Source organism: Pipistrellus hanaki, assembly GCF_964339955.1.
Source record: "Pipistrellus hanaki genome assembly, chromosome: 14".
Classification (NCBI taxonomy): Eukaryota; Metazoa; Chordata; class Mammalia; order Chiroptera; family Vespertilionidae; genus Pipistrellus; species Pipistrellus hanaki.
Window position 1 is genome coordinate 9,860,139 of NC_140516.1, and position 103,483 is coordinate 9,963,621.

Here is a 103,483-nt window from a genome sequence, read left to right on the forward strand (position 1 = left end):
GCCCGGCCACAGCCTGACAGCTGTGGAGGAGGCTGCTTTATTGGGTTCAAAATCATCCCTAAATGACTCTCCTACCGCCAGCCTTCATACTCCGTCACCCTCCAGTTTTCCTGCTCTCCTGCATCCCAGGGCTTATCTGCAAATCTCAGCACGGCCGAAGGCATGTTTTGGGGGCCAAGTGGAGCCTCCCATCTGGATCGCATTAACTCACGGGCAGAGCTATGTCCCGAGTCAGCAGGGGCTAGCTAGAGCAAGGCTTTGGGAAGGGCTTTGACCTTTTCCCCTCAGAGCAACTACATCAGAGGAAAAGTGACGGCAGTCAGTGGGTAAATGCTGCCCAAAGGGCTGGAGCAGGGGGTGGGCGGATGGAGCAGCTCGCCCCCGCAGAGCGTTCCCCTGGTGGGTTCTCCGTGTTCTCACCGGCTAACAGGAGGGGTGACACCTGCTGCGTGGTGGTGGGCATTCACCGAGACCAGGCGCGAGGGGCTGTCAGGAACAGCGCTGGCTCAGAGCACATGCTGTTTTCCTTCCGCTCTAGTCTTTTGTTTTCTTTTTCTCTGTTTTTGTTATTGATTTTTATCATGGACTTAAAGAGGCAACTTATTCTTTTGTTACAACTGTTTCCCACCCTGTCCTCTATTTATTTTTCCCTGGAGGCAACCACTTTCAACTCATCTTAACAGTTCTCTTGGTATTTACTTCCACATTTAAAAATAATTTGCTTGTATTGATACTTTTATTTATTTCATTTTTAAGTTTTATTTACTTATTTTAGAGAGATTTGTTGTTCCACTTGTTTATGCATTCATTGGTTGATTCTTTTTTTTTTTTTAATTGATTTCAGGAGGAAGAGAGAGAGTGAGAGAGAAACATCAATGATGAGAGAGAATCATCAATAGGCTGCCTCCTTCTGCACACCCCTTACTGGGGATCAAGCTGGCACTTGGCATGTGCCCTGAACCTTGACCTCCTGGTTCATAGGTCGACCGATACTCAACCACTAAGCCATGCCAGCTGGGTTCATTGGTTGATTCTTGTATGTGCTCTGACCAGGGATTGAATTCATAACCTTGATATATTGGGACAACTCTTTAATCAGCTGAGCTACCTGGCAGGGCCTGCATTGATACCTTTAAAATCCATCTGTTGAAGGACATCTTTGTTGCTCTTAGTTTTTAGCAATTATAAATATAGTTGATATAAACACATGTGGGCAGGTTTTTGTGTGAACATAAGTTTTCAACTCATTAGGGTGAATACTGAGGAGCATGATTTCTGGATCCTGTGCTAAGAGTATGTTTAGCTTTGTGAGAAACTTCCAGACTGTCTCCCAAAGTGGCTGTAAAATTTTGCATTTCCACCAGCAGTGAGATTTCCTGTTGCCCCACATCCTCACCAGCACTGGGTATTGTCAGGGTTTTGGATTTTAGCCATTCAAATAGCTGTGCAGTGTTACCTTGCTATCTATACTAATAAAAGAGAAAAATGCTAATTGACCATACCTTCACTATGCCCACAGCCAATCAGAGCGAGTATGCAAATTAATCCAACAAAGATGGCGGTTAATTTGCATACGACGAGAGACGGAGGAGTGAAGACTGAAGACAGCATAGAAAGAAAGGGAGGAAAAGCTGAAAGCAAGGTGGCTGCCAGAGAGAAAGTGCGGGCAGGGTGGGGCAGGGCAGGGCAGGTGGGGCAGGCGTGCGGGCCACAGCGGCCACTTGCAGGAATCTTCCTGCAACAGGCCCCTAGTTTTAATTTATAATTCCTAATCACGTATGATGGTGAGCTCCTTTTCATAATTGTCATTTGTATATCTTCTTTGAGGGAGTATCTGGTCAGACCTTTTGCCCAATTTTAATTATGTTGTTTGTTTTCTTATTGTTCAGTTTTAAGAGTTCTTTCTATATTTTAGATACAAGCCTTTATCAGATGTGTGTTTTGCAAATATTTTCTCCCAGTGTTCAGCATGTCTTTTCATTCTCTTAATCTACTGAGCTTTTATTCTTATTATGAGTTTAATTTCTAAGAGGCAGTTTTTGTTCTCTGGATGTTCTTTCTTCGAGTTCCTTCTTTATTGTTTCATGGATGCAGTAATTCTTGTCTCTCTGGAGATGTTCCTGACAATTTTCCCTGAACAGCCTCTGCTTCTTCCAAGTTGCTTTTATTTCTCAGTGTAGGCTTCTCTTTATTTTTTTTAAATCCTCCCCCAAGGATATTTCCATTAATTTTTTATTTTTATTTTTTTTTTAGAGAGTGGAAGAGAGAGAGAGAGAGAGAGAGAGAGAGAGAGAGAGAGAGAGAGAGAGAGAGAGAGAGAAATATCAGTGTGAGAGAAACACATTGATCCCGCATGAATGCTGACCAGGCTCAGGGTGGTCTAAGGCGTCTGCCCTTGACAGGAATCAAACCCAGGACACTTTGGTCCACAGGCTGATCTATGCTCTATCCACTGAGCTAACCTAGCTAGGGAGTATAGGCTTCCTGTAAACAAGAGGTGGTTTTTGGCTGTTTTCTTGTCTGAGAAAGACACCAAAGATCTGACTGGATGCTGTGCGTGTGTGTGTGTGTGTGTGTGTGTGTGTGTGTGTGTGTGTTTCGGGGGGTGCCTTCCTAGGGTAATGGGGCTGAACATTTTGTAGGGAGCCTGACTGGACCTGCTAAGCCTGGCTGCTAGTGGTTTAGGATTTGAATGGGGAGAAGACGGGAGGTTTGAACATCCAGTACATACACTTCCATTAAATCTCCATTTCAATCCCCCACACATCTGTGCCTGGTATCTTCCTGTCTGGACAGCCTCATTTTGCCTCTCGAGATAAGGGGTCTCCAGGCTCCAGCTGAGATGGAGAACACACAGTCCCCCACCTGTGTCATGAGGGAGGGAATGGATCTGGGTGTTAAACTTCCTCTTAGACATTTTTGGCATTATGTATTGCATTGATTCCAAAGGGAAATTTCATTTTCCCCAGCGTTTTATCAATAGTATTCTACAAGGAGAGCATTAATGTCTTTTCATGTTACATGTGGAGTTACATTTTAAAATCAGGAATAGTGATTTCTGTGTATTTGCACTAATTTCCAATGCTCTCTTTTAAGAAAAATATGATGAAGTTATTTTTCTGTCACCTTATCAGATTTTACTAAGATTTATGCATTTCTCTCATTTGTTCATCCAAAGATTTGTATTTAGAATGATGGAACTTGGACAAACATTTCTATTAGGAGACATTTCTATATATTTTCATTGGGTGGATTATTCAAGGTATTCAGGCTAGCATTATCTAGTTAAAGTTTCCAAGTATTTATTAAAAATAAACTTTCTATTTAGTAGTCATGTCTCCTTAGGCTCTTCCTAGCTATGAATTTCTGAGATGCTCCTGGGTTTTTGATGACCTGAAGAGATTGAGGAGTGCTGGTTAGGTGTTTTGTAGAATGGCTTTCAGTTGAGATTTGCCTGATGTTTCTCTTATGATTAGACCCGGGCTAGGTGTCCTTGAGAGAAAGGCCACAAAGGTACAGGGCTATTCTCGTCACATTGTCCAGATGGGTGCGGTGTGTGTGTGTGTGTGTGTGTGTATGTGTGTGTGTGTGTGTGTGTGTGTATGTGTGTGTGTGTATACTTCCTTACTTTTTAAAACAACAAGATGATCTGGGCTCATTTGTACATTTTTCTGCACCAGTTATAGATCAGCAATTTCTCCAAGGAGTTCTGGTTCCTTTTATTGGACAGTGATGTTAGCAATCGAAATCCAAGTGCTAAGGGTGCTCATTGACATTGGGCTGATGTTTGTAGGCTTGCTCAGCTGATAGAACAAAAAATGTAGGAGTGTGTACTAAGTCATGTATATACACATGTCCATAAATATTCCCAGATGCAAAATAGTTTTATAGCCCTAAAAAAATTCCCTATGCTTTACCTACTTAATCCCTACTTCCTGTTTTATTTTTTTAAACTTTCTCTATAGTTTTGTCTTTTCCAGAGTGTCATATATTTGGACTCGTACAGTAGGTAGCCTTTTCAAATTGGCTTCTTTTGCTTAGCAATAAAGATTCATCCATGTCTTTTCACAGTTTTATAGCTCATTTATTTTATTAATTTTTTAATTATTGACCGAGAGAGAGAGAGAGAGAGAGAGAGAGAGAAAGAGAGAGAGAGAGAGAGAAAGTATCTAGAGAGAAACAGATTGTTGTTCCACTTATTTATGCATCCACTGATTTTTTTTTGCATGTGCCCTGACTGGGGATCAACCTGCAACCTTTGTGTGTCTGGACAACACTCTAACCAACTAACCCGACCAGGGCCCAAGCTCATTTTTAAAGCTACTGAATATTATTCAACTCTATAAGTATACAATTTTGTTTGTTTGTCCATTCACCTATTAAAGGGCATCTTGGCTGTTTCCAGTTTGAGGCAATCATGAGTAAAGTTGCTATAAACATTTGCATGCGGGTTTTTCACGTGGGCATAAATTTTCAAATCAGTTGGGTAATTAAATAGGCTTTTTGGCTCCACCTTCACACCCACTTCCAGAGGAGAGGGATGTCGCCTGCCCCCAGGCCTTTGAGGTTTGGCGCTGTAAATTAACCCGCTTCTTGGCTTTCTACCTGTGCTTTTTCAATTCAGCTTTCTCTGTTCTACTAAGTCAAGTTACCCTCTTACAGCTGCTTCCCAGCCTGAAAGATTATGTTGCATAATTCCTCCTCTAGTCCCATTATTTTGTGGGTCGACCTTTTCTTGACCCTTTACTGTCATTTTAGAAAATGATGGAGTGAAAGCTAATGTCAGTGTTCAACCCACCCAGTTCCACCAGAAGTTCCTCCCCTTCCTTTCTCAGAGGCTGGAACGGGATCTCCCTGGGGACGGAGGAGGGAGTGCTGGTAAAGTTGTGGAGACCGCAACTCCAGTCATGTGAGAAGACCCTCGGTTTCAAATCTCTGTGCCAGACAGGGTCTGAGTCCCGATCCCTGCCCTTGGTGAGTCCTTCCTTAGGGCTTTGAAGGCCCAAACCTGCTGGGAAGGGAGGGGTATTGGCTGAAGGCCTCAGAGCAAGGTCTATTGCTCAGCTGGGGAAATGACACAAACAGTGGGGTGGGGGTGAGGGGCAAAGAGAGCAAGAATCCCAGCAATAAACTTGTCTCTGGCACCTCCATCCTCATCTCCCTAATGCTGTCCTGCAGCGAACCTTCTGGGGGAAGTGATAGGGGTGGTGCCTTCAGGGTGAGAGTCAAGAAATGGAATGACAGGTCACTGAGTAGAATCACCTCCCCCCCGAACACCCCCTGATACCCTTTGCCTTTATCTCTGTCACCCAGAGTGCCTTCTCCCTGGCGAGTCATCACTCAGTGCCCCCACTTAAAGCCTGCCTTCCTCGGAGAATGATGCTTCCCAACCTCTTGCACAGATTCGGGTCTCACAAGCACTTGGCTTTTTGGCTCCACCTTCACACACTCACAAGTGTATTCTGGCTGTCATCTTCTCCTTCATCATAGCTCCTCTCGCGCTGGGATAAGAACAGCTTCCCAGATCCCTGGTTTCCCTTTGGAAAATGCACTGGAGGTCTTGCTCCCATGGGAAGAATGGGATGGAAATCTGCTCCCTGGGATGACTCCACAGTTATTTAGCAGATTTGTGCAATGTTCTCACCGTCCCCAGGCCTGTCCCAGTAAACAGTTGCTGGGACAGAGCCCGAATGCCTTGTCCTGAGAGCCACCCAACCCCGCAGCATTAGTGCTCTTCTCTGGAGGCTGCAAAGGGTCAGTAGAGTGAGGTCAGGAATGTGGGCTCTGCAGCCAGACCTCCTGGTTCCCGTCTGACGCTGGGAGACCTTGGGCAAGTCACTCCACCTCTTCATACCTCAGTTTCCTTCCTGGCACATGATGGTAATAATAGTATATGCCCCGAGAGTTTTGGTGAAGACTAAAGGAATGGATAAATGGGAAGGGCTCAGCACAGTGCCTGGTGCTCAGAAAGTGCTCTGTGGCTGCCAGTTCCTACATGATCTCTCTGCATCCCACTCAGACCGGGCCAGTCCCTGCTCCCTCCCCAGCTCTGAACGTCCCTTTCATAGAGCCTCCCAGGGCAGGTGAAATCCTCCTCTTCCCTCCTCTTCTCCTCTATTATCAACGATAACTACCATTTATTGAACATTTGCCACATTCTAGTTACGTTTGAAGTGTCATTTTTTCAAAACTCCCAGTAACCATGAAAGGCTGGCAATGTCACTCCTGTTTAATAGATACAGAAACGAAGCCTGAGAAAGGAAAAGGAAGTGGCTCTGCTCAGAGGCAAGGCTGAGAGTTGAACTGTGCCCACCTGGCTCTGTCCTCCACGCAGGCTGTCTCTCCTTCTTCTTATCAAGCACCCGCTGCCGGCCATCCACCCTGCAAGGCCACGCTTGGGGCCCTCCATGCAGTGGATTAAGTCACTCACGATGATTTTGGTTGCAGTCGGAAGCCCAACTCAAGCTGACTTACACCAGAGAGGGAACTTGTTGTTCAGAAAGATGAACTGTCAGAGGAAAGGCAGACTTGGAGCCGGGGTTCGTCCCGTGGCTCACCGAGGGCCTTAGGGCCCACTTTTGTGGCTCCCCTGACTGCTTCTTCCAGGCCCTGGTCTCCCCCACCGCGGCCTCCGGATGGCTGTCAGCAATCGGGTACGCTGGGATGGATTCCCCACCTCCTGAGACGGGGATGTAAGAATACATAGTTCACTTGGGAAGCAATCTCAGGAAACGTGAGTGGATAAATGGAAACCTGTGACAGGGAAGGGAAATAGTGCCGAAAGCACTATCTAGAAAATAACCCTGGGAAACTAGAGCCATCTTACTGTGGAATTTGGGGGGAACGGTAGAAACATGTGTCAGAGTTATCCCCGAAACCTTGGGAGCAGGCAGGGTGTGCTCCGGCAGCCAGAAAAGGCCTCAGGCCTAAACAAAAACCAAACAAACACAAAGCAAGACGAGTAGTTGGGGGGCACCGAGCACACCTGTCATACTGGTGTGCGCTTCCTCAGCCGTGCCCACAGGGAGAGGATGCCACCCTTCCCACAGCCATCACACCGCAGCCTGCACGCTACTCTGCCACCCCTGAACTAAGACCTACGTCCGGGGGCCCATTCGGCCTGACTGGCTTGGTCTTCAGTGACTGCCACCCAGCAACTCTTCCCTGTGGCATGGGATGGGGTCACACTGACGGGGCCTCCCCACACCCTTCTAGGGTTGGAGGGGCGGCCAGTCCACCAGGCCTGCCTGGCGGCTGTCCCGGAGGGCCGGGGGTGTGAAGGATGGGAAGGATGCCAGGAAGCAAAGGACAATGTTCATCCCGTAAGTATTCCCTAGAACAAAGGGAATGTGGCGGGAGTGGAGCTTGGGAGAGGCGTGCAGAGGCCCAGAAGCCCGGAGCCAGGAGAGGACTCTGGAGGCCGCACAGCCTGAGCCAGTGGTGCTCAGAAGCGGCATTCTGTCTCAGCTCCCACACCTCCAGCGACAGGTGCCCACACTCAGAGCAACCCACATCTGTTCTGGAGACATCAAGATCCAAGTCTCTCCCATAGCGGGTTGGAATCTTCCTTTCTGTGTCTTCCCTGGGTTTCTAGCCCACACCTGCTTCATCCGCCCTAAATCTCAGGCTCTCAGAGAAGTATAAACAGTGATTGCATTTCCAAGTCTCCTCTGCACAAGCCAGCCCCTCCCAGGCCTGTCTCCTCAGAGGTGGAGGCCACAGAAGGGCCCAGGGAGGGGTGTGTGTGTCTGGGGGGCCCTCAGGGCAGGCACCTTGGAGCTGGTGGAGCCACAGGTGAGCTTCCTCCTGGAAGCATCGGCCAGTCTCCAGGTCGCCAGTTTACTGCTCAAAACAATGCCTGGGTCACAGGGAGGAGCCTTAGTTCCCGGGGGTGGGGGTGGGGGGGTGGGGGGAGGGTTGGGGTGGGGGTGCTTATTTGGAGGATGTGATCTCCCAGACACGCAGACACAGACGCTCTGCCTGCCTCCTCCCTGCAGCTCCCGCAGAAGCTCTGAAGTGTCTGGCCATGGCCATGTGCCCTGTAGCTGTAGTTTCTGAGGCCTAAGCTGCTCCCATCTGGCCATACAATCTAGGCTCCACCCCTCCTCCCCCCCCAATCCCAGAGTGCTGCAAAGGGTGAGGTGTACACAACAATGGAAGGAGTCCGAGCTGGAGTCAGGAGTCCTTCAGGGAATGTTGCTCCTCTGGGATGGGCTACTTTGCTCTCAGAGCCTCAGTTTCCTTTATCTGAACAACAGGGGGAAAACTCATTTGCAAAGGTGCTCAGGGAACGCAAATGCGAGCATACACTGGGTTCCTAACAGGGGTGTATTATGGTGCTTGATTGTGAAGGCTGATGCTCCCCTGATTGACAGAATCTGCTGAGCTGACCACTGGTCTTTTGTTGCATTAACCTTGCACCTCTGCAGGCACCAGATGGCAACTCTTCTGTCATGGAAACACATCCAACAGTGTTCCTGCACTGTCCCTCTCCAACTTTTATAGATGCCATGGATGACATTGCAGTGCTGTCCTGCCTGCTTCTTCTTGGAGGTGCTTACCCCATTCACACGGCTGTGGAGGGAGCCCCTTGCTGGGTGACTACCCGTCCTTGGCTCTCATTCCCTTCTCTATGACCTACGCTGAGCTAAACAGTTCTCTGAGATTCTTCATGTTGGACATGGAAGAATCCTTCCTTCTCCAAGGTTCATGGACCTGCAGCTGCTGGAAGCCAGGTGGCAAACACTGGAGCATCCATCTTATATAAAAACTGCTGTTTGAAATTTTAACCCTGCTATTTGGCTTCTGTAAATTCTTGCTTGCTAAGACTACTCCCACTTCAGAGAAGCCATTAAACCTTCCCCAGACAAGGGTATCAGTGTTGGTGTCAGGACAGGCCTCTGGTTGAGATCTCAAGGCCCCAGTACATATGGGCTCTTTAAGAACTTGCAAAAGGGGCCAGAAACACTCCATATTTGGGAGACAAAAGAATGTAAAAACATATAAATGGGGAAAATTTCTGCATGTTGAGGCCCAGAATTTGAGAGACATTTTCCTCTGGACCCAAATGTAATAAATGTAACTCCATCTCTCTGGTATTGCTTTGTTCTTCTTTAGTTTTCTGTAACAACACCAGTAGAGCGAGGGAGCAAGGCTGACCCACAGAGGCAGGAGCAGGGGCAAATGCCACAGCATGTTTGAGTCCATGGGTCAGGTGTTCTTCAGCCTTCTGTCCCGCTGCGGGGTGGCACAGACCATCCTTAGAATACAAAAGAAATGGACTATCTTCCCGGCCTCTCTGAAGTCCAGCCGACTGGAAAGGGAAGGACCAGAAGCAGGATTGGTCCGATCAGATTGTACACGTCCTGGAACTGGAGCATAGAGTGTCAGGGTCAGACAGCAGCCAGTACCACAGGGAAACAGACAGAGCCTTTGGGGGCAGTCACACGGATTCTTACATAAGCAGAGGCAGAGCTTGGAGAAGAGACAAGAGGGAGGCAGGGAGAATGCCTGCCTTGGTTCCTAACAGCTCTCCCTTCCTGTTTTCACCCCCGTCCCCAGTTCCCTCCCCCTTCCCCCCATCCTGCCCTGCCTGCCCACTGGCATCGCGAACTATTCTGCACCTGATAAATCTTCCCTTCTGCTCAAGCTGCTTTGAGAGGGCTCCTTTCCCTATCCCCACACTTCCTGTTTCTTCAGCATAGTCCAAGATGGAGGCAACAAAGAGTCTGTATTCATCCATAGGGGGCGCTGGAGAATGGGAGTCTACATGACGTAGGAATTTGCACTTGCTTTTAAAATAAATATACATATTTTTATTGATTTCAAACAGGAAGAGAACGGGAGAGAGAGATAGAAACATCAACGATGAGAGAGAACCATTGATTGGTTGCATCCTGCACACCCAACACAGGGGATCAAGCTGCAACCCGGGCAAGTAGCTCTGACCAGGAATCAAACCAGCGACCTCCTGGTTCATAGGCCAACACTCAACCATTGAGCTATGTTGGCTGGGCCTTCACACCAATTTCTACTACTCTCCACAGCCCCTGGGGCCCCCTAAACTGCTTTCTCTCTATATATAGATTTGCCTATTCTGGATATTTCATATAAATGGAGTCATACCAAATGAGGCCTTTGTGTATGGCTTTTTCCCCTTAGTGAAATGTTTTTAAGATTTATGTTGGAGCATGTATCATTACTTCTTTTCTTTTTATTGCTGGATAATAATCACATTTTGTGTATCCATCCACCAGTTGATGGATAATTTGGTTGTGTCCACTGCTTGGCTATTGTGAATAGTGCTGCTGCAAGCATATATGTACAGTATTTATTTGAGTACCCATTTTCAATTCTTTTGGGTGTATACCTAGGTGAGGGATTGCTGGGTAATTTCTATGTTTAACCTTCTAAGGAACCACCAAAGCTGTTCCATTTTACATTTCCACCGCCGATTTCTCCACATCCTCACCAATGCTTGTTCTTTTCTTTTTTTAAAAAAGCTATCTTAGTGGCTGTGTAACAGTATCGCTCTGTGACTTTGATTTGCATTTTCCTAATGACTAATGATGTTGAGCATCTCATGTGCTTATTGGCCATTTGCATGTCTTCTTTGGAGAAATATCTATTCAGATCCTTGTCTATTTAAAAATATTGGCTATCCGTCTCTTTATAAATGAGTTGTAATAGTTTTTACATAGTCCAAATACAAATTCCTTATCAGATGTATGAATTGCAAAAAAAAAAAATTCTATTCTATTAGTTTCCCTTTCACTTTCTTGTGCCCTGTAAAGCACCCCCAAATTTAAATTTTGATGAAGCCCAATTTATGTAATTTTTTTTCTCTTGTTACTTCTGCTTGGGGTGGGCTCTCTAAGAATATTCAGTCTTTTACCTTAAGGCCAAATTCTTTCCTTCTGTGGAGTTCCGAATTTTGCCTGGTGTTTGCAAATTTCTTTTCTATTACTTGCATCTTCAGCAAGACTACCCGTCTCAAAGGATAGATTCTCAGGGGCTGTGACCAATTCTGAAAAACAAGTCCACACGGTGAAACTAACTAAAGTTTTAATGATGGCTGCCATCATGACCAGGGATCAGAAAGTCCTTCTTTGGGTCTAACCCCTTATGGCAGAACAAATCCATTTCCCTCTCACAGGTTCTGAGGGGGCTCTGATGTGAAGGCCCCACAAAAAAGGGGAGACACCGAAACACAACGGAAGGGGCCAGCAGTGGCTGACCTGCTTGGAGCTTATCCACTGACAGCAAGAATTTCCACTGAGCCTGGCTTTCCACCAAGCCGAGGGCAGCAGTTGTGCTGGGACAGCGATGGGGGCTGGGACATGTCACGCCTCCCCCACTCCAAGAGAGGAAGACAGTGATGCCTGGGCAGGACCCGGTCTCTAGCACTGGCAGCTCTGGCTACGGGTGGGGACATGGGCAAGGCAGGCAGGCGCAGGGAAGCAGGGAAGGTGCCGCTCAGCTCCTGGTCTCCATGCAGCTGCTTTTGGTCAGCTGTTCCCTGTGGGAGCTTGTCTCTGGGGCTCTTCTTGGTTCTGCCAGGGCAAGCCAGCCTGACCAGGCACAGATCCAGTGGTCAGGGACCACAACTGGTCCGCTCCCAGCCCCGGGCTGCCCGCTCTCATGGACTTGGGCAGAACTCAACAGCACATTCCAACCCAGCATCACTTAGAGAGCTCCTACTGTGTGCCGGTGCCACCACAGGGCCCTCACCCAGGACCTCAGCACCAGCCTTGCACACTGTGGGGTTTGGGTGGGAGTTCAATGTCCCTGCTAAACTTATAGGCCCTCTGTGAAGAGCCTGAGTTTTGGTGTCAAGACAGTTTGTATGCTGACTTATCATTCGTTCAAGTGTGATTTAAGGAAGTCACTTAACACTTTCAAACGTTTGTTCCCTCCAAAACCGGTTTGGCTCAGTGGATATAGCTTCAGCCTGCGGACTGAAGGGTCCCAGGTTCCATTCTGGTCAAGGGCATGCACCATGGTTGCGAGCACATCCCCAGTGGGGGGTATGCAGGAGGCAGCTGGTCGATGTATCTCTCTCATCGATGTTTCTAGCTCTCTATCCCTCTCTTCCTCTCTGTGAAAAATCAATAAAATATATTTTAAAAAAACCAAAAAACCAAACACCACCACCAAAAAAAACGTTTGTCCCACCTCTGGGAAAACGATGTCACTGGGCGGCGAGAGCAAACGTGGGGGAGGCATACAGGGTCGAATGTCGCCTGGATGGGTTTGATACATGGAAGGTCCTACATCATTTACTGCAGAGCAAGCTTGCAGCCCCGGTCTGGCTTTAATGTCTTCCTTCATCTCCTAAATGGGCACCTCGTCCCAGCTTTCTCTCCTGAACTCTTGAATAGCCAACCCATCCCAGGCCTGTCCACCTGGAGCCTCAGGGCCCCCGAGCTCGGCATGTCCATCCTGAACTTCCTCCCTGAAAACTTGCTGCTCTTCTCATGCTGCCGTCTCGGGGAGACCTGACTATCCAGTCCGCGCCCCACGCCAGAAAGCTGGGCGGCGCCCCAGAGCTCTGCTCTTCCATATTCCCACACCCACTGGCCACAAACCCTCCTGGGCATCTGATGGCATCCTTCCCGTCCCAGGGCCATGTGCAGTGGGGGCCATCGGCTTTCTGGGACACTGCGACATCATCCACTCTCTCCGTGTCTCCCTGGTGTCTCTCCTACCAACCCCAGCAGGCCTTTGACCCCCCTCTCTGCCCTCGAGAAGATCTCCAGGGCCTCCACCAAGCCAATCCAGCAATTCCCAGTGCTCACCTCCCTCGCCCACGGCCTGCATTTGACCCAGTAGCCTCTCCCTGTCCTGAGATACCGTCTGCCTCTCCTGACCCTCAGGCTGCATCCCTCAGTCTGCCTGGCTGGTTCACCCCCATCTCACTAACTTCTAGCTGTTGGTGTTCCCTGGAGCTCATTTCTTTCTCTTTCTTGTTTTTTAAACATATTTTTTATTGATTTCAGAAAGGAAGGGAGAGGGAGAGAGAGATAGAAATATCAATAATGAGAGATAATCACTGCCTCCTGCACACACCCTATTGGGGATTGAGCCCATAACCCAGGCATGTGCCCTTGACTGGAATTGAACCTGGGACGCTTCAGTTTGCAGGCTGACACTCTATTCATTGAGCCAAACCAGTCAGGGCAGGAGCTCATTTCTTAACTGCTATTTTCTGCCTATGTGTACTCCAGAGTGATCTCTCCTGTCCCGAGGACTGCAATATGTTGATGGTTCCAGCTCTAGTCCAGACCAGTCGCTTTAATCTGTATCTCTACCTGACTACCTGACAGCTCCATTAGGGTGTCAAGCAGACATCTTGAATGAACCATGCCCCGAACTGAGCTCCTAATCTTTCCCACAAGCCCACTCTCCTGCAGTCTGTCTTTCCCATCTCAGTTAATGGCAACTCTGTTTCCAGTTGCTTGGATAAAAAATGCTTGGTGTTATCTCTCACACTCCACCAGAAATCTGTCAGGAAGTTTTGCCAGCTCTACTTTCAGAATATATCCAACCTATTCCCACCCCAACCAGCTAAGAAGCTGGTCCCAGCCACTATCATCTCTTGCCTGGATTACCACAGTGGCTTCCGACCGGTGTCCATGCTCCCACCCCAGTAAGTTAAGTAAGATTCAGATCATGTCCCTCTGCTCATAACCCTCCAGTGCCCCTCCACATCACACCCAATAAAAGCCATGCTCCTCACAATGACCCTCAAGGCTCTGGTGGGACCCCTTTCCCCCTCCGAACCTATCGTCTTTCACGTTCCCTCTTGCTGTCCTGGGTCCTACTCCATGTCCCTTGAATATGGCCAGCCTAATCCCACCTCAGAGCCTTTAAATTTGCTGTTTCCCGCCGAATCCGGTTTAGCTCAGTCGATAGAGCGTCAGCCTGTGGACTGAAAGGTCCCAGGTTTGATTCCGGTCAGGAGCATGTACATTGGTTGCGGGCACATCCCCAGAAGGGGGTGTGCAAGAAGCAGCTGGTCAATGTTTCTCTCTCATCGATGTTTCTAGTCTCTATCCCTCTCCTTTCCTCCCTGTAAAAAAAAAAAAAAAAAACACCAATAAAATATATATATTTAAAAATAAAATAAATTTGCTGTTTCCTCTCCCTAGAATGCGGTTCCTCCTGATATCTTCCCGGTTTTATTCCCTCATTTCATTCAGGTCCTCGGAGAGGCCTACCCTGACTGCCCCATTTAGAACACCAACTGTTGGCTTTTCTTAGCCTCCTTTCCCGCTTTCTTTTTTCCTCCTTAGCACTTATAATTCCTAACATGTTATTTACTTATTTACTTGCTGTGATGGCTAATTTGGGGGATCAATTTGAGTGGGTGCCCAGGTACTTGTAAAAGAACACTCTGGGTGTGTCTGAGGGGTGTTTCTGGAGGAGGTTAGCAGGGGGCCAGGGAAAGCAGGTTGTCTTCCCCTATCGGACAGGCCTCATCCAACCCGAGGGCCTCAGAGAATAAAAGGCTAAATAATGATTTTCTCTCTCTGCTGGGACTCTGGTCTTCCTGTAGACTCAGACTTGGACTAGACGAAGGCACAGATGGAGAGATAGAGATACAAATATAGGGGTTTGGGTATCTTCTATTGGTTCTGTTTCTCTGGAGAACTTGTACTAATGCACTTGTCTAGTGTCTAAATTCCTTCACAAAAATGTAAGCTTGCTGAGAGCAAAGGTTTTGTGTGTTTTGTGGACTATTTTGTGTCCAGTTCCTAGAACAGAGCCTGCACAAAGCTGGTACTCGGTAAAGTTTTGGTGAGTGAATATCTCCTTTCTGGTCCCTGCTTGTCAGGCCCTCTCCCCAGGCTACCACATTGTGGCCAAGCGTCTGCCAATCATGCCATACCTTCAACCAAGAACGAAGTGGCCTCAGACTGTGTGATTGTCTGAAGTTGTCCAGCCAATCCAGAGAAGGCTGATGACGGATGAATCTACACTGGAAATTTTCTAGAAAGGTGAGATGCCAGGCCAATGGGACCAGTGGGATGCTGACAAGATTGATAGACAAGATATACCAAGACAAGTAAGGGATATGAGGAAAGAAGAAAAATTGGAGTCAGAGAAGGTGGGTGATGGCGTTGGAAGGAGAAGAGTTACGGTCAAAAAGAGATGTTTGCATTTGCACTGGCACAGGCGGGTGACACTGAGTGACGTGGCCGGAATGCGGCTGGGCAGTGTGAGGACTGGAGGGCAGAGAATGAAGGTCGCTGAAATGAGGCCGGCCAGGACTGAGGGCAGCATGGTGAGGAGCCATCACATTGCTTCTGGTCCGCCTCTGGCAGTGAAAGGAGGTGTCATTCATTTACAGTCTGCACAGGGATGACTGTCCGGAGCAAACTGAGACACAGCCATCCTAACACTTAGGCCCTGGGCTGATGGCTGGCCTCAGGACAGAAAAAGGCAGTGCCCTGGCGTGATGTCACAGGGACGGAGGGGCCTGCAGGCAGCAGAGCCCAGAGTTGGGAAAGGTGGTGGGCCTAGAAGCTCACCCAGTGGCAGAAGCCCGAATGGGAAACTTTGCTGCGGAGGTGGAGGGCACAGACCCAAATAGCTTAATAACCCCTGCAGACCCGGAGGGGTTATTAAGCTAGACCAGTGGTTGGCAAACTGTGGCTGGAGGGACACATATGGCTCGAGAGCCGAGGTTTACTGCTATGTTGACAAATGAGTTTGCTGACGATTGCTAGACTAAATGTTACCGTATAAGTGGAAGCTGTGAGGATTAGGCAATTGTGGAATATTGTGTGCAAAGAGGTAAAGGGTAGTATATGACAGTGGTCAGCAAACTCGCGAGCTGCAGTTTGCCGACCATTGAGCGAGACAGTGAGATTTTTCAACCTCACACAGGAGTCACACTCTTTTGGACTTTCCCAAACATGTTTTTGCTGCCTCATAACTTCCCTAAGAGTTAGCTACTGTGCTTCCCGATCTCAGTTAGTGAAACCACGGCCGAGTGTGGATTAGGTAACAGTCCGAAGTAAAATCGAGGAAACTCCTGAAGTAGGTGCCGCATAAGACACAGGGCACCCGGCCACATCGGAATTTCAGTTAAATGACAAATCATGTTATGTTTGTTTGTTTTTTTAATTATTTTTTTATTTATAAAAAAATCTTTATTGTTGACAGTATTACATATGCCCCCCGTCCCTCTCATTGACCCTCTCCGACTCACCCCTGCCCCTGCCCTAGGCCTTCATCATCCTATTGTCTATGTCTATGGGTTACATATATATATATACAAGTTCTTATGTTGAACTCTTCCCACCCACCCACCCTCCCCACCTTCCCTCTGAGATTCCGCACTCTGTTCCATGCTTCCATGTCTCTGGAACCACTCCATTCATCAGTTTATTTTGTTAATTAGATTCCACATATGAACGACATGTGACACTTGTCCTTCTCTGAGTTATTTTACTTAGCATGATGCTCTCCAGGTCCCTCCATGCTGTCTCAAAGGGTAAGAGATTCTTTTTTTATGGCTATATTGTATTCCATGGTATAAATGTATCACAACTTTTTTATCCACTAGTCTATTGGTGGGCACTTGGGCTGTTTCCAGATCCTAGCTATTGTAAATTGTGCTGTTATGAACATAGGGGCGCATACATTCTTTCTGTTGGTGTTTCTTTTTTTTGCGGTGGTGTGTGTGTGTGTGTGTGGGGGGGGGGGGTTCTTAGGATATAATCCTAGAAGTGAGATCACTGGATCAAATGGCAGATCCATATCTATTTTTTTTTTTTTTTTTTTAGAAACTCCATATTGTTTTCCATAATGGCTGTGCCAGTCTGCAATCCCACCAGCAGTTCTGATTATGGTGACTTTGTAGTATAACTTGACACCTGATACTGTGATTCCTCCAACTTTGTTGCAGCTATATTTGGTTCCATATAAATTTTTGGAGTATTTTTTCTAAATCTGTGAAATATACTGTTAGTATTTTAATAGGGATTGTATTGAATCTGTATATTGCCTTGGACAGTATGAAGATTCTTGATAAGATTTCAGTCTTCTTGAACTTGTAGTGAATTGTTTTGTGTCCTAACATATGTTCTATCTTTGTGAATGACCTATGTGCACTTGAGAAGAATGTATATTCTGCAGCTTTGGGGTGAAATGTTCTATAAATGTCAATTAAATCTATCTGCACCGGTGTATCCTTTAGAGTCACTGTTTTCTTGTTAATTTTTTTTTGTCTGGAAAATCTATTCAGTGAAGTCTGTGGGGTGTTAAAGACCCCTACTATGACTGAACTGTCAATCTCTTCCTTCAAATCCTCTAGAAGTTTTGTTTTTATATATTTAGGTGCTCTTACACTGGATGCATATGTTTTCCAGGGTTATATCCTCTTGTTGGATCAATCTCTTTAGTATCATGTAGTGATCTTTGTTGTCTCTTGTGATGGCCTTCATTTTGAAATCTATTTTGTCTGATATTATAATAGTATTGCTAACCCATCTGTTTTTTCTTTTCCATCTGTATGGAGAATTTTTTCTATCCCTTCACTCTCTTCCTGTATGGATCTTTTGTTCTGAGGTGGGGCTCTTGTAGATAGCAAATAGTTGGGAGATATTTTTGTATCCATTCAACTACCCAATGTCTTTTGATTAGAGCACTTAATTCATTTACATTTAAGGTTATTATTTATAGATAATTTATTAATTGCCATAGTAATCTGTATGCCTAAGTTTCTCTATTTCTTCTTCTCATTACAGTAGTCCCTTTAGCATCTGGCTTGGTGGTGATGAACTCCGTTAGCCTTTTTAGTCTGGGAAGCTCTATATTTCTCTATCTATTTTGAATGATAGCCTTGCTGGATATAGTAATCTTGGTTTCAAATCCTTGATTTCCATTACTTTGAGTACTTCATGCCATTCCCTTCTGGCATAGAGTTTCTGATGAGAAATCAGCTGACAGCCTTACGGGAGCTCCTTTGTAGGTAACAGTTTTCCTTTCTTTTGCTGCTTTCTGACACTGGCTCACATCAGGTAGAGCCGTGGAGCTCACAGAGGGCGCTCAGAGCTATTACTCTAATTGGATCCTTCAGCTCTGGGAAGTGGGCACAGCACAGATCCCTATGCCTGGAGCTCTGGAGAGGACGCTGTGGTTCAGGGAGGTTTTGTGGAGGTTCTGTAGTTGGATTCTTAGGAAAGGGAACTAGCTCATGCAAGAATCCTGGCAAGCCCTGCACCAAGCCCTGGGAAGCATGAGGCCACTAAGGGGGCAGGGAGGGGGTGGGAGGAAGATACTGAGCCTCTGAGAGCCAGCTTGGAGAGAGAGGGAGAGGCGGGAGGAGAAAAATGACCAAAGCTCAGGATCTACTGGTAAATGATTTGTCTTCGCCAGAACACAGAAGCTGTGAACTGCTTTATAAACAAATGAAATGAAATGAAGTGCAGCAAAAATAAAATAGCAAAACTAAAAAGACCAATGTGTCAAACCCTGTGATGTCGGTTCAGGAGAGCCTGAGGGGGCTTCAGCATAAAGCCTTTGGCTACAGATGGGGAAGCCAGGACAGCAAGGGACAATGGTACCAGGCAGCCATGCCCGCGGTGACCTTATGGCATCTTTTATCTCTCTGGGGCTCATATTCCTCTGGCATAAAGCACAGGGGTGAGCTGAATAGCAAGGGTTCTTCAGAGGAGCTTGGAGACCTTCCAAGTACCTTCCAATTGTCAGGAGACAATGAGTTGTTACCCCAGATACTAGGGTTAGTTCATTCATTCACCAGCATGAACTGATGCCCTACTGTGTTTCGGGTAGCTTGCATATGCTGGGCAAGGTCTCTGCCTTCATAATACCAACACGCTGGGGTGTGCTTTGTGGAGTGGGGGAAGACAGACAATAAATAAATAAACAAACAAGCAGGTAGGGAGGAACGTTTGAGCCAAAGCCTGAATGATTTATGCATGTAAATATTTGGGCCTAGAGGCCAGGCAGTGGAGCTGGCCAGGACAAAGGTCCGCAGGGGCAACCATGCTGAGGGTGTTAGAAGAGTGGAAAGAAGGCCAGTGACTAGAAAGAAAGTGGGTGAAGTGAGGGGTGTGTGTGTGTGTGTGTGTGTGTGTGTTGGGGGGGGGGGGGGGCAAGACCATGCACAGGTAAGGACTCTGGGCTTTTTTTGAGCATGAAAGCTATTTAGGGATTTTGAGCAGCATTATAATAGCATCTGATAGATGTTGTTTTTTTAAAAAAAAATATATTTTATTGTTTTTCTTAAAGAGAGGAAGGGAGAGAGATAGAGAGCTAGAAACATCGATGAGAGAGAAACATCGACCAGTTGCCTCTTGCACACCCCCTATCAGGGATGTGCCCACAACCAATGTACATGCCACTGGCCGGAATCGAACCTGGGACCTTTCAGTCCGCAGACCAACGATGCTCTACCGCTGAGCCAAACCGGTTTCGGCAACATCTGATAGATGTTTTAAAAGGTGGCTTAAGGAATACATACTGTGCTAAGTGAAAAAAGCCAGACTCAGAAGGACAAATACTACTTGATACCACTAACTCAGAGAGTGGAATAATGATGGCCAGAGTTGGGGGGAGGATGGGGGATAGGGAGGTATTAGTTGAAGGGTACACATTTTCAAGTATACAAGATGATTGAAGTTCCACTGTACATCAAAGTGCCTATTGTTAGCAATATTGTATTGTGAACTCAAAAATATGCTAAGAGGGTAGATCTTAGGTTGTGTTATCCTCTCTCTCTCTCTCTCTCTCCCTCTCTCTCTCTCTCTCTTTCTCTCTCTCTCTCTCTCACACACACACACACACACACACACGAAAAAAGAAAAGAAGAAAGAAATGTATCATGACCAAAGATGTATAAAAGTGTGTGTGTTGTTTTTTTTTTTTTTTTAATAAATAAAAGTATCACAAAACAATATATATTTTGCACAATGTATTCTGATAATCTCAATTCTTCTAATTTAATAAAATAAAAATCAGGTCAAGACCCATTAAGTTGATTTCACAGCCTCCTCATTGATGGTGACTTACATGTTGTGCTGCTTTTAGAATATCACTGACCCCTGGGTGTAAAGTATGTTGTGGGAGCGTGGAGGGAGGCAGGAGAAGCAGAAGGAAGGGCAGCGAGGAGGGAGTTGCACACATCCAAGCATAAGAGGAGAGAAGACTGGGCTGGCATGTGGGAGGTGAGGACTGAAGGACTGAAGCAGGTGGACAGACACAGGCTATATATATTGGAAGCAGCACAGATGAGACTTATTAATGAACTAGATGAAAATGGAGAGAGAAGGAGGAGTTAACAATGACTTGGTTTTAGGCTTTGGTTTCCGGGGAATAGTAGTGATGATTAGTGACATGGGTTACCCAGGGAAGGAGTAGATTGCAGATAACCAAGACTTCTGTTTGGGCCATGTCAATTTCTTCTTCTTTTAAAAAAATATTTTAAATTTATTTCAGAGAGGAACAGAGAGATAGAAACATCAATGAGGAGAGAGAATCATCGATTGGCTGTCTTCTGCATGCTCCACACTTCGGGGATCCAGCCTGCAACTGTACATGTGTCCTAATTGGGAATCAAACTGTGACCTCTTGGTTCAGAGGTCAGCACTCAACCACTGAGCCATGCCAGTAGGGGCTGGGGCATGTCAATTTCATTTCTCTTAATTGTTTCTGTTCTAGACTTAAAATCAATTGCAGAGAAGGTACACAACAGGTAGAAAACAACCCTACCTGCAATGTTAAGGCAAAACAAAAAACTTAGTTAATATCTACTCAGGACTTACTCTGTGGCAGGCAATGTTGCCAAAACCGGTTTGGTTCAGTGGCTAGAGCTTCAGCCTGCGGACTGAAGGGTCCCGGATTTGATTCCGGTCAAGGGCATGTACCTTGGCTGCGGCACATCCCCGGTAGAGGGTGGTGCAGGAGGCAGCTGGTCGATGTTTCTCTCTCATCGACATTTCTAGCTCTCTATTCCTCTCCCTTCTTCTCTGTAAAAATCAATAAAAAATATATATATTTTTTAAAAAGTGTTACACATATTCATTCCATTCTTAAGGTAATGCTTTAAAATAGGTGCTCTCATTTATTGTCTTCATTTTACAGAAGAGAACAGAGAGGTTATTTTACTTGTTCTTAGTTACACAGCAAATATATGCCACAGCTGAGAGTTAAACTACACCACCCTGACGGCAAAATATAGCTCTGCCAAGGGAAGAGGTACACCATCTCTGGAGGAGGCTGAATATCGACTCAGAAAATGACCACATTCTATCGCAGTGTTGAAAAACAAAAGCAGGATTCAGGCCATAAGCAATGCATGCAACTTTTTATCTGCTTCCGTGGTAAAAATTATGTTTGTATACGTGCACAGAGAAAAGACTAGAATGATGCATGTAACAGGGCTAACACTGATTATCACTGGCTGGCGGGATTCCAGGCAGTTTGCATTTACGACAATGATAGAAGACAGCCATCGTAAAAGAATTTCTTTTAAAAATAGGAACCAAATTGAGACAGTGTTCTGTGCATCTAAGAGTAGGCGATGCGGACACATGGGACAAGCGACGTGTGTGTGTGTGTGTGTGTGTGTGTGTGTGTGTGTGTGTGTGTGTTGGTGGAATTCTCAGATCTGGGCTTTCATCTCAGGACTGCCTGCGGCTCACCGAGTGGCCTTGGTCAAATCTCGAGCCTCCTCTGGACCACAGGTCCTCGGAGGAGGACTCTAGGGACAGAGCCTGGGAGCAGTGGTGTCCTGGCTAATTTTTAGCAACCGGCTCTCAGAAAACAGTTCTTGACGTGTAGCCTCAGCTGATTTAAAAAATATATATATTTTATTGATTTTTTTACAGAGAGGAAGAGAGAGGATAGAGAGTTAGAAACATTGATGAGAGAGAATCATCAATCAGCTGCCTCTTGCACACCCTCTACTGGGGATGTGCCCGCAACCAAGGTACATGCCCTTGACAGGAATTGAACCTGGGACCACCTCAGCCCGCAGGCCGACACTCTATCCACTGAGCCAAACCGGTTTCAGCTTCAGCTTATTTTTGTACTACAGATACTCCCACCAGTTTCAAGTTTGTACGAAGGTGACAGACAGATAGGGGAGGCATGCTGGCAGCACACCACACAGCCACCCACCATGAATAAAATGCGTAGACCACCTCACAGCGTAGGTAAGAGCAAAACGTAATCAAATCATTAGGGTGCGATGCATTCTGAGTATTTATTACTTTTGTTTTTAATATAACTTATTCCTTTGTAATCTTACATAATTGGATTTTTTAATAATGACTGTGTTTAACAAGTGGCTGACAAAATCCCAAAACAGTTAGCAGTTGGCTCTTCGGCATCCGGCACACCACTGCCTAGGAGTCTGCGGGTCCGACGGGCCGAAGGTCCAAGGTTCAGAGGAGCTACGCGCCCACTGAGTCCTTGGCCCCACAGACATCTTGGCCTGAATCACAGTTTCCGGAAGGAGAAAGAGGAAAGGGCACAGGAGACAGGGACGCCAACCAGGAAGATGAGCGGCAGGAAGGGCTGGCGGCCTCAATGTAATCGTGGGAGCTGTTTTCTCCGTCTTATCAATGGCAGAGGCCAGGGAAAACAATACCCCTGACTGAACATCACTTCAGGAGCCGACAGGAAAAGCCCCGGGTGCAGGGTCTATGATGAGTTGGCCAATCGGGTGGGCCTGGAGCCCTTCCCCAGCCCCAAACTCTCACGCGGCCTGCCTCTGCTTCCCACCTCCCAGCAGCTGGTCACACAGCCGAGTCTCCGCTCCCCTGCTCTAACTGGCCTCCTGTGCCAGGACCTGGAACATCAGAGGCAGCGGCTGCCTGCCTTCACCGCGAAGACCACAGCAGGAGCAAGGCCGGCCTTCTGGGTCCTTGGCTTCAGGTGTCCCGCATGGCTGCCATCTGTTCTCCACGCTGCCTTCCTGCCGCCTTCATGCCAGGAGCTGTATAGGTGCTGAGCATGTCATCTCCCTTTAGCAGATTTGGAAACTGAGGTCCAGGGAGGTCAGGGAGCCTGCCATGTTGTCAACAGAAGTAACCGCACACACACTTGGCCAAATAAAAAAGTGGCGGGAGGGTGTGGCCCCACAGGACTCTGCTGCTAGAAATCACTTAGGTGTTTGCTGTAAAGATACACAATCACATCTCCTGCAGGGCAGCGGGAAGAGTCCTGGTGGCACTGCTGCAAACCACCAAGAGGAGAGAGGCTGAATAAACTGTGCCATAGTCTTACACGGAATAGAGCACAGCTATCTGAATGAGTGAATTATAGTGGCATGCCTTCATAGGATTAAAGTTTAGCAGAGCTATATTAAATGGAATAAGTGAGTCACAAAGATGTCCAACATCATGATACTCATTTAAGAAAGTTAAAAAAACAAATCAAAGATATATACTTTTAAACAAACAAACAAACAAATACATATGACAAAACTGTACAAATAGGAAAGCAAGAGAATGATTCTACAAGGTGATTCTCTTGGGCTGGGGGAGCCTGGGGAATTGGCTGGAGGCAGACCTCAGAGGTAAATGTGCTGTGGTCAGGGTCTGTTTTTATATTGGCTGGTTTGTTCACAGGGACTTATTATATTAATAAACAAACAAATAAATAAAAATATTGCCAACCAGGGTTTATGGCTAATGGCCTTCTCTGAGTCTGGGCTGAGGAGGAAGGGAAGGTTGGCATTGGAAATCAGAAGACTTGGCTGCTGCCACCAAGTAGTTTTCAGAGGGACAACTCAAAATCACAGAACCGGAAGCCATGTCCTTTTCCTCTCCTGAGCATCAGTTTTCATACAGGTAAAAGAGGTTTTGGGACCAGATCATCTCTGAGCCCTTCTATTAGCTGAGCTAGAGCAGGCTTTGCTGCTGTGACAGATAAGCCCAACCTCAGTGGCTGACCTCGAGAAGGTCTGTTTCTAGCTCACCCTGCAAGTCTGAGAGGTCCTTCTGCCAGCTCCCCTGCAATGCTGATTTAGAGGTCTGGCCTCTGCTGTCTTGGAGTCTTTCACACCACATCCCTCACCCCTCAACACACACACACACACACACACACACGCACACACACACCAGAATGGGAGATTTAAAATGTGGAGAACCCACACCTACTCTTGCTGCCTCATTGGAGACACACTGTTTCTACACACCTTCCTCTGATGGAGAACGAGTCCCACGGTCCCAGCCCAACTGCAAGGGAGGCTGCACAATGGAGTGAATAGTAGCTCTCGCTACCAAGGCCCGTGCAGTTCTACAATCCATGGAGTCCCTGGGGCCAGATCTGACAGTCTCCTGCCTGAGTTTAGTTCATTTACCTATTCATTAGGTAAGCAGAGGGCCTGCTTTGATCCAGCACTGGGCCAGGCACAGAAGCTCACAGTCCAGAGGTGGTGCTGGGGGATGAGGGTGTGAAAGGGAGAACTGACCATTTCACAAGCATCGAACATCCTATGGCTGAGAGTAAAAGAGAATATCTAATGGGGGTGTGAGAGTGGGTGTTGGTGGTGTGATGACAACAGGCTTCTTTGAGAAAGTAATTGTTTTCAGGGGAGTCTTCAAGGGTGAGAGGGGACTGCCAGGAAACCTGAAAAAGGAGACTCTTCCTGGCAGGTAACAGCATGTGCAAAGGCGTGGAGGCAAAGAAGGCCTTGCTTGAGTGGGGAAAGGCCAGTTGTTCCGTCTCATTAGAGGTCAGGGGTGGTACTGGGATAGGAGGGTAGGTTGTACCTGCCATTAGGGTAGAAAGGTAAGCAGGAGTCAGGGGACAAAGGGCTGACTGTCATGCCCAGTAGGTGGTTGGACTTTATCCAATGGGCAGCCAGGGAAAGGTTCTTGGAAGACCAAGGGACAGTTTCCACTCCTTCCAAAATGTCCGTTAGCCAGCTTCCTGGCCATTATTTGATTTGGGTCAGACTTTTCCCAGCGTAGGGAGCTCTGCACACTCAACTTTAGGGTGACTGTCTTAACCCCATTTTCCAAACAGATGCCCAATAAGCCTAAAAACATTCATATTCCAAAGCCACTCTCCCTTGTCCCCCACAGAAGACATGATCACGCTTGACCACTGGTCCGGAGTATTAGGCATCTCTCCAGCCCCAAGGCCTGGGGTCTCTCCACAGGTTGAAGCTGTTGATAAAATCTATATGGTTTGTTGTTGCTTTTTTTGGTTTTATTTTTTAAGAAAAGTGGATATGAAATTGGAAGGTGAAGAAGAAAGTCATTTCTGCCCACAGCTCCTACGTGAGAAAGGGCCCATGTCCGCCCCATCACTTTTCTGAGGGCTGTTCCTTGGGGAGCATGGGGGTGGGGAGTGGGGTGGGAGGGCATGCTGTTAGGCCTATTTCTGTGACTTCTAGGAATCAGAGGTCCAGGGGATCTGCCAGCTTGCCCTAGGGTCAGCAAACTCATTAGTCAACAGAGCCAAATATCAACAGCACACCGATTGACATTTCTTTTTGAGAGCCAAGTTTTTTAAACTTAAACTTCTTCTAACGCCATTTCTTCAAAATAGACTCGCTCAGGCCATGGTATTTTGTGGAAGAGCCACACTTAAGGGCCCAAAGAGCTGCATGTGGCTCCAGAGCCGGAGTTTGCCGACCACGGCCCTAGGCCATGCATAAGGAGCTGGGTGAAGGACTCTGAGCTTCTGACTCCCGGGCTGACAGCCCTCATGGTGTCCTCACAGTGTCCAGCCTTCACAAGCAAGCCCTCCCCAAGGGCCTCGCAGACGCCAGGGCCTTCTGAGCGTCCATGCCTTCCTGTGTCCTGGGAGTCGAGCCACCGTGGGAAAATTTACACACGAGGAAACTGTCCAGCAAAGGATACTCCACGTGCCAATGTCACACAGCCAGGGAGGGGCACTTTCCACAGCTCAGCACCTCTGTGGAGTTTAAGATTCCTGGGTCTCACAAAAGGTGGCGCTTTCAGGGTAAAGAGTCTGGGTTGGGGCTCGAGGGATCAGGTTGTCCCTAAGGTTTCCATCCTAGCACTACCTCACAAAGGTATCTGGGTTAGTGGTGCTGAAATCATATACCAGCGCAGCAATGGGGCCACCAAGGTGCCTTCTACTACGTAGTACACAAGCTTTGAGCCCACTGCAGTTTAGAACAACCTCTTTTCTAATCTGCACAAAGTCACCATACAGGTTCGAAAGGATCCTGGGAGTGGGGATATAAGTCAAGGACTGAAGGTCTGTTTTTACCCACTGGGTCATTCCACCCTTAGCAGCAACGCACATGGCTGTATTGGGAGGGATCTGAAGTCGCCTGGGAAGGAGTCTGCACTCGGTGATTTGTGTCCTAAGTCGGAGGTGGGCCGTGGCTCTTGCAGGGAGAGGATTTGCCATTTTGCTATCACTGCTGTAAACTGACACCTGCTGTGTCAACACACAGCCCCGAGGAGCCCAGTGCCCAGGCCTGGCCAGAGGAGAGGGAACCTCCGCCTCCCAGTGTGCTCTTCGCCGCCGTTTATTCCTGAGGCACGGAGTGCGGGCAAGTGCAGGAGGGCCCGGGAGTGCTCTGTGTTATGAGCCACTGAGAGGCATGTTTCAGAGAAACAAGCAGCATCCATTTGCATAGGGATGGGAAGCCCCCTCTTCTGCTCATCTCTGCCTGCCTTTCAAGCCCAAACAGAAAGCTGAGCCAAAACCAGTTTGGCTCAGTGGATAGAGCATTGGCCTGCGGACTGAGGGGTCCCAGGTTCAATTCCGGTCAAGGGCATGTGCCTTGGTTGAGGGCGTATCCCCAGTGGGGGGGGGGGGGTGCAAGAGGCAGCTGATCGATGTTTCTAACTCTCTATCTTCTCTTCTTCCTCTCTGTAAGAAATCAATAAAATATATTAAAAAAAAAAATAGCTGATTCCCTCATCAAGACCCGCTTGCTCTTCTTTCTAAAGTTCTTCCTACTTCTCTGGACTCAAAGCTCTTGGTTTGAAATGCCACCAAACACCTATCAGACCTGTTGCCTGGGCAACTTCAGGGCCGGCCAGGCACTTCCTTACTTGCACCCTCCTCCTCCCAACCACTACTCTAGATAAATGGAATACCACTCTTATTGAAATTTTTAATACTGACACGTGATTGCTTATTCACGGCTAGCAAACTGCCTTCCTGTTCTCATCCTCCTCTGACCCCATCAGTCACTGAGAGAACTGAAGTGTACAGAGAGGGCAGGCACTTGCCTAAGGCTACTCAGCCAGATTTCTTTTCTCCAAATCCCGTCTTCTCTCCACTGTCCTATTCTGGAGCCCATGGGGTGTGCAGAGTCACCAGGAAAGAGGCAGGGACTCAAGCCGCACCTGGGAGTTCCCTCCCACCTGCAGTTCTGAGGACACTGCTGCCACACGGGAGGCGGCCAGACCAGACGCCCAGATGGGAGTTAGGAAGTGGAGTGGGATACAGCAGGTGGCTTAGCCCTCGGGCTTCCTGGGTGAGCTTGAATAAGACCCTTTCTGGCTGTAGTGCCTCCACCTCTGCAAAGTGAAGGCATGTGCTAGGGCCTCTGACAGGTTAAATGCAGAGTCTGGCTATGGCCCACTCTTCTGGGCCTTGTACCCAGGCCTCTGATGCCCATGGGGCCACCCTCCCCATCACCCTGTCCCCACCCCACAGGAGGTGCTGTCTCAGGGGATCATGAGAGGCCAGCAAAGGAGCTGACTTCAGGTCAATCAGCTGCTATCCAGACGAATTACCTGTCAGTTGCTCAAATTTATTGATCACCCACGGAGTACAGAGCCCACGTGCTAAGCAGGTGGGCCGTGGGCAAGGGGAGGGAGAAAAGTACAAAACCTAAGGAGCCACTCAGTCTTCAAAGGGAGGCATAATCTGACCATCCTTTAATGGGCTATTTAACCACAGACCTAGCCAACAGTTTTGGATTATTTCCTGTGTATGCACCAGGCCTTGCGTGAGGGTGGGGGCTGGAGGGGAAAGTGAAAGGGACAGAGGGCATCAGTCTGGTCCCCAGGCATGACAAGCAACCTCACAGCATCAAGTCACTCTGAAGGACAGGGAACACAGGCCGTGTGTCTCATATAATCACAAGATGTCCCCTCTCTGAACAGCAGTTTTCTCTATAAAACCCAAGGAAAGCCTAGTTCGGTGGTTCCAAATCCTATCTACCACTAAACCTCAAAGATAGCAGCAGAGTTCCAGAAATGACCCCCGATATTTTCAGGAGTAAAATGGTTATCACACACATTCCTAACAAATGTGTGCCTTCTCTTTAAACCAATAGGTTTAATACTGTTTTAAAACAGAAAGAGTACAGTTTAGGTGTTTCTCTGATAAATAAATTTACTTATGATTGATATGGTTTCTATCAGTAATTGTAAATCACTTACTAATATACAAAATCTTAAAAATATGACCAAATAAGACAGGAAAAAGTCAAAGGGGTTCTCGGTTAGTGACCTGGTGGGAACGAGCTTCATTGGCCATCACCGAAGGCCTTTCGGGCCCAAGCACCCACCGGGGTGGGTGGATGCAGGTCGTGGGAGAAATCCCGGGAAGGGGTGGCAGGGAGCTGACCTTTATGGCATACCTTCTGATTACCAGGCTCAGCTGGTAAACTCCCGAACATCTCGAGGCAGGACGGTGACTGTCCCCATTTTACAGGTTCCCTCTTAGAGGTTAGGTGCCAGGCCTAGGTTACTTAGCTGGAAGGTGGCAGAGCTGGCACTTGGATGCTGGAAGAGTGGCACTAGGTTTCAGGTGGGAGAGGTGACTCGGGTCCCCTCCAGGAGCTTCTAAGTCAGAATCTGGCCCTGGTGCAGCGGTGGTTACCCCGGAGTGACAGGGCCGCAGAGCTTCCAGGTGCATCAGTGGGATCAGGGGTGCGGTGTGGAGTGGGGGTAGGGTAGGATGGCGGGCAGGGCTCACTTAGGCAAACTTGGACTAGTTGGGTTATCCTGGAATGGTGGTGGCAGTCTTCGGAGCTCCCTCGGACCCATCTGGTGTTTTGGCGACTCGCAGGGCACCTTGAAGCGGGAGTGGGGGGTGGAGGGTGGGGAGTGGAGGGTAGAGGGAGAAGCAATGCTGGTCCAGAGGAGAAACAGGAGAGAAAGAGGGGGTGGGGGGAAAGCGAGGGAAGGGGGTGGGGAGTCCTTCCTGGGGCAGGAACCCGGGCCCCCCTTGGCAGAGCCGGCCCTGCAAAGCGATTCTGCAGATGGAAGGAATTAGCGGGGCGGGGGAGGGTCCCACGGTGATAGCGAGAGGAAGGAGGGAGGAGAGTGTGTGTGTGTGTCTGGATCTGGGAGGGGAGGGAGAGGCAGACACATCAGACTAGACGGAAATGGGAAAGACGAAGGAGAAACACAGAGAGAGACACACACAGCCACGGAGACAGACAGAGACCAGGGGCACAGGAGATACTAGTCTGAGGGAGAAGGCAGAGTGTGAGAAAAGTGGGGAAACAGAAAAGAAAAAAAAACAGAAAACGAGTGAAAATGACATAATTGGCGAGGATTTGGCACGAACGCGAAACAGAGCAGCGCTGAGGGCAGCAAGAGAGGAACTGGATCTGGACGGGGCTGTGCTGGGCTCCCGCGGGCTCCGGAGGACCGCGGGGAGCGGGGGGCGGGGGGCGGGAGGGGCCGCCCAGGGGCGGGCCAGCACCCGCTGCTCGTTTAGACGGGCTTTGCCTCATTTCCCTATTCAAGGATACAGCCAATGGGAGGCGAGGACGGAGCCCGAGGGGCGTGGCCTCCTGGAGCCCCGCCGCCCCGGGAGCGGTCGCCGGAGGGGTCAGCGCAGAGGCAGATAGCGGATCGCCGCGCGGGGCGGGGCGGGGCGGGGCGGCGGCGCGGAGGGGGCGGGCCCCAAAGTTTCCTGCCCAACTTTCGCTGCCTCCTTCCTCCGCCCGCGCGCCGCGGCCGCAGTCCCGGGAGGTGGCGGCGGCGGCGGCAGTGGCGGCTGCGGGCGGCGCGCAGGGCGCGGGGCGATCGCCGTCGGGGCTCGGGCGGCGGGCAGCGGGCTCAGGCTCCCCGGTGCCCGCCCCTCCGCTGGAGGTGGGGGGCGCGAGCGGGCTGCCGGGGAGGGGCCGGCACCGCCGCCGCAAAATGAGCCTGCTGTCGGCCATCGACACCAGCGCCTCGGTGTACCAGCCGGCCCAGCTGCTCAACTGGGTCTACCTGTCGCTGCAGGACACGCACCAGGCGAGCGCCTTCGATGCCTTTCGGCCCGAGCCGCCCGCCGGCGCCGCGCCCCCGGAGCTGGCCTTCGGCAAGGGCCGCCCGGAGCAGCTGGGCTCGCCCCTGCACTCCAGCTATCTCAACAGCTTCTTCCAGCTGCAGCGCGGAGAGGTGGGTGCCCCCGCGCGCCCCCGCTCTTCGTCCGCAGCGCGGGGCCCTTTCCTATCTGCCCGGCTCTTCCTGGCGGGGCCCGGCCCGGCTCCGTACGGCCGGCCCTCCTTGGCTTGGCTTGGCTTAGCTCAGCTCTGCCAAACTCGCTGCCCGAAGTCCCCGGGGCGCCGGGAGCGCGTCACCTCCCGGCTGAGCCCAGCCGGGAGCAGCTCGGGCGCGGGCGGGGCCCTCCCGGCTCCTCTCCCAGCCCCCCGCGTTCTTCTAGAGGGGTGGGGGAGCAGGGAGGCGACGGGGCGGGGGGCTCCGGATTCTCTCCAGACTGCCAGGCGGGGAGCCCCTTCCAAGTGTTCTTCCCACACCCAACCCCATCCCCTTCTGGGCCACCGCTCGCCGGGCCGGACAGTGCAAATTCTGCTCCCAGCTCCTCTGCAGGGAGGAGGGGGGGCGGCTCTAAAATCTTTTCTCCATCTACCTGGGCGGTTTCTGACCCAAAGGGCACCCTGGGGAGCAGTGACTCGCCCCGAGGACTTTACCTGTTGTTCCCACGCTGGGACCCCCAGATCCGTCCTCCCCCAGCCACATAGGAAGTGGTTTTTGAGGGCTTGACCCCACAGACTGCGCTGTCCCCCGCCCTCCCAGCCTGGAAGGAAATGAAAGGGAAATCCTCTTGAGCTCTTGGGAGGGGGGCTGGTAGCGGGAGAGGTTCCAGCTGCCAGTGCCTTCCCCACAAACCTGGGCCGGCTGCTCACAAAGTCTGCTCCTGGGTGGATTCGGTTACACGGAGTCGGAGGGGCAGTGCATCTTCCCAGCTACGTAAACACACAGGCTCCCAGGAACTCCCAGCCCCTTTGAGGGTCTTCAGAGTCTTTCTGCATCCCACTCCCCGCTCTTCCGTTTTGGGCCCCTCCTTCTCCCCCACTCCCACTTGCTCCTGCTTCGTTTGTGAACTGCAGACACCCTTCTGTGGCCTTCCCTCCCTCCCCTCTGGCAGCTCCCCTTGGAAAGGTTTTGGGGAGAAGGGGTGAGGGAGAGGACACACATGAGGGTAATTTTCCTTCAAGACATGAGCACACCGGTTAGTTTTAGAGGCCTGGCCGTTTGGGGGAGAAGGCCAGTGCACTGGGGATGAAGGCTGAGACAGAGGGTCACCCTCCCTGGCCTCGTCCGGCGTTCAGCTCAGCCATTCCTGGCGAGGGGAGACAGGGCGTATAGCATGCAGGCCTGGGGGCCAGAGGTGGGCCCGCGCCCGGGAGCGGAGAGGAGCGCTGGCTGACCTGAGCCGGGCTGGCTGGGCACCGCTGAAGGAGAGGAGCGTGGAGCGGCAGCCTTGGTGCCAGGAGAAAGCATTTGTATGCCAAAGCTCTTTGTAAATTGTAAAGCACTCTCCACACGAGGAATTATTCTTGGCTGGGAATCTTCCTTTCTTGTAAGAGGCTTTGCTGCCTCTTCAGGGAACTGGCTGCGGGGATCAGTGATCTGGAGGGACGGTGTGTGGGGTCTTTCTTCAGGGCGTGGGACTTCTCTGACCAAACATGCGCTGAGCTCCGTGCGGGCCCCTGGGGACTCGTTCCCAGGCTCACGGGGCCCAGGTGAGAAGACGGACGGGACGATACAGGGTGAATGGTTGTGGGGTTTCCTGCAGGTCCTGTGGAAGCCCGAAGGGTGGAGGGTGACTGTGACCCGGAGGACAAATGGGGGTCCCTAATCAGCCCCTGCTAGCTTTTCACTGCCCCCCACCCTATGGTGTGGCCTTGTCGCCCAGTGAGAACAAGGAGTTTGGGGCCATCGGGAGTCCCCTGTGGGAGGAGTTTGGTGTGCCTCCTCTCGGAAATTTCTGCGGCCCAGGATCCTGGCTGGCTCTCAGTGAGACCAGGCTCCCTGCTGCTTACCTCAGTTTCCCTCCGAAGAGGCACATTCCTTCCCTGAGGCCCAAAGAGTCTCTCAGGACCTGACTTTCAGGGAGCCTCAGTTAACCCATCTGTTACATGCCGTCTCTGCTGTTCTCAGAGAGGGTGCATGGTCTGAGAGCTGTACGGACAGGGAAGGGGGTGCATTAGGGGAGGCAGCAGAGGCCCCCCCCTGAGCTCCGAGGCCGGTGGCTTCCCTGGAGCGGCTGGAGGCTGTGCCTGCTGACTCGCAGAAGGCCCTCCTGGTTTTGGGCTCACCCACTCTCCCTCCCGGCCACTTGCCTCCTGACCCCGCATGGAGCCCCAGCTGTGCTGCTGCAGACAGGCCTTTCCTGCACCTTGGCCTTGGCCGGTGACCTCATGTGGCTCCAAAATAGCAACTGGCTGGGATGGCAAGAGAAAGTCCTCCCCACCTGAGTGCTACCAACGGGCTGGCCGGAGAGGAAGCGGGTCGTGTGTGGCCCGGAGGGGACGCTCCGAAGGGACCCAGGGGCCCAGGAGCGTCGCCATTCTGTGCGAGGCTGGCAGGCCCAGTGGCAGTGCCTGCGAATGTGACTGGCATGCTGACCGCTGACCACGGCCTGTCTGCGCCAGTCTCTGTGCCAAGAGCCCACCCCCTCCTGCACCACCCCCAGGCTGCTCCCACCACAATAGCAAAACACCATGAATGCAGCTGGGATTTGGGCCGGGGGGGGGGGGGACCCGGGGGCACAGAAGCCCATTGTGCCCCCGGAACCTCAGCTCTGGAAGCTGAAGATAAGCCAAGGGTTCTGAGCGGAGCGCTGGCCCTGGAGGCAGAGTGAGGGAGAGATGGCAGAGTTCACTGGCGAGGGCAGGAGCATCAGCAGGTGACTTGGATGCCTGGGTTGCTCCTCAGCTTCTCAGCTCGTGGTGAGGGTGCCAGGTCAAAGCAGGCACAGGCCCTTTGTGCAGTTTATTATTATTATTTTTTTAAGGCAACTGGGTCTAGTAACTGGGCCTTATGAACCCCAGTGACAACTAATGTCCTTGGAGAGAGAGTCCTGAGTGCCTTGGCTCAGCACATCTTCTCCCCAGGTACCCAAGGAAGGCAGCTCTACAGGGAGGCAGCTGGGAGGCCTGGGGTCTTCTCTGCCAGGTTTTGTTTGGAATTAAAATTCACAGCAGTGTGTGTCCCGTGGGACCCCTCTTCCAGAGAAGTCCGTACCGCCCTGCAGAGCACTAGCTCTGGTGCTCCTCAGAGGGAAGCCCAGGACCCTCGTGGGTAGCCCCTGCACCCGCAGGGGAGCTGTGGCTGTTACCTGTGCCAGCCCAGGTTCGATTAGGGCAGCCAGTTTCTTGTCCTCTTCCTCCAGGACAGGCATGGCTTGACGATGTGGCCTTAAGGTCAGTGATGCTTTGTGGGGGTCAGGGGAGGACTTTGGGCTCAAATGCATTTGTCCCTCCTTTGGAGACATGGTGCCCTCTAGCACAGTAAAGAAAGGCTCTGAGAAGTCCTGTGGCACAAAACCAATGAACCTTTCTTCAACCCCACATTTCCCACACCTATTGACTGGAGCACATTTTTGGCATGGAACACCTACCAGCGTTCGCCAGGACATCTCCAAGCCCAGGAGATGCTCCATCGGGCAGACCTCTCCCTTGTTGGATAGTTCCTCCCCTAGGGGGCCCCTCCTGGAGCTGTGAACCGAGGTCCCAGCACTGTCTTCTGCAGCCCCGAGGACCCCTTTACCACTCTGACCCGCCTGCCCGCCTGTGGGAGATTTGAGAACAGCAGCAAGGGTGTCACAGGCTTAACAGCAATTCTGCATCGACAGGGCTCTTAGTACCCCAGGAGGAGCGACTGGGGGCTCCTGTTTACAAGAGCCTCAGGTCTTGACAGTCTTCTGAAGGTTTTGACTTGTTACCTGTGCCCTCCAAGGTACAGATGAGCCAAGAGATCACCTGACCGGTGTGGATGTGTAGAAGAAAGCCATGTACCTGTATGAGGATGAGCGTAAGCCTTACTGAGCCTAAGAGTGGGGCTTCAGGAGCTGAATTTGTTCCCAGCAGCCCTTGCAGCCTGTGTGGGTGGGGTGAGGGTGCAGGTCCAGCAGCTGGAGAGGATACTTGGCTCCCTTCAGCCTCCCCCTGGGAATCTGAGCTCCGACTCAAGCAAGGAGGACCATCATTTGAGGCCCTGTTCGCTGAGGTGGCCTGACCTTCCCATCAAATTGAGTTAACTGGGTGAGCCTAGCCTCAGAGAGGAGCCCTCACCGCAGGGACCTTCTGGGTCAGGTGGGAGTGAGGAAAGCAAGCAGCGTTATTAATTACTAATCAGCAGCAGTATTCCCATTGTCCAGATGGGGAAACTAAGGCTCTTCAAAAGGAGAATGAAACAGGAAACCGGTGGCAGACCCAAGGCACCAGCCTAGGTCTCAGGATGCTGGTGTGTGTGTGTGTGTGTGTGTGTGTGTGTGTGGTGGTGGTGGTGGTGGTGGTAGTGGTGTATAATCTTTTATTCTGTCCTCTGGCCATACTGGTCTGCTCGAGGTTTCTAAAAACTCCAGGCAGTCCCACTTCTCAAAGCTTTTGCACTTGCTCTTGCTTCTACCTAAAACGCTATTCCCTGTCCTTGTACAACCGACAGACCCCAGATTACTTCTTATGCCACAAGCCCCTACTCTGGGAGGCTGTATCTGGCATTCACGGGGAGCACACCTCCTCCAGCTTCTCTGTCCCTGCAGGTTCTGTGTGTGACAGAAGAATCGTACACACTTCTGGTAAAGCATGTCTTAACTTTGGTCTTGCCATGAAACGCACACGGTATGTGTCCGTCTCAATAGCACTCTCGTCAGCACTCTGAGAGTGGGAATCTTTGCAGTCCTAGCATCCGATGCTTAGTCAATGCCCAGGCCATTCTAAGTGCTCAGTTAACGTTTACCGGGTGGATGTGTGGGAAGATGACTTGAATCGAACCTTCTCCTCTTTTCTCCCTCCAGACATGTGATTATGTGAAAGCTCTCCTCAGTCCCTTAACCTCTTGCTTTATCTCACAGACGGTTTATGGAATCTTGATTAATTGGAAAGAGGTGACTTGGAGATGGTGAAATCTTGTCCCTAGAGCAGTCCCAGCAGACGCCTAGATAATGCTGACGGTTCTTAACCTTCTTGGTTATCGACCTCTCTGAGAGTCTGAAGATGGCTAGTCTTTCTCCTTACCACAGTGGTCGGCAAACTGCGGCTCATGAGCCACATGCGGCTCTTTGACCCCTTGAGTGTGGCTCTTCCACAAAATATCATGGCCTGGGCAAGTCTATTTTGAAGAAGTGGCCTTAGAAGAAGTTTAAGTTAAAAAAAAAATCGGCTCTCAAAAGAAATGTCAATCGTTGTCCCGTTGATATTTGGCTCTGTTGACTAATGAGTTTGCCAACCACTGCCTTACCACAACACACAGAGCACAGCATACATGCACATGCAGACACACATGGCTGTGCATGATTTCAAGAGGATCCTGGCACCTTAGTCAACAATGAAGTCCTAATCAAGGCCCCTGGCTATTGGAGCTGCAAGCCTCAGTGGTAGCCCACACTGAGCAAACCTTAGGGTCCCTTCTAGGTCTCAGATTCACTCACACTTTCTGCTTTCATTCAGCGAATGCATTCCAGGAGAGGCAGCCTGGTCCCCACTGCTGATGCTCAAGCTGGCAGAGGGCATATGGCTGTGAAACCTGAGCACCTGTCACGTGATTGGTGCTTGGGCTGGAGTAGGAATGACTGGGTGGGGAGGGGGTCTCCCTGTGTCCTCTATGCCTTGTCCTGCTGCAGCTGCTCCTTCACTTTCTGATCCTTTTCCCATTTCTCTCTCTCTGCTCCTCCCCTACCAAAAAGAACACGGGTCGCTTTTTAACATTAGCCTGTCACTGAGCACTGGCTGTGTTTGGAAAACTGTATTTTGCACGTCCCAGGAGAATGGACCTCAGGAGGCAATGGTGTCCGTGGGGGACCAGGGCGAAGGGCTGCCGGGTGAGGCTGCCAGCTCTGCCACCTTCCTGACCGACAGGTCAGCTTGAACCCCAGAAGCAAACAGGAGCAGGGCTGGGGTCTGACCTCGGCCAGGGAAGCCTTCCATCAGGTGGGCCTTCACTTTCCCATCGGCCGACTCCTTGCCCTGACAACCTCTCACCTAGCCCAGCCCACATCCGCCTCTGCTTGTGTGTACAGGGTGCGTGCGTGCCTGCGTGCGTGCACTTGACTCCGGGCCTGGAGCCCCAGAAAGATGCGAGGAGTAGATGTGCAGACCCCTTGGAGAATGACGCCGGAGTCATTCGTGAGATGAATGGTTTCTTGTCTCAGAGAGAAGCAAGGGCGCGCGCGTCTGTGTTGAGCATACAGGGGAGACTTTTGGGATAAGAGAGCAGTTGTTCCGCTGATGAAAGGACCCCACAAAGCTGGAGATTAGCATCAGTGCTTCCCGCTCCGGACCCATCTCAGGCCTGCGGGGCAGAGCTCATTATTGGCTTGTGCCAGGCCCCCTCGGACGCAGCCCTTGTCATTGCCTGGCCCCTCCATGCCCTTCCCTGCAGGTGCTGCTCCGTGTCCGCCAGCAGTCCTACCTTTCTGCCCTGCATGGGCTCTTCTCCCTCTAGGCTGGTCTCGGAAGCTTCTGCCCACCTGCCCTGATCCTGGCCTGTCTCCCACCCACTTTGCCCTCTTGCTGTCCTGGTGCAGGTAGAAGGGGGTGGGGGGTGAGAGGAGAGAGAGAGCACAGCTTGGCAGGCTAAGTCAGCCCTGGAAATCTCTGCCTCTGTACCCCAAATCCCTCAGCAGAACCCCAACCCCAGGGCCCAGATCCCTCACGTAGCCCCAAAACGCCGGTGCCTCATCTTGCCAGTGCCCAGAGGCTTGGCAGTATGATGTCAGAGGCCTCTGTGCCAAGAAGAGTGGTTCACACCTGGCGCCTTCCCCTGGCTCCCCTTCCCGGAGGGGAAGCCAAGCCCTGGAGGCCGAGTGGTGGCTGACGCAGGACAGGCCACCAGACCCGTATGTGTGTGAATCTCCTCTTGGCCGTCCACATGCTTGGGCAGCTTGCTGAGCCTCAGTTTCCAGTTCAGTAAAATAATGCCGAGGACTAAGAACAGAAGAGCTTCTAGTCAAGTATGTGACACAAGTAGGGTGTCTTCCTATCTACCTTTCTCCAGCAGCCACGCCAGACCTCGGAGAGGTTCCAGCAACGGGCAGGAGTCTGACTCTGTCCCCCGGTGTGGTGTGGGGATCCCTCTCTTCCCGCTAGCTGCCTGGCCCGCTGACACAGGGAGGGAGACGATGGTTTCCCCTGCCCAGGCTGGTGAGGAGGCCTTGATGGCCCAGAGGCTTCCGCCCATCACACGAGGGGCTGCTCCCAACCAGTGCCCAGAACAGTGAATCTGGGGTGAGACCACTCTTTGACTTAGTCCACAGGAACTCAGAGGCCTCAACCTAAACCCCTCAAGGTATTAAGGCATCCATTCCCTCTCCTGTCAAGTGGGACTCCCAGGCCCTCCCCTGCCTGGGGGATCGGCACCCAGGACCGTCCCGGTGTAAGGAGCAGCCCAACCGTCTGACAAGGGTTGCAGAGTCTTTGCCTTCAGGGATGTCCAGCCTCGTGGAGACACGAGGAGGCATCCATCACCTTGCAAAGAGATCAGAGACTCCAGAGCTCCTCCAGGCAAGGGCAGGGGCATCATGGGTGTTCCGCCTGTGGCAGTGAGGGGCAGGGCTGAGGCAGGGAGGCCCGGAGCCCCCTGGAGGAGGCTCGGGCCTCTGGGACTAGTGTGGCCTCAGGAGAACCTGAATCCGGGCTTTTCATACTGTCCCGAGGCCTGAGTAAGAGGAAGCGGTGGTTTCCAGGCCCCACTTCCTCTTACTCAGGTAAGATAAGGTTCTACTGGGTAGAACCTTGTCAGCAGCCTTGTCCTGGAGGAGGTTTGGATGGGCACAGAGAGGGCCTCTGGGGGCCAGCAGCAAGGGCAGAACCGGAGGTAGGACAGCAGTCGCTCCATGGGATGCAGAAAGGAGCAGCTGGGCTGCTGCAGAGTTAGGGGTTGGTGGATGCAGGCAGGGCTACCCAGCCTTGCCCTGGGCCTGAGATGGCAGGACCTAGAACCGACTGAGTGCTGGCTGCATGCTGGGCTCCGGGGTATCTGTCAACTCCTGGGTGTCGGACCTTAAGAAAGGGGGGCTGCAGGGATTGCCAAGCCTGCCACCTCCCCTGCTCCATTTTCCATTCTGCACGTGGGAAACCCGAGAGGCAGGGCCCAGCTCTGCCGCCCGAAGGGAGGAAGCGGTGTCCTGGCCTCCTCTCCATCAGTCGCCACCGGCCACGGGGCCAACTCACCTTTCACCTCCATGGCCTGAGCTCCTCCTGGGACTTTGGAGAGGAAACAGCTTGCTGCCCCACCCGCCCTTGCGACATGGACAGGCCTCCTGGCCCTGGGGCTGGCCGTGTGCCCGGGTCTGGGTCTCAGTTTCTCCATCTGTGAGGGCGAGGCTGTGTCAGCTCACGTCCTTCCAGCCCCAAGGTGGTACCATCCTGACTTGGGCCGGAGCGCGGAGAGGGACAGGCCGGAGCCCGGAGCTGGGGTGGGAGAAGCAGAGAGGAGGGAGCTCTGCCTCGCCCTCGGACCAGGAGCTGCTTTTGTGGCGGGGGCCAAGCGTGACCCTCGTGAGGTGTCGAGCTGCCAGCGAGAGGGCAGGCTGCTCAGAGGCCTCAGGCCGCCCAGGGGTACCAGCAGGGCCATGGGCAGGGGCGTGTGCCCACGGGACGAGGGAGAGGTTTGCAGGGGAGACTTCGTGCACTTTCTGGCACCCACCACGCTTCCCCTTCCTCTCGCCGACTTGCTGCCAGAACAGTCCCGATGCCTGTGGACTTCCTTAAATCGCATCCAGAAAAGAAAAGGAAAAGAAAAAAAGGGGGGAAAGAGGGTTGTTATTTGTGAAAATTGCATTTCCCAGCCGTGAGGGTGACTCACGCATTTGGAGCTTCAAGTTTCTGTTTGGATGAACTTTTCTCTGGGAGGCTGGGCCGGGCTGCCCTGCCTCAGGCCAGCGGCTGGGGAGAGGCCTAGAGTCCATCTGAGGAGAGATCTGACAGCTGGAAAGTTCAGGTGCTCCCTCAGGTGACGCAGGGCTGGTTGTACTGAACTGCCCGGGGGAGCTTTCAAAAGGCAGACTCGAGCCCAGACAGCACAGCTCAGTGGCTGAGCCCTGACCTATGAACAAGGAGGTCACTGTTTGATTCCCGGCCAAGGCACATGCCTGGGTTGTGGGCTCGATCCCCAGTGTGGGGCATGCAGGAGACAGCTGATCCGCGATTCTCCCCCATCATGGATGTTTCTCTCTCTCTCTCTCTCCCTCTCCCTTTCTCTCTCTGAAATCAATAAAAATGTGTTTAAAAAAAAAAAAAAAAAAGAATTGTCCAAATGCTAGATGTTATGCGTGTATCGTTTATAGGGGTCCTCAAACTTTTTAAAGTGGGGGCCAGATCACGGTCCCTCAGAGAGCCGGAGGGCCGGACTATATGAACTACTAATTCCTACTGTAACACCTCGGCTGCGCTCACTGCCCAAAAAACCTGGCGGGCCGGATCAGACTCCTCTGCGGGCCGCATGTGGCCCGTGGGCCGTAGTTTGAAGACCCCTGGAAACTTTAGCACAATAACAAGAGCAGAGCCCAGGCCCTCGGCCCCAGGTGGCCGCTTTGCTAGGTTTGAAGCAGGGCCCAGAGAACTGCATTTGTGAAAAGTTTCCCAGGCCATTCAATACAAGCTGGAACATCCTCATCTGATCTGTAAAGGGAGACAGTGACTCATCGGGCTGTGAGCATCAGCTATCTTAACATGTGTGAAGTTTTCAGGGCTCGGTCCAAAGTAGGTGCTCAGTGATCATCTCAGTGATCATCTCACCCCATTCCCACCGGAGCCCTCCCATAGCCCTAGGTGGTTCCGTACTGGCTCCCACCACCCAGGGATGGGGACCTTCCATTTCTCAGGGTGGACCACCCCATCTTGGGCCTGGAGAGCTGCCCTCAGACCTGCGGGGTTGGGCGGTGTCTTCCACTGGTCCAGGGTGGCATGGTAGCACTGGGCAGTGGCAGAGCAGAGATGACCATTGGGAGCCTTCGAGTTCCGTGCCCAGTGGCTGGAGGCGACTGTGTGGGGCCTGGGCTGCCTGGGACATGGTCTATGTCTTCCCTTCTAGGCCGAGGCTCCAGGGAAGACCTGCCTGAGGGAACAGAGGCTCAGAGAGGGGGGCCCGGAAGGGGTCTAGAAAAGGGTAGCACCCAGATGGTGAGACTATGTCCTCTAGAAGGGGAGTCCAGACCCCAGAGATGGAACATGTAGGGAAGCTGAGGTAGACAAGTGTGAGCAGTGGGGTCTGTCCTGGTTGTGGGGGTGCCTGCTCCCTTGGGGCGGCTCTCAGCTCACCTCCTTCCCCTCCTCACATTGAGGGGACACAGAAAGGACCCCGCCACCCTGGGCCGCTGTCTGCCTCACTTTAGTAAGGGAGCTGGAGGCAACTTCCCCTCAGGCCTCTCCTCGCCCATCAGCCCGGGGACTCCTGAGAACAGGCTGTGTCTCTCCGTTAGACCCAAGGCCCCCCGAGGCCACCGTTCACTCCCGGAGTTCTCGGGCACCTGAGCTGGGGTCAGGGTGCCCAAGCCCGTGCCCAGGCCTGTCATTGACCCTCCTGAGAAAGCTGCCTCTTTCCAGCCTTGGCCTTGACCCAGGAAAAGGAGCCATGGCCTCACCGCAGGCCCCACCTTCACCAAATTCCAGTGTGCCTGGCCGCAGAGCGGGGACTCCTATAAATAGAGGGTGTATACAGCAGGAGGCGGCCTGGGCCTCGTCTGCTTTGAAGCCAGGCGAGACATCTGGCTCCTGTCAGCTGGAGGTGGGAGAGGTGGGAGAGGTGGGAGAGGTGAGAGAGGCGGGCCCCTTCCTCCCTGGCTCCCAGAGAGCCGGCCAGGCCAGGCCCTGGGCTCCCCAGACACAGTCTGCACAGGCCTGGTGCTGCCGGAGACCCGGCAGAGCGCTGGCTCTCTGCCCGCTGGAAACCATGCTGCCCCCGTCGTTCCGCTTCCTTCCTTACAAGTGGAGTCAGCTCTGACATACGGCCGTGGCCGGCCAACTGTGGCTCGCGAGCCACATGCAGCTCTTTGGCCCCTTGTGTGTGGCTCTTCCACAAAATACCACGGCCTAGGCGAGTCTATTTTGAAGAAGTGGTGTCAGAAGAAGTTTAAGATTAAAAAATTTAGCTCTCAAAAGAAATTTCAATCGTTGTGCTGTTGATATTTGGCTCTGTTGACTAATGAGTTTGCCGACCACTGACATAAGGGACTTGTCTCCAGCCCTCCACCTGTGAGTGGAAGAGCTCGTAACCCAGCAGGTGGTTCTCTGCTGACTTGCGTATCTTCTGGCAGTGGGAGGAGAACTAATGGTAATAATAACTCACATTGTGGCCCTAACCGGTTTTCTCAGTGGTTAGAGCTCAAGGGTCCCAGGTTCGATTCCGGTTAAGGGCATGTACCGTGGTTGTGGACACATCCTCAGTAGGGAAGTGTGCAGGAGGCAGTTGATCGATGTTCTCTCTCATCGATGTTTCTAACTCTCTATCCCTCTCCCTTCCCCTCTGTAAAAAAAAATAAATAAATAAAAATAATAATAATTCTCATTGTCATCGCCATCACCACCCTCTACTAACCGAGTGGTTTCAAGTGCCATAGGTTTGTGACTTCCTGTTATCTTCTAGAAACCCTAGGAGACAAACATCATTATTCCTGTCTTCCAGACGGCCACTGTGGCCCAGGTTGGCTAACTGGCTTGCCCATGGACCTACGACTAGATTTGGATTTGAACCCAGGCTCCAGGAGGCCTGAGCCCGTGGGCATCGGGGTCGTTGTGAATTTGTGTGTGTGTGTGAGTGCGTGGGCCCATGGACATGCCCTGGCCGTGGCTGTGACTGAGTGTGTCAGGCCTCCTGGGCCCTCACAGCCTCTGTCCCCCCCACAGGCCCTGAGCAGCAGCGTGTACAAGAGCGCCTCGCCCTATGGCTCCCTCAACAACATCGCCGACGGCCTCAGCTCCCTCACCGAGCACTTCTCCGACCTGACCCTGACCTCTGAGACCCGGAAGCCCAGCAAGAGGCCGCCGCCCAATTACCTGTGCCACCTGTGCTTCAACAAAGGACACTACATCAAGGACTGCCCCCAGGTAAGGCAGCCTGGCCCGGGGCGGCCCGTGGGCCCCTGTGCCCTGTGGGCAGCTCCTGTGGACGGGCAGCCCTGCTCTGCCCCCTCCCAGGTCTCCACCTTCTTTCCCCCTCCGGTATTCCTGAGCAGGCCTGGATGGTGTGAGTGGGGAGGAAGCCCAGCGTGGACCTGTTCTAGTTAGGCAGCAGTCTGGGTGGGGGGACCCCAAAATGAGGTTTTGGACCTTCCAGTCCCTACCCGTGTTCCTGCCAGGGTGGGTCCTGTTACCGCGAGGCGTGAGGTGGGACAGGGGCCAGCAGCCTCCTCACAGCTCTCTCCTGAGACCCCAAAGCCTCACACTCACAAGGAAGGAATGCGGGCGCTGGGCCAGGAATCCAGATGTGCGCCCCTCCCCCAGGCCCACCTCTGCCTGCTCTGCGCCAGGCTTCCTCCTCAGCCTGCAGCTCGGAGGGGGCTGCCCCACCAGGGGGCTGGTGAAGGCGCTGTGGGGGAGGAAAGGGGAGTAGGAGATTGGGGGTCTCTCACCAAATGCTTTGCCGAGTCAGGGTGGGGCGCTGGGGCAGCTCCCACCCACGAGGTGAGCCAGAATCCGGGGGAGAGAGGTCATCAGTTGTTTTAAATATGGTGCAAGATTATCAGTGATTTCCCCCCATTATTTTTTCATATTTTCCAGTGTTTTTATGATGTGGTACTACTTACTCTGTGTATGTAATGGAAATGGAATCCTGTAAACTCAGAAAACCCATGCTGTCTCACCCTCCAGATGTTGGAAGCCGAGGGCATGGCTGGGTGGGGCTGGCCCCGCAGGCAAGGGAGGCTGAGATGTGCTTCTCGCTCACCATTCCCTGTGCCCTGTCCCCTTGCTTCCCGCACCGCCAGGCGTGGCCCGTCAGTGCAGCCTGGGAGCGGGAAAAGCCCAGACGCGCAGGCCTCCCTCGGCCCCGGGCACTGTAGTGAGACCCCCTCCCTGTGATTCATGTCAGGGGCCTTGGCCTCCCTCGGCCCCAGGCACGGGAGGCCCTCCCTGGCTCCTGAGTAGGGGCAGCTGACCCACGGTGGCAGTTCTCCACATCCACATCCCGTGGGCCTGTCTTCCCCTCAACACGGAGTCAGCAGGGCCCTGGCCCGAGATCTCAGCAGAAAGGGAGGCCCCGCCCTCCAGGGCCAGACGAACAACCGAGGACCCAGTTGGTCAGAGTAGTGCCCGTGGCTCACCCAGAGACAGCACCCCCTAGTGCCCTCCCCAGCTGAGCCCCCCGCAGAGGGGTTTTCCCGCTCTCAGTCATGCACAGCAACACCTCAAAACCTCCCTCCATCCTGCCCGCCTGCAGCCTGGGAGGGGGCAGAGCAGGACACAGGCGCTGGGATGAGTGGTCCTCCAGCATCATCTCATTCAGTCTCAGAACTACCCAGCATGCCAAGTGCTCCATTAGCCTTATGCTACCTGATGCTTCGTGTGAGTCAGGGTCAGCACAGGACCATTGGCCTGGAGGATTCAGGAATCTATCCCCTCCCCCGAGGTGGTGACAGTCAGACTTGGGGCCGAGGAGGTGTGCTCACGCTGGGCTCAGCCTGGGAAGGCATCCAGGAGAAGGAGGGCTTGAGTGGGGCTGCCAGGTTGATGGGAAAAGAGCGGCAGATCCTCCCACAACATGACCAGTATCCCAAGGCAACGGGGTGGTGAGCCAGAGGTGGGGGCTGGGGCAGGGCGTGTGTGTGTGTGTGTGTGTGTGTGTGTGTGTGTGACCGCACTGCCCTCTCCAGACAGGGCCAGGGCTCTTCTAAATGTGGGCAGGGGGTCCCTGCCCTTGGTGCTTCTCTTGCCAGCGCAGGGCTAACCTGGTTCTTCCTTTGTGTGGATTATACAGGGTGTGTTCCCTTACCTTGTGCACGGCTCTTAACACTCTGGCAGAATTAGGAGTGATAGCCCCATTTTACAGCTGAAGAAACAGCCCCAGGGAGGTGGAGTGCTGAGGAGAGGGCAGGGAATGTGGGCAACCCAGTCTTGGGACCTCTGTGCCCTTTGCCTCCCAGAGCACCCGTGCCACCAGGTGAGACACCCATGGCCTGTGGAGCCTCAGTTTCTCCCTTGAACGGGCAGAGGCCCCCTTCTGGCCCATCACAAGCCTGCTTCTACCTGGGACTCCTGCAGGCCCAAGGACCGCCCTCCACCCTTCACAAGAGGTGGAGGGCAAAGGCTGGAAATGTCCATTTCATCATCGTAAAGGGAAGCCAATGAGGACACTAACTCATGGGATTGTGAGGATCCAATGAAAGTGCTTAGCGCAGTGCCTGGCACACAGTGGGCATTTAATACATGTTGGCCAGCATTTTTTTTCTGCTGTCGGTCACTACACCTCCTGGCAAGGTACTAGGTATTTTGGCAGGCTGGAATGTGGTTGGATGCTCCCCAGTCCTCACCTGATTACACGCTCAGGGGCAGTGCTGGGATAGATTTGGCTCTGTATCCCTCACTGTCTGACCCCCATGCCAGCCCAAGAGCTCACACACAGCAGGTGCTCAGCGCAAACCTTCCTGCATGAAGGGATGTGTGAAGAAGGCTTTTGTAAGGTCTGGAAATCTTTGCTCAAACAAAATATTATAAATATCTCAGAATATGTAATATTTAAAAGTGGAATGCTTATTTTGGTAATAACTAATGAGATATAATTTACTTACCATATAATTTACCCATTTAAAGTGTGCAATTCAGTTATAGAACATTCTCGTCACCTCAGAAAGGAACCTCACACTCTTTAGCTGTCACCCTCTGTTCCCCAGCCTCTAGGAAACCATTAATCTACTTTCTGTCTCTATAGATTTTCCAATCCTTAACATTTCATATAAATAGAATCATATACTATGTGGTTTTGGTGCCTAAATTCTTTCACTTAAATATCATTTTCAAGTTTCATTCATCAGTTCCCAATTTGGGAAGTATTCCATTCTCTTTTTCTGGAAGATTTTGTGAGAATTAATATTAATTCTTTCTTAATTGTTTGATGAGATTCATCTGTGAAAGCATCAGAGCGTGGGGTTTCTTTTGTGGGTAGGTACCGGTATTTTAAATTACTGGTTCAATCTATTCTCTTGTTACAAGTCTACTCAGATTTTCTAACTCTTCTGGAGTCAGTTTCTGTAGTTTGTGTCTTTCTAGGACATAAACTATACATACAGTTGTTCACACTATTCTATTATAATTCTTATATCTGTAATCTTGGTATTAATGTACCCCTCTTTCATCTTTGATTCTGGTAATTTGAGTCTTTTCTTTTTTTCTTGGTCAAGCCAGGTAAAGTTTTGTCAATTTCATTGAACTTTTCTAAGAACCAACATTGGGTTTAGTTACTTTCCTCTATTATTTTTCTATTTTCTATTATATTGCTTTCCAGTTTATTCTTTTAGAAATTATGGCAAAATACAAATAAATATAATTTACCATCTTAACCATTTTTAAGTGTATAGTTCAGTGACATTAAGTACATTCACATTATTTTACCACCATCTACAGACCTCTTTTCATCTTGCAAAACTGAAACTCTGTCCCCATTAAGCAATAACTCCATCTCTTTCTCTCCCCCAACCCCTGCACCATTTTGCTTTCTGTATCTGTGAATTTGACTACTCTAGGAACCTCTTATAAGTGGAATAATACAGTATTTGTCCTTTTGTAACTGACTTATTTCACTTATACTAGTAATGTCCCCAAGGTTCATTCACGACATAACATGTGACAAGATTTCCTTCCTTCCTTTATATCCTTATCCTAGGATAAATTTTTATTGATCTTAGAGAGAATGGGAGAGGGAAAGGGAGAAGGAGAAGGAGAGAGATATGAGGGAGACGCATCAATGGGTTGCCTCCGTACACATCCTGATCAGGATTGAACCACAACCTTTTGGTGCATGGACAACGCTCCAACCAACTGAGCCATCTGGCCAGGGCAATTTACTTCTCTTTTTAAGGCTGAATAATATTCCTGTGTGTGTGTGTGTGTGTGTGTGTGTGTGTGTGTGTGTGTGTGTGTGATTACCATGTTCTGTTTATCCATTTATTCATTAATGAAAAACTGGAATGTTTCCACCTTTTGACTATTGTGAATAATGCTATAATGGACATGGGTATACAAATATTCTTCTGAGTCCTTGCTTTTAAGTCTTCACTCTAATCATTGTAGTTCTTTCCTTCAGCTTGCTTTGAATTTATTTTCTCTTTCTACTGACTTTGCATTCTTTCTTCCTTCTCATATGTACAGCACATCATCCTTGGATGTGCCTTCACTGTAACATCGAGGAGATGCCATCGAAAGTTAACTCCTATGTGTACCAATTAGCCCGTGATGAAATTGGCTTTGTTATTCGTGTCTCACTTAAAGTCACGTAACCCCACCAATGACGTTGATGTTCACAACTGCACGTTTTCCTCCGAGCTGCATGCTATAGGTTTTGGAATGGCCTATCTTCATTTTAACTTATCCCAGGGTGTTTTCTGATATCCCTTTTTCCTTTTTGTGACCCACTGGTGATTTAGAAGTGTGTTGTTTAAAATCCACATATTTATGAGCTCCCCAGTTACCTTTTTAAAACGACTTCTAATTTTGTTCTAATGTGGTCACAGAGCACACTTTATGTTATTCCAATGCTTCTAACTTGACTGTGGATTATTCTGTGGCCTGGCATGTGGCTGCCTTGGAGGATGGTGCGTGCTCTGGAGAAGAATGTGGCTGCATTGTTGGGTGGGACATTCTATAGAAGTCCGCTAGGTCTGCTTGGTTGATAGTGTTGTTCGCATCTTCTGAAGCCTTGATATTCTGCCTACTTCTCTGTCAGTATAGTAAGTAAGGGTACTGAAAGCTCTATTATTGTTTAATTGCCTATTTTTTCTTCAATTCTGCCATTTTTTAATTTTTTTTTTTTTTGCTGCATGTATTTTGGTGTTCTGTTATTAGGTACATCTATGTTGTAATTGCATGTCCCTGATTGATCCTTTTTATCATTATAAAATGCCCTTTTTATTGCTAGTAACACTTTTTGTTTTAAAGTCTATTTTGTTTGATATTAGTGTAGCCAGCTGTTTTTATGGTTGCCATTTATAGGATAGATTTTTTTTTTAACTTTCCATCTGTTCAAATCTTTGACCCTAGAGTGTGTCTCCTATAGATAACCTACAGTTAGATCTTGGTTTACTTTTATCCAATCTGACAGCCTCTGCCTTTTCTTTGGATTTTTTTAATCTATTCACATGATTGATAATGCTATTGTTAATGATCTTTTGAGATATGCTATTATGGATATAGTTGGATTTGGCTCTGCCATTTTACTTTTTGTTTTCCAAACTACTGTTTTTTTCTTTTGTCTTTTATTCTTCCTTTACTTCTTCCTTTTGCATTAAATTGTATTTTTTTAATGTATCATTTTAATTTCTTTAATGAAAAATTTTTACTATTTCTAAAGCTATTTTCTTAGTGGTTGCTCCAGGGCTTATCTTATCTTTCTTATATATCTTAAATTCTTTACTTACCAGAGTCTGCTTCAGATGGTTACCGATTTAACACCAAGGAGATACAGGGCTGCCACTCTTATATAGCTCTATATATATGAGAGAGCTAGAACTTTCGTCAGATTAGCTTTCTTATTTCCTATTTCTCTTCATTTGTTGTTGTAGATTCAAATTACCACCTGGTGTCATTTTATTTATTTACTTATTTATTTAAATTCTTTATTGTTGAAAGTATTACATAAGTCCTCCTCCCATTGACCTCTCCCCAGCCTCTCCCACCCCCAGCACATACCCTCACCCCCCTATTGTCTGTGTTCATTGGTTGTGCTTATATGCAAGCATACAAGTCCTTTGGTTGATCTTTTATACCCTTCCCCACCTTCACCTGCCTTCTCTCTGAGGTTGGAAAGTCTGTTTATGCTTTTATGTCTCTGGGTCTATTTTTGTTCATCAGTTTATGTTGTTCATTATATCCCACAAATGAGTGAGATCATGTAATATTTATCTTTCTCTGACTGGCTTATTTCACTTAGCATAATGGTTTCCAGGTCCATCCATGCTGTAGCGAATGGTAAGAGTTTTTTTCCTTTTTATAGCAGTGCAGTATTCCATTGTGTAGATGTACCACAGTTCCTTAATCCACTCATCTGCTGATTGGCACTTAGGTTGTTTCCAAATCTTAGCTATTGTAAATTGTGCTTCTGTGAACATAAGGTGCATATATTTTTTTCTGATGGGTGTTTCTGATTTCTTGGAACATATTCCTAGAAGTGGGATCACTGGGTCAAATGTCAGTTACGTTTTTAGTTTTTTGAGGAAAGTCCATACCATTCTCCACAGTCTTTGCACCAGTCTGCATTCCCACCAGCTGTGCACAAGGGTTCCTTTTTCTCCACATCCTCACTAGCACTTGTCGTTTGTTGATGTGTTGACGATAGCCAATCTGACAGGTGTGAGATGGTACCTCATTGTCGTTTTGATTTGCATCTCTGGGATGATTAATGACTTTGAGCATGGTTTCATGTGCCTCTTGGACTTCTGTATGTCCTGTTTTGATAAGTGTCTATTTAGGTCCTTTATCCATTTTTTTTTATTGGATTGTGTATCTTCCTTTTGTTAAGTTATATGAGTTCCTTATAAATTTTGGAGATTAAACCTTTATTGGATATAACATTGGCAAATATGTTCTCCCATGCAGTGGGCTCTCTTATTGTTTTGTTGATGGTTTCTTTTGCTGTGCAGAAGCTTTTATTTTGAGGTAGTCCCATTTGTTCATTTTCTCCTTAATTTCCATTGTCCTAGGAGATGTATTAGTAAAGATGTTGCTACAAGATATGTCTGATATTTTGCTGCCTATGGATTCTTCTAAGATTTTTATGGTTTCCCATCTTACATTTAAGTCTTCTATCCATTTTGAGTTTATTTCTTAGCCCAAGACAGATTTGCGCTTACCTGCATCCTTTGTGCTGTTGTTGGCAAATATATTACATTTCTACATATTATAGGACAAATAATATATTTATATACATATTGCTTTATTTTTTTGTTAATATTTACCCAAGTATATTTTTTCCATTGATTTTTAGAGAGAGTGGACAGGAAAGAGGGAAAGAGAGAGAAACATCAATGTGAGAGAGAGACATTGATTGGTTGCTTCCTCCATGTGCTTTGACTGGGGTAGAGATCAAACCTGAAACCTAGGTATGTGCCCTTGACCAGGAACTGAATCCATGACCCTTCAGGGCACTCTATCCACTGAATAATACTGGCCAGAGCCATATTGTTTTATACAATTGCTTTATTTTCTTCTAACTTATTTGTATTGATTTCAGAGAGGAAGACAGAGTGAGAGAGAGAGAGAGAAATATCAATGATGAGAGATAATCACTGATAAGCAGCCTCCTACATACCCTACATTGGGAATTGAGCCTGCAACTGGGGTATGTGCCCTGATCAGGAATTGAACTTTTGATCTACTGGTTCATAAGTCCATGCTCAACCATTGAGCCATGCTGGCAAGGCTACAATTGCTTTTTACATTAGTTAAGAAGCGGCAAAAGAAAAATTTATTTACATTATACAATCCCCTAATCAGTGCTCTTTATTTTTTTCATGTATTTACATTACTGCTTTCAGCCTAAAGAACTTCCTTTAGCATTTCTTGAAAGGTTTCTGTGCCAGCATTGAAATCTCTATTTTTGTTTATTTGGGAATGTCTTTATCGCACTTTCATTTTAAAGATAGCTTTGCTGGGTATAGAATTCTTGGCTGATTTGTTTTATTTTCCTTTGAGTGCATTGAATATGTTATCTTACTGCCCTTTGACTTCCATTGTTTCTTATGAGAAGTCAGTTGTTATATTATTGACATTACATTGTAAATGATGTGTCATTTTTCTCTTGATGCTTTCAAGATATCCTTCTTGTTTTAGCTTTCAGCAGTTGTACTCTGGTGTGTTCATTTGTGACTCTCCTCACTTTTCTCCTGCTTGGAGTCTCTGAAGCTGCTTAGATGTGTTGATTACAGTTTTTCATCAGGTTGGAAAGTTTTCAGCCATTATTTCTTCAAATATTTTTCCTGCTCCTTTCTCCTCTCCTGTGGAATAATTTTTAAATGATCTAAATGCCTTAAACTTCTAAATGGACTAACTGGGAGCAGAAGCCTGAGTCAGCCCTGCCTAGCTCCTAAAGCTGACATGGGCTCTGAGGAAGGCAGCAGTGAAAGTGCTGCTAAAGCGCTCACTGCCAATGTCCTGTGGTGCCACCAGGATCCAGGGGATGGAAACCTATTCTTTTTCATAAGGGTAGGATAGCGGTATCCAGAGCTCAGCTTATCAGACCAATGGGGTTTCTCATAGATCCTGGGGTAGTCTCAGGGTATTGGGTTCTGTAAGAAGACTGGAAGAACTCAAAGCAGAGATGGAAGGTGCTGGAGACCAGTTTCCAATTCACCGAAGGGCAGCCCCTGTGAGACTGTGCATGGACCAGGGTCCATCTCCAGCCAGTGTCAGGACTGGCTCAAGAAGTCTAGGAAGCCAAGAATGTCTACCATTCAGTTCTTGAAAAGCCTGCCTCTACTGCTGTCCACAGACACTGTGCCAGGCCTCTAGTTCAAGACTAGTAATAACTTTAAAAACAACAATAATAGTTTCTAAGCATTGACTTTACCATTGAGTTTAATGTGTAATATGCATTAGCTCATTCAATTATTTAAAAAACTCTTATCAATTGATTACCAGCTGATAAAACTGAGGCCCAGAGAAGTTAAGTGACTTGCCTAAAGTCTCACAGCTAATGAATAACATAGCAGGAGTTGGAACTTGGGTCTTCCCAATTGCAGAGCCCATGCTTTTAAAATAGATTCCACTATCTACCTTTGCATCAAACTTGGCTCTCCACTGTCATTCTCAGAAAATGTTTTTTTGTTTTGTTTGTTTGTTTCTTTTTAAAAGGTAGATTACTGGAAATAAAGAGGGACCAGGACAACATGGACAGAGGTCATACTAGGCCTGGTCTGGCCAGTAGATTCTACCATTGGTCCAGCTCCAGGGTGTCTGCTGCCCCAGTGCAGTCAAAGAGGCCAGGGTGGTTTGGGGTTGTCTGCTGTAGCAGCTATAGGAACCCCAGGTGGCTGCTGGAGAGCCATGGTTGCTACCTGTTGGGCCTGTCTGCCTGGCACCTCCCGCTGGCCTCTGCACACCCATGTGGCAGGACCATGAGGACCTGAGCAACTGTACCGTGCTCAGCCAGCTGCACTTGCCTGCACAGGTATGTGGGTTTGTGGTGAGGACTTGGCACTGTCACATCTGTGCCCAGGACACAGTCTATTTAGGACAGAGCCAGGCCAGGACTCACTACAATCTCCCAGGCCTGTCTTAGCGCCTACTGTGTGCCAGGCCAAGGCTAGATAAGGCCCTGCCCCCGTCCTCCATGGGACAGACAGAGACATTGTTGGCCGTTCAGGGTGATCAGGGCTGTGTCTGAGGTTTGCAGTGAGAAACCAGTTCTGCCTGAGCTTCTGGGAGACCTCTGAAAGGAGGAGATAGGCTTGGGGTGGGGATGGCTTTCCAGCAATTATGTTTATAACAGGAGAAGTGCAGGCCATGGTGACAGCTGGCTCTCTGGATGCCTGAGGGGAGGAGCAGGAGGTGTGGCCACAGCTGTGGGAAGGGCCTGCATGCCAGGCTGCACACACTTGGCCTTTATCTGGAGGGAAGGGAAAAGCCACCCAAGGGTTTTAGGTGACCTGCCCAGGCTGGCAGCTTGAAATATCACAAAGGGAGGAAGGAAGGAAGGAAGGAAGGAAGGAAGGAAGGAAGGAAGGAAGGAAGGAAGGAAGGAAGGAAGGAAGGAAGGAAGGAAGGTAGGTCACATTGGTGGCAGGTTAGAGGCTGGCTAGAGGAGGCAAGACTCCAGACAAAACCAGTCCAGGAACATGGATAGAACATAAAGCCAGATACAAGGCAAGAGTGAGCAAAAGTTGGAGGTGAGGGACAAATTCTGGACACCATCAAATTGTAACATCTGTGGGGCAGGTGACCATGAGGGGGAGGGCCAGAGGGATAAGGGGTCAGAAGGGCTGCCAGGTTTCTGAGGCGACCACCTGGCAGGCGGGGTGCTAACTGGGGTTCACATACACCTGCCTGAAAAGACAGGCGCTCCTTCCTCTATCCATTCAGCAAGCATCCACTGGACACCGTTACGGGCCAACATGGAAGGGTGCCGCAAGGAACAGCCCAGGACGGTCCCGTCTCGTGGCGCTCACCCTCCATTCGGTGAAGTTAGACAACAAGCAGAGGTTAAGAGGACGAGGGGTGGGCAGGTAGGAGCCTCGCTCTGCAGGACAGAAGGCCCTGACGGACAAACAGCAGGCCCAGGCTACGTCAGGGGCCCACAGAGATGTGTTAGTGTTTTCTTATTCTAAAGCCGGAAGAAAAGAATAACTAAACGGATCATGGATCCAGCCTGGGTAATGTTTGTCTTTATACCAATGCAGTAATGAAATACCATTTTTAACAACTTTTTTTTACGGAGGAATTGGCCCACAGGAGTCACACTGTGGCCCCGGAGAGTCTCCGTGGCTGCTTTAGATTGGGGGCCCCCAGCTCTCACCTACCACCTGAAGGTCAGATAGATTCAGGGTCCGTATGCCCACATAAGGACCCTGATCTTAGGGAGGGGACATCTTGTTGAGGCCTAAGGAGGCAGCTTCAGTTTTATAACCCAGCAGCCAGAGTTCAAGTTCCAGCTCGGCTGTTTACCTGCTGTGCGACCTCAACCAAGCCATCTCACCTCTCTGGGCCACCATTCCTCATCTCCAAAATGCATGTGCGGTTTGGGGTCAGTCAGGGCTTCCTGCCCATCGGCCTACCTGGCCTGTCTGTAGGAATGGAGACTGGGGTGCAGACGGGGGCAGTACCTCCAGGTCCTGGCATCCTTTCTCTGATCCCTCTGTCCACCCTCCACGGCAGCCAGGCCCAGCCACACCCGGCCTGGCAGCCATCCACGGAGCCAAAAACAGGAATTCTTTAAGCTTCAGCCTCCACCACTCCCCAGGCATCCTTGGGGGGCTGGTTACTGCTTTGAGGGGTGGTTGAGGGTGTTGTCCTGTACTCCCACGTCAGCTGAGGATGGGCGCTGTGAGGGGCCTGGGGTGGGCCTGGGCCCCGGGAGCTGCTGGTCCTGAGTCAGCATGCCCGGCGCCACTAATGGAATCCAGATGTCAGACAAAAAACAATCGTCACCCCCACCCATCTGGCGGCTCGGGTTTCTTGGAGATTGCAAAAGAAGAAGAAAAATAGAACGGGGAAAGAATCAAATCCTAGAACAGCTGAAACCTTAGAGGAGGGATGTAAATCGTTTCAGGGTCCCGCCGGGGGGAGGGACAGGAGGCAAGGGGGAGGAGGCCGAGACCGGTCCAGACCCTGCTGCCTGGCCCCAGGTCCGAGCAGCCTGGCCCCTGTGGGTGTCCCCAGGAGGCCCACAGTGCCTAGGCCATCAGCCCGTGTCTGACCCCCTGCCTGGGTCTCCAATTTCCCATTCAGGTGCTGACCTCACTGCAGGCCTGGGTCTCATCGCCAGCGGCCGGCCAGGGTGGCTGCAGCCTGGGGAGTGACAGGCTGAGGGGGATGAGGGTGCTGGGATTTCCCCCGCAGAACCCGGGTCGGGGCCGCCGATTGGTTCAGACCCATCCATGTGCTGCCGGGAAAACAGGTCTCTTCACTGCATGGGGCCAGGACTACATGTTAGGAAAGATCAATAGAGCGAGGACGGGAAGGAGGTGGGGAGGGAGGAAGAAAGGAATGCTGGGGAGAAGGAGGGAGGGAGAGAGGACAGTGTCATGATAGCTTCCGTGGAGGAAGATCTGGGGTGGGCCTGTGTGCATTGCAGGGGCCCCTCAGGAACCGGGCTGGCTCGCTGGCCCAGGGGCCCTGGGCTGCGACGCTCCAGCGCTTGGCACAGAACCTGGAATGTCGCGAGAGCTCAGGGAATGCTAGCCGGGCTGGGTGTTGCTGGGGATGGTGTGCTGACTGCTGGCACTAGCCCTTCCGAGGGCCTCTCCTTGCGAGGTGGGGAGGCGAGCACAGCCTGCAGCCAGCCCCTTCCCCCTCTCCCCCTCCACACACACACTGCCTCGAGCTAACAAGGGCCTTGGGGAATCATCAATGTCTTTAGGTCTCAGTTTTCTCCTCCATAAGATGAGGATAATAAAAACCTACCTCGTTATCTTTTAAAATGATCATCTGAGGACATGCTTATTGATTTTAGAGAGGGGGTGAGGGGAGAGAGACATTGATGTGAGAGACATCAGTCTGTTGTCTCCTGTTTGCGCTCTGACTGGGGATGGAACCCGCAACCTTTTTTGGTGGACAGGATGATGCGCCAACCAACTGAGCTGCAACAATCAGGGCAGAGTTGTTTTGCATAAAGTGCTTGACAGAGAGCCTGGCACCCCGTATGTCCCCGCGAGTTCTGTTGTGACTGTGTTACTGGCTGTCATTATTATTACGCTTCAGATGGTTCGAGAAGCTCCAGAGGCACTTCAGGGCTGTGGGGGCCCTCAGAGGGGGCCCTGGTCCTCCATCACACCCTCATCCCACAGAGGGGCTACCTTGGGGACGGGCTGCAGGGAGGCCATGCAACAAGGCTGTGCTTCCTCAGGAGCCTTGGGGCGGGGGCAGGGGCAGGGGCAGGCTCTGGCAACTTTGGGTCACCCAGGTTGGCTAGAAGGGTGAGGAGGGAGGGACCGGGTCCTGGAGGCTCTGCTTGGCACAGGGTGAGTGCTCTAGGAGGAGGGGTGGAGGGGCATGGCTGGAAGGTGCCCAGTGCCACCTGTGGCCTGTCAGCTTCGCTCTGGCCAGGCAGGGGGGTGACCCTGCCAAGTGCTCTCCCTGGCACAGACGTGTGAGAGCAGCTGCGGGGTGGATGGAGGGGCGGGGCACAGGGCGTGGGGCTCACAGGCAGTCACTTGTACATCCTTCCTGCTGCTCCAGACCGGCAGGAAAGAGTCCCAGAGGGCCACTTTCACATCCTCAGCTGCCAGTTCTCCTTTTTTTTTTTTTTTTTTTTTTTTAAGTGTTTTTATTGATTTTCAAGGAGAGGAAAGGAGGGAGAAAAAGAAATAGAAACATCAATAATGAGAGGGGATCATCCATCGATCAGCTGCCTCCTGCACGCCCCCTACTGGGGATGGAGCCCTGAAACCGGGGAATTGAAGCGTGACCTCCTGGTTCATGGGTCAGCGCTCAACAACTGAGCCACGCCGGCCAGGCAGTTCTCCTTTAAAATGGACCACAGATGGTGACTCAGTGTGCCTGTGTCCCTGTACTTATTGGAGCCCCCAGGATATTGCCATATCGATGGGCCTCCCCTTCTCATTCCTCTGGCCCTGGGCCCCATCCTGGTCCTTGAATCACCCGCAAGGCTTAGTGGATGGAGACCTGGAGTGGAGCCGTTGCATCCTTGAGCTGAATAGCTGCCTGGTGTCACTTTCTCCTGGCAGCCTTCTCTGATTTCACATGTCCTCAAACTCAAAAGGATTGCTCTCCTCCGAACTCCAGAAGGAGCCCCTTCACTCACTCAATCACTCACTCACTCACTCATTAACAACCCCTGCCCGTGGCCTGCTATAGGCCACACCACGGCCTGAGCCTCTCGCACAGCATGCTTTTCTCTTGGAGCAGTGCAGGGTGGTGGAAGTTCTGACTGGGCCGTGTTCTGCTCCCCTCGGCCGAGGCTGCCGAGGTGGCCGCAGACCTCCCTGTGCCCTGTCCCCCTGTGTCCTCGTGGGCGCTGGCTGCGCAGTTTCACCTCGGCATCTGTGAAAGGGGCTCACCCGCTGTGGGAGTTCGTGGGAAATGTGTGGGCAGAGCAGCAGGCTCAGTGTTTGGTGGCCAGCAGCACGCAGTGTCAGCTCTCTTGTTAGTATACATGTCAGGTGGCTGGGCCCCAGCCCCGTGTGCCCTTGTTTGTAAAGTGAGGATCTGGAGCTTGGCTTTGTGGGGTTGATGTGAGGGAGGTAAGACTCAGCCTGGACGCCAGGGCATTGAAGTCTCCTGCCCTGCCCCTCCCAGGCTGGCAGCTCACCCCAGGCAGGTGCGAGCACACCTGCATGCACACACCTGCATGCACACGCCTGCATGCACACACCTGCGTGCACATACGCACACCGGGACTCCCAGCCTCTGGGCTGTTGCTCATGCCATTGTGCAGCCTGTGTGCCCTTCTCTAGCCTTTTCCCTCCTTGGCCCCTCCTTCAGAGCCCAGCTTGAACTCCCACCCTCATCTTCGGGACACCTATCCCTGCAACCCTGGCCCACGGGCTCTCCTCTCTGAACCCCACTGTTCATGACCAGCACCTCCACCCCGGACCCGGTTCTAAGGCCTCTCACCTCTCTGCCTCCCCATCTGGTCCCTGGAGGACAGGGGCTGCCCCCTCATGCCCCCTCATTATGTGAGCTCCACTCTGCCCGGCCCCGGTCCTGCAGCATGGCCCCAGCCTGGGCACCCGGAGCGGGTTCGGCTCTCTGCCATTTGAGTTCTGCTGGGCTCCACATGCCAGGACTTGGCTGCGCTGTGCCCTTGCCAGCATTCAGGCACATCTTCACATCCCAAACACACCACTCAGGGTGTCCCCGGTGCCCGGCACTGCCTTGCTGGGCCCTACCTCTCCTGGGGCTGACCCTGGCACAGCCATGCCTCCTGCTTCCCGAGGGCCCATCCAGGCAGGGTCTGTGTCTGCTTGGCAGGCAGAGGGCACATGGGCTTTCAGGTCCGAAGACCTGAGCTCCTATCCAAGGCCTGCTCCTCCGTAGCTGTTCAACCTGGGCCCAGTTGACCCTGCCCTTGAACCCCCACATCCTCCAGTGTGTGAAATGGGGTCATGGACGAGGCCCCTCCGTCAGGGCCTCTGTGAGACCCGGAGGCGATGGGACAAGCAAACGTGCTTCAAAAGCAGCCAGTGCACTATGAGCCCCTCTGCCCGGGAGCAGCCAGGCGCAGGCCCTGTGTTCAGCCGGCGCTCCGTGTTTGCTGAATGACTGGAGGGGAGCAAATGAGGGTTTAGGGGCCTCTGGGGTGGGTGTGAGCCAGGGGGCTGCCAAGGCCCTGCCCTGCCTACCGGGGGGTCCCTGGCACACTTATGAAGGCAGATCCTGCACAGCGTCCCGAGGCCCCTTCCCAGGTGGGGATGGGGCCTGCGCTGAGTCCCTTCTGCGCCTGTAGCTTGGTCTAGGCCGGAGGTGGCCCAGCCTCTGGGTTTGAGGACTTGGCTCCATGGACCTGGCCTGCCTGGACGAGCCAGGCTTCCTGCCCCCATCCTAAGGTTTAGGCTGCAGAGGAATCAGGCCGCAGGTACAGCGAGGGGCTCCGTGGCGTGGGGTGGAGTGGGGTGAGGGGGGCCTGAGACCCCCCTCACGGGCGGCCTGAGAGCACCTCCCCCTCACGGTGTCATCGGAGTCTTAGTCCAGCCTGGGCCAGGCCTGCAGTCCATTGGCTCACCTTCTCTCTATCGCTCTCTCCCTCCCTCCCTTTCTTTTTACTTTTATTTTGTGACAAAGTAGCACAGAGAGGGTCAGTAACTCCCCTATGGTCTCACAGCTGGTTAGTATCAGGCCAGGTCTGTCTGACTCCACCCAGGGCCCAGCTTAGTACTTGGTTTTCTCTTTTGACTGTGATCTAAGGGGTAGGGAGAGTGGAGCCAGGAAAATCGACAAAATCGCTAGCACAGTGCCTGACACATGTTGAGTGCCCAGCAAACGCCAGCCTTCGCTACTGCTTCGATGCTGCAGCCCCAGCGTCCTCCAGGGCACCAGCTGCCGAGCCGGCCCGTCGGATGGAGAAGGTGCTAACAGGGTGGTAGCTCTTGCTTCAGGGAGCGTTGGCAGTATCCCAGGCGCTGCTCTGAGCACTAATCCCCCTGTCATCCCCATTGCACAGAGGAGGAGACTGAGGCCCAGAGAGGGAAGTGACTTGCCCAGGGTCGCACTCCAGGCAGTCTTGCTTCAGAGGCCGCGCTGTCATAAATATGTACATAAGGAAGGGAAAATGAACAGGACTCAGTCGGGATGTGGGGAAGGAAAGGAAGGCAGGGAGCTGACGTGGGCTGAGTCCCCTCCATGTACTGGGGCCAAAGACGTTCTCAGAGAAATCCCGGACTTCCCCAGGGTCACATAGGAGCCAAGGGCACAGCTGGGGTTTAGGCCCAGTGAACCCAGCCGATTCCTAACTCTCCGCTTCACCAACTCAGCCCGCCGGGAGCCAGAGCAGCAGCCAGCACAGGTCAGGGAAGGTTCCCTGCAGACCCCTGGGAGGCCTCGGGGCAGAGGAGCTGGCCGCTACCTCCAGGCCTGCAGAGTGGGGAGGCAGGACAGGGAGCTGCTGGCTGAGGTAAGTCATTGCCAGGCATATGGTTCTAACCCGTCATGGAGGAGGAGTCTAGAGGAGGGAGCATAGCCAGGTGGGGAACTTTGAACAAGCCCTTTGCCTTTGCTACACCTGTTTCCCCTCCTGTGCAATGGGCTCAGCAATACGCCTTCTGTCCGCCCCTCGGGACTGCCCTGTGGGTCTCAGGACCTGACAGAGCTGGAAATGAGTAAGCCAAGCTGAGCAAGAGCGAGGGCTCCTAGGCATGAATAGATGGTTATTTGCGAACATCTAGGCTTGCCTCGCACAGTGTGGTCCGAGGGCCGGCAGCTGCTTCAGCAGGAGCTTATCAGAATGCAGAACTGAGGGCCCAGCCCCAGAACTGCTGAGCCAGAATCAGCACTTTCACAAGCTCCCAGGACACATGGCCCTGGTAAAATCTGGGAAGCACTGGTCTAAGGCCTGCCTGGGTTCTGCTTCTCCATTCCTGAGGCTTCTCCTTCTCTCCACGGCCCACGGGGTTGTTGGCTGGAGGAAACGCACCGGCCAGCAGGACCCCTGCCCTCTTAGCTGCTCAGGAGCTGTGAGCCCATCCGGTTAAAACTGGGTCTGACAGCCTCTCACTCCGGCAGCCCCACAAGGGCCCACCCCCATTGGTTGGGAGTCAGCAGGCCAGGCAGACCTGCAACTGGGGCAACGGGGAGGGCCCCTCAGCCAGGTGCAGAAGGCTGAGATTTCCTCCCTGCAAGGAAAGGGCATCTGTGCCCAGAGAGTCTCCATCTTTATGTAGGAGGCAAAGGGCTGAAACCGTAGATGGGCGGTTTCAAGTTAGGTGTAAGAAGGAACTTCCTGCCGAAACTGATTTGGCTTGGTGGAATGAGTGTCCGCCTGCGGACTGAAGGGTCCCAGGTTCGATGCCAGGCAAGGGCATGTACCTTAGTTTCGGGCACATCCCCAGTAGGAGATGTGCAAGAGACAGCTGATCGATGTCTCTCTCTCATCGATGTTTCTAACTATCCCTCTCTCTTCCTCTCTAAAAAAAAAATCAATAAGGCCCTATAGCTCAGGAGTTAGAGCACTGGTCTTGTAAAAAAAAAAAAAAAAATCAATAAAATATATTTTAAAAAAAAAAGAAGAAGAAGAAGGAACTTCCTGAGTGATCGGGAATAAGCCAAAGGATGCCGAGGGGCTCCCGTGGCCTTGAATGTGTGGCCATGCTGTGTGAGGTCAGGATGTGGCCATGCTGCTCTCTGTCCAGCCTCTGCCTTGAGACCATTTGGACCCAAAGAGTCTGAGTGACTTGTCTGAGGCCACACAGAAAGCTAGTGACAACTGGCTCATGACCCAGGCCGGGGTCTTTCTCTGTTACAGCCCTCCCTAGAGGTGATCTCACAGCAGCCCAGCAGCCTGGGCTTTGGAGCGACCGGAAGGGCTTTGAGCTTGTGGGTGGAGGAGGAAGGGGCTGGTTTTGGTAGCCGAGCGGCCTCCAGGTGTCTCCCCACCCTGGACCACAGGAGCAGCCCTGGAGCAGGGGCTCAGAGGCAGGTGCAGCGAGTTGGGGACAGGACCTCTGGAGCCAGAGGGGTCCAGGCAGAGGAAACGGGCAGAGAGAGGCCTGAGGGGTCTGACCCAGGGAGGCTGTGTGTCCTTGGGCCCGTTACACGCATTCTCTGTTTCCCCATTTTTAACATGGAGGAGAGGTTACCAGGTCAGTGATTCTTAACTGGGGCTTCCCATCAGAATTACCGAGGGCGCCTTCTTTAGCTTGGTGCTAGGAATTCTGATTCAGGAGATCTGGCGTGGGCCTGGCTACGGGCATTGCTTAGCTCTCTGGATGATTCGGACACACCTTTGCCCAGGTCTGAAGTGCTGTGGTGCTCAGGCAGGTGTGTGTGTGCAGGGAGGGCGGAGGAGGGGCGGGGGGCTGCAGGTCCTTCTGAGGCCCAGGAATGCAAGACTACCGGTTCCGCGAGATTCCCAAATCCATGTTCCAGGGGTCCCCACTTCTGACATATCGGATGTTCAATCCCAGCTTTCTCAGACCGCGCGATGACACAGTTGTATTCTTCTGAAACATTGGGTATTTCTGATGTTGGTGGTTCTGGATTTTTCAAGCCTGAGGTTCCGTATCTAAGTCGTGTGATTAGGGACCTTCCGAACCATCTGCCTCAGGCCTTTGAGGGGAAGCTTCTCCACCGTCCATTGTTGTTGTGGGTTTCAGAGGTTCTAAGGACCTAAGCTGCTGAGGTCTAATGTTGTTTTTTTTTTTTAATTCTAAATTCAGCTGCTCTGTGATCTGCCGCTCCATCCGGGCAGCTGGCCGCCAAGGCCTGGAGCCTGGCCTTTGCCTCCCCGAGACAAGGTGGCGATTGTGTGAGCTTGGCCGTGTGCCCCTCCCCTGCCTGGCCTGGGCGGCCTCTCTCGGGGGACAGAGCGTGGAAGGGGCGATTGGAGACCCGCAGAGCGCTCTGCTCAGGCTCTGGCTCCGTTGCTGTGGACAGAGGAGTGGAAGGTGGAGCGAAGGCGGAGCGAGTATGGGGCCTGTTTGCCCGCAGCGGGAGGGCCGCGGGTTCGAGGAGCAGCATCTCTTTCCGTTCATTAGCCCGTCTCACAGCGGAGCCGTCAGTTTGCCCAGGGTCAGTTTTGGCTCAGACTCGAGTCTGTTGTGTTCCCCTAAAAGCACACATATCCCGATTTCATATGGGAAGGCTGAGGCCCAGAGGAGACAGTGACTTGCCTGAGAGAGCCTGTGCTCGAACCCAGGACTCCCCGCTAAGTGTCCAGCTGTCCCACGGTGTCTTCGTCCGTCCTTCCCAGGCCTTGCTTTTTGCCAGGACACTGACCTTCTGCAGGACCGAGTTGACCCTTGGGTCTCCCGGAGGTGACAGGGACCGCCTGTGATGAGGATGACGGAGCCTGGGGGACTTCCCCAGGCCTGGGCGTGGCTCTCCCTGCCCTGTGCGACCTCCTCTGGCCACGTCCTGTGCGCCCGTGCATGTCAGGCTGAGGCCAGGAAGCAGAGGGGGGCTGGGGACAGACAGGCGGGGGGTGAGCCCCCCACGTACTCACTGTGAGATCTCGAGTAAGTCCCTCACCTCGCTGGGCCTCCCCATGCTGGCAGTGGGGGGTTGTGACCGTGACCGTGAGGGTTAAACGAGCTTCTCTATGGCAAACCTGACCAGCACCTCGCACTCAGCCCAGCTCTGACCAGCAACCGTGTTTGTTGAAGGAGACTGAGTGGACTTATTTACATTGGCTGAGGGTGACATTTTGGAGTTCAGACTTGCGTTTTCAGAGGGTTGGCAAGATCGAGAAGAAAATACAAAGGCCTTGGACATCTGAGATTTTAGGTTAAGGATCCATATAGTGACTGTGGGGGTTGAGGTGTGTTTATGTTGAGTTCCCCAACTGGGTATTGAACCCCAAACCTGTCCAGAAATTCAACCTTCTGGTGCCCAGGATGACCCTCAGCTGGCTCATGCATTTACCTTCAATCATTTTGAGAAATCCAGAGCTGCCTGTGGCTGACAAGCCCTGACGTACCCCCAACCTACCGAGGCTTGTGGAGGTGGGGTATGGTGGGGGGCTCTGCCTAGCCATGCACACAGCATGGAGCCCTCACCGATGTGGCGGTGCGCACACCCACAGAGAGGCCCGTGCCGCTGCACCTGCCGCCAAGCCCAGGGAGCCCCGAGGGGGACAGGAAGCTCAGGAACCCTCCTGCTTAGGTCCCGGGACCGGCGTAGGAGCCGCTGCTGCCTCCTGGACCACTTCTTTCCCTGTTGTTTGACTTAAAATAGAGCTGGCAGGTCATCTCAAAGTGTGTGCCCGTGGAAACCAGCTATGTGCGTCGTTCCTTGTGGGCCTTGCCAGCCGGTGCCAGTCTGCAGCTGCATGCCCGCCCAGGCCCAGTTCAGTGCGCAGGCTCAATGCCCCTTGGTGGGCAGAGCGAGGAAGCTTTGCTCCGGGGCTCCCACAGCCCAGGTCGCCCGGGGTTTCCTTCCCTCCTGCTGTCCTGCCCTCTGGACTGCTGGGAGCAAAGCAAGGATGTGAGAGATGGTCAGGGACCAGTCAGGGGCACACAGATGGGTTCCAGGGATGGGGATGGTGGCCTTCCAGGGGCCTGCCTTGGGCCCCTGAACCGAGTACTGTCCTGGCGTCACCCCTGGAGGAAGTTGTGCCCCTGATGATTCGTGTTGGGTTGACCAGCCCTCTCTGCGGCATGGCAGCCCTCTGGCAGCCCGGCGGGAGCCCTGCCTGAGCCAGTGGCTCCAGAAGGTCCGGGAAGAGCTGCCGGGAACTGGGCGCCCTTCCTTCCTCTCTGCCTCTGCTTCACACTGTTGTCTAGCACTGGACGTGGATCCAGGCAGTCTGAGCTCTGTCCTGCCCTGCAAGGCTGCGATGCTGGTGTCCCCTCCCTTCCCCCCCAGCCCCTGGGAATCAGTCACCTACTGTGTGAACCTCGGGCTGAAGGGGGAGAGAGGGTATGTATGTAGATTAATGTGTGTTCCTTTGCGCACTCAGCACGTATTTATTGAGCAGTTGCTATGTGCCAGGTACTGTTCTAGGACCATGAAAGAGAAGGGGAGAATTCAGTTCACCTTCTGAGGGATGTCAGAGAGTAAAGACGTAAAAACAGATGCTGTGGTGTCAGGTCATGGCCACACCGGGTTGCCGGGCCGGCCTCTCTGGGGAGGGGCCATTGAATGAGATCAGTGAGGCCGGGAACAGAGAATGTGGTGATCCCGGGGAAACGTGTTCCCAGCGCAGGGCACAGCAAGCGCACAGGCCCCTCGGGGAGGCAAGGCTGTGCTGGGCCTGGGGAGGAAGAGCCAGAGGGCCAGAGAGCCCTCCCGACAGCTCCAGCTCAGAGGAGAACGGGTTCAAGGAGAGGGACTGAGCCCAGGGGTGAGCACGGCCTCCGCTCTGCTGTCCCTCTCCCGCCTCATCCCCCAGCTGGGCCGCCCTTCTTTGGGGACACAGATGTGTGCTTGTCTTTGAGTCCCCCTGCCTGCCCCCTGCCTCTCCGAACACTCGCACACTTGCAGTGGGGACAGGAAGTGTCGGCCCTCGCTTCCCAGCTGCCTGGGTGGGACGCCGCCGAGCTGGGCTGGCTTGCCCGGGGAGGGACAGAGGCCCCATTGAGCCTGCTCTCTGGGCCAGCAGGGACAATAGCCACACTGAGGACCGGGGACATGGGCTGGCATGCTTGCCCAGGAAGTCACCAGGCTGCTGCCTGCCCCCTCCCCAGGCCACCCCAGCTCTCCCCAACTCATTCCTCTAGCCACTTACTTGAGGCTGAAAGTCACATCTACAGGGTCACCTTGCCCTTCCCCTCCTCCCCAGGGGCTCCGTGCTCAGTGCCAGACCCATTTGGGCCGGGGATCGGAGAGGAGTCCTACATGGCCTCTGTCCCTGGCGAGGAAGCAAACACACACCACCTGAGGGGAGCATCCTACGTGCCTCCGGCAGTGACAGAGTGCCGGGGGCCCCAGAGGCGGGTGTCAGCAGGGAGGGCAGGGAGGGGACGCTCCAGAGCAGGTGTCAGGATTCTAGAGAGCTTCTACAGCCAGGTCCTGTCTGAGGCACAGCAGCCACGTGACACAGGCAGGGCAAGGTGAGCATCTGTGACAAGATGGGAGAAACCACGGCCCCTTCCTCACAACGGGTCAGGGTCCGTCCCAGGACTCGAACCCCACGCCTGCAGCCTGCGTGCTGTCTACGTGGGGAGCCTTTGCACCGGGGGTGGGGGGATCTTTAGGGATCACCTTGGTTGGAATGCTAACACAGGTCGTGGGCGCCTCTCACCCCTGCCCGTAGCCATGGTGAGGCGACATCACCAAAGCCACACCATTCTGGCCTATGGAGCTAGGACAGTGGTCGGCAAATTCATTAGTCAACAGAGCCAAATATCAACAGTGCAAGGATTGAAATTTCTTTTGAGAGCCAAATTTTTTTAACTCAGACTATATAGTTAAATTTTTTTAACTCAGACTACATTGTTATTAACTTAATTAGGGTACGTGGTATTTTGTAGAAGAGCCACACTCAAGGGGCCAAAGAGCCACATGTGGCTCACGAGTGGCAGAATCCTTCTCCACACAGCATTCTGGCAGCAAGTAATGGGCATGGACACCCAAGAGGAAGGATTTGCCTTTATGGGTTCGATTCCCTCCCCTCACTGACACACGGGAACTCTGAGTTCTTCATAGTAGCGATGTCATTTTTCATTTCTTCTTGATTCATCTTCATTTCCTCTTGGTTCTTCTTCATTTCCTCTTGGGTCTTACTCATATTGTCAAATTTGTCTTCCATTCTTTTTAGCCATGTTATGATCATTACTCTGAATTCTTGCTCTGGTAGGTTGCTTGCCTCTAACTCGTTTATTTCCTTTTCTAGTGATGCCTGCTTTTCTTTCATTTGTGGGCTGTTTCTTCGTCTCCCCATGGTCTCTCTTTTCAGGATGTCTGGTTATGTAGATCTCTCTCTCCTTTCTGTGGAATCCATGTGTCTGCACCAGTCGGGGCCCCCACAGTTGTGGTTTTTTCAGGTCTCAGATAAGATCCCCAGTTGCAGCACTGATGTGGTTGTGAGAGGCAGCACGTACAAATGTTTTCCTTGCCACCATGCTCCCACACGGGGACTCTGAGATGCAGGCAGGGAGAGGACGCGTCCCAGGCCACCGGTAAAAACACCCGCCATATGAGGACAATGGGGGGTGGGGAAAGGGCAGAGGGTGGGGTGGGAACCTGGTGGAGGGGAGCAATAGAGGGGGGAAAAAGTAAGGAACATTTGTAATAATATGAACAATAAAAATTTATTTAAAATTTAAAAAATAAAATAAAAACATTAGCATGTAAAAAACAACAACAACAAAAACCCGCCGTGCAGCGGTGTAAGCTGTGAAACGGCAGCATATGCCCTCTCCGAAGAGGGGACTCCCGTTCTGTCTGTGGTGGCACCCAGGTCCACCACAGCCTCGTCACAACGTTATTGAATGAAATACTTGCTTCTTTCCCTCCCAACTGTAAGTTCTTGTTACTGACCCTGCTCCACCTGCTGCAGTGCCCTGTGGGTAGTGGGCACTCGATTCCTGGGTGCTGAGGGCATGAGGGGAGGACTGGGTGGCAGGCCGGGCACCTGAGACATAGGCCCCGCTGAGCAGCCAGCCAGGCGGATGGTACCTGAGCTTCCTTTGGGGGAAACCAAGGCCCAGGGAGGCACAATAATCAGCTTGGAATCCTGCAGGCTGAGCAGGAAACCGAGCCGGCTGGGACCTCCTGACTCCTGGCCAGGCTCCTGGGCATCCAGCCTGGCCCGCAGCCCCTACCGCAGCGCAGGGGCTGGCCTTTCCTGACAGCTGGCCCTGGGGACCTGTGTGTCCAGCGCCAAGGCAAACAGTGGCGGTGGAGGAGGGGGCGGGGGATGCCTGCAGGCCTCAGCTTCCTCTGCTGTCCCACACAGACAAGGCCCGAGCCCCAGGCAGCCAGGCTCCCCACTCCCTTCATTGTTCCCCGTGATAGTTTCCAGATGCCGAGGAGGAGTCACAGGTTTGGGGCTGGTCCAGGAGGGCCGGGCTGGCCCTCCCCCAGCACCCTGCCTGCCACCACCTCCACCACACCACCGCCACACCCGAGTGCAGCCGCCCCGCCGTCCCGCATCAGCCGCTCTGCAGTGAGGCGCCCGGGCTCCCTTTCTGGCCATGACCCTACGCTCTGGAGTGGACAGGCCCCTGCTCCTCTGTGCCCGGGGCAGAATGTGGGGAGTGGGCAGCGTGGGGGGAAGATGGTCCCTGGCTGACACTCCTGCTTTAGCAGAATCATCTAGACCGAGCCATGTTCTCCAGAGTCAGCCTCACACAGGAGCAGATTCTCAGGCCCACCCAGACCCAGGGGTAGAGCATCTGGGCCAGGGCAGGAGCCCCAGTGGTTTGGATGCCTGCTCCAGGGCGAGGGCCAGCCTGGGCTCTGGAACCAGGAGCCTGGGCATCTGGAGTCAGAAACGTGGAATGCAGTCTTGGCATCCGTGTGGCTTAGTTTTCTGGTAAGGAAAGTGGACCGGTGTTCTCAGCGCCGTGGGTGGTAGGTCACTGTGCCCAGTACACGAGACGGTTTGCGCACAGCCCGGCCAGCCCAGCTCCCCTACCGGAGCTCCCGGGAACACAGCTCCGGGAGGGAGGGCCCTGTCGCCAGGCTTGGGCCGCAGCACTGGGGTCGGAGGAGCCACCTCGGAGCCCTGGCTGAGGGTGTGAGCACCGGTAATAGGTGGCACCCGCCACTTCTCCTCCGCGGCGGTGCTGTGGGTCCGGGGCTGCTGAGGGCCGGGGGCACAGAGAGGGAGCCCCCCGGGGAGCAGAGACCAGAGGGGCCCCCGCAGACAGGAGCAGCCAAGGAGGGCTTCCCGGAGGGGTCTGCCGGATGGTGGACCAGCACGTGCGGAAGCGGGTGTGAGAGTGAGCACCACCAGTTAGGCCTCCCCTGCCCGGCACACACTCCTCCTCCGTCCTTGGGGCACGGCAAGGTTATGGTCACGTGAGGCCGCCCACAGACAAGGGCCAGGGCACCTCACTGGTCAGAGCTGCGGACCATGTGGAAGGCAGCCAGGCCTGGTGGGATCCCAGGTCTGCTGCTTTCTGGCTGTGTGGCCTCCGGCACAGCTCCCAGCCGCCGCGCCTTGGCGTGCCTCTGAAGGCATCGTGGGGGAATGGAACGGGCGGGTGGACATGATGCCACACATGGCAGCGGCTGTGCGGGCTGCACAGCGGAGGCGCCGGAGCCCAGGGAGAGGAATGGAGCGTCCAAGGCACCCAGCAGGGCTGCACACAGGCGCCTTGCCCTGGGGCCTGTGTGGGAGGGGCCGCTCTGCAGACCTGTCCAGGCCCTGGGTGAGGAAGCGGGGTCAGCGGCAGCCTGGGCTGTGGGGGCGGGAAATGTCAGGTTTGCTTCCCCCTGGTACCCCCCAAAAGTCACGTCAGAGCAGCTCTTACACTGTGGGACGCCCTCTGCCCGCCACACCCTGCTGTGACCGTTAGAGGCACACACATGCACACATACACTGGCATGCCCACACGTGCTCCTCCCGCTGATTTCTAATACCAGAGTATTGGAAATACTGGCCCCCAGGAATATTTCTCTCTCTCTCTCTCTCTCTCTCTCTCTCTCTCTCTCTCTCTCTCTCTCTCTCTTATTTAATATATTTTATTGATTTTTTACAGAGAGGAAGGGAGAGGGATAGAGAGCTAGAAACATCAATGAGAGAGAAACATCAATCAGCTGCCTCCTGCACACCTCCTACTGGGGATGTGCCTGCAACCAATGTACATGCCCTTGACCGGGATCGAACCCAGGACCCTTCAGTCCGCAGGCTGACACTCTATCCACTGAGCCAAGCTGGTTTCGGCCCCCAGGAATCTCTTAACTCCTGCCTCACGACAGCTGCCTCAGGTGACCCTGGAACCAGTCCACAGCCTCTGGACCTCACTCCGCAATGAAGGTGTCAGACAACAGCCACAAGCCGGGGTTCAAACCCTGCCACTTACCTGCTGTGTGACCTTGGACAGGTGACTTAACCTCTCTGGGCCTATTTTCTCATCTGGAAATGGGGTCACAGGGAAGCTGCCTGCAAGGCAGGTGCACAGTGCCGCTGGCACACAACGTTGTGTCTGTGGCTGTCGTGGCTCCAACACACACCTGCTGGAGGTTCTCCAAGGCAGAAGCTTGCCCCTCCCTCTCCCTCAGTGGCCAGAGGAGGACACTGGGCCCCGAGAAAGGAGGAACGGATGGGGGAACGGAGCCCAAGCTGGAATCAGGCCCGCAGCCTCCCAGCCCCCACAGCTCCCGCCAGAGTGGCCCCAAACTGCTGACTTCAGCGCTTCACCGGCCAGGGCAGATCAGAGTTCTCTCCTGGCACGCAGCCACGCCACAGCCTCCCCATCGCTATTCTGAGCTGAGTTGCCTGTCCCCTCTTCCTGGGGCTGTGGCCCTCACACCCAGAGCCTCGCTCCAGGTGCTGGCCTTGCTTCCTCTTAGCCCACCGCCTTCCTGCCCCGGTCCCGCCCCCAGGTAGGACTGGGCTGGCTGTGGCCTCATCGAGCAGGGCCACGTCTGCCCAGGCCTCACCGGGGGCGGCCTCAGGGGCAGACCCAGGGGCCAGCCGGGCTGTCTGTGAAAACCCTGCCCGAGGTGGTCCACCCGAGCGACCAGCACAGCCGAGGAGGGCATCCAGGCTGTGGATGGAGCCAGGCTGAGGACCAGCATCACCGCCTCCTGCAGGGGTGACCCTGGCTCTGGCCCGCACTCTCCACCCTTCCTGGACACTGCCGTGTCCCCTGCAGCTCCTGACGTGCTGAGGCCCCTGGGTGCTGGGGGAGCGGGAGACATGGAGGGCCGCGTGGGGCTGCAGCGCGCTCGGAGGCCGGTGGGAAATGAGATGGCAGAACCAGCAGCGTGCGGAAGTCTTTATATTTGGGGTGAAATCCCTGGCCTGCGAAGGCCGGGTCAGGGCAGGACATGACCGGAGCGAAGTGAGTGGTGCCGGCCACAGGGTCCCCCTGGGAGCTCAGGGAGCCAGGACCTCCTCTGGGGAGGCGGTGGGGGGGTTCTCGCCAGAGCCAGGGGCTGGGCCTCAGACGATGGGGGTGAGCAGCCGGAGAAGAGCAAGCTCTGTCTGAGATGTGGGAGGCCAGAGGGGTGCCCTTTGAGCTTGGCCTTGAAGGCTAACACGGGCATGCGGCCAGCAGAGAAATGTTTGGGGTACAGGGAGCAGCAAATGCCAGGGAAAGGGCTGGGGGTGGGATGCATCTTTTGCAGGAACTGACTTTGTTGTCTGAGGATGAGTTTTGTAGGAGGGAGTAGCACGGTTAGAGGATCAGCTGGGGCAGAGGTGAAGGGGCCCAGAAGCCTGCCTCAGCCCTGCTCATGGCAGGGGCCCTCCAGCCTGAAATGGCCACAGAAGTCCCACGGAAGTGCCTGGCCGAAGGGGGCCGTGGCTGTAGCAGGGTGGAGGCCACGGGCAGAGGAGAGGGCTCACTGAGCTAAGGGCCCCCAGACAGGGACCTGGAAACCTACTCAGGGCAACAGTGGTGTTCGGGGTCCGAGCAGCACTCCGCTACCTGCCCACCGCTGCTGGCTGCAGGCTCACCCTCAGCCCCGGCAGCACAGGCTCGGCAGCCGCAGGGGGATGGGAGGCCGGGCCTCAGCAGGCAGCCGCTGGGATTCGGATGTTTTCCGCCCTGTGGATGGCCCCTCTTCCCCTCCCGCCCCAGCTCTGCTCCGTGCGGTTTGCCAGTGGAGGGAAGCCAGAAGCAGGAAACAGATAACTCAGGGAGTGGCGGGTCATGTGATGAAAAAGTCTTCGCTTTCCACAGTGTTTTGCCCAGAGAACTTCCAATCGCCTGGCCGGGGCTGGGTTTGCAGAGAGTGCTTTCTTTTCACTTCTGGGCCGGGGTACCCCGGGGCCACGCACCCCGAGGCGTGTGGGGGTGCTGGGGCCTCGGGCCCCTCTGGGTCCTGGAAGGGCCACAGTCTCACCCTGTGCCGTGTCCTCTGCCCCTTCCGTTCATTCCCACCTCCTCTCACCTCGCCTTCACCGCAGCGGCCCCGTCTTCCCACTCTGTCCTCGGTCTTGCTCATGCTCTCGGCTCTCACAACCCCCGCCCCTACTCCTGCCATCCCCTGCCTCTCTTCCCTGCCTCTGTCTCCCTTGTTTTCCCCTCTCACGGCCCTTCCCTCCCCTCCACACCCCTCCGTGCCCCCTCCCCAGGGTTTTCCTGCGCCCTTTTCCTGGCACTGTGAAAGCTCCCATTGTTCCCCGCGCGCTGACAAGCCCAGTGTTGTGGAGTCAGGATGGCATTTCTGCAGCCGCTTTGGCCTGGGAAGCCGGTGGGAGGCGTGCGCGGAGGCTGGGCCTTCGGGGCCCTTGCTGGGCTGCGGCAGGAACCCGGGGAGGGAGGGGGTCGGGGCGGGCGGAGGGGACGCCTGTGCTCAGACAAGGGGCCCTTGAGGCCCGGAGGAAGCCCGGGGCCTCACAGCGTCCTCCCTTCCTCCCTCCCAGCAGCCGAGGCCGCCCGGCCCACCTGTCCTCTGACGGCTTCCTCCGGGCCTCCGCGGAGGCTGCAGCTGCCGGGACCGTCCTCCCGCCGGCCCCCGGGGCCGTGTCTGCGGACGCTGGGGTGTAGGCGTCTCCTGAGTGACCCTACAACAGTGTCACTCACAGAGCACATGGGGAGGAAAAGCGCGGCTTTGACCCTGGACGGACTGGAGCTCAGAAACCGGCCCCGCCGCTCACTGACCATGACTTCCGCCCAGTCATCGCCCCTCGCCCAAGCCCGTCTCCCACCGGCCATTAGGTTAAGAGTTCTCGTCGCACGGGCTGTTGCATCGATGAGCGAGCACTGGATGGGCCCCTCGCGGGCCCACGCCTGTCAGGCAGGAGGGTGGGGGGAGAGCGGCCTCGGCCAGAGGAGCTTGTGGGGGTGAGTGACTGGGGCTCGGGTCTGGCAGTGCGGCCAGAGGTGTTGGTGACTGGCATGGGCCACCGTTGGTCCGGGGGCTGGCCCCTGGGGGAGGCCTGGGAGTCTGGGCATATTCCTCACCTGCCTGGCTTACGTCCACATTCCTGGAAGGTCCCTCAGACCCTTGTGTGGAGCGGGCGCTCCATAACCATTCGCTGAAGGAAGAAATCATGGAGGCGGTGGCCTGGGTCGGAGGCCAGAGAGGTGGGCCGTGTTCCCGGAACGGGCTTGTTCTCTGATTCTCTCCCAACCTTTCGGGAGAGGCCGTGTGTGTGAGGTGGAACGTGTTGCTTTGGAGTCGGCAGACAGGGCGCGGGTCCCAGCTGCGGGGCTGTGGGGCCTGCAGGGGGTGCTGGGCCTCTCTGGGCCTCCGTGTGTTCTCCCGTCAGATGGAGGGGTCGGGAGTGGAGGGCACATAGTGAGTGTCATGAAAGGTCAGTGTCCCAGCTCCTTTAGAGCAGCCCCTCCCTTGTCAAATGAAGAAACTGAGGCTCTAAGACGGGTCTGAGGCAGTCCGGCCCACATGGGGGCCTCTGGCCGCAGCCCGTTTCCTCCCCGCTGGCCCAGGCTCGGGGATACCCACAGGAGGGCAGAGGGGCGCCTGTGGGCCGAGAGGTGGGGCTCAAAAGGATCGATTATCCCTCAAAAGAGAGAAGAACACAGTCTTCCCATGGCGGTCCCCTGGCCTCCAGAAAGGGTCCCTGACCTGTGGACTGTCCAGGAAGGGCCAACGGGATGTGCAGAGAGCCCTGGGCCCGTGGGCCGGACCCCCTGCCTCTCAGCCTCGCGTCCTCATCGGCGGGAAGGGCGTTGTGAAGGCCTGGGGCCCGGCTCTTCCTGTCCCTCCTCTTGGCCAGGACCACCTCCACGGCCCAGCTGCTGGAGAGCAGGCCGGCGGGCGGACAGCAGCCAGGGCAGCCCATCTGTTCCTTGTTTCCTCCCTGCACCTCTGGCTCCAGCCAGGGCCTCTCAGCTGGACGCACTGTGGGGCCGGCCTGGAGCCCCATGGCAGAGGCAGGGTGTGAGGGGAGGGGGCGGAGGCTGCTGACCTCTGGACCTCAGGAGGAAAGTGACCTTGCCCAGCGGTCAGGGCCACCTTCGTTCCGGAGATGGGGAAACTGAGGCCCAGGGAGGGGAAGGCTGACTCCAAGGCCACCCAGGGTGCCAGTCCCCACGACAGTGTCAACCCTCCCCTGTTTCTCATCATCCTGGCGGGGCGGGCTCCTCCTCCGTGCCATCCTGGCATGTTGCAGGGCAATTGAGAGAGTGGACTTGAGTCAGATGGCCAGGGTTCCGATCCAGCCTCTGCCACTTGCTGATGGTGTAGCCTTGGGCAGGTTCCTTAATCTCCTCGAGCCTCAGTGTTCTTCTCCGAAACCTGGGACTAAACTTATTTGGCTCATAAAGTGACTCAAAGAGGGTCTGGCCCTGACTAGACACCTCATTCGTGTGGCTATTCGTCTGTCCCAGAGCTTGGCCAGGCACAGCCTGCTCTCCTGGGCAGGTGGAGGTGGTGCGGCCAGGCTGGGACAGCCCTGTGCTGGGCCCACAGCCGGGACTGTACCCTGAGAGCAGACCCTGTGCGTCCTGGGGTGGAATCGGCCTGGGGTCATGCTGTGCAGGGCGTTGCCACAGGTCTTCAGCACCCCGGGTGCTGTCACCTCCCGAGCCCAGGCTCCCTGGAGTGCTTGGCCTCAAGCTGCCAAGCTGACTGTCTCTCCCCACAAAAGGGGCTCCCTCTAACTTGCTTCACCCTAAAGGCTGGCTCCCTCCTGGTGGGACTTTGGGAAGCAGGGCAGGGATGCTAATGGGCAGAGACCAGCTGGGCTCTGTGTCCTGTGGCCAGTATGGATACTTATCTGGCTATCCTCAAATCCAGGGAGCAGGCGGCATCCAGGAGTAGGAAGTCCACTCCATGGATGGCAGGAGGACAACTCTCTGGACCCGAGCAGAGTCCAACGGAACCAGTAGCCAGAGGTCACCAATGCCCTGAACCCAGGGCCCAGGGTCCACGCCCGCAGAGGCAAAGCGGGAGAGCCACCATCTCTGTTGGGAAAGTGCAGGGCACCCCCTTGTGGACAGGCGGAGCCTGCAGGCCAGGGAGCATGCTGACTGACTACCTTTGTCAAAGGTGTGCTGGTACCTGCTGGTTAAGACTGTTCATTAATTAGAGCAGAGCATGCAGACTCTGGAGGCGGCCTCGGAGCCCTTCCGGCTGATTTCCCACCAGCCCATTCCTGGCCTCGTTTTCCTTTTCCCAGTTTCACTCTGAAAGAAGCCGATATTGGATCACTTACCCTGCTTTCTTTGTGAGCGTTTCCCCAAACCCTTAAAGAATCCTCATACGTATTTTAATGGCTCTGTTGTCACTCATCCAATGGATGTGACATCGGGCGGGGAAGCAGAGCATCCTGTTGGACGCTTAGCTTGTTCCAGTGTCTCACTGTCCTAACAAGCAGGACTCTGGTCCACAGCTCCAGTCACAGTTAGGAAGGTTGATCAGGACTGGATTTGTGAGGGGAAGGGCTGGACTTTTTTTTTACATTTGAAGGCTTACTGCCAAGTTGCATGATGGAAATACAGTAGGAAACATACCTGTTCAGCCCTCAGCCCAGTGCCCCTCTCACACCTGCCTGGTGGCCCTTCATCAGCAACAAGAGTGGAAGGACTAGAGAGTTGGAAATGCCCTCAATGTGACTCGGTCCCACTGCCTGAACAGGTCCTAAGGCCCCGGGGCAGCTGTCCTGGTAGTTAGTTGTTCACCCAGCTTCTGCTTACCGATCCCCAGTGACCGGGAATGCACCATCTTATGGCCAATGGCTGGAAATCTCATGAGTTGGTGAAAAGAAAACTGAAGAAGCATCCAAATAGTATCAGCATCAATCATCTGTGTCTCTTCCCAAGACACTGGCCGCCTGGACGGCTCTCCCACCCCCAACGCAGCCCCGCTTTCACTGCTCCTCCTGCTCCCAGGCAGGCCGCCAGGGCCCACTTCCCATGCCCCCCCCCGCCCCCCGCCCACAGCCATTCTGCCCCAGCTTCGGAGGCCAGGGGGGCCCAGTCCCTCCTCCCAGCTCAGTCCCCGGTTTGCTGTGTGCCCGTGAGCAAGCCTCTTGATCCTCTGGTCTCCAGAGGGCCTGTCTGTGCCTGACGCGGTGGTTTCTGAGCCCCAGAGAGCTTTGCCCAGGCTCCTGGCAGATCTGATTCCCCGGAGGGGACGTGGCAGGGGCCCGGGTCAGGAGAACCTGGTTGGGCCTGGCACCCTTCCCGGCTGAGGCGGCGGCGGCCCCTGCAGAGCCATCGGCAGAACCAGCTGTTTCATGCGAAGTTTATGAGAAGAGGCCGTTCTGAGACAAAGCAGCAGGACCGTGTGGGGGGTAGAGAAGCCTGTGTTCTGTCAGAAAGTTCTGCTCCCCATGGCCCCATCTCATCTGTAGGCTAAGCCACGTTGGGACCGAGCCCTTCCAGAAGGCAGCTGCTCACCTCCATCCCTCTGTTCGCCAGGCCACGTCTCTCCTCTGGCCTGCAGGAGGACAGAGCCACTGGCTGGGGGGGGGAGGGGGGCGGGGCCTGGCGGCTTTCTCCTCCTGAGCACAGGCCCCAGCTTCATAATGGGTACACACTTGGGGGTGACGGAAAAGGGGAGCCAAGACGGGGCCTCACCTCCTGCTCCTCACACTGGAAAACTCCTTGGCAAGTCCTGTTCCTTCCCCGGGCCTCAGTTTCACCATCTGGTAAATGGGTTGGTGATATTCCCTGCCCACTGGGTTATGGGGAGAGGTGAATGGGGCCTGCAGGATGCAGCACACACAGTGCTTCGTAAATGTCTGCTCTCTTCGCCCTCCCTCTGCCCTCCTCCGGCGGCAGCCCAGTCTGCAGAACTTCCGCAGCCTCCGCAGCCTGGGTGCCTGCCTGAGAATTCCAGGAGGGGAAGGCACCTAATGCTGCTCCTTTTCCCTTTTCCCACGACCCAGGGGAGCAAGCCCACCTCTACCCGGGCCTCCCCCCATCCTGGGAACTTTCCTCTTATGTTTTTTTCACCCGCTGGCCTCAGCTCTAGCCTCCCTTTTCCTGGGCCGAGCCTGCTCCCTCTCCCTGGATAGGCCCAGGAGAGAATCACACTAAATTGCCGATGGGTCAGAGCACTTGCTGTGCTCACCCACTGAGCTAAAACGTCCACATGCACTGGACCAGCCATCCTTCCAGCAGCCCGGCGGCATGCCCTCCCTCATCATCCATCCATCCATCCATCCATCCAACCATCCATCCATCCAACCAACCATCCATCCAACCAACCATCCATCCACTGGCAGGCCTTCCCTCATCATCCCCTGGGTTTCCATACGAAGAAGCCGAGGCACTCAGAGGTCGATGGTTTGCACAGTTTTCAGTGTTTTACGTGTATTATCTCATTTAATCCTGAGACCACTCTTATGTGAAGTAACCTGCCATTGACCACGGAGCTGGATTTGGATCAGAGTCTGTGCTCTGGACCTTGGTGCACAACCTCATAAACAGGCAGTTTCCCAGGTAAACGTCACTATGGAAACAGATCATCTCATAACCCAATGCTTCTTAAACTCTAAGGCATGTGAACCCCCGGGCCTCTGATCCAATCTGGTTGTGTGCAGATTCCGAGTCAGTGGATCCGCGGCGGGGCCTGTGATTTTGCGATTCTAATGGGCTCCAAGTTGCTGCTGAGACCAGCCCAGGAGGGACAGGTGACGGGTGTGGTCACAGTGCAGAGCCTGTGGGCCAGCCTGTCTCCGACTCTGAGCCTGCATGTGCCATGTAGGTGACACGGTGCCGGTGGCCTCGGTCTGGTGGGGTGGCCACTTCGCAACTTCGTCTGATGGATGCCATAGCATTCCAGACCCATGGGCCATCTTTCTGTGTGAAATCTCTTACTTTTAAGTATTGGGGCAATGAATTCAACTTTATAAGCACGAGACAGCTTCATACATGAGTGTTCACAGCAGCGTTACTCCTAACAGCCGAGAACTGGAAGTAACTCAGTGTCTGGCCTCTGATGAATGAGTGCACATAAAGCATGGCATGCCCACACAATGGGCTATTTTCCAGTAACAAAGTGAATGAAGTACTGACACATGGCACAATATAGATGAACCTTAAAATCATTACACTAAGTAAAGGAAGTCAGACACAAAAGGGCGATTATTGTATGATCCCACTTACATGACATATTTAGAATAGGGAACTTTTTGGAGTCAGAGAGTAGATTAGGGGTTGCCTCGTCCTGAGTGGTGAGGAGGTGGATTTCTTTTGGGGGTGATAAAATGTTCTAAAATTAGATTGTAGTGATGGTTGTATAACTGTGACTATACTGCAAAACGTTGACTTGTATACCTTAAATAAGTAAGATGTAGAGTCATGGCTCAATCAAGCTATTTTTAAAAATTCCATGTAAGAAAAAGCTAGTTTCCTTAATATATAAAGTGCAGTTACAGACAAGAAAATTACCAAACCCCAGCAGGGAAAGAGGTTTACGAAGGATTCGGACTAACAGTTTGCAGATGGTTCTTAAATGCATGGGGAAAGCTCCCAATAGAAGACACACGAGTCAAAGCTACTCTCAGAAGATTGCCTCTTGGGTCGGCAGTGATGAGGATGCTGGTGAGGAGGTTAAGCCGGGACACCCAGGGGAAGGCAGTGGTGGTTTGTCGTTATCTTTAAAACCTAAAAGTGCACGTCCACTTCTATTTCTAGGAATGTATTCCACAACTGTTGTCTCTCTTTCTACGCACACACACATGCACACACATACATGTTATTCACTGGAGCATTGTTTGTAATAGTGGAAGAGTAGAGACACCCAGATGTTCTGTGGCTGTACTGGAACTGCAAGTGTGGGAATACCGTGCCAGTGTTCGAAGACAGTAGCTCTGTTTGTCCTCCTGAGGGAAAAGGATACTTGATTAGACATAGGGTGACCCCCAAAAGATATACACACTTTGAATAGTCATTCCAATGGGTTACATGTGGAAAGAAAGAAAAATCAACGAAGCTGTCCCCTGTTACGTGCGTATACATTTTTGGGGACACCCTGTATATATCTTACAATAATATGTCCATGATACATTAAGTAAAACGAGCCAGGGCAGAAAGCATGTGTGCACATAGGTTGCAGGTGTTCGTAAACGCGGAGTGTATCTTCGGGGCCATGTGCCTCCAGGGCGGGGAGAGGGTGGTGGGAAGCAGGGGTGAGGCACTCTGTGTGTACGAAGCCGGGGGGTGCCTCCTCAGTAACCCTCACACCACACACAGGGCCACGAGCACCTGTGCGCAGGCTCACGCGCCTCTGTGACCGCTGAGCTGAGGAGGTGACTCCTGGCTCCACTGAGGACTCTGTGCCCTTGACTGAAAAAGACGTCACCCGCACCCCACCCCACCGCCTCTGTCCTCTGCCTCCCAGCCTCAGGTCCTCGTGTGTGCTCTGGGGTGACGCTGGTGTTCTCTGGACTGGGGACAGAGTGCTTGCACACGGAGACATGGGGTATGAGAGCTGAAGAGGGGGACTTCAGGGGGGGCAGCATTTTGGCCAGGTGGACCCCAACCCCCTACGTCTGCTTCCTGTCTTCCAGGCACGCCCCAAAGGCGAGGGTCTGACCCCATACCAGGGCAAGAAGCGCTGCTTCGGCGAGTACAAGTGCCCCAAGTGCAAGCGAAAATGGATGAGCGGGAACTCCTGGGCCAACATGGGGCAGGAGTGCATCAAGTGCCACATCAATGTGTACCCGCACAAGCAGGTGAGCAGGCCGGCGGGCGGGGGTGCGGGAGGCGGGGGGCTCGGTCCCGGAAGGGCTGAGGAAGGGTGACTCTGTCTCTCATTAGGCCTTCCTATGGCAAGGATGAGACCAGACCCCTCCAAGAGAGTTTTCTTTCCTGTCTCCTCTGAGACAGGGTGAGAGAGGGCCGCTGCCCGGGGAAGGGGGAAGGGGTGGAGGATAAGGGGCAAAGCACCGAGGCCCTGAGGCTGCAGCCTGGTGCATTGGGGAAGTGATGAACTTGGTTGCTGCTGTGAGACAGAGGGATGGGAGGGCAGCAGGAGGCGGAGGGGCCTGAGGGAAAGGGAGGCAGAGGGGTGCAGAGGCCCCCCTGAGGCGGTGATTTCAGACTGAGCTCGGACGGGGAGTGGAGGGTTGTGTACTCTGGGCTGGCTGGGGGGGGGGGGGGGGGGGCGCGACGGGCACTGCTGGGGAGGGGCAGCACGTGCAAGTAGGGGACAGGGCTGGCACGGAGCGTGGGACGAGCTGGGGGAGCAGAGAGCGGAGGGCGGGGCTGCCCGGCCGCTGGAGAGAACTTGGCCCCATCCTACTAGAAGGAGGAGGAGAGGGTGCTCGTGGTCCAAACGCTCTGTGACTGTGTGACCCTCATGCTGGCCTCCATTTCCTGTTTGCAAGCTCGCCATCTCCCCCACCCCTTCCATGGTCCCAGGTTTCCATGGTCCCATCACCCACAGTCACACGCAGGCGAACAGACTGGAAACTGGCCGTGGCCGAGGGGCAGGCCCACATGCTGAGGGCGCTGGGGGAGAGGCCCAGGCCCCGGAGACCAGGGGAGGCGGGCACAGGGCACAGGGCACACAGTGTCTGGGGAGCATGTCGGGGCCGGGGTGGGGCGGGCAGCTGGAGGAGACCATCCTGGCTCCTGAGCTCTGCTGGTGCCTCCTGACAAGGCCTGGGCACAGGGCACAAACATGCCCCGTTATGGCAGTCAGAGGAAATGCTATTGGGAAGGCTCTGGGCCCTCAGCGCCAGGTCTGTGTAGGCGCTGAAAGGAGGTGAAGGTTGGGGGGGGGGGGGGCGGGCGGGGGTGCCGGGCGTTCCAGGAGCTTCCTCTCCAGCGAACAGAACAGTCAGACAGGGCTGGCCACTGGCACTCAGAATCGCGGGCGGGCCAACCAGGTACCATGTGCCAGGCCCCCGCATGCCCTCCATCGGTGCCCTGCCCTCCGCCCGGGTTCTGTTCATCCGATTTCGCAGGCAGGGAAGGCACATGGGTCCCCAGGTCCCTGGTGGAAGTGGGTCCAGAGCGGTCTATGGAACTGCCGGGAGCCTGGCCCTGAGGCACACAGGCCCGGTCTGTGTCCCGGCTCAGCACCCATGAGCGGGCCCCTGTGCCATGTTCCCGGTGCAGGAGAGAGGAGGCGGCCGCAGGTGGGTTTTGGTGCCGGGAGAGGCAGCGATGGGGAAGATGAGGAACACAGTGAGCAGTGGCCGGGCACTCCTCCGAGTACTTTACACGTTCGTCCTCTCAGCCCACCCTGAAGTCAGCTCTTATTTCCCCAAACTGCAGAGGAGCAAAATGAGGCAAAGGGTGTATGCGACTTACCACAGGTTAGTAGGAAAGAGGGAGAAAGTCCGGGGCTGCCGGTGGCAGATGACTATCCTGGGTGGGGATGAGGGGGCCCCGGAGGACAGGTCACGTGGCTGGCGGGCTGGGGAGCCGGAATGGGCCAGTTCCTGCAGGGGCTCAGGTGGGCAGGGGCGAGGGTCTGTGCTGGGGGTTGTCCTGTGACCTAAGCAGAGAGGCATGACCGATGCCCCAAGGCGGGTGGGACCCAACTTCCTGCAGTGGCTCCAGCCTCCTGGGCCCTGCCCCTGCATTGCCCAGCATCCCTTCCTCCGTGCCAGGCCCATCCAGGCTGGTGCCACCTTCCCCGGGCCGGCAATGCCTCGTCAGCTTCCTCGTTTCTCTCCTGCCAAGCTCAGTCTGAGCACAGCCTCTCTGACCCCTTCCCCGTCTCCATGCCCAGATCAGAGTCCCTGGCCCAACCTGGAATGACCTTCCAAGAGCGTGTGGCCTGCTTTCCTGTCCCCAAACCCTCCCCCAGTCATCCGGCCCCTGTCTGTTGAGGACTCGCTGTGTGCTACAGGGAGACTGAGGCCCAGACCGGTCCGGAACGTGAGCTCGGTCACTTAGCCAGCCAGCATCGGGGGGCCCGGGACCAGGCCCCGGTCCCCGCCCAGCCCAGTCCCTATCCCAGGGGTCTCCTCCCGCTGGGAGGCTGCAGCCCGGGTAGAGGGTGAGGGGGTGTCAGGAGCTTTTGAAGAGCGGAGAGGGTAGGGGTTGGCGTCCCACGCCTGGTCCCAGTGGTGGGGAGAGTGGTGGAGGGGCTGCTTTATTTCTCCTGCCCCCTGAGCTCTGACCATGGGTGCAGCGTCTCCTGAGAACCCTCCTCCCCGCTGCTTCCTCCCGGCCACATCTGCTTTCTGTCAGGCTCCAGCGGAGCCCCCTCCCACCCTGCCCCCACGGAAGAGAACACTGGGCTTTGCCTCGCTGCAGGGGTGGGGCTGGCCCGGGCGATTAGTCCCAGCTGCGGAGTGTTTCCCTCCGTGGAGGGTGGAGGGGAGTCGTCTTGACAGCTTCCCTGCCCCTTCGCACAGCCGGCTGAGCCAGGACCGTGGAGGGGGAGCAGAGAGGGGGGCAGGGCACCGATAGGATCACAGCGAGGGGGATGCAGAGGATGCTGCAGGGGGTGGTTCGTGTCGTAGCTGGCTCCCCTGTTCCCAGCCTGCCCCCAGCCCTCCATAGCCCTAATAGTAATAATTAATATATGATATTAATACTGGCCAACACTTCGCTTTTTATGTGCCAGGCGCTGTCTTAACAAGTTTCCATATGTTAGCTTATTTACGCTTCCCAACAACCCTATCCAGGGCTCCTCTTATTAGCCCAGTTTTACAGAGGAGAACATGGAGGCACAGAGAGGTGAAGTGACTAGCTAAAGGTCACACAGCAACAAGTCTTGCCAAGCTCTTTGTGGTTATAAAGTGATCTCATTCAGTGCTGTCTCTGTCACACACACAGCAAATGTTGTTGGCCTCCCACCCTAGAGGAGAAAGGTCTTGGCCACCAGCCCTCGGGAAAGAGGTGGGGCTGCAGGCCCCTGGGTAAGACCCTTGATGTCCCGGGTCCTCAGTTTTCTCGTCTGTGAGGCAGGTGGTGGTATGCCCCTCCCAGGAAGGGTGAGGTTAGGGGCTACGATTTATATGGCAGCACTTGGCAAAGTATAAACTATGGGGAGCGAGGGGGTGTTGCTGCTTACTCTGCCTCTCTGGCCCCACCTGGAAGGCCAGTTCAGGGAAGGGGCCCTGGCCAGCACAGACCCAGGCTGGGTCTGGTCAGGGGGTGGGAGACTTCTGTGTGACCCCGTGTGGCCGGGGTGACTAGAATGGGGGTACAGGAACGGGTGTCAGTGTAAGATTGGGAAGCCCTTCCTACAGCTCAGGCAGTAAGCTCGGCGGGCCTGCAGAGAGCTCCAGCCCTCGGGCTTGCAGGCCATGGAGATGGAGGTGTTTGGGGAGACGTCTGCGAGGACAGGGGATGTGACCGGCCTGGGCCCTTCAGTTGGCATCCTGGCTTCAACTTGTGTTGACTTTACCAGCTGGTGTCCCTTTTCCTTCTTCTTCTTCATCATCATCATCATTGGTGGCAGCGGCAGCATTCATAGCGTCTGTATGCCATCTTGTTCTATTCCTGGTCTTCATTGAGTTGGGATAGCAATCTCATGAGAAACGTGTTGTAACATCTCCTTTCACCGATGGGGAATGGAGGGTCGGAGGGAGGTCGGTGGCCTGCCCACGGTCACTGGGCTCGAGGGCGGCAGAGCTGGTGTTCCACCCCGGTGCCCTGGGGACAGACCTCTCTGGCCGGGAACGCCGGTCGCCTGTAAGCCCCGTGCGTGAGGTCAATGCTCCCGTCCTTTCCCAGTCCGTCCGTGTGGCTCCAGGCCTGGAAGCACAGGGATGGGCTTCCTGTCCCGGGACCCTAACCCTGCCCACCCTGTCCCTATGCATCTCCCGGAGCCCCTGCCGCCCATCCCCGAACAATTCGCTCTGAGTGCCGCCTCGGGGCCAGGGGCAGAAAAGGCGGTATTCTACTTTTGAGTGGCTGGCTGTCTAGCAGGGGGCCAGCAATCACCTTTTCTGTCCTCCCAGGACCATCCTGGGTCATGGTCAATGGCGCTAAGACTCCCTGCCCTACCACCTGCCTGTAGCTCCTACCCCACCCTCAGCATGGGCCTCCCAGCTGGCCCTGGCCAGCTTCCTCTGAGTCCCCCCAAATCCTGGCAGGGGACCCCTCTGCAGGCAGGGTTCTGGGTCAGGGCTGTGCCAAGAAACTGTTCGGGAGGCGCACCTAATAGCATCCGTAAACCTTGCAAGGAGACGAGGCTTGGCTGGCAGTGAGGCTGGGGATGGGGGGCGGGGGCAGGAGGTGGAGGGTGGGAGGGGTAGCAGGGACATGCCCCTGGTAACAGAAAGGTGCCTGCTCTGCTCGGTTTACAAACCCCAAGGCCTCCGAATCCTCCCGGTGCCCTGTAAATGAGGTGCAATGATGGCCCATTTTACAGACATGGAAACTGAGGCTCCCTGAGGTCACACAAGGAGGGAGCAGCATCATAGGCCTGGCACGTCCGCTCCCTGCCCTGGGCCTCTGTTTCCCTATTAGGAAACAAGGAGGTTCCGCTCATGTGGCCACTCAACAAACGTGGCAGAGGGGGTGCCTGGCCCTGGGAAGTGGGGGATCCAGAGCACCGGCTGCCGACCCCTCACAGAACTGAGGGCTCGTTCCCTCGAACCCGAAGAGTTCGCGACCAGGTTACACTCCACTTGAGTCCTGAGGCCGTGCGTGGAGGCACGGGGTGACAGCAGCCAGGGAGGAAGCGCTGGGCGGGGGTCCGGAGGCGTGGGCTGGGGTCTCCCTTCGTTTCGGGTAATGTCTGTGCACCTGTCTTGCCTCTAGCCCTGTGAGCTTCCTACGGTGGCTGCTCAGAGAGGACTGGGGAGTGGGAAAGGGTGTCCGGACCCGGGCTCTGGCCCCTGTCCCACTGCCCTGGCCCCAGCCCAAGGCCCCTGCCCGAACCTCTGGGGACAGCGAGAGGCAGGAAGGGCCCTGGTGCCTTGGGAAGCAATCTCTGTGGCCACGCACACTCCCTCTGGGCTCCCTCTGTGTATGTCTCACTCCTCCTGCCTCTTCCTTCCTCCCCCCTCTCTCCCTCCCTCTCTCTCTCTCCTGCTCGCTCTGTGTTTCTGTGTTTCTCGCTGCCCCGTGGTCTCCCCACCTTGAGCCCTCTTCCCACTTCCTCTCCGCAGAGGCCCCTGGAGAAGCCTGACGGCCTGGACGTGTCCGACCAGAGCAAGGAGCACCCGCAGCACCTGTGCGAGAAGTGCAAGGTGCTGGGCTACTACTGCCGCCGAGTACAATGACCGGCCTGCCGCCCCCACCGGAGAAGCCCGCCCGTGTCCGTCCGCGTGGCTGCGTGTCCCCATGTGTGTGCGGGAGTCCTCACACGCGTGCGGGCCTGGGCAGGGGGTCTTAGGTTCTTGTCTCGTGTGTGCTGACAAACAGTGTTACTGACATAGCTGCCCCGCAGGAGGTGAGGTCTCTGGGACTCTCCAGGTGGGCTGAGTCTGGGGGGGACCGTGGGCGAGCAGGGGCCGATGCACAGAACCCACAGAGCCCTCGGGGTCCCCTGCAGGCTCTGCTCCGCTGAGACCCCTTTGGTGAGCAGCCTTGCATTGGCCACAAGTGCACTAAATTTACTGTGAATCCCAAAGCCTGCGGGGTTGTCTCCCCAAGACCAGCCGGCGCCTGCTCCCCCCTCCCCCCCGGAGGCCTTCCCGGCTGCCCCGTGCACGGAGCGCCCTCAGAGAGCCCGTGTCTGCGTCCCATTCAGGTCCGCAGTTGTGGCGAGCTGACACCTGTGCCAGCAGCTGCTGGGAGTGGGCCTCTCTGCCCCTGGCCCACTTGGAGCCCCAAACCGGACTGCCTCTGCCGTCACTGATGTTACACCCCCTTCCCGAAGACCCAGGGGTTCGGCATCACCCCCTCCCCAGAGACCCAGAGGTCAGAGGCGGGGGGCGGGGGGGGGGGCCCTGAATGTCGGACAGAGTCCCAAGGCATGGCCTGGGGCACACCAGGCATCGCCACCCCCTCCCCCCACACACACACATTTTTCCCACGCGCTGGCATTTGTCAGCCATTCCCTCCCTTTCTCCTCCACCTCCCACCCACAGCCCATCCCCGATGGAGGCCGTAGGGCCCTGTGTGGCAGGAAGGGCATGGGTCTGGCAGGCCAGAGACCTTTGTTCAAGTGCTGGCCTGGCCGCTGACTGGGGTTGGAACTTGGGGAGGACGTTGCATCTCGGGCCTCAGTTTACCCTTTAGTTCAGTGAATAACACTAGTAAGTGTGGGGGGCGGGCGTGGCCGGGGGCGCCTCCTGGGCACAGGACTGAATTTGGAGGGTGTCACCAGGTCCTGCACTCACACCACCCCCCACCAGTTCATCACTGAGGTCAAGCTGATGGATGCCAGCCCCTCCCCTGCCTGTTGTCCCTCCCCCTGCCAAAGGGAAGGAGAAAGTCCCCTTCCCCCTCGCACGGGGCAGCCCCAAGGCACCCTGCAGAACCTCTCCTCCCGGGGAGCGGGAGGACCCCCTCTTCAGGGAGGAGCCTGTGTTGATTGTCGTGTGTCCTTCCTTTCTCCCAGGGGCGGGAGAAAGCTCGTTGTCAGGACCCAGTCACTTTTGCCCCAACATGATGCCTCTGCGGGAAGAAGTCAGACCACAAAATGGGCCTGCAACCCAGTGTTTACCGCGGCTCAGGGACGCCCAGCTGGGGTCCGGTGCCTTTGTTTTCAAATGAAAGTGTTTGTACAGCTGAGGAGTCACAGTCACGTTAGCCAGGGGTCCAGGGAGCAAGTCGAGAAGATAGAGTGCGTGTGTTTGAAGCCAGGGGGCGCTGCAGAGTAGATTTCAGGGGGTCACGGCCTCTGAGCACTTAAAAGGGGGATATTTGCTCCAACCTGAGCCCCAAGGCTGCCTCCCTCCCACCCACAGCAGCCACACCTGGCCGTGGCTGGGACCCCCCTCCCCGCCCACAGGGAGTCCTCGCCTGGCTCTTTCCGGCTGTCTCCCTGGGTCAGAGCGAGCGGAGTCACCCTAGCGGGAGGCACTGTGCCCCGAGGAGAAGCTGTCGCTGCCAGTCATCCTGGTGCGCAGCCAGAGATAATGCTCCCGGTGGTGGGCAGTGCGCTTGTCCGGCTGCCAGCACTGGGCCCCAGCTCTGCCAGGGACCTGGCCCCATCGTGGGACCTTGGTCCCAGGATGCTGGGACCTGCCAAATCCGCTGCAGAGGTGGGGGAAGCCCAAACCCTAAAAGATCCGGGACCCCAGGCTTCCGGAGGCCAGGGCCCCCCACGGGCCAACAGGAGATGGGCTATCATCCCACAGCGACCTTCCCAGTGGGCTTGTCCGGCTGGCAGCCATTGCCCCTGCCATTTGTGCCCGGCTGGCCATGGAGGGCTGGGCCCTCTGTATTGTTCTGGCCGGACTTGGGAGCTCTCCGGGGTCAGCAAAAGCCTCTGGTGCCCAGGCTGGCTGCCGTGGGAATGACGTGCTCAGAGGCCCGGAGCCCCGGGGACGGGCAGTGTGTGGCTGAGGACGTTCGAAAGGGACAATCGCTCGTAGTGAGTAGGTCTAGAAATGTAGCTGGGAGATCACAGTGTTTACCCCGTGGAAGTATTCAGTAGTTCTACTTGTGAATTTGTATTTATTTTGAGTTATACTTGACACAGAATTCCTTTTTTTTAAAAAAGACAAATACTATTTGTGTATTTTGAGGGGAAAAAATCATAGATGTTAAAATTTCTGCATAGTTACCAATCATTCTCACAACACTGAATTTGTTACCTTCTCCTGAGAAAAACCCTCACAGTGGTTTTTGTCTGTATATATTGGAAGGCCTTTTTTAAAAAAAAAGAAAAAGAAAAAAGAAAAGAAAAGAAAAAAAATAATTGTTTGATTTTTGACATTAAACACAAACAGAGAGAGGCATTTTCAAAGCTCCGGAGCTTTCGGGAGGGCAATAGAATATCAAACAAAATGTCTGGAAGTATTTTGCAAACCTTCTTGTTGAGGTGCGAGAAAAATATTTATGGTGAGAACTTTTTTCTCCTGGGTTTGGTTTTGTTTTTCTTTTGATTTTTTTTTTTTTTTTTTTTTTTTACTATACTTTGGTCTGTAAAAAGTATGCAACCGAACTACATTAAGAAGGAAATATTGTCTCCATAGAATATTATATGAAGTTGGTACATAATTCTGACGAGGAAAAACAAAACAAAAACCTTTGCAATTCTTTAAGCCATATTGTTGCTATTCTGTTTTGTTTGTTTTTTTCCTTGGATGAAAATATCAGTATTAAGTAGCCAGCATATTACCCAAGTGCTTAGACGCATTGGTCTGTGTCTGTCCTGTATTTATACATGTGTGTATCTGGCAAGTATTGCCTTGTAAGGGAAGCTGTTCTTAGGTCTGTAGTGAAAGGGGATGGAACCCCTTTGAGCCTCCTCGGCTGAGGATAACAAACAGCATTGTAACCCGTCCCCGCGCGCCTTCTTATTATTCTCTCGTTATTATGGTTATTAGTTTAGTAGGGGGTGAGGAGGTGGGCCGGGGGAGAAAGGGATATGGGACTAACCAGCCCCCTGTGGCCAGCCCCGTGGCCTTGGCCTGAGGAAGGGCCCGCCAGCGGGGCCCCAGGAGGGCGAGAGGAAGGGAGGCAGCCCTCACACCCTCTGGGTGGCCATCTGAGCCATGCCTCGGGGCCCCAGGCTCTTTGAACTTGGATTTGTCAACCAGAGCCCTCACTTGCCCTTTAATGTCTAGTAGACTTGAATCTATTCTAAACGAGTATTTAACCGACATCACTACATTGTAGCCCAGCCCAACAGCAGCCCTGGCGCGGGGGAGGTGTCGCCGGGGCCGGGGGCAGCAGACTGGCTGCTGTCCGCTGCCAGCTGCACGGCTCACCTCCTCCGCTTCCGTGGGGCGGCCTGTCCGTGTCTGTATCCATTCATGCGTGTGTGTCCAGCTAAAGAGACAAATGGCCCGTGGGCCCCGCCCGGAGAGCACGGCAAGGCTCCCGACCTCTCCGAGGGTCGCCCTCGGGATGGCATTCCGTTGTGTGCCTTATTCCTGGAAAACCTGTATGCGACCTGCCCTTAGAAGTATAGTCTTTTCCTGCGGTATTAAAGGACTTGAAAGGCCGGAGCGGCTGGTGGCTTTCCTTGTCTGCACAGAGCATCGGTGGGGAGCTGGGCGCCTTCGCAGACTCTGGGCGGAGGGGAGGGAGGGACTTGCTCTCCGGGGCCTGGGTCAACTGTCCGTGCCCTGCTGACTGCCTCCGCCCCGCTGACTGCCTCCTCCCAGCCCCTCTGCCCCAGGCGGACACTCTCCAGGCCGAGAGCCCTCCCCGCGGCGGGTGAGATTGTCGGCACATTAGGTCACACGTTAGCTCGCGATGGGGCTCCCGGTGACCATATATAGGAGCGAATCTTCCTCGGAGCAGAGCCGGGCCGCCCTTGGCCCTGCCGCCCCTGCTCACACTTGGCCCTCGTGCCAGGGCTGGGGTTTGGGCATCACAGTCAGCAAAGCACAGTGTCCTGGCCTCCTGGGGCGCCAGGCAAAGGAGCAGAGGGTCCCTCTTCTGAGCAAGTCCCCGAGGGGCTGGGCTGTTGCTGCGGCCACAGACAGGGAGCCACGCTCAGCGGCTTGGGAGCCACTCAAAGCGACCTGCATCCGGAGCCTTCAGCCCAGGACCAGCACGCTGCCCATCCCCAACCTTGCTGCTCACAGGAGCACCTACGGGGTCTCGTTCTCACCCGAGACCCTCGCGATGTCTGCCTGGACATGTCCTCTGGTTCTTAAAGCCCCTGGTCAGTCCGATGGGCAAGGCTGAGAAGCACCGGACTCTGCAATGGTCCCTCGTGGGCCTGTGGGGGTGACAGTGACATGGGTGTGGAGGCGGGTGGGCGGGGCAGCCTCACTGGGGGCATTGCATCCTTGGCTCCGGCCAGTGGTGCCGGGAATGTGCTTGCCCGGGTTGTGTGTGTCGGGGGAGGGAGGCTGGAAACGCAGGTTCTTATGTGAGATTTTCCGTTTTAGTTTTGGCAGCTAGTTTTACCTCGTGTACAGATCACAGTGTGTCTGCGGGCCAGCTCCTGAGTTCAGCCTCGGAGATGGGGCAGAGAAACAACATGTGAGTTCTTGAGATGGAGGAGGGGGCACAGGCATGAACAGAGACCCCACACACACACTCCAGAAGCAGGACCCCTGTCTCCCTTGGGGCGCACAACGAGTCTGGAAGCCACCGGCCCTTTTCTGCTTATGGGCACACAGGGAGCACAGCCTCTGTGGCCTTCCCTCAGGCGTGTGCAGGCGCTGGGCCAGGACTGAGGGCAGGTGGCCTCAGCTGGCCCAGCCATGAGCGGTGTGGGGCGTCGGCCCACAGCGTGGGAGGGGAGAGGATAACCACCTGCCCCTGCTGCTCCACAGACACGGCCAGGGGCCAGGAAGGGCTGCCCTCCAGGGACAGGCTGAGGACAGAGCATGGGTCTGCTTCTTGCGCCCTGTCCTCCCAGGACCTGCCCCAGCTGTGAGAGGTGGCAGGTCCTCGCCTCTCCGAGCCCCAGGGTTAGTGTGCAGATCAGATGGCAGGGCACACAGGGCGTGGTGCACGCCTGGCACCGGGAGCCAGGGCTAGTGGGTCTGCTGCTCCCACTGCTTGTGGCTCAGGCAGAAGCCTTGCCAGAGGTCACACAGGAAGTCAGAGCGGGAGTGGGCCTCCAACCCGGGGCCCCTGGGTTCAGGGAGCACCCACTGTGTGCCAGGTTCTCCGAGTGCCCACTGTGTGCTGGGCCGAGGCCCCAGGTTCACGCTCGCGCGTCTGCCCTTGCGTGTCAGTGTGCAGGCGCCCCTGTGCTTGTTTTGTTTTCCATGGAAAAAACAAAACAAACCCAAGGCAAACAGTCTGCATTTCGACATCTCCCAGAGCCGTGGAAACCAGTAATTCCCCTGGACAGGAAGGGTTTCCGGTTGGACTTCATGTCCACGTCCAGAGGCTGCCAGCCGCCGAGGGCTGGGAGAGAGCAGAGTCCGCCGCAGAAAGGGGTGTCGGGACCCAGAGAGGACGGCCCACCTTCCTTCGAAACTGACACCCACCCTGTATTTCTGTCTGGACCGAAGCTGAGGTCCCCAGTGAGTAAGGGCTAGGAGGGCACCCCATGGGCAGGGACCGAGCTTGGATCCGAACCCCAGTTCTCACTCAGTGCAGTCTCAGAGGCGGACCTGGGTGGGGCCCAGGCAGCCCTGCTCCCAGGGGTGCAAAGGTGAGGTGAGGAAGGAAGGCCCCTGCTGAGGGACACTGGAGGGACAGGCAGCTCCAACCCACGAAGGCCATGGTATAAGGGGCCCTGGCGCCTGCTCCAGACACAGGGAAGGCGGCCATGCCGGGCCCAGGCCTGCGGGGGAGGGCACCATGCTCACCCCACCACCACCACCTCTCCTCCCCCGGCCCTGTCGCTCCTCAGCACCAGAACAGCAGGAGCGGGCCCCTCCGGTGCCCCAGGCCAGGTTCCTGCCACCACCCCTTCCCGACGTGCGATGTGGAGCCTGAGCCCTTCTCTGCCATCGGGCCATCGGGATGCACCTGCGGCTGCAGTGGCTACAGGCAGCGCCTGCACCCAGCTATTCTGTGTGGCTGCTTCCCTTCCCACCCACCCACCCTGCAGTTCCTCACTCCCCGGGCTGGGCCCCGGTGGCCCTCCTGCTCTGCGCTGGGTCCCACCCACAGGCCCAGGTCTCTCCTGCATCCTCCTAACAGTCCTGGCAGGAGCGAGGGCACGGAACAATATGCCAACGTGACCGGTGGAGAAGCAGAGGCCTGGGAGAGGCCTGATACAGAAGACTGACAGCTGGGGTCCCCTGCTGCACCCCAGCTCCCAGCTCCGTGCTGTTCCTGACCCTGACGAGACGCCCAGGGTCTCCCGGGAGCCTGTGGAGGCCTTGGGCAAACGTTATGGCGCTTCGAGGGCCAGCCCAGCGCTTGGCATCAGCCCCTCTGCCCAGATGCCCTGTCCCCCAGTCTGGAGGGGGAGAAGGGCCTGCAGGAGCTGAGACCATGGGGGCCACCAGCTGGTGGAGGCTCTCCCCCTCTGGAGTCAGGCCTCTCTCTGGCAGTTCCCCAGAGCTGTGGCCAGAGCCAGGAGCAGCCTGTCCTGGGACAAAGACCCCTCCAAACCCTTATTTATCAGAGATGATAGAGGCCCTGTGCTGCCCCTGCCCCTGCCCTTACCCTGCCACACACTCATAAACACCTACTGTGCCTGCCCTCGGCCCTCCACCCTGCCCAGGGCCCTCACACCTGCCCAGCCTGGCCGGCCGGCCTCCTGCTGTAGCTCAGAGCCCAGAACCAACTAGTCCCAGCCCCGGGTGGTTCTGCAGGCCTGCATGAAAGGAAGAACTCAACGTGGCCCCCAACACAGCCCCCAAACCCCGGTGCTGCTGCCTCCACTGCCTCCAGGGGACCGGGCCTGACACCTGCACCTCCCCCCTGGCGCTCGCTCATTCTTGCCTTCCTCATCCGGCCCACAACCTCCAGTGCCCGGACTCAGGTCAGCTGCCCTCCCACCTCCTCCCTCTTGGTCTAAGAAGTGGAGGGGCTTTCTCCTCACCCCACACGCCCTATGCTGAGAGCCGAGCAGCACCCTCCCCTAAACCTTCTCAACACCCCACACCCCCACCTCTGTCACCCCTTGAGGTTGGGGTGACCCTGCAGCCCGTGGGGCAATATGGGGTCCAAGTCCTGCATCGTGTGTCCGGGACCGTGGCACCTGCCGTGCCCTCCACCTCTGCCTCCCCATCCTCATCCTGGCAAGGACTGTGGGTCAGATGGACCCTCCCCCTAAGCCAGTCGCCTCTCCTCTCGGCCTTGACTCCCTCCCTGGGAAACGGGAATGATGTGGCTGCCCATCTGCGTGAGGACCACACGCGAGGCAAAGTGCTTGGCACTGGGATGTGCTCAAGACCGCGCCAGCAATGCACCCGTCACAGAGGCAGGGACAGTTACCTGGGCCTGTGCTGCCCCGAAAATGGCCCTCACAGTTTCCCCTCTGCTCTGCCTCCCACCTGTCACCCCCAGGAACCAGGTAGCCAGAGTGAGGGGCCTTTGCTCCCCTGGGGAATTGGGTCTGCCTAGTCCCTGGCCTATAGGCCATTCCCCTTCCTTCCTCAGGCACCCACACTCTGTTAGTTCATTTCTGGCTTCTGCCTCAGTTTCCCTTTTGTGCTGAAGCAAAGGAACCTCCCCTGGCGTGTAACTGGGCCTCCTCTCCCTGGAGCCTGCCGCAGCCCTGCCCCACGGTGGAACTGGCAACAAACAATGTGGTCCCGCTCCCCCACATCCTGGCCAGCTCAGAAATTCCCAGCTTTCCTCTTTCAGGGATGGACTGATCCCCTGCTTCCCCCTGGTGGCTGAAGCTGAGAACTGCAATTTTCCTGCAAGCTGCAAGCTGCAAGCTTGTAAGGTGGACCAAAGAGAATTATTTTTCTCTCCCAAATCCCAGGTGAGTCCTGACCTTCCAGCACAGGGCTACCCAGGCCTCATATATCTATCTTGGGTAAGAGTGTCACGTTGTAATATCTGGGTCCCTTAGTCAATTATAAGAAAATGCACACACAATGTGAAGTGGAAACAGTACAGAAAAACAGGAAGCAGGATTTGAAAATTCCTAGTAGCCCAACTTCCCCCAGAGATCACTACGTCCAGAGTCTGCTTCCATAGTCTTTTGCTTGTATAAATATCCTTGCAGCCCAGTGCATGAATTCATTCACTGATGGGATCTGGCCAGCCCACCCAAATGGGGGCAAATCAGGCTGGGCCGGGGAGAGGGGCCTCGGGCAGTTGGTAGGGTGGGAGGGGTGGGAGGGCTGATTGGGAGCAGGGTTAGCTGTGGGAGGGGTCGTGGATAGTTGGCAGGCCAGCGTCGGTCCCCTAGCCCCCATTCGACCAGGGGGAGGGGCCAATGGCTGTCAGTCCCACCCCCTGGTTGAACTCCTGGTTGAACTCCCAGTTAAGGGGATAATTTGCATATTAGCCTTTTATTATATAGGATGTGTGTGTGATGTACACACATAGATTAACAGGATCACACTTGACATACTGCTCTGTCACCTGCTTTCGTCATCTTTGCCTGTTAGCATGGAGGTCTGCCTCATTTGTCTAACAGCTGATTGCATTCCTTTGTTGAGTGACGTACTAATCAATTCCCTATTGAAGCACGTTGTTTTTAAAAGTCAATCTTCTTTTTAACCACCTTTTTGTTTGGTGCAGTAGGAGGATCTGGAGTCCGGAAAGCCAAGGTCTGACTTCATAGGTCTCAGACCACTGTCTTTGATCACACCCTGATGCCCCATCCCAAGGCCTCCGTTTCCCCATCCGCACGCACACTAGGGCATTGGGCTCCACGTAGAAACTTCACCCTGGCAATCCCTCTGAGCTGATTCCCATTGGCTTGGCAGAGCCTACAGGCTGCTCTGCGGTCACCCGTATAGTCTGGGGCCTGGTGCAACGAGGGGGCCTGTGAGCCCAAAACCTATCTGAGGCCTAGGCCACTGAGCACTTTGACAGTTGTGGAGAGAAACAGTCTGGGGCGCTGCCTGCTCAAATCCGAGGCCTGTTGCCCCTCAAGAGAGAGGCTGACGTAGAGAGGAACACTTAGGTCTGACCCACAATCCTGGTGCACCCAGGGCCCCGCTGGCTGCTTTCTCTCGGAGGGGAATTGGCATCCATTTCTGGCTCCCCCAGCCCTGTGCTGACATTGCATGTTAACAAGCAACTGAGAATGTATTCTCCTGTAAACACTTCAAACCATACAGAAGATGACTTCTTCTGGCCAAGATGGAGTAAACGCAGGATTCACCCTACTGCTTTAAACAACTAAAAAAAAAAGACAAAATATATAAAGAAATGGTTTTCAGACCATGGGCAAGGCAGAACAGAGCAGGAGTTCTTGAGAAAGGAAAGCAAAAGAGGTGAGCCTTAGAGGGGCAGAGTGCTCTGCCTGGCCCCCCGAGTTTCCAGGTCGCTGTGCAGGGAAGGGGAGCCCCAGAGCCAGGCATTGCCGAGACAGGGCTGGGAATCTGGGGAGGCAAGGGATGGGTAGAACTCTCAGACCAGAGTGCTGGGAAGAAGAGAGCTGAACCAAGAATAGAGAACGGCCCTGAAAGGAGGAAGCTGCAGAGAGAGGGCTCCAGGCTTGTGCACGTGATCCCCTCAGCTCCAGCTGGAAACTGACGAGCATGCGTGAGGAAATTACCTTCAGCTGGCGAAAGACCTCAACAAGGAACAAGCAGAACTAAACCTCCAGAGCTCACAGGGGCCAGAAATAGTTCGAGTTCCCATCAGCCAGACTGCAAAACCCCATAATAAACAGGGAGAGTACTCAGAAGGATCTGACCTTGGCGGTGGGCAAACTCAGTCCTTGACTAACGTGTTCTGGTCTCTTCTAACCAGGCTCAAAAGAACTAACCTGTTTCCAAAGGACTTACTGCTTTCCATAATAAAGCTTATGAGTAGTTCGAGGAACACAAAAATATTCAGGACTTCATTTGAAATGTCTGGCATCCAATAAGCTAGGTATGTAGAGAAGCAGAAATGTATAGCCCATAATGAGGAGGAAAAATTATTAAAAACAGACACAACACTGATGACAGGTAGGCAAGGATATAAAACCAGTTATTATAACTGTATTCCAAATGTTCAAGAGAAGAAGGGAAGCATAAGCAGGTCAAAAAGAAACCTGGAAATTATCTTTTTAAAGACCTATACCAAACCTTTAGTGGTAAAAAATAAAATTTCTGATATGAAAAAAATACACTAGATGGGATTAACAGCAAATGAAAAGAAGAAAAGATTAATGAAACTGAAGACATCATTTTAGAAACTATTCAAAATGAAACACAAATCTAAAAAGACTGAAAAGAACCCCAAAAAGAACAGGGCACCCATGAGCTGTGAGACAACTCCTGTCAGATTAGTATAAATAGCAGGACAGGGCAGCGTAAGATACAAGAGAAAGATATTCAAAGAGATAATTGATAAAAGTTGTTGAAAACTGTAAACCTGTAAACGCAGTCAACCCAAATACAAGTCTATGGTCATTTTGAAAGCAATAGATAAATTGGACTCCATCCATATGTACAAGTTTTATGCTTCAACGGATGCCATTAAGAAAGTAAAATGTTAACTCACACAATGGGAAGAATATTTGCAAATCATGTCTCTGATAAGGCATTGTATCTAGAACATATAAAGGTCTCTTACAACTCAACAATAAAGACAACCCAACTTAAAACAGGCAGAGGATCTGAATAGACATTTCTTCAAAGAAGATATACAAATGGTCAATAAGCACAGGAGAATATGCTCAACAGCATTAGTCACTAGGGGAATGCAAATCAAAACTGCGATGAGATAACTTTCAGATCTGTTAGAGTGACTAGGATGAAAAAGACAGATGATAACAAGTGTTAGTGAAGTTGTAAAGAAATTAAAACCTTCATACATTGCTGGTGGGAATGTAAATATTTGTAGCTACTTTGGAAAACAGTTTGAAATTTCCTCAAAACATTAAATATTGAATTGCCATTTGGCCCACCAATTTTTATACTACATGTAAAGTGGTATAGTATCATTTGCAGGTAATCTGTAATAAGTTGAGCTACATATTATAAACCTCAGAGAAACCACTAGTAATATAAAATGAAAAATTAAATATAATAAAAGAGAAACATGCAAATTGACCATATCTCCATTACATCTGCAGGCCACACCCACCAGCCAATCAGGAAAGAGTATGCAAATTAATCCAACAAAGATGGTGGTGGCCATGGAGCTGGAACAAGTAGGGAGCTTGGGTTTCCCCCAGCGATGGAGGAAACCAAGCTTTCCCTGGCCTGCCCTGGCCTCCACTCAAGGCTACAAAATTTCAATTATAGAAGATAAATAAACCCCAGATACCTGCTTCCAGCCTATGCTTGGGTCACCGGAGGGTGCAGCCAGGCTGCAAACCACCACAGCCCCCTTGCCCAGGCCACCCCATTCCCCAAGGGAATACCCACCCTGATCTGGGAGACCCTTCAGGGCAAACCAGCCAGCCCCCACCCATGCACCAGGCGTCTATCCTATCTAATAAAAAAGTAATATACAAATTGACTGTCACTCCAACACACAAGATGGCTGTCCCCATATGGTCAAAGATGGCTGCCTCCATGTGGACACAAAATGGCTGCCACAAGTTTGCCAGCAGGTGAGGGCAGTTGGGAGGGACCATGCCTTCAGGGGAGAGCAGTTTGGGGTGGGGGAGGGAGGATGGGAAACTAGGCCTGCAGGACAGGCAAGTTAGGGATGACTAGGCCTTCAGGGGAGGGCAGTTAGGGGATACCAGGCCTGCAGGGGAGGGCAATTTTGGGGGACCTAGCCTGCAGAGGAGGGTAGTTGGGAGGGGGGACCAGACCAGTAGAGAAAAGCATTTAGGGATGACCAGGCTGGCAGGGGAGGGCAGTTAGGGGCAATCAGGATGGCAGAGGAGCAGTTAGGCATTAATCAGGCTGGCAGGGGAGTAGTTAAGGGGGGTAGGCAGAAGCAGTTAGGGACAATCAGAAAGGCAGGCAGGTGAGCAGTTGGGAGCCAGCAGTCCTGGATTGTGAGAGGGATGTCTGACTGCTCGTTTAGGCCCGATTCTACCGGGATAAGGCCTAAACGGGCAGTTGGATATCCCTTGAGGAATCCCAGATTGGAGAGAGGGTGCAGGCTGGGCTGAGGGACACACACCCCCATGCACGAATTTCATGCACCAGGCCTCTAGTAAGTCAATAATAAAGATAAAATAGAATCATTTAGGGGGAAAAACGCATTCTAAAAGGAAGTAAACAAATGGAACAAAAAAGCAGATGGGACAAAAAGAAAATAATAGCTAGATGCACAATTTAAATCTAACTATATTGATAATCAAGTTAAGTATAAATGGTCTAAATAATTAATTGAATGGCAGAGATCATCAGATTGGATAAGAAAGCAATGCTCAATGCACCTTATGAGTCCATTTCTCTAGTTGTAAATCCTCCTCCATTGTCCTTTGTGACAATGTAATTGCCACCTGAAATTACATTAAGCTTTACCAGTAGAGGGCACCGGAGGGACACTTTACTCTTCAGCACTCTCTTTTTTCCCTCAGAAGGTAAACACATGCTATGGTTAGTAATTTTTTATATGGAGCTTCTCCTGTTGAAATTACTGTGTTGTTCCAGTATCTTGTTTGGACCCGTCCAATAAAGAATTGACACTGGAGATAACCCCATCAAGATGGGATTTAGAGATTTGTTTGGCTGTGCTCTTGGACTTGAAGCAAGGCTGAATTACCTGCCAATGAGAAATGGAATTCTGGTCATGTATGGCATGCAGTGACACCACAATTTATCATGCTATCACCTGTGATTAAGTGATGAGGGAAGCGTGTGCCATGGGAGGCCACGTGGCTGCAGCACTTGGCTGTTAATGTCAGTGATGATGACCGTAAGGACTATGGCGTGGAATGAACTATTTTGAGCATGCTTGATTATTTACCAAAAGAAAATGACAAACTCATGTCCTTTAAATTATGGTGTGACCACAAAGCTTCCATTACAACTCTAAAAGATTCTCTCACTTCTTGCAGGCACTGGACGACATCGCTTAAAATCAAACAGAAATTTAATTGTGTAGGTAGATTAATTACAGTATCATCCGAATTCATAGTCACAATAAATTCATCATGTGCAAGGGCATTGATGGGAAAGAGTGGTGGGGACGTGTTTGCTGCGGTCCTGGTCCAGCCTCCGTCTTAGGCATGTGTTCCGTGGGCATTTGCCCTTTCCGCTGTGGCAGCTGATTTCTGGTTGGTATCAGTGGAGGCTATTGGGCCCTGGATGTTCTCTCCCCTCCCCAAGGGTTAGAGTTCTTTATTCTACCGGGCCCCGAGCCACAGTGAACTTCTGCTTCTTTCAGGGGAGAAGGGACCACGGTCCTCCCCAGTGGAGTAAGGATTTTGCTTCGTAGGAGAGAAGCACCTGGGGAGTGAGCGCGGCTTCACTTTCTCCAGGAGCTGAAACCGCCACGGCCTGCGCACCAGGGCAGGCTCTCCTGAGCCCCCTCCCATGCCCAGCCATTCTCCAATGCCCAGCCTTTCTGCTGAGCATCCAGTCAGCCTGGGGAGAGGCCTGGACCGTGAGTGAACCCATGGGGAGCCCCAGCTATTTCAAACAGACACACCAGCTCATCTGCCTTCAGGAATTCATTAAAATTTTACCTGACTTCATCTCACTCACTTGTCCTGTGGCCACACTTCATCTCACCCACCTGTCGCCTGGCCACACCTTCATCTCATCCACTGTCCCGTGGCCACACCTCCATCTCACCCACTGTCCGGTGGCCACACCTTCATCTCACCCACTGTCCTGTGGCCGCACCTTCATCTCACCCACTGTCCCGTGGCCACACCTTCATCTCACCCACTGTCCCGTGGCCACACCTTCATCTAACCCACCTGTCCTATAGCCACATCTCCACCTCACCCACTATCCGGTGACCACACCTTCATCTCACCCACTTGTCCTATAGCCACACCTTCATCTAACCCACCTGTCCTATAGCCACATCTCCAGCTCACCCACTGTCCGGTGACCACACCTTCATCTCACCCACTTGTCCTATAGCCACACCTTCATCTCACCCACTGTCCCGTGGCCACACCTTCATCTCACCCACTGTCCTGTGGCCACACCTTCATCTCACCCACTGTCCTATAGCCATACCTTCATCTCACCCACTGTCCCATGGCCACACCTTCATCTCACCCACTTGTCCTGTGGCCACACCTTCATCTCACCCACTGTCCTGTGGCCACACCTTCATCTCACCCACTTGTCCGGTGGCCACACCTCCACCTCACCCACTGTCCTGTGGCCACACCTTCATCTAACCCACTGTTCCGTGGCCACACCTCCACCTCACCCACTGTCCCGTGGCCACACCTTCATCTCACCCACTTGTCCTGTGGCTGCACCTTCCTCGTGTCCTGTCTCTCCCTCTAGGGCTTCGTCCCTCTTTGGAACTCACGTCACCAGGTTGCCTTTCTGATGAACTCAAAGGAAGTTATGACTTTATTACTTATTCAGCCTTCTCTTTTTATTGGGATAGGAATAAATCCTTTCTAAATCCTAAGCAAATGCAATTAGTAATTACCAATTACTAATACAATAGGGCTATAGGTAATTTAATTGTCTATATGACTTATTTATATAACATCTGAATTTTTACAAGTACATTTTGGTTTATAAGTAGGAGAAATGAGTATATATGTATTAGCCAGGGTTTTGCAGAGGAACAGAACCAATATGGGGGAGGGGAGGGAGAGAAAATTACTATGAGAAATTGGCTCATGAAATTATGGAGGCTGAGAAGTCCCCGGACCTGCAGGCAGCAAGTTGAGAGCCAGGACCAGTGGTGTAAGTTCTGGTCCAAGTCCGGAGGACTGAGAACCAGGAGGACCCCTGGGGTAACTTCAGGTCCAAAAGTCAGCAGGCTCAGGTCCCAGGAAGACCTGATGCTTCAGTTCAAGTCCAAAGGAGAGAAATCTGCATCCCAGCTCAGCAGGGAGGAGGGGTTCCCTTTTCCTCCTCACTGGCCGACAGCCTGGGTGAAGCCCACCCACATTAGGGAGGGCAGCCTGCTTTCTTTAGATTTTAATCTCCCCAGAAACACCCTCACACACAACTAGAATAATATTTGACTAAATGTCTGGGTACCCCGTGGTCCAGCCAGGTTAACCATTACAATATAATAACAAATAATAAATAATAATACTACCATCATAATTCTACAATAAAAGCTGAGACGGATCTGGGGTGCAGAGTGGAACCAAGACTTTCTCTACCTACCCCGTTCCAGTGGGCTTTGAACATGGACCTGACTTCTGGTCCCCATTTCTCACTCACTGAGAAATTCTCTCCATCATGGGCCCACTCCTCCGTGATGGTAAGGGAACAGCCAAGGCGCCACCGTGGGACTCCTCCCTCACATGCGGCCCACGACGGAGGCAGTGGCAGCTGCCCTCGGGGCCATAGAGGGCACAGCTGCCTCCATCCGAGAGTGCTGACTCCTAGGGTGAGGCATCTTTCTACCCTGGTTTTCCCTGAAAATAAGACAGTGTCTTATATTAATTTTTTCTCCCAAAGTTGTGCTAGGTCTTATTTTCGGAGGATGTCTTATTTTCGGGGAAACACGGTAGGTAGAGGGTCTCCTCAGACCCTCAGAGCATCCAGCAGGTATGTGCCCAGAAGTAAACAATGACTCGAGTGGTGAGCCATGACCTCCCTTTCAATCTTGCCTCTCTGGCCTACACACACATAGTCTCATTTTAGCAGATTTGTTATTTAAAAATTTAGGGTCCTAGATGCCACCCTAGGAACTCTGTATTCAGCAGGCGTCAGGAGCGGCGCGGGGATCTGCATTCTTCATCAGTCCCTGCGATTCCGGGAGCTTTGCTTAGGCCTTACCAGCCCGAGAAACATCGGTGGGCATTGCTCATCCCAGTACAGCATCCCACAGAGCCCAGGGGCTATGAAACTCTCCGTTCTCACCCCTGCTACACTAAGAAGTTAGACACGAAAGTAAAACTTGTGGTTCCATTGACAAAATCCCAGGGGAGGCAAAATTAATCTCTCCTTCAGTAGCTGCCTCGGAGGGCCAGGCAGGTCCATTCTGGAGAGATAGAATTGTCCTATAATTTGAGTGGTGGTTCCTTAGTGTATGTATACATTTTAAGTGTATAGTCGATGACTTTAAGTGTAAAGTCATCGACTATACACTTCAAATGTGTCAAGTTTACTGTAAGCAAACGATGCAATGAAGTCATTGTGAAATGTCTGAGAAAAATGTGATTCCAGGTATTTACACACATGTTCACACGGCACCACATCATTGATTTCTGAGAGTATGTGCATGACTCACTGCCTTTTCATGCCTAAGGTACCTCACGCCAGCAGTGCGTCAGTGTCCTCCTTGTGTGCTGCTTAGGCTTCTGCTCATATAAGACAAGGCCCCGGTTCCTATGCTGGGAATGGAGCTGTGTAAATGGCCCCATTTTCAGGAAACTGTTCAGGAAATCCCTGCACACTGGCCCTGTCCCCATACATCAGACTCCCCTGGATGGACACACCACACACCGAGACCCACCTCGGAAATCAAAACGCGCCAGCAGGTCACACCTCAAGGGTAGGGCACTCCTCAAACTTGTCAACAGCTCCTCTGCGTCCCTAGTCCCCGGGGGTCAAGGGGAAACTGCAGGGACTGAAGCTGTGACCTCAGATGTGTGTGACCTGAGGACGAAGGCCTGTGCTTTCTGAAAAGCCTCAGACAGAACCTGCCTCGGGGCTGAGGACCCCTAAGGCTCTCATTGTTTAAAAACTGCTGGGTGGGCTGAGCTCCCAACCAACTGACTTCATGGAAACACTCCATGACACCACATGACACAATCCAGCCATGACTCCATGGACTGTGTCAACATGTGACGCCACAAATCCCGACTCACAGCCCCATCTGCCCAGTGACCCAATCCAGCTGCTGACCTCAAAATGACTATCAGGACATGTGACCACACGTGATCTGACAGGCAATTCCTTTCACACTATGAATAAAAGGTGATTATTCCACTGTGTGGACTGTGCCACAGCTGGCTGATGAGGGATGCTTAGTCTTCCTCTTACCCCCTTGGCCTGCCTCCCCTGTGGATTCAGAAACACCTAGAAGCTATTCCAAATGTAAATGGCACGTCTCAGAGAGTGGAGTCCATGCCTAACCTTAGATGACTGAGCCTTCTCTAAAATCCTGACACACAGAAGTATCGTCCTTGCTAAGATGTGCCACGCTCTGTGTGCATCCATGGGACCCTCACCCGGTGGTTAGCGCTCCTGTTCCCCTGTGAGCTGAGAACTGAGGCTGTCACCAAGGGCGGCTGGCATGCTGGGTGGAAGCAGTGCTCCTGGAAAGGCTGTGGGTGCTGAACTCTGAGCCCATTCCTTCACCTATGAGAGGGCAGTAACACCCTCGTGGTGGCTGGGATGACTGACACCATGGAAACGCCCTCACTCGGCACAGCAGCAGACACAGGGTAACTCAGTACAGGAGGCTCACACACCAGTCTTTATAGAAAATAGGGTTTATTTTTCACATTTAAGGAGAACACAAATATATGTCCCTGAAGTCTACTATACACATAATCAGTAGAATCAAATTACTGATTAAATTATTAAATAGACAAACCAAAGCCCACCAGGAAATACACTTTCTCCCAGAGCCCACGGCACTCATGGGCCTTTTCTAGTTTGCACCCAGGGGTTCACATCGACTAGGCTCAGCTCGCAATGGCCTGGTTCCCAGGTTCATCTGCTTCCGCCCCACGGACTCTCCTCAGGAACAGCAGCAGGCCGCCAGGACTCACAGGGGCTGGGCCAGGCCTGGGCCATGAGACCCTTCAGAGAAGCCCTGCCTCCAGAGGCCACCTCACAGCATGGAGTAGTGTCACAGCTTCATCTCCAGGTAGTCGTGTTAACTAAATTATTCCTGTTAGGAAGGTATCATTACAGACATTCACAGCCTTTTTTTGCAGCATCTGGCTTTCCCCCTTGGTTAAGGAAAAGGCAGAAATCAGAACCCATCACCACCACCCCAGTGTCCAAGGCACACGTGTACTCGGGCTAGTCAAGTGATGAGTAGTGACATGATGTCCACAACGGGGACCCGGACAGGGTCCTGAAGGGCGGGCACTGAGGAAGCAGCCTGGGGGCCCAGGGAGCTCAGACGTCCGGATGCCTCCTCCTCCAAGCACATGGCGATGGAGCAAGCACAGGTAACTCTGCGAGGCCTCCACCGGAGCCCGAGGCAGCCACCTGGTGCGTTAGCACCCAGGAGCAGCTGCTGCAGGCCCAGCACCGGCCACAGGGTTAGCTCAACTGGCCGCAGTCCGTGATGACAATCTTCTTGGACGTCTTCCCGCTCCTGGAGCCATAGGATTCTATTTTCTTCACCACATCCATGCCCTCTTTGACGTGGCCGAACACAACATGTTTGCCATCCAGCCTGTGAGGACAAGCGGACAGAAGCAAGAACAGTGCAATGTCAGCCAACATCACGGTCACCTGCTCATGGCACTATCTACCAGAAACAGCCATTCTGAAAGGGGCGCACACTGAGAAGGGGGAGCTGCTCCCCATCGCTCCCGGGATTAACCAGCCTTGCCGAGTCCCTGAGGGCCTCCCTCAGGGCCCCACATGTGTGACTGGCCTGGTATCCTCACCCAGGAAGACGGAGCTATTCTTGCTCTGCTCAGAATATTGAGCCACTCGGAAGGTATAAAAGGTCTGTGTAAATGGGTCTGTTTTAAGTCATGAGGTGAGAGCCAAGGTAACAAGTGTGTGAGACTGAGTCCTGAGCAGTCCTCAACCTGACAGAGAGAATCTAAAGAGCAGCGTTGTCCAGTGCCAGCAGGGCCACGGCCACTCAGCCATGGGCAGAACCTCAGAGCCCAGTGAGGGTTCCACAGGGGAGCCAGCCACTTCCTGCCCAGCCCGACAACCAGGCCCTTCTGGCTTGGAGGCTGGAGACAACTAGGATCTACCCTCACCCAGGTCTCCCCAAAGTCCTCAGAAATGCAAGTCTTAGCCCCTGGCCAGCTGTTGTCCCCTCCACCTCAGGTGCCCCAGAGCTGGAACACAAGGGTCTTTGGCAGAGAAACGCATCCCTTGCCGGGAAGACTCCCTAAAATCCACAGGCACGTGGGAAAAGGGGCTCCAGGGGGCTGGGCTGCCTGCAGGCCTCTGCTCATGCCTGATGAAAACGGGGTGACACCCACACGTCTACCACAGCGGTTCCCCACGGCCCAGATGAGCCTGGGGAACAGCAGCGTACCCCGGGCAAGTGGGGACAGCTTCTAGGACAGGCCACGTTGGGGTCTGATATGTTCCGCAGCACTTCCTGAATGTACTTTTTATGTGTGTGCAAAACACACCGAGAAAATTCCAGCTGACTGCAAGAGCTGCAAAAACCACCCACATTCTCCCTCAATCCTCTCAGGAACTTCCTCTTTCTCTCAAACAGATGCACAGCCCCGGGAGGGCGACTATCCCAGAGCAGACAGTGCAGCCCCAAACCACCTTCCTCCCAAAGCACACAGCCCCTCCTCCACTGCCAGGCTGCCCCTCATGCTTGGGGCCAGGAACGG

General features: G+C 53.6%; 2 protein-coding genes across 2 annotated transcripts in view; one reads left to right on the plus strand and one right to left on the minus strand.

Annotated features, from left to right (window-relative positions):
* The first annotated feature begins 29,873 nt into the window (after positions 1-29,873).
* ZCCHC24 (zinc finger CCHC-type containing 24) lies at positions 29,874-87,380 on the plus strand. The gene is made up of 4 exons (XM_084904683.1): positions 29,874-30,323; positions 42,236-42,436; positions 77,910-78,074; positions 83,424-87,380. The coding sequence occupies exons 1-4, from the start codon at positions 30,081-30,083 to the stop codon at positions 83,535-83,537; spliced, it is 723 nt and encodes a 240-aa protein (XP_084760809.1). The 5' UTR covers positions 29,874-30,080; the 3' UTR covers positions 83,538-87,380.
* A 14,026-nt stretch (positions 87,381-101,406) lies between these two features.
* Positions 101,407-103,483, minus strand: part of PPIF (peptidylprolyl isomerase F) — a 6,499-nt gene continuing 4,422 nt past the window's right edge. Inside the window, exon 6 of the mRNA XM_084903730.1 lies at positions 101,407-102,342. Within this exon, the coding sequence (XP_084759856.1) occupies positions 102,207-102,342 (136 nt within the window). The 3' untranslated portion in view covers positions 101,407-102,206. The remainder of the gene's footprint in view (positions 102,343-103,483) is intronic.

Coding starts and splice junctions, on each gene's coding strand:
- ZCCHC24 (XM_084904683.1), top strand. CDS start 30,081: ATGAGCCTGCTGTCGGCCATCGACACCAGCGCCTCGGTGTACCAGCCG. Junction 30,324..42,235: donor TCCAGCTGCAGCGCGGAGAG/GTGGGTGCCCCC, acceptor TCCCCCCCACAG/GCCCTGAGCAGCAGCGTGTA. Junction 78,075..83,423: donor ATGTGTACCCGCACAAGCAG/GTGAGCAGGCCG, acceptor TCCTCTCCGCAG/AGGCCCCTGGAGAAGCCTGA.